The sequence below is a fragment of the Cynocephalus volans genome, chromosome 5 (genome assembly GCF_027409185.1).
Source record: "Cynocephalus volans isolate mCynVol1 chromosome 5, mCynVol1.pri, whole genome shotgun sequence".
NCBI lineage: Eukaryota > Metazoa > Chordata > Mammalia > Dermoptera > Cynocephalidae > Cynocephalus > Cynocephalus volans.
The window spans coordinates 65,040,774-65,184,952 of NC_084464.1; the positions used below are offsets into that span (position 1 = coordinate 65,040,774).

At 34.7% G+C, this 144,179-nt stretch overlaps 1 protein-coding gene across 1 annotated transcript; it reads left to right on the top strand.

The window, feature by feature from the left end:
- Positions 1-25,902: 25,902 nt before the first annotated feature.
- FAM83B (family with sequence similarity 83 member B) lies at positions 25,903-107,826 on the top strand. Its single transcript, XM_063097891.1, has 5 exons — positions 25,903-25,967; positions 44,778-45,281; positions 97,522-97,686; positions 98,400-98,524; positions 105,296-107,826. The coding sequence occupies exons 2-5, from the start codon at positions 44,826-44,828 to the stop codon at positions 107,589-107,591; spliced, it is 3,042 nt and encodes a 1,013-aa protein (XP_062953961.1). The 5' UTR covers positions 25,903-25,967; positions 44,778-44,825; the 3' UTR covers positions 107,592-107,826.
- Positions 107,827-144,179: the final 36,353 nt, after the last annotated feature.

Genomic DNA, 144,179 nt, shown 5'->3' on the forward strand with positions numbered 1-144,179 from the left:
GCAACTTGTGGAAAATGTCCTTTCTCTCTATTAACTTTACTTCATCCTCCTAAAGCTTGAGAAAAAGATCCAGGGTCTTAGATTCTACATCATGTGGTATCATACCAGCCCAAAACTAAAAACTGCAGCTTCCTACTTGACAGAATGGTTTTTAAAAGTTATTCAGACATTAAAATGATGTAACTTAATGTAAAGATAATCACAAACTATTGAGTGTTAAAATCATATTACAAAAAAAAAAAAGATTTACAGCGTGGCCTTATTTTTATAAAAACATTATCTAAAAGCACAGAAAATATTGTATTAGCTATTGACAAAATTGTCCTGCATAATAAACTGCCCCAAAACTCAGTGGCTTAAAACAATAGTGATTTATTCATAGTCATGTCGCTAGTTGGTTGTCTGGGGATTGGCTAATCTAGGCTAGTCCCTGTTAGATTTGCCTCCAACCTTTTGTGAGGATTGAGGTCTTCTTTGCAAGTTATTATCCTCTTTGGGCCAGCAGTCAAGCTTTTTTTTTTTTTTTTCCATTGCAGTGGGAGAAGTAGAAGAGGGCAGTCACATGTAAGCCACTGCTTGTGTCACATTTGCTAATATTCCACTTACCAAAGCAAGTCACATGGATCATTCCAAAATCCAGATATAGGAAATATGCACCACTTGTAGGAGGAGGAAATGTATGCCACATGACAAATGCCATAGATATATGAAAGGGATAAAATTTGGGACTAGTACTTAAATCCCCTGCAATTATAAAATTAATATCGACTGACAGGCTTATTTATATGTGATTTTATTTCCTTCTATGTGAAACTTGTGTATTTTAACTTATAAAAAATAAACAGATTTAGAATATAGAGTAAGTTTATGAAATTATAATTCAAAACATAATACCCAAGCTTTAAGTCTCATTTCAATGCCACTTTCTCTTTAAATCCTTCTTGGAGACCCTGGAAAGCACAAACAAGGGCCCCCCAAATAGAACATAGACCTGAGAAATAAGAGGCACAAGCAGAGCTGCTCAACTGAATGGGATCCTCTGGTTTTGGTAGGGAACTAGGAAAGATCCCACATTAAAAAGAGCATTGATAAGAACCAGTAGACTAGAGCCTGACAAAATACTCTGCATCCACTAGGAATTGAGGTTGCTGTGGGAACAAGGACCTTTTTTTACTGAACCAAATAAGCACAGGAGTCTACAAGACTGTTTGCACAAACTCAGGGATAAAGAAAGATCTCCCAGAAAAATGTTGGTAAAGGTAGCTCCAGTTGCACTAAATTTGACTTGTGCAATCCATAAAACATGTGACACCACTTTTTTTTTTATTTTTTATTGTGGTCAGACACTTAACCTGAAATCTACCCTCTTAACAAAATTTTAAGTTCACAATATGGTATTGTAAACTATATGCACAATGTTATAGAGCAGATCTCTAGGGCTTATGCATATTGTATCAGTAAAACATTATACATTTTGAATAGCAATACCTATTTTCCCCTCTCCCCCAACACCTGACAACCACCATTCTCTCTACTTCTATGTTGCTTGACTGTTTTAGTTACCTCATATAGGTGATATCATGCAGTATTTGCCCTTCTGTGACTGGCTTAATCTCACTTAATATAATGTCCTCCAGGTCATTTATGTTGTACCATATGGCAGGATTGCCTTCTTTTTTAAGGCCAAATAATATACCACTGTGTGTAGATAACATATTTTCTTTATCTATTCATCCATCAGTGGACATTTAGGCTGTTTCCACACCTTGGTTATTGTGAATAATGTTGCAGTGAACATGGGAGTGCAAATATCTCTTTGAGATTCTAATTTCGATTCTTTTGAATAAATAACCAGAAGTGGGATTGATATGATATTTCTATTTTTAATTTTTTGTGGAACTTTCATACTGTTTTCCATAGCAGGTAAACAATATTACATTTGCATCAATAGTATACACGGGTTCCAATTACTGCACAGCCTCAATAATTTTAATTATCTTTTCTCTCTCTTTCTCTCTCTCTCTCTCCTCTCTTTCTCTTTCTCTCTCTCTCTTTTTCTTTCTTGAAAATTGTCATCCCAAAGGTATGAAATGACATCTCATTGTGGTTAAGATTTGCATTTTCCTGATGATTAGTGATATTGAACAGCTTTTCATACACTTATTTGTCCACTTATATGATCTTTTTTGAAAAAATGTCTATTCAAGTCTTTTGCCAATTTTTTAAATCGGGTTATTTGGTGTAATTTTTTGTTTTGTTTGTTTTTGCTATCAAGTTTAACGAGCTCCTTTTATATTTTGGGTATTAACCCCTGATCAGATATATAGTTTGCAAATATTTTCTTCCATAACTTTCATTCCACAGGTTGCCTTTTCCTTCAGTTGATTGTTTCCTTCATTGTGCAGAAGCTTTTTAGTTTTATATAGTGCCACTTGTCTATTTTTGCTTTTGTTGCCTGTGGTTTTGGTGTCATATTCAAGAAACCATGTTTAAGACCAATCTTATGAAGCGTTTCCTCTATGTTATCTTCTAGGAGTTTTACAGTTTCGGATCTTACATTTAAGTCTTTAATCCATTTTTAGTTTTTTTTTTAAGATAAGGGTCCAATTTCACTCTTTTGCATGTAAATACTCTTGTCCTAACACCATTTGTTGAAGAAATTATCCTATTTCTGTTTCTATTCTTGGCACCTTTGTTGAAGATTGGTTGGCCATATATGGGTAAGTTTATTTCTGGTCTATTCTATTCAATTGGTTTATACATCTGTCTTTGTTATGGTACAATACTGTCTTAATTACTGCAGCTTAATAAAATATTTTGAAATCAGAAAGTATGATGTTTCCAATTTGTTCTTCTTTCTCAAGATTGCTCGGCTATTTGTAGTCTCTGTGGTTCAATATGAATTTTAGAATTGTTTTTCTATTTCTGTTTTTAAAAAATGCTATTGGAATTCGGATAAGAATTGCAATTGAGTCTGTAAATCATTTTAGGGAGTATGACAATTTTAATAATATTAAGTCTTCAATCCATGAATGTGGGATATCTTTCCATTTATTTGTATCTTCTTTTAAATTTTATCCATCAAATTTTAATGCAATTGTTTTCTTAATTTACTTTTTAGATAGTTTGTTGCTGGTATATAGAATTGCTACTGATTTTTTATGTTGTTTTATATCCTGCAGTTTTACTGAATTCATTTATTTGCTTTTTTTTTCATTTATTAGCTTTAACAGGTTTTTTTCCCCCTTTTGTAGAGTCTTTGGGGTTTTCTATATATAAGATTATGTAATTTTACTTCTTCCTTTCTGACTTGAATGCTTTTATTTCTTTTTCTTGACTAACTGATTTGGCAAACTAAATTCAACAGCACAGTAAAAAAAAATCATGCATCATGTCCTAATGGGATTTATTTTGGGGTGCAAGGATGGTTCAACATATATAAACCAAATAGTAAAATATTCCGCATTGACAGAATGAAAGACAAAAACACACGATCATCTCAATAGATGCAGAAAAAGCATTTGATAAAATTAAAACACCATCTTATGATTAAAAACTCTCAACAAGCTAGAAATAGAAGGCAATTACTTTAACATAATAAAGGCCCTATATGAAAAGTCCACAGCTAACATCATACTCAATGGTGAAAAACTGAAGAGATTTTTCTCTATGATCAGGAATAAGGCAAAGATGTCTACTCTTTCCACTTCTATTCAACATAGTACTGGAAGTCCTAGGCAGAGCAACCAGGCGAGGAAAAGAAATAAAATTGACACCACTTTTAGACCCTGAGAATGTTATGTTGTAGCAAATAATACCTATTACATTAAAAATGCTGCATATCAACAATAATTCAAAATATTTTCTATTTAATTCTTTTGCCCAATGATGGATGTGTTAAACTTTTATTTTAAAACATGGTTTTCAGTGAATTTGATTACAGCCATCTGCTGCATAATGATGTTTTGTTTAAGATGGATGACATGTACAATGGTGGTCACATAAGATTATATTGGCTATACCATACATCCTAGGTGTGTAGTAGGCTATAGCATTTAGGTTTGTGTAAGTACACTCTACTAAGTTTGCACAATGACAGAATCACCTAACACATTTCTCATGATGTTTCCTTGTCACTAAGCAATGCTTGACTGTTTATATAAAATAACATAATTAAATTATGGCATAGAAATTTTAGCAATTCAGTTTGACAATGAACATTATATCAATGTTTTTCTGAAATGCATGAGAATAGGATCTTTGAGATTTTTGTTTTACATGTCATAAATATATTACTCAAGGTCAGGTGCTGTAAAAAAATATTCTTTTCACAATGAACTAATTTGTAATTATCTTATATGGAAATATTTTGAAGTAATTGGCAAAAAAATGAATGCATGGATAAAAAATACATGGGCCTCACTGCAGAAATGTTTTAATTATTTTTTTCCAAGTTTTATTAGCCTGGAAAATTTTACTAGAATCTCTCACTTACTAGTCCTGATGTTGCAATATAGTTACGTTTCCCCTTTCACTCCCACTAAAGATACTGAGACAGATTCTCTTTAATTAAAAACTATATATTTTATGTATATATATGTGTATATATATATATATAAATTAAACATTAATTGCTCTTTAATGTGAAGTATTTGCAACACATGTTTACCTAAAATAAGACCCTACTGACTTAATTGTAAATTTTGTCTAGGAGCAGCTTTATGTGATAGCCAAAAGTCTCTTAAATTAATTACCAGAAGTATATAGAGGAGATTTAATTGTTGCACATAATCCATGCATTGTTTACTGTGAGAGCTTTCCACAATTTTAGCAAAGCTAATGTGACTAATGACATAAATATTAAAAGCTTTTTTCCCTTTATGATATGCTTAGGTCTGAGAGCAATAAGTCTGGAAATTCTCCAGAGATAACTAAGCTTCTCTGCATCATATGAAACACAGGTTAGGCTCTCTTGAGCATTCACCATGAGTTTTAGGGCTAGTGATATTATTGATTCTGTTGGTAATGCCTAGTGATTTAAAATAGGGAATAAAATGGTGGTAAGCAGATAGAAAAAGTATAGTAAATACCTCCCTAAGAGTCTGCAATCACCAATGGGTATTTTATGGCATTTTATAATCTAATAAATCCCTTCTGCCTTTTTTTTACCTTGTAAAATTTAGATAATCATGCTCACTAATGTTTATGGACTGTGGTTTGGGAGACACAGATGAAAGATATTATTAGATGTACAGAATATTTTACAGATGTAATCTAATTAACCAGACATAATCTGGTTTACAGACATAATCTAGTTGACTTTACTTCTTGGATTAAATGCCTCTATTTCTTTGTGAACACGGAATCTAAGAAATGATGAGGTTAAGTAATGTGCTGAAAGTATTATTGTAATTTAGGGACAGTACTAGAAATCTGTCTAACCCAATGATTATAAAACTTAGTGGTATAGCTCTGAATAGAATTAAAGAAATTCACTGAGTATTTGTGTTAGATAGAGTTTTCTAACTGGATTTGTAAGTTTTAATAAGAAAGCATCTATAATGTAATTGATACTATAAAATATTTTTCTTCTAAAGTTTTTATATTTTCAACTCACTGTCATTATAGTTGTGGCAATCTGTGAAAATCCTAGATAGCAGAAACTAGGATCTGAGAATGAAGTTAAAATAATGCTATAGGAGCTAATTTGAGCAGTGAGTGTAACATGTAACTTTAATTCCTTCGGTGAGAGATATCACAAATTTTATAAATCCTAAATTAAAATGTTTGTTCTCTATCTTTTTAATCTCCTGAACTTTCTGAGAATCCAAAACTTATCAAACTTCAATCTGTGTATGTTTTGTAATATATTTTTAGATATTAATTTTCTACTGCTGCTGTAACAAATTGCCACAAACTTAGTGGATTAAAATAACACAAATTTATTAATTTACAGTTCTGGAGCTCAGGACTCCAGTATAGGTCTCATGGGCTAAAACCAGGGTAGGGCAGGGCTGTATTCCTTCTGGATGCTCTAAGAGAGAATCTGTTTTTTTGCTTTTTCCAGCTTCTAGAGGCTGCCCACACTCCCTGGCTCACGGTTCCCTTCTGTCTTCAAATCCATCAGTGGCCAGTCTGGTCTTTCTCACATTGCCATCACTCTGGTTCTCTCTCTTTAGCCTTCCTCTTATATTTATAATAACCTTTCTGATTACATTCCCCTCCCCCAATAAGCCATCTCAAGGTCAGATGATTAGCAATCTTAATTTTATCTACTATTTTATGATGTTTTTGCCATGTAAAGTAGCATATTCCCAGGTACTGGGAATCAGAACATTGACATCTTATGATGGTCATTATTCTGCCATGTACAAAAGCCAAGAAATAAAGGCCCTCAAATGAATAGTAAGCATACTAAAACATGTTGCCATATATATCCTTGTTAATTTAAAAAAGAAACCTAATTTCCTTTAGTATGTCTAAATATAATCTTAAATTTTCTTTATGTCTTAAATTTTTTTCTTATCATTAATGAAAATGAAAATATTCTTAACTGATAATTATACGAAAACATACAGTAAATTAAATGATGTAATTATATGTAGCCAATAACAATATTATTTCATTTGCACAAATACATAGAATTTGTAAATCTGCATGGGTATAAGAATAGAACTTCAATCCAGGAGAAATTCTATTGGAAATTTTGAACAGAAAACACAGACTTATAATAATGGTGAGTAGTTCCCTTCTTAGAAACTTGTATTTGAAAGTGATCACACATAGTTTGTGCTCCTTGAGGGTTTTTTCTTTTCTTTTCTTTTCTTTCTTTTTCTTTTCTATTCTTTTTCTTTTTTAACAATAAGCCTCTGCCTTAAAGTTAGAGAGAAACTTCATTACAGGCAGAATCATTTTTAGTTATAAACATAATTTATATTATAAGATTTTCTAAAAATGTTCATTGAAATAAACACATTTTTAACAGAACTGCAAATTTTACCTTTTAAAAATAAGAATTCCTTTTTAGCATTCTCATTATTAAAAATGCCACTATTCTTCTGGTCACTCAGCATTATAATTTATGCTTTTGTTTTCGTTCAGATATCAAATTCTGTTATTTTTTTGAAATAATATTCTCCTTGTTTCCTACTATAAGCCCTAATCAATTCATGTTAGGGTTACTATAAGAACATAGTTCTAGGGTTACTCTACATTGATTTATTTATTAGAAAGTTAATGGGGGAAAAAAACAACTTGCATATATTGAACAGCTTACCATGTTCTAAGCAGTATTCCAAATACTTTAAAATTTAAAATTTGTTTAATTTTCACCTTGACGCTATGAGTTAAGTACTATTATTAACCTAGTTCCACAGAAGAGAAAACTGAAAAGGGGAGAAGTTAAGTAATTTGCCCTAGTTTGGACAAATATAACCAGTGAAGACAGGATTCAAATCCACTACAGTCTGGGCTGAGAGTTTATATCAAACTGCTCACTGTGCTGTCTGGATGCTTTTAGAAGAAGCAAATGAACTCCGTTTGTGTCTTCTGGGTTTGTGTGACCCACCATACTAATTATAATATGCTCCTACTCTAACAAATTTCATAGGAAACTGGAGGACATATTTAATAGGAAAAAGGAACCCCCAGGTGTGAGGGCCTTCACTACCAGAGGAGGAAAGGGGAGAAACTATCTGAGACTAGTAGAGTCATGTTTCCATAGTCCTGCCTTGTCATTCTTCTTTCAGTCTAGCTAGACAGAGCTGCCAGGTAATTTGTACAATAACACTTCTTACATCATGTTATTCTGCTACCCAAGAACCTAAGATGACTTTGTAATGCTTACAGGAGCAAGTCCAAACGACTCCATCTGGGACTGAAGGTTCTTTTTATTTGGCTCCACTGTATTTGTCTAATCTTCTGCTTGTTCCAAACACAAATCTATTCCAAAACTTTGGAGTCATCCTTGACTTCTCTTTTTCTTTACCATCTTATAACCAATCTATCTGCAAATCCCACTGACTCTAATTTCAAAACATATTCCCAAACCAACCACTTCTCAATACCTTCACTGCTACCACCCTAGACCAGGTAACTATTATCCCTTTTTTGGATCATTGACATAGCTGCCTAACTGGTTCAACTGCTTCCACCCTTATCTTATCCTTTTACAAAATATTACAAACACTACCGTCAAAGCACTGTCTTTATATAAATTATTCCTCTGCTAAAATCCTTCCTAACATCTCCCTATGTTATACAAGAAAAATATCCGTACCAGAACTTATGAGACATATGTGATTTGGCCCCAGTGATATCTCTGACTTCATCTTTTTCCACTTTCCCTCTTGATCACTTTGTACTAGACACATTGGTACATATTATTCTTAGTAGATGTGTATTTAAGTGTAATTGCAAAAAAATATAAACAGTTTCCATGTATTTACTCCCTGGAGCATTTAGACAGAATAAGATGAAAACACTGGGTTTTCTATAAAAATATTGGTTGAAATTTCTGGGGGTAAAATCAATGGTCATTATAGTTGAGATTGTATCTCAGGGGAAATACGGTTTTTGTACACTTCTATACTTGAAAAAAACAGGGATTAAAGTTTACCCTTAAATTCTTTTAAGGGTTTTCAAAAAATTCATTCACTCTAGATATAGCGTACCACTGATAAAGAACATAACATGAGATATTAATAAATTGACATTTTCTAAAGGGAGAGAGCTTAAGAATATAAAAATGTGACCCTCAATTATGTTTTATGAAGATTATCCAATCTGAATTTTGGTAATACCTCACAAAAGGAGAGCCTGAGAGGTAGCCCATCCCTTTCCCATCTTGAAGTAAATTCACTGTTAATACTAATAAAAATGGATTTTATTTCTGTTTAAATACACACCTCATAAAATTCTCCATAGTGAGGGTTTTTTTCTGAATATTTTACAAGGAAATTTTATTTTAATGTTAAGCAAACTAGTATAAAACTAACTGAATAAATGTCTTCATATAAACTTTTCTTATTTGAAATTGGCCTTGTTCTTGCAACTGACCAATATTAAAATTTACAAAACAAGCTATAAAAGTACTAGATAATATCATGGGACACTTTTTTTTTAATTGTGGCAAAATATATATAGAACTTACAATTTTAACCATTTTTGTGTATAATTCAGTGATATTAAATACATTCACATTGTTATGCAACCATTACCATTATCCACCTTCATTCAGAACTTTTTCACCCTCCCAAACCGAAACTTTGTACGCGCTAAACAAATGCTCCGCATTCTCCCCTCTCCCCAGCCCCTGGTACCTGCTGTTCTTTTTGTCTCTGTACTTTGGACTATTCTAGGTCCCTTCTTTAAGTGGAATCGTGTAATGTTTGTCCTTTCTTGTCTGGCTTATTTCACTTAGTATGTTTTCAAGGTTCATCCATGTTGTAACATGTATCAGAATTTCATTCCTTTTTTAATGCTGAATAGTATTCCATTGTATGCATAAACTGCATTTTGTTTATCTTTTCATCTGTTAATAGACATTTGAATTATTTCCACTTTTTGGCTATTGTAAATAATGTTGCTGTAAACATTGGTATACAAATATCTGAGTCTCTGCTTTCAATTCACCCTAGGTCCCTAACAACCCTGAAATCTCGTGGAAATTTCTATCTTCTTTATGGCAGTACTGTGTATTTTTATTAAATATAGTGGAACCTAAGCTTAATAAACATAAGAGCAAAGGTAAAAACAGGTTGTGTAGTCAGGAGGTTTCTTCAGTATTTCCAATAATAAGTGGCCAGGATTAAGAGTGAAATAATAATAAATGATGAAGTTTAGGATATATTTTAAGGACAATACAACAGGATTTGTTGGTGGACTGAATGCAGACTAATTATAAAGGTAGAAATTACACATACATCACTATTTTTAGCTGAAATAAAAAGGCAAGGAGTTACTATTTACTGAGTTGGGAAAGACTGCAGGTGGGACAGTGTCATTTTGTTTTTGAAGAGTGGGCTTTATTTTGGATATGTTAATTTTAGATGTTGTTATATTTCCAAAATGAAATATCGTGGGGGCATTTGATAAATTATTCTACAGTTTAAGGAAGAGAGCCGGGCTGGTGATATAATTTTGGACTCATCAGAGATCACCTAGGGAATAAGTATAGATACAGAAGAGGTCAAAAGACTAAGCTGAGGGGAACTCTGATGTATGCAAGTCCAGAAGATGATGAGGAATCAGCAAAGAAAACTGGGAGTCAGCAGCCAGCGAGGTGTCTTGGAGACTAAAGTGTTGGTTTCAAGAAGAATGGACTGATTCATTGTGACAAATGCTGCTGATAGATCTAGTTAACTAAAACTTAAGAAATGAGCATTGGATCTGACAACATGAATGACATGGATAGCCTTATCAAGAGTTGTTTCTGTAGAGCAGTGAGGAAAAGGCTTCTTTGAAGTAGATTCAAGAAAGAATAAGAAGGTAGGCATTAGAGCCTCCTGGTACAAACAATTCTTTTTAGAACCTTTGTTCTAAATAGAAGCAAAGAAATGAGGAGATAGTTCTTTTTTTTTTTTTAAATTTTTCTCTTAGATAGAAAATACTATAGCATGTTTATATGTTCATGGGAAAGCTTCGGTAAGTAGAGAGGATCAGTAGAAAGGATAAAAAAAGAGAAAGAAGAAGCCATGTCCTATCTTTGAGTGGGTGATGGGATGGAATCCAGTACACACATGGGGGGTGAGAAGGAGCTGACCTATGGCATGAGTAAAAATAGTTTATCTAAAGGATAGAGTTATTGTTTTTTAAAAAATTTATATTTGGTTGCTGCAATGTTGGGACATTTTCTTTTGATGTCTTCAGTTTTCCAGTAAAATAATAGACAAAGTCACCTTATGCAAAAAAAGTGGGAAGAGTGAATTGAACAAGTGTAGTAGGGGGTTGTTGTAAGGATTATGAGAAGTTAGTAATCATAAATGTAAGCTGGGACCAGTCAGCATGGTGGTGAGTGTTTCTCCAGCTATAATCTCCCCTTTGGGGTAGGTAGGTGGAGGGTTATATTTACCTAAAACTGAAAATTTGGCCAAGAGAATACAGTGGAGGAAAAGAAGGCTGAGAGAATTGTGAGTATCTATAAAGGAATGATTATAATGATGGACTGTGCAATCTAAGCCAGGTAGAAGAAAAGCAAGGAGGCCAGGAGGGGTGAAAAGATGCTAGAGTCAATGAATCAAAGGTCTGCTGGGGCTGAGGTTTTAGACAACAGAGATCCAGTGGGAACAAACTGGAAAGAATGAAAGTGGCTGTCAGAAAGTGTGATGTTTAGAATTACTATTACGGATGTGGTGTCATTCTTGGTAATGGCAAAGTCCAGGAGTTGACCATGGGAGTGGTTACCCAAAGTAGATTAGAGGCTAGGATTGTTGGAGAAAAGGTAAAAAGTCAGGTTATTGGAAAGATGATCTATGTGGATATTGCATTCACCGAGAAGTAGAGAGCAAACCAGGTGCTAGAATCTTCAAGGAATTAGAGAGAGTGATGAAGAAGTGTGTAGATGACAACAAGGAGGAATAACAGGCAGCCAGACCCCTCATGTACTCCTTAAAAGTGGACAGTTTTAGGTATGTCAATTCATTGGAACCGTGAGATGATCCTCGGTCTGATAAAATATGGATTCACTTTACCCATTTTTATCAGGCACTTATGATGTACTAGGCACCAAAGAAAGAAAGGTGAATAAGGATGGCACAGTATCTGATATTAAGAAAATCAGGCTAATAAAGGAGACAAACCTGGAAATAAATGGTAACAAAGTGAAAATGCATTTTAACAATCTTTGGAACATTACCGACAAGAAATTGTGTTAGTGATAAATGGCTGAAGTGAAAGCCTTCTGGATCATATACAAGTCATCCCTGGATGTGATTTAAAATTGGACCCACCTTACATTGATTTTCTCAAAAATATCTAGTAAGTACTACATAAATGTCTACTGAGTGCGGTGGAAGATACAGTAACATATTAGAATCTAATCTTGTCTTTATATTGAATTATATTACGGTAGGTCATGTTATATTTAATATTTCCCATGGTTAATGTTTTTTCAGACATTTTATTTAGGTAGCCACATGAATTCTTTTCAGCTAGAGATAAAGTTGTTCCTTCATATTACATCAAATTGTCTGAGTAATGTAAACATTTGTTTAACATTTAAAGTCAGAGTGTTAGCTAAGAAAAATACCAGGGGAAAACAAAACTGGATACAAAAGACAGAGTACACTAACTGTTACCTCTCTGAACATATTCACAAGATTTTCTCTGAGAACTTAAGACAGGATTGGTATCAGTGAAATATTGACTTTTTGTTTGTTTTGAAGGAATTTATTTTATCAAATAATAATATCTTTCAGAGTGCCTCATAATGCCACCTAATAGCTGATTTTTACCTCCCAATAACAATCATACTGTGCTAGAAAATAACCAATACCAAGAAGAGAACTTGCTACCTTACTGGGATTATTCCTCCCCTTTTCAGCTGGAAGTTTACCTTTAAAAAATTTAATATGTATTAATTCTTTAATTTGTTATAATAACTTGCTTTAATAATTTTTCCAGCTAAACATGTAACAATATAAGTTAGTATTTATTTTTATCATGTTTAAATGGGAAGCGCAGTAGTAACTATTCCATGAGGTTATAGTGAACATTAAAGGATTCAGGTATGGCTATGAAAAATGCTCAATATGTGTTAGCTAACATTATTATTATTATTTTCATCATAATTATTATTATAACTAAACAGCTGTTTTATTTTGAAACATCTGGTTATGAGTAAACAGAATACAACTGGTAGTAGTGCAAACACACAATGGAGCTAAATGGAATTTACGGAGGAGGGACATAGGGGCTGGAACAGCATTAGGCCTCCAAAGACAATGGGATTAGAACCAGGAAAGCCATCAAATTCTCTTTCCATCTCTCATTTATTTCTGCACACTTGCATTAGTTTTTCTGTCTGCATAATGGCATTTTTTGCCTTTCATCCCTACAGTGGAATGGTATTGTCACAGGCCCTGAATTTACATGTTGTAGTCCCAGTCACATGCCGTGACTAACCAGCTGACTTTGAATCCTGTTTCTACCTAGGAGAGAAGATGTGATCAGTCCAGCTTTGTTCAGCAATCTTCTCCTGACCTTCTTAGGACTGGAGAGGAATTGCTACAATTTTTAAATAGCAGCCATCTCATTTTCATGATGCTTGGGGCAGTTTCCAGAGGAAGCCTTGTTGTTAGTACTGTAAAAAATACCTATTACATACTACTCTTGGTTTCTCAGTATATATATGTCTTTGAATATATATATATGCATTCAAAGACATCCAATCCAAGATCCAACTATCTTATACATACAACAAACACACTCAGCTACTCTATAACTGGAGAAACCTGATCTTGTTTTGGTCATAGGGCCACCCAGAGCTAATTGTCCTACTTTAGAAAAATGGAGTTCTGTCTGTGGCTGGGTCTGTGTCATGTGTTTATCTCTGAGGCAGGGGCATATAAGTGAGGGTAAGGATGTGCTATATGATTGACAGCCCCATTGGAATCATGTGATGACCAAAGATAGAAGTGCTAAATATTTTCTAATCTATTGCTATATTCCAACACTGGCTGCCAGCATCCACATTATGAGCAATAATGAAATGTCTCCACGTATCAAGCTATAGTAATTCCAAATACCACCAAATATTCCTTTAGTTCCTCTCCAAAGGGCAATAAATCAATGTAATCTCCGGAAGACACATCTGCTGATGTGTATTCCTCTTGACCTGGTCCAGATGTAGTTCTCCATGATGTATTTGCCATCTTAACCCTTACAATCCATCATGAGGGTGGGAGGTGGGGGAGGGGAAGTGATAATTGCAATAAACCTGCTATTTGTGAAAAGGTAAAATAGGAAAAATAACAAATAGCTGTCACTGAGCCTTAGCATAAATCATATTGTTCAGGAAGAGTGATAAGGACCCCTGTCTTGGCCATGGAGTAAATTCCAGGTTACATACTGCTACCACTTGTGTTGCCTGCTGGGAGAACTGCTGCCAGGGTCCATTTTCTCCATGGCCATGTCTGAAAGGAGCACATGGTAGGATTTCCTCTGAAGAACTGTAATTGCCTAGTCCATCCATTTTCTGTGGATATAGTATAATGAACTGAATGCTGAATTAATGAATGAGCAAAAATAGATCCATGTTTTCCAGGCTTGAGGGTTCTCTGACAATTACATTTCCTAAAATACCCACTTTTTTGCTTATTAATTTATTTATGAAATTTCCATGGGATAATAATCAACATTAGAACTCTTGGATCAAGAACACTGAATCTTAACCCCACTGGTATTTCTCCCAATAATTGCTGTCATGCTGTGGGGGTCTCTTAAGGCCACTGCTTAATGGCTTCCCCTGAGCCATCAGCTGATGGTGGTAAAGGCCAGCCCATCTCTGTTCTGTCCTGCTGCATCCCAGTAGATAGTGCTTTACACTTTCTACTACCTGGAGAGAGGGAGAGTACTACCTCTGTAGTCTGGAACAAACACTAAGAGATATTTGGAAGATAAAGTCTCTGACTTAAACTATTCCTGGGTACCAATCCTATTTTCTCACCTCCCTACTTCTGCCTGCTCTGACTTTTGTTTTGGAGCCAATAATTTGTTTTGCTTCATGATTCACAATGCACTGGTTTTCTGACTTTCAGTCATCTCAGATTCCTGTCTTATGCTTTATTAAAAAAGCTACATGTTGTTTCCTTTCTGCTTACAGATAAACGGCTTGAGAATCTAAGCATGTCCCTTTCTTGCAATATCTTACTGGAGGCTGCTGAAAGTGAGCAATATTTGCCAACTTTCTCATCTACTTCTCCTAGGTCCACCAAAGTTTTTCACCTAAGGAAGACAGAGGATGAGAATTCTAGGACGTAACAAGCTCTTCCAAATTCCTACCCAAAGATATAGAGATCAATGTTCTTGCCATATCTGAACTCAGACAATTTCTCATTTCAGGCTTTTGTTACCTGCAACATTCCTTTTTAAAATACCAGTTTATATATCAAGACTCTTTGCATTACAGGAACAAAACCTAACTCATACCACAATAAAATGAAAACCGGGTTGATGGTTTTAGAGGCTGTATCTAGGGCACAATCAAATTAGCAAAATTTCTCCTCCCTTCCTTATTCTCCCCCAACCCCATTTATTTTCCTTTGTAAATTGGCTTCATTTCCTCCTCTTTTACACGTTATCCCTCCATGCTGTTAGGGAAGACGGAGGCCAACACTCCCGGCTACCCTCACCCCAGCTTAATAATCTCAGCAGATAGACAGCTCTAACTTCTTTAATTGCGGTATGATATGTTGATATAACTTTAAACTTTACAAAATAATATTATATAACATTTGGGAGTGCATCATATTAAAAAAAAAAGAAAAGAAAAAAAATATCAGGACAACATGGGAACACCAAACTGGGGAGAGTGATTACCTCTGCAGGACCACAGGAGAATGAGCTGCAATGAGGTGCACAGAAACTTTAGCTGTACCCCACCAGCTGTACCAGCAGAGCACGGAGGCAGTGGGATGAGGAAGGAGGCTTTCTCACCATGATCATGTCCTGTCCCCTCCTCCTGACACTGTAGTGATAGAATGAGTTTTGCAATGTAATGCAGAGATCGTTTTACTATTGAGAACAAATGAACAAGTTTTAAAGACATTGGGAAATGGGGGAAGCAGTATGGTCAGGGTTGATATTTTATTTCTTAAAGTAGTTGGTGTTTATATGGACCTTTGTTATATTATCCCTTATACATTTTAGAATAACCAAGGTATTTTATAAGTTTTAAAAAGAAAAAAAATTGTTATTAATTTTGGGATTTGGATTCCAAAGACAGCCTGTGATTGGCCCTATTTGGATGATTTGAGCATCCCGGCCTTCATTTTTTTCTAGTAAGAGGTGAAAGGCTAGGTTATGTGCTGATCACTGTGGTTGTGGGTAGGGTGAGGCGATATTGTGGTCCCCAGCTCCATTACATCCACTGCATCCAAAAGGAATAGGGAAAATATGGCCTTCCAAAGAAGAGGATGTTGGCCAGACAAAAACAACTGAGGGCCGTTTCAGTCTGGGTTAAATTTTTCTGAGTGAAGTTATTCCTTCTTTAGTTTCCTCTCAATCCGTCCAGGTATGGATTCTCAACACCTTGTATACTGTGCCTTAAAATGACAAATCTAACCATGGCCAGCACTCCTGATGAACAATGGTGAAGGGGGAAAAAGGATGACTTTTCTTTATGAAATAAATCTTAATCTTTTCCTTACACAGTGCTGTTCAAGGCCACCCCTGCGAGGAGCATGAAGAAGTTTCCTCTGTGACTGGGTGTGTGCCTGCACATGCACACAGGTATGCAAATACCACTTCCTTCCTAGTGGTGTTTGAAGTTGGATCTGAGGGTGATCCACATGGTTAACACTCCCCTATTTGTTATCTTGGGTCACTGTTCCTCAGAGTTTCACAGTGTCTTAAAATCTCAAGGGCTCTCTTTTAATTTTGTTCTTGGGGGACTCAGTTTCTTAAAAAATAAAAAAATTTTAAAAAAATTTCCACAGGATACTGACTTTCAGGACACTCCCTAAATCCTATTTTACTACAAAGGCCCCCTGTCTGTGATGATGAGAGGTTGCAAGTGCTCAAGCATCCCCATTCTTTTGTGCTGATTGATTTCAGCCATGGACCATGGATGGGTAGTAATGGAATGAGGAAGGAGCCTTTCATACCTTCTTTCTGACAATATAGTAATGGAATGAATTTTATGATGTAATGCAGAGATCATTACAATTAGGAACAAATGTTAGAGTACTGTTATAAAGACATTGAGGTTGGGGGGAGGATGGATGGTCAGGTTTGATTTACACACACGCAATATTAGGATTCTGTAGTTCTTAAATCATCATCATTCTTACCCATACTGCTTGTTGAATCTACTTACTGAAATTCATTTGATTTGTGATTAAATCTTTTTTGCCTGGACCTCAAGTATTTTTAAATCAGTGACCCAGCTTCTCTTTATATACTTACAATTGAGCACAGGATGGAAGCATGTCCTAGGCAAAAACTAAAAATCTCAAGGTGCAAACAACACACTCCCACACAAGCCATATGATTTCCACCAAACTTTCATCATTGTAAGCCCTCAGCCTAAGTTTCAAGAGCCAACAGATAATAGCTTAATCAAAAACTTCATTATCGTATGGTATGACTACTAATTTCTCCCTCTGGGGTGAGAAAACCCTCCCTGGACTTGAACTTTACCTGATAGCCAATTCCACGTTCTCTGAGGGTTTGTTATTCTCAGCCTTTCACCTGAGAGTAAAATAGGTTATTAGAATTATTTAGATCAGAAGGAACAGAAACCAGTCTCTGTTTACAAATGTAGGAATGGGAGATGTGTTATGAGGACGTATGCATGTCTTCTAGAGCCTAAGGACAGGAGTGCATTCAAGCCTGCAATAGAATGTAGACCTGGGAAGTGGAGAGCAATTAGGACTCAGTTTCTCCTTTTGTCTCTGCTTCACCTTGTGCCTTAGATTCCTTATCCTCTTTGCAGACCAGTTTTCTTTGCTTTTCTATCTACATGACTAAATAAAATATGGCAACTCCACAGGTTGGTTTTATAGCTTCAGATACATGAAGTTATTTCTACATTCCAAAATCTGATTTTCTTAATTTAAGAAAAATGCCTTCCCCTAGTCCATAGGTTGTCTTAGGTGAAAATTTAATTTGGGGGTTTATTTTGAAACATCAGCTGAGCTCTCTAGAACATGTTAATTCAAGGTAAATCATCAGAATGGAATTTTTGCCACTTAGAAAATAAGACTGTGTTTCTGTTCTAATTCTTCTTACAGCTTGTCTCAGCTTTGATGTCTGAAATAGGTGTGGAATGTCTGCAGTAATGATAACCATAGTAATATTGGACTTTTGTATGGTAATTGTAGGTTTTCTAAGCTATCCAACATCTCTTTGAGGTTGGTTAGCATTATTATAATTATGTCAGATTTAGGGATATGGATATGGAGACAGAAATTTACACTTCTATGCTGAGAGGTCATGACAAATCCAGAATAAAACCGGGATTTGAATTAAAATCAACTAATTCTATAACTTGGGCCCAAATTTTGTAACAGTATTGGATTTTAAGCTCTATTAAATCTGGATTTTTATTTTCTTCTCATCGTTTTTTATTCTAGATGCTCTAATGTACCAGCTACTTTTCATAATAGCTTTTTAAAATTAAAAATATTTCTCTTCTTTATACAATACAAATAGCAATGCAACGTAACTATCTACAGAGATAATATCCTACACATCTTTGTAATTTTTTTCTTTAGTTGAAAATTCTCCCTTAATTCCCTTTTTTCCAATAATAATCATAGTGATCATGGATTTTATTTTGCTTACATTTGTAAGCAAAATTGGAGCCTCAGGGGACATATATTTAAACGAAGTTTAGTGTATTTAAACAGTTTTATCTGCTTAAATGAATTTAGTGTTTTAATAGGGATTTTTGTTTAATCACAAGAGAAATATACTTTTGGTTGGAATACAGCAGGTAATGGAGGCCAAAAACAGCATGATTCAAAAGTGTCTTAAACATGAATAATTTACTCTAATGATTAAAGCAGTGATTAGGAGAATAATTTTGATATTGGAAGTTTGATACTGAGGAATATAGATAAATATTTTGAAGATCACAGTCTCTTCTATTCATCCTTTCAATTTTCAACTATGTCCACCATCAGTTCTCAGAAGAAAAAGAGGAAATGTCAGCTACAGGAGCTACTGAGGCAATAAAGACAGTATGCAAGGGCTAACTGGAAGAGTTAGAAGGAGGATGATCTCAATTAAAATACTTTATGAATGCATTCACTTCATTCTTTCTCTCGTTTATTTTAAATATTTTCTTCTTCAAATATTATTGAATCTCTGCTACTAACCTATTATGCATTAAGGGTACATGATAAGCAGAAACAAACAGATGCTTGTTCTCTGGGAACAGGAGGAATTGCCCTTTTGCACAAATAAATCTAAAATTATAATTATGATATTTTTTAGGAAGAAAAAATACATGAAAGCTTATGAACCTAGAATTGATTGGTCTGAGAAGCCAGTAGGCTTTCCTGTGAAAGGGAGAGTTGAGTTGAACTCTGAAAGAAGAGTTCATACTAGATTAATTTTTTTTCTTAAATGCACAAGAATTTTTATTGCAACATTGTGAATAGTACAAAAAAATAACCTGGATATAAAATTCTAACCAATAAGGGGGTGCCAAATATATAATATAGTATGTTCTCTCAGAGGGATATTAGAAGAATCAATTAGAGCTCTGCCTGTTGACATGGAGGGATTTCCATGAAGTAATGCTGAATGAGAAAAGAAACGTATCTTAAAAAGCACAGGGATAATTATAGACAGAGGTTTATTCAAGGGAAAGAAGGGAAGTAGGGTAAGCACAAACTTTCCAGGCAGAAGGAGCAGCATGTGCAAATGCCCCCCAGAAGAAGAGAGCCTGGTGAAACATGAGCTGAAAGGAGGTTGATGGGGCTGTAGCTCAGATTGTGAGGACAGGAGGTGCAGACAAAGGGAGGCAGGAAAGACGACCAGTGACGTAGGGAAGTAGACAGGCTACACCATAAAGAGAAGGCCACATTAAGGACTTTGCTGTTATCCTTCAGTAAATGTTTTATATCTTTGTACTCATTCTTTTTTCATTACTTAATGATTGCATGCCATCACTAGGCTAGTCCTGTGGTGTATTCAATATATATTAGAGTCTAAGACACTATACTTTGGACAAGGGGAATAATAAATCCTAGTTTTCCACTTCATTTTCTTCTCTTTTCTAGTCTTTGCCTCCATGAATGCATATAATCTGGTTGTGTACTTCTCAACTCTCATACTCAATGCTCCTCCTTGGATTTAAACAAATATTTTGTAATATTTTCTTATTATATTGAAACACAGTAAAATTTATTGATAATTTAACTTAATCTACACATATAATTTTAAAAAGTAATGTCATGCCCTAATAGTAAAATAAAAGTAATTTATAAAAAACACTATTTGTTTTAGTATATAAATATTCACATACAACTATACCAGAAGATATGAAGTTGTCAGATGCTTTACCTGTGAATGCCAGGAAACACTTGAGTTTTATTGGTAACTGTGAAGGAGTTCTGTTAGTGCTTTGATCTACAAAATGATAAACAATTTTTAACAAATGTCTATGTTAAGCAAAATATATTGTAATGAGATTGCTGGAATATAGTGTACAATAAAACTGTGCCAAAATACTTCTTGTATTTCTATAAAACACAGAGATATTCTAGACTTATGTAATTATAAATGGATTTTTTATTTTTGTTATGTCTGGCAGGACTGCTCAAATATTTATTGAGCCCCTACTATGAACCTGCTCTGCACTAAGGGTACAGTGAGTGGTAAGCAGAAACAGGCAGATGCTTATTCACTGGGATTTGCCCATGACATCAGATCATTTTTCATTGTGCAGAACACATTACAGGACATTGTCATTCCCTGCACACCAAATACCATTAGAGCTCTCAATTATTGTAATATTTTCCAAATGTCCTTTATGGGTCGGTCCACTGAGAACAACTGATCTGATTGGGAAATAAGACACTGGGAAAGTTAAATTTTACCAGAAGACTTCAAAAACAGCCCAGAAAAGTAATAAAAGGGATGTTATAAAGTAACATATCATTGGCAGAGTAGTAAAGGGATTCTGCATTTTAATGATCCCACACTAGTCAAAGCTCAAATTAGATAATGTACTAATAGAGATAGGTCTTGAGTGATGGCTACCCTGAAGAGAGGCAGAAAGGAACAAGGGAGGCATCTCAGGCTGAAGATCCGCTGAGCAGAGGTGGGCAAATGCATTACGTGCAAATAAGCACAATATGTCTGGGAGACAGTGATGCAGAATTACAGACATCCCCAAATTAGGCCTTTCAGAAAAGGCAGTTGGAGTTGGCAGTTGATTGCCGCTCTGTTTTTTATTTTTTGCATGCTCTCTCTCTCTCTCTCTCTTTCCCTCTCTGTCTCACTGTCTTAATTATAAAATTACAAGTTATGTCCCAGACCTCAGTTGACCTCTATGAAATCCAGTCTAAGGACAGCAAGAGTGATCACTAGTGATGTATTTCTACAAAATTTACACAACGTAAGGTAGCAATGGATGTCTATGATTACTTTAATAATGTTGGTAATAATGACTTTCACATATAGCTATGATAGACAAAATACCTCTGAAAATGGCTACTCATATTCATCCATAACCATGATAAATAGCTAGTGACTTTTCAAAAGTTAGATTTAATATTTTAAAAGATATTTGAAATAGGGAATTTTCACGTCTTAAATGCTGGTGATGAAAGACTAATGGTTATTTTTTAAGTCGAATAATTGAAATAATCAGTACTTTATGTCAAATATCTTTTATTAGCTCACTCCATGTCTGTCCCTCCAACTAATCACATGATTACGCATTTTGCCAGGCAATATTTTTAAAGTTATTTATATCGATTATGAAAAACTTAAGCAACCTAAGGTATTCATGTGCTTGATCTGCCCAAGAGAAAGAAAAGAGGAAATAATTCATGAGATGGTAGGATCTAATGAGTTTAGCTATTTAAAAATAAAGGACCATGATTTTCTGCTGTTTTAATTAAGTCATTTTATTTCTTTTTACCTCATTCCCTAAAATAATTTGTTACAATTACCTAACCTTTTACAGATGTTTGCAGATTAAAAGAATAATTATATAGTGCCACACCACAATTTCAAGGAATGGAGGAAGCGCAAAATATAATAATATGTTTCTCATCCTTCTAAAGTAACTTAGTGAAAAAAACAGAAAAAAAAAAATTTGTAATCTATATATCTACCTAATCCATTTAATTACATTTGTTTCCACACCTCTTTTCACAAATGCTTATACCATCTTTTTGGACTTTAGATGGTATTTAAGTTGTTCCATAGTTACACACACATGAACACACAAACATAAGTCAAGGAATCAAACACAGATTCCTAATTATGTTATCTATTAGGCTTTAGTAATTTTTCCAACCCCTGCCCCAACTAGTACCTGGCAGGGATGCCTTTCCTATAGAAAACTCTCAATAAGTGTGCTGAATTAGTGATACTTACATAGTACTTTATGTAATTTTAAATGTGGCAAATATATAAAATGATTATAATGCCATTTCAATAATTTTCATGGTAGTCTTACATGAAATGTCAAAAAATTATTAAGCTAATGTGATGATTCATCCAGTAGTAGGTTTTGTCAACACTAATAGGGTTTTGTTTTTAATTTTCCCGAAGTACTTGGGAAAATGTTTTTGATAAGCATATCTATTTTTTTAATTGTTAGATGCAACATTCTTTCTGTATTAATGGCTTTATCTGTCTATAAGCCATTGCCTTGTACTGCATTAAAATACATGTGTTCTAAAGCTCTTGAAGCAACTAGAATCTTAGTGCTCTGTTTGTGTACAAGTAATGTCTTAGACCTAGTAAACAATTAAAATAGCTACTTGTCATATTTCTAAGAATTTTTGAAGGGACATGTTTGTTAAAAACAAAATAAATAATGAAAAAAGGAAAATGTCTTGCAGAATATAATTTCCTTCTTTCTCCATAAACTTTTGTTGCTTTTTCTCTTTTATTATTCTGTTTCTTTTATTTTCATCTGTATTTTTGTGTATATGCATATTATTCCCTGGATTATTTTATTTCAGATATATTTTGTCTTCTCAATTAAATTATAAGTTCTTTGAGGGCAGGAAAAAATATCCGATTTCCACTTTTGAATCTTTTTGTGTGCTTAAACTCAATATGGGAGATAAAGACCTGTTGAACATAATTTAATATTTCTGCTAATTTGTTCTTGGACTTCAGACTAAACTTCGCAGAATGGGGTAAAGATTTAATGAAGATTGACTTGCTGTTTTATCAATAATGTCTTGAGATCCTCTTAATCATGAGTGCAGTCTTCTCACTCATCCCGTTATTTTTTAAGTATTAGTTGTAAAATTCTAGTTTTAGTTCCTGTCTTCAGTACAACCTGTTTTAAAAAAGAAATCATAGAATTAAGAATTTATTAGGCAGTTTTCATATGGAAAAACTGACGTTTTATGTCTCCCTTCCCATATCATCTGGACCTTGTTCATTACCCACTCTTTCTATCTTCTCCTATTTCCTTTCCAAAGTCTTTTCTTAGTACCTATATTTATAGAGAAGTCCCCAAACTTCTTGAAAATAACCTTTCACGTGACCCTGCTCCTGCCTCTTCCTACTTTTCACATATGTGGCCATTTTATTTCTTTCCTCCCCCAACTGATAACTTTTAACATCTTAAAAACCCAGTTATATCTTATTTCTTCCCCTTAACTTCCATATCCAATCTGACTTAAATCATGCTGTTTTTCAGTCTCCTTGGCTCTCAAATTAGTCTCCTTTTTTTCCATTTTTACTACTTCCACCCTTGCTGTACTTTTCACACAACAGCTGGGCATAACTGCTTGTCCTGACTTCCTGATAGATTAGTCATCGTATCTCCATCAACAAACACAAGTTCATATTTTTCAGCTTGTAATCACGGTTCTTCACAATCTGCCTCCCAGTGTAATAGTAGTGGCCACTCATTGGAGTATCACATACCAGGAGCTGGAATGTTTTACATATACTACTTCTAATTCACAATTCTCGCAACAATCTTAGATTGTAAATAATATTGGGCTCTTTCTGTACGTGAAAAATTGCTCCAAACTTTATTTCTAAACTTACCTTCTATCATTACCATGCCACCCCCATGGCCAAATCTGGTAATTGATTTGTATGGTCCTGGAACTTACTTTTGCTTTCTGCCTCTAGCCTTTACTTTGCTCTTTCAGCATCTAATCAGATGTCAATTTCATTCTCTTGTCACCTCTGCTTATCAGTCACAACCCAACTCAAATTCCAACAAGCCCATGGAGTTCTGTGAGCATTCCTCACTTGCCTTTTAGGCTCCTTAAAGGGTGTGGTCAATTTTATATATTTTCCCATCTTAGTAAGGATGGAAAACCCTTAGCATAGCACCTTTTTCACTTACATTTTCTTTTTATTTGCTTTTAGTTATTAACAGTTTAGTAGACATCCTCCTTTCTCTGTGATTTCACTTGACTTATGCATGAGTGCAGACATTAATAAAATTAGACTTCCCGTGGGCCCATCTTAATTTAATGTTTAGTCTAAATGTTTATTTACAAGTGCAATCTCAAAATACTCATAGATATTGCACCTTTAAGAAACATCCAGAATTATTATTTGGATTTAAATTATTATTTTCGAAGACTATAGAAACATACCAGTACATGAAGCACCACACAGAGAACATTAATTGGGGTAGTCAAAGGATTGCGACTAGAATTGCAAAAATATTAAAAGGTGAGACTTGAAAATTAGCAGGAACAGGAGGAAAAAAATATGTAAAACAAGACAATTCTCTAAATACTTTTGAAGAAAAGAAACTATCTAGCACAGATACCATGATGTGGAAGCTCACCTTTGGACTATCCTGGAACTTGCTTTTACTTTCCTGCCTTTGGCCTTTGCTCTGATATTTCAGTATTTAGACTATGTGAATTTCATTGTCTTGTCTAAATCAGCTCATTAGTCAGGGCCTAATTCAAATCCCAACAGTTTAGCATTTTCCCCAAGTGTTTTATTCAGGGAAAAATAGCTATAAAAGTAATTTTAAGGATCAATTCCATTTTATGATAACTTACATGTCATCCTAGAGGCTTAAAATATGCCTATTATTACTCTAAATTTCATTCTTCCCGTACTAGACTGCGTTAACATTAGCTGCGAATGGCTATAGCTGGAAGATTATGTGATTTTACCAGTTATTATAAACACTCGCAACAGATGTAGGCAGGAAAATTTTAAAAATGAATTTTATTAATTGCTGTATTGCTGTATATTATGTTAAAACCAAATTACAAATGTCTCTACTTCCATAACATTGTCCTACAGTATCCCACCTAGAGTGACCTGCTTTTCACGATTACATCCCTATTTTAAGCAGTGTCCTTTCAGCCCAAATCAGTAGCCAGGACAGTTGAAAGTTAGTACCAAATCTTTGATGATATTTGAAATTCTTCCTTTATATAAAAAGGTAAAATGCACAAGCACTTTTTTTCCCACTTGCTCCTCTTTCCCAAGCTTGGAAACACTCAGGCGGTTGGGCAGGGGTCTGCACTGCAGGCTGCTGATCAGAATTACCTCCGGGGGCCTGAATCCGCCCCACACCCCTGAGGGTGGTACAGCCCTCGCCCCCCCCCCCCGCCCCCAGGCCTCCCCTCCAGGATTCCTGAGCTGGGAGAGGAGGCGGATGGGACCACAGCCCCGTTGGGCTGAGGTCCACCTTCCTCCCAGGTGAGCTTCTCTGTCCTATCGGAGCTCTGTTCGTCCCAGCCCAGGTGTCGGGACTTGTAATTGTCCCACAGCCCCAAGGGCGGGCCGGAAAGAAAGGCTTTTCTATACTTCGCTGGTAGAAGGTTGGGTTTGGAGTTCAGACAGGTTCCGAGGCGCTTTCTGGCTGCCCGGGGTTTTGCGTGTGACACGACTTCGGACTTGTTGCAACTCGTCCCCACACCCGCCCTCTCTCAGCCTTGTACCCAGTCGCGGGAAGGCGCGGTCCCAGCCGGAATAAGCTTCCCTCCGCCGACCTGACGCTCGGCAGGTAACTCCCCCTGCCGTCCCTGGCCTCGCCGCTTCCTGGGAGGCAAACCTTCGCGGCGGGCGCGGTGCGGCGGGCGCGGCTGCGCGCGGCTCGGGCCGTCCTGCTGGTGAGTTGGGCTCGGCTCCCCTCCCGGGCGGGCCTCGGCGGGCGCGGGGCGCGGGGTGCTACGGGGTCGGGCAGGGGAGAGGGGCGGGAAAGGGGCCTCCCCCGGTGGGCGCGCGCGGGACCGGACATTCACCAGGGTGCAGAGTTCGGTTTTCTCTGTCTTTTCCACTTTTCCTTCATCATCGCGTAGGTGCGAGTGAGTGAGCTGGTAAGTTTGAGAAATCTAGGGCGGCGTGGGTTTGGGTTGCCCGAGGACAGGCGCCGCCCACCGTGGTCGTTGGATCTGTTTCCTCTTTCCTCCGGGGGTCCCCTGGAAAGAGCCTTGTGGGAGGAGGTAGAGGGAGGGGCCCCAGGAAAAGATGGGGAACCTGGGCTGCAAAGGGGCTTGGGTGCTATTTAGATCTTGAGTGCGAAGCAGAACTTGGAAAGGAAGACAAAGCTTTTTGACACAAATCTCTTATTTGTATGGGACCCCTATTCTGTCTGCAGACTGGTAGAGACCCATGTTTTTCAAACTCGGGTGGGCTGCGGCTGGGTTTATGAACTGAGTTAGTTCTCTAGGTGATTCTGGTGAATACCCAAATTTGAGAACCACTCATGTAGGTTGTGGTGACCTGAAGAGGAGAGTAGGACTAGAGGAAAGGTTCCTGGAGACCTTAGGCCTATTCTGTGTTATGTTGGGTGACTTATTACCTGCGTAAGGTAGGTGAGGAGGCAGGGAATGTGAGTGTGTTAGTTGCTGGAATCATGGGTATGCAAAGACAGTACAGGGAAAAGATGGAGTTTACAGGAAGGTAGGATAGCACGTTGGCTATGATTGGACCTAGAAGTGGAGGCGAGAACTAAGGTGGCTAGAAAACTAAGAAAAAGGCATGCCGGTGCAAACAGGCAAGGTTAGATTATAATGCCCAACAGCTCACTTCCAAATTCTCCCTTGCTAACCATCTTGCCAGCTTACTGGCAGGCACCTCCCCTCTTTCCCTTTCTCATCCCAACAAGTGCCAGAGCCCGAAGGCTTTCATGACTGAGGCTGAATCAGTGCTGAGGAGCAATGGGAAAGGGGACAGTGATGAAAGAGACTTAGAAGAGAAAGCTGTTTTTTTTTTTTCTTTTTCAAAATAACTAAAGAATGAGAATGATGTAAAGCAGGATGAGACCAAGGGTGGAGGTGGAGGTCTTTGTTTTGTTTGTTTCTCCTGTCTTCCCACAGTTCCCAGAATGGTAGAAGTCCCCACAACTTCCAGTTGCAAATTCCACGCCCTTGCCCTTGCTTGGAGCTAGAGCACACGTGGTGTACACGCCTTTTAAGGCTGCTGGTTGCACCTTGCAGAGCCTGCCTGAGGGGCTGGGTGGATCCTGCCTTTAAAGCTGGCAGGCTCTAGACCGCAGATGCTCAGAATTTATTGTGGGAAGCACCACCAATTGAATAGTTGCTGAAAGGGATCTCATAGATGGAGACAAACCACGCCTCTGGTGCTGACTGAGTGATGTCTTTTGAGATTATGCTATTGAGTTTATGACTTTAACTATAACTGGCTAAACTCTTTTGGGATAGATTAATTAATTTTATTATTCTTTCTATTATATCTCCTCCTGCTACCACATCCCCTTACAGTTTACAGTGGAGGTTCATTCGTTGAGTGTTTTCTTGACCATGACTTACCCAGGAGTAACTCACCTGTTTCCCAATTATGTTATACAATACAGAGTTTCCAAGATGTAACAATGTTGTACTTTTAAGTCTATTGAATATTGTGGTAAGAATGTGATCCTAGTAAAGCAGGCCTCTTCTAAAACATAAATTTGGTTGGAGGAGACATTTTGAAAAGGTCTCAGCTTAATTTAACTAATTATTTGTGAAATTACAAGTTGTCCTTGTTTAGCTAGTTAGGTAAGTTGCATGTCTGTCCTTTTGTAACTTGTAAAATGTGAGTGTCCCAGGGATGTTTCACAATTCAGAAAGTCTGTTAAACACAAAGTCATTGTAAATTTTGAAATGTACCTTTGTTTATTTGATAATCTGGAAGTGGGATGTATTTTAGAACTTTGTTGGTAAATTTATCATTTGGAAATCAGAGTACACCCCCTATCCCCTGCCCTGGCAAAAGAGTTCTAAAAGATGGTTATTCACATCCCAGCTTTAAGGATACCATGGATAAAATTTTGTACAGAGAGCACTTAAGCTCCATCAAGAATCAAAGCCACCAACATTTCTCCGAGAAAATGTGTTAGATCCTTCAGGAGAAGGTTCCGTCTTACTGAAGTGGACCGGTGGGTGTGGGTACTGTCTTGAAATATCCCAGCCTACAAGAATTGGCAGGGTTCCCAGGGAGATGGGCACTGCCAGTTGTCGGTAGGCTGAGTGCTGTGGGCTACAGAGACAGGAGTGGGGGATGGCGGGGAGGAAGGGTGGGCCCCAGCGGAAAGGATATGTGTGGAGGTAGAGTGGGAGCAAGTTGGTTCCAGATTGAGGAGGAGGGCGTATGAAGGAGTCAGGGGGCTAACATAAACAGAAGGTGGGGGTGGGGGAGGCAAAGGATGTTTTCAGTGACTGTGATACTGTAAAGAAGATGAGCCTGGGTAGAGAGATGAACCAAATATAAGAGATATTCAGTGGTCAGGTCTGTGTTGGGAGGTGCTTGAATCACGTGATCATGAATGATAGAAGGAAACTTTTCCTCTGGGGACACCTAATTACTACCCAGTTTGTATTTTGTTTTATTTTTGTACTGTCCTTAGAAGTGGGGCCAGGTGTCCCCTAAAGGCACATAACATTTATCTTTTGAGATGTGTGTCAAGTAATTTGTAGACTATCCATCCCTGGGGAAGGTAAAGTAGTAATGTTTAGCTTGTCTTGAATATTGACATAGGATCAGGTGTAATCTCCTTGTTACTGGCAGGGGCTTATTTTTAAAAGTTTATACAAAAGTTATGCAGTCATAATGACATCTAATGACTATAACTTTGTGCTCTTTTACATTATCCATTCATTAAATACATATTTATTGACCATTATGTGCCAAGCATTGTTTTCCTCTTTGAGTGTAGGAAAGTCATAAGTGCCTGGATTTCAGGAAGCTCACAGTTTAGGAGCCTAATAATAATTATAAAATACACACAGAAATGAATGGGTCAAGCCCATTGATTTAGTATTTCCTTCATATTCTCTGAAGGTTCCAGCAGATATTACATTCATTGATCATTTCCGTTAGTCCTGCTTTTGGATAAAGTACTTAATTTTTATCAGCCTCTCAGGTTTTTCACTAGCATTGTCAAAGCTTTGGACTGTGTGATCACTCCTGTATCCCACCCTGCTCTGAAATTCTGTGATCATTTCTTATTGAGAGTATCATAGAATAATGTTAACTATGGTCTCCCCAGAGAATCACTGGAAAGTTCATTATTTCTACTCCCATTGTCAAATTTTCATTTCGAAGGATTTTAATTCTCTATTTAAAACAGAGGTTTCTTCTCTGGTTGTATAAACATTACACCCTTGGGGAAGAAAAGGCAATTTTCAAAGCAGTAAAGAGTGGCATCTTCCACCTCAGTGTCTGTAATAGAATCATTCAACAGGGGATATTTGTCTGGGCTGTCATTTATATACATGCATAAGCAATGATGGCTTTAATTCTTAACAGCATGATACTTCAGATACTGACTCATTCAGCAGCTGTTTCCTGATTTTTTAAAAGAATTTCATTTTCTTCAAATATAACTTCTGAATTATTTGTTAGAGAAAGGTACAGTATAGCTAAGTTGTTTTGGGAGTAACTTTTGATGGTGTTCCCCCATGATTCTTTTCTCAGTCTCAACCCTCCCTTTCCTTTTTCATCCTTATTGTCCCTTTCATTTTTCTTGTTCTATCTTATCCTTTTTAGCCCCCTTTTCACCATTTTTGTTCTTCTCTTCCCTCTTTTCCTTTTTCATGTCTTCTCCTTTTCTTTTTCTACCCTATCTCTCATCTTCCTTTTTCCTTCTTTCCCATTCCCCACTTCTATTTGTCTGTTTCTCCATCTGTTCACCTATCTATTTATTTATAGTTCTTTATTTCTAACTGTCATCTCTCTCAGCACACTTCTCTACTTTGGTACATTATATGTTTCTAAAAATTTATAAAAGTCAAATTATATGAAAGTCAAATAATAAACATATATTACAAGGGGAATTTTATTCCCTAATAGCTAAAACATATTATAAATAAAATTGACAATTACACTTTGAATGTTAAATACAATATCAACAATACGTTTGTAGCAGTTTGTACATTAAAAATGGTTCTGTTTCTTCACAATGGAACATGTATACAGTGATCATCTGATTAAAACTAAAGACTTGCTCCATTTGACATGTCCAATGATTTTCATCTTTGCTTCAATTATATTCAGTGGATGAGATCAATATCTTATCACTAACATCAGGACTTTCGTTTGTCCATTTTTTCAAAAATGTTTTAAGTCGCAATAAAATATTCAAATAAATGTGCAAATACGATAGTGAAGAATAATGCTGTTATTGAAACTACATATTGACATGCTGACATCCCTACTACACAGAAAGTTGAAATATTTGGTAATTGAACAAAGACCAGAATTCTCAAAGGAAGTGTATTTTGAGTGTCCATGTCTAAAAAGTTCAGGCTATACAAAGTTAAAAGAAGGAGACCATTTGTATCTATAATTGAACTTTTCTGTTTAAAAAAAAAAAAACGCAGGAAAATAATACTGAAGAAAATTAAAATTATAGCATATTTCTATAATTTCTATATCTGTTAATGTCAGGCAAAAAAATAGTACATATACCTTGAAAGTAATATATGGAAATTGCTTTATTGCAACAGCCCTTGTTTGTGTGGTATTAGGTCAATTCATGTACACTAATATTTAAATTCTCTAAGAAATCAGTCACATTTCATTCATACTTAAAATCATGACTCAGAGCCCTGTTATTAACATAGGCTTTTCAAACGATTTGAAATTCCATATTTTGTTTATATAGTAGATTTACTCCTATTAAGCATGTTAAATCTTGTAGGTAGAAGAGTTAGAATAAGACATTTCAAAGGAAAAGAGAGTTAAAATCTTCCCAAGTCATTGGATCCAAATTGTAATTTTCCAGAAAGTTGGGGCAGGCCCAAAATAGGATTCCCCAGAAAGTTAGAGCAGAGTCCTTGAGCATCCTAAGTAGATGTGTGGATGTATTAAACATAGAAAAAATGACTTGGTAAAATCATTAATTATTTGTGTTATAGAAATTAATCATTATCTTTGATTTTAATATAACCACCTAGCAAAGCCATTCTCCCCCAGATAATTCAGTTTGTTTTGCATACATTTTTATGAATAATTTTCTTGATTTGTGTAAAGGATAGTTAAAACTGAAGCAGAGAGAAGATTGATTTAGATAGCATTAGCAATGGTGACACCATGGAAAGAGTGCAAAGGTCTTTTCACTGAAGAATGCATAATGTTGTAGGAATTGCTAAATGCTAGGCACATCTCTTTTGGGAAAGCTCAATTGAGAGACTAAGGGAGAAGTCTTGCCTTTGAAATCAGTTAGAACTTTGAGCTTCAAAGGAATGGAAAAAGCAAGATTTACACACCTGCACACACATACACACACTTAGGTGAATTGTGCAGAGCAGAAAGTAACCAGTGATAGTCACAGTAGCACTATGTGTGGCTATGCTGTCCCCTTCTCCCTCACATTTGTCCTTCAGGACAAATGAAAGTGAAACAAAGGAGCTGCCAGGTGTATTTTCTGTTTCAAGTGTGGTTTAAGCAACTGTGACTGGAGTTCCATAAACATCAGCCTTGTTTTAGCTCTGCAGTTTCCCAGGTTAACCAATCAGAGGAATTGAGCACAATTGTAAAGAGAGAGAGCAGGGAACCCATGTTACTAGTCATATATAATCCTCAGGCCTAGAAATCTACGTATATAAATCCATCAGTACTTTACACATTTAAAAGATGTGTTTCTTTCTTTATCCTTATTTATTACCTTCCGTGTTTGCAAGTGTTCTATAAACAAATGAGAGGAGCCGATGAAGAAAGCTATTTTAAAAAGAACCGAAAGATTTGAACTAGAATGGGCTAGTTTTCCAATCAGATTTTGTTGGGAGTTATAGGTGAAAATAAAAAGAAAAGCACTTTATTTCATTTGTGATATAGCTATCTAGGCAGGTTAGATTAGCAGATAATACTAAGGGAAATGACTAATAAAGAATTGGTAGACATTGGGATTATTTTAGATACTTTGATTATTTATATGGCTCTCTACCCAAGTTAAAACTAAAATCTTTTCAGGCTAGATAAATTATTAACATTTAATAATTTTTGGTATTCTAACTAAATAAATTTGTGTCCACTTACACAATTTCCATAAAATTATTCATTTTTAATCCTCTACTTTTTAACAGTCTGAATTGCTTTTCAGCTACTAAATACAAGGGTATTTCAAAAAGTTTATGGAAAGATTAGTATTAGCTTTTGCTTCTATTTTTCTATGAACGTTTTGAAGTACCCTCACATGTATAACACTTTAACTTTTGATAGCTGTTGCCCACACAGCCAAACAAAATACATTTTCTTAAGACATTTTATTTGCGTATCTTCACTTTTTCGTAGATGAGGCTCAATACTCTTGTGAAATGTATGTGGGAAGTCATTTTTAAGAGTTCATATTAGAGCAATATTTATTATATTTTCCTACAGCATTTCCTCTGAAATTGACAATGTGTACGAAGAGTGACTTTTTATTGTCTTAAATAGACTCAAAATGTGGGACAAGAGTGCACATGACCCATATTTAACATTTCACTCCATGGGATTCTTGTTACCTGCAGTGTTTTGTGTAAATACATCTTTGTCACAAATTATGCTAAGGTTCTGAAACTGAGGTTGAAAGATCCTGGACCATGCATCCTGTGGTCTTCAGGGAATTGTGGATTAGTGTTATGAAGTGGGGAGGAAGGGCCAGGCAAACAAGTAGGTAGATAGATCCCTAGTTATTTCTCCTTTATAATTACACAGTGAGGGCAGAGCTGAATTCATTTGTAATGTAAGAGAATAGGCCTTATCCAAGGCAGCGGTGATACTCAAAATCTGGAATAACCAATTAGACAGGGCACTGATAAATTCGAATACACCAACTCGGTGACCTTTAAGGAGCTTTCATTCTAGTGAAGGGGATACAGGCAATAGCAAATAAACAAATAAGTGCCTTAATTAGTTCACATAATAAGTGCTATAAATTAAAATGAGTTGATTGGATTAAGCAAGGCAGGGAGGGTTTGTTCTCTTTATAATAGGTCGTCTGGAAGAGCCCTCTAAGGAGGTGACATATGGGTAAGATAGGAATGAAAAAAAAGCATTTCAGGCAGATGGAACAACTAGTGCAAAGATCCTAATGTGGGAATTAACTTGGGAGTTTAAATGTAAAGAAAAAAATCTGTTAAATATCCAGGGAAAGTGTCTACAAACCAAATGGATGTGTGCTTGGGGAAGCAGTCATGTCTGGATATTTGTGAGTCCTCTGTGGATCTGAGATTGGAGGAGATTATCCTGGGGACAGTCATGAGACAGAATACTGAAGAGAGAGAGATAGGTAGGGCTTCCAAGTCCAACCCCTGACAACTGGAAAGTAAACAGCTTTGATGATATTTGCAGCATTCAGGATATCTGAACAATGATTTTCAGATACCATTGGCACTAACAATAGTTGCTATTAAAAATATATATATTTCCCCCATCTATCTAGCATTTTGAAGAAAAAGAAGTCATCATCCTGTTACAAGTTTTGCCTTCCTTTAGAGTAGAGAGATATACATTCTCCTTGAAACCTGAGTATGGGTGCCTATCTGGAGAATTTACTGGATAAACTTAAGCCTTACACTACATTTTATCAAGTTGTAAAATGTAGACTTTTCAACTTCCCAAAGCCTGATCTGGAATATGTAGTTTACTCCAATTTCACCTTAATGCTATACAAACATCCATAATAATAATTAATTTAAACACCCAATTAATTCTTTCTTCCTGTTGAAATAAGATTATATAATAATGAAACATAACAGAAACACAGGAAAAATATCATGCTTTAGAGCTAATTTGTATCACTATTTGTGCTGAAAAACACAAAACTTAGAACTTTACTTCATTAACTTCATTTTGATTAATTTAAATGCACGGAAACTGTTCGTGGAATGACTTTAACATAATTAAACAACGAAAAATACAAACTTGTCCAAAAGACACTTGATATCATCTCTAGTCTTCTGACAAAGTTCTCATTTGAAATTAATATTTGTTTTTGATATAGATCTATCCATTTACCTAATTACTTTTACAGTACTCAGTGCATTTCTAATTATTCTTTTAGGAGCCCTTTACAAATGGGCAATATGTATTTTATATAACAAAAAAAACTAACCTCCATTTAACATAAACAAGTATGCACTAAAATCTTTAAGAAGTTCTGCATGCGTATTATAATTTTTAAAAATTTGTTTCATCATTTTCTGGCCTATCATACTTTCATCAACTCTCATTCTGTTACCTTGAGTTATTAAGGTAGTATATTATTAGCTTATTATTTAACAATTCTATACCAAGATTAAGAATTGTGATAAACAGACACAATTAACACCTCCCAGAGTTAGAAATGATACTGTGTGTCACTGAGCCACTTACAAAGTTCTAATTAAGCACATCTAGTTATTTTAATTATTTTCCTTTTTGGTCCTGTATCCATATAGCTTTAGTTTCTGGATATTCTGTGCTTGTTCATGTGTTGCTCTGTAAGAATTATTAAACTACTTTATATGCAGGATTTCGAATCACCAATTGTAATCAACTTAGAGCATGAATAAGAAAAGAGGTGGCTAAAGTCAAAGATAATCATTGAGATACTTCTGCTTTAAAATTACTTAATTGTAAAATAATACATTTTCATTGATAAACATTTGTTAAATACAGAAAAGTAAAAAGAGGCTTCAAAAAAAATTGCCCACAGAACCACTATGCAAGGAAAACCACCATCATTGTGTGTGTGTGTGTGTTCTTTTGGTTTTGGGTGAATTTTCTACAATTGTAATTTTATTCTTATATAGTTTTGTAGCCTGCTTCTTATCCACATAGCATCATAACAAGCATTTCTGCATGCTATTAAAACCACTAGAGACAGCATTTGACATTTTCGTTTTGTTTTACATTTGAACATGGTCTGTATAAAACTGTTCAGTTAACTTAAAAAGAGATGGAGCTGGAGCTTTCGTGTTGGTGAATACATTGACCTGTTGGGAGGGCGATATGCACAGAGAGGGCATAGAAGCTCCTCATTCCTCCTGCCCTTCCATATCTGGCCCTATGCATCTCTTTCATTTGGCTGTTCCTTTCTAACAAACCAGTAAACAAATCATCAAGCTGATTCTAAAATCTATTTGGAAATGAAAAGGGCATAGAATATCCCAAGAAATCTTGAAAGAGAAGAACAAAGTGGTGATCTCACACTATGTGACTTCAAGACTAATTGTTAAGCTACATTTATCAAGATTGTGTGGTACTAGCATATAGATCAACAAAGAGATGTATGGAACAGGAGAAAGAACCCAGAAATAGACCCTCAATTGTATAGTCATGTAGTTTTCAGCAAAGACATGAAAGCAATGTAATGGGTAATAGAATGTCTTTTCAATAAAGAGTCCTGAAACAACTGGAAATGTATATGGAAAAAAACAAACTCAACTCCTGACTCACACCATGTAGAAAAATTATTTTGAGATGAATCATAAACCTAAAGTGTAAATGCTTTAACTATAAGGCTGTGTACAGAAAATATTCCATCAAAATGTAAAATTCTTTTCTGCACATGTTCACTGCATGTTCTGTACATGTTCACTGCATGAACTCCCTGAGCATTGACCCATTGTTTCTCTTGTCCTTGACATTCTCTAGGAGTTTAGGAGGGTATCCTGGTGGTTGTGCCATTGGGAAAATTTTTCTTAAGATAAGAGTTTAATATTTCTTTCTTAAAACTGCATCAAAATCACCTACTGCAGAAGAAGTCTTGTCAAAATATCCATTACTCAGAAAATGAGGTCCACGGTGATCTCTTGGGTTCTTTCTGGCTTTAAATGTTCTGTGAGTTTATAAATAAAATGATGGAAGTGACAAATTCCAGGTAAAATGTTTAAGGTCCAGAAGCAACTCACCCCAAATTTAGTCTGAGGCTGTAGGAGAGGCTATAGGTCTATTCTGATTATATATGAGAAGGGTAAAAAAGGGAGAAGGTGTAGCCCAGTGTCTGAACAGCATCAGAATTTAGTTGGGATGGTCCAGTGCACTCTCTGCAAACAGTGAGGGAACTAGCCCTGCCAAGGAAGCTGGGATTGTCAGGAGAACACTAAGTGGCAGTTAACCAAAGTGAGTTCTTATCCAAGATGTGTCACTGTGTGACTTTGAGTCTGTGACTCGTGCTGGGCATCAGCTTCCTCCTCTGTAAAACTAGGGCCTTAGATTGATTAGTAAGTGTTTTTTCTTCATTTTTATTTGTTAATGCAAAAAAAAAAAAAAAAAAGGAGAATTTTGAAGGCTGACTCAGGAGGAAATGGTAAGAGATAAGGGGGCAGTTTGTTGTTACACTAGTGTAGACCACCTCCTCATATGCAAGCAACTTTGTGAACATCACAGATCTTTCTTGCAGGCAAAACAAATATCATAGAATTGTGAAGCAGAGTGCCCCAGGAACCCACCTGGTAATCTTATAGGATGCTGTACAAAAATATGTCCTCTTGATTACTTAGGAAAAGAAGGTGCTTGGTAAGAGAAAAATAGAGGGTACCCATTCTGTTTTTACACAGCTTTATTATTAAATAGTACTCCATCCTAGATTACTACCTAACAAGTTATGCTAGCACTTTTTAGGGCAGATATAGAGTTGAGGGCTTTCATTTCATTTAGTTCCTGTAGAAATCCGTGAGGTCAGTATGACTATTTTACCCATTTTTTTCAGGTGAAAAACATGAGGCTTTGAGCCCTTGAATAATGTGACTGAGGTCTTACAACTAGTAAGTGGCAGAGCAGAAATCAAAACCTGGACCATCTTACCCACTATGTCACTGAGCCAACCTGTGATCTGTCATTTGGTCCTTAAAATAATTCTTCCCCACTTTATATAATTAAAGACTACTCTGACTTGTCTCTTTTAGTATTCCCTTTGGACTAAACATTCTGATTTTTCAACTATTCTTCATGACATAACAGGCTCCAAACCCTGTCTAATCTTGTACTTGTGTAGTTAATTTTTGATGTAAATCCAAACCTCTAAATTTATTGATTTGAGTTTAATATGCATGTTGAATTATTATTTCACTGCTTTCACATCATTTCTTTTTTTTTATTAGTTATGAATATTTATGAGATACAAAGCTGATTGTCACCCCTTGTGCCAAGATGTGAAGGCTAGATCCATATTGGTAACATGCCCATTACCACAAATTGCAATTGTGCCTTGTGTCCCCCACCCAATTAACTACAACCTCCCTCCCTCTCCCCGTTCCCTCCCACTCCACTTTGTATCACAAGGAATGTTCTCTCCCTCTGCAAGTCCAACGCACCACTGTGGTCTTTCTTTCCTTCCTTCTTTCTCTTTTAGCTCCCACTTATGAGTGAGTATATGTGGTATTTATCCCTTTGTGCTTTGCACTCAACATAAGTTTCTCGAAGCTCATCTATGTTGTTGCAAGTGGGCAAAGGAGCTGAGTAGACATTTTTCAAAGGAAGACATACAAATGGCCCACAGGTACATGAAAAAATGCTCAACATCACTAGTCATTAGGGAAATGCAAATTTCACATCATTTTGAATGTTTTTTAGACATCTACCATATAAGCCCTTGTTCAATTCTGCAGATTATGTCAATGTGTTTCAGTTTATTCATCCAAATGATTGTCACTTTGGCAAAGCACAAGCTATGACTGCATCAGGATGGCCTTGTCCCATTCATTGGAGCTTCTGGAATGCTAATATCATGATAGAAAGCAATTCAGGAGTAGTTTAGGTGCTGGTAAAAGAGTAATTTAAAATTTCACTTTTAAACCATGCTTAGAGTAATACTCTAGAATTTAGTCATTTGGTATAAATTCTCTCAGTAAACTTTATTGTTTTTTTCATGAACTTCTCTATAATAATTATTAAATGCTTCCAAATCGCAGTGAATGATTATGTCTTAATGTTATTAACGTATATTGGGAGCCTTTTCCCCCGATATCTGAAATTCCTATAGTTTAGATTGGAGATGGCAAATATATTGAATAACAGCCAATACAAGCAAGCCTGGGATTACATTGGTGTGAAAATGCTATTGCTACCCCCACCCTCCAATTAAAAGAATTTGAGGAAATTAAGAAATGATTAGGTATTGAGCAAATAGGATTTCCATTTGGGATTCATAAAATGAATTAGAGGTATTTAGGTTTGTCCTTTCCATGAGTTTGATAATATGGATGATTTTACTGGTGATCTACATTGGGAGATGTCTGCACCCAGAACCCTGTGACTGACTGTGCTCTGTGTGCATGGATTCCTTGCCTACTGTGGATGAATATAATCTGTGCTATTGGGCCATATGCCATGTAAGTATTATTATGAAGTCATCTTAGAATCTTTTAATGAGTTTCTATGCCAAAATTTGATGTTGCAATTGACAGCTTGAGTATTATAGTGAATTTTTAATTTAATAGTAGCTTTTTTAGTGTAATTGTCATCTTCAATTTCTGTTAGTCAAATTTGAAGACAAACATAATCTTGGCAGCTAAAATTTTGAAGAGATACGTATGACTTTTAACTGTTGTGGGCCACAGATTATGATTTTATAAGACAGAGATGTTCTGAAACAATTCTGTAAAAAACATTTTCTCAATTTCTACAGGTAAACATTTTGACTTACCACATAGAGCCAATTACCCCCCCCCCCGAAAAAAAAAAAAGACCGATTCAAGGATTTTCTCAATATTTGGAAAATTGCAAAATGTTTCTTAATGAAATTTTCTTAACATTGAAGTTCTTTTAGAGAACATTAATCATAATATCATATAAACTTGAAAAAAAACACTTGAAATAATTTCTAAATGGTAATTTTGAATTTTTTTTCTTTATTTTATATTTTGTAAGGTTTAAAAATAAGGACAATTTTTATATGCATTTGTATTAGCATCCTAGTGCTGCTGTAACAAAGTACAACAAAATTTGGCTTTAAACAACAAAATTTGTCTTCTCAAAGTTCTGGAAGCTAGGTGTCTGAAATCAAGGTGTCAGCAGGGCCCTGCTCTCTTTGAAGTGCTCTAGGAGAGAATCTGTTCCATGCCTTTCTGTCATCTCAGGTATTGCTGGAATCCTTGGCATTCTATTCTCTTTGTCTGTAGTTACTTGGAGTTCTCCCTGTGTGTCTGTCTCCGTGTCTTCTCTCCTTAGACAGACACTAGTTTCTATATGACCTTATCTTAGCTTGGTTACATCTGCAAAGACCCTATTTCCAAATAAGGTGACATTCACTGGTACTGAAGGTTAGGACTTCAACATATCTTGTTGAGGGATACAATTCAACCCATAACAGCATTCAGCAATTGAAAGAAACAGCCTAAGTCAGAGGTTGGAAAAGAGACTGCCAGTGATATTAGCACCTGTGATCCTCTTTTATGTTTTATTCCCAAAGGCCTGACTTTGGGTCAACTGCATGCACACTAAGTAATTACAGCCTCAGACTATCTGTAATTTTAAAAAAATTGTAATTTCTCTTTGGAGCATTTTTCCACTAACCTATTATTTCAGAAGTCTTTTCAATGAATCTTCTCAGATTAGAAACAGTAAAGAAACTAAGTCTAGGTTTCGTTGGATTTTTTTTATACTGCAGGTGATGAAATAGTTTCAAATTGCATGGCATTGCTAATGGCATGACAGAAAACATTACATATTTTTAATCTCAAAAACTCTTTGTGATTAAGCTTATTTGTATCTTTATAGTAATGGTACTGTAACAGATTGTGAAAATGTAAGAGTCTTATCATCATCATCATCATCATCATCATCATCATCATCATCATCATAAATGTTAAAAGCTAATTATTTGAGGTGTATTACCTTTTATTCCTTAGAATGACCCAATGAGGTAGTTCTTTCCACATATCCTTATTTATGTGCCTAAACTGTGGCTTGAAGACATAGGTAACTTTTCCAAGAGCTTTGTGATAATTGGAAAAGCAGGGTTTGAACCTGGCAGTTTGACCTACAAATGAGTTCTCATCCTCTGTGCTATATATTGTTTTTGCTTTTTTCTATCCAGGGCTCATGAAATTGCTCATCAGTATGATTTTTTATTAAAATTTTTATTTCGAGGTAATGTAGATTCACATACAGTTGAGAAATAATATGGAAAGATTCCTTGTAGCCTTTACCTAGTTTCACCAAGTGGTATCATCTTATAAAACTGTAATACTGTATACAACCAGTCTATTGACATTGATACTGTCAAGATACAGAATATTTCCATTACCACAAAAATCCCTCTCACCCTTTTATAGCCTCATCTCCCCCCACCCCACAATTGTATTCCTTTCTTTTCCCCTGACAACCACTAATCTGATCTCCATTTCTATAATTTTGTCATTTCAAGAATGGCTCATCAAATCACGTGGAATCATGTAGCACATAGCCTTTGGAGACTGGCATTTTTTCATTCATCATAATTCTCTGGATATTCATCTAGGTTGCTGCATGTATTAATAGTTCATTCATTTTATTGCTGAGTAGTATTCCATAGTATGGGTGTACTATAGTTTAATATTCACCTATTGAAGGATGTTTGGGTTGTTTCCATTTGGGGGCTCTTACAAATAAAGCTGCTGTGAACATTCATATACAAATTTTTGTATAAAGATATGTTTCCATTTTTCTTGGACCAATCCAAGGGAGCAATTGCTGTATCATGTTAGTTGTGTGTTTAGTTTTTTAAATGAAACTGCCAAACTGTTTTCCAGAGCAGTCCATGAATTGAAATCCATTTTTTAATGCCTTATTTTATATCTGTTGTATTTACAGAATTTCCATTTGGAATTTCCATTTACCACAGATGACCTTAAAGATTCAATGTTAGGTTCAATTAGTAATGTTTTTGAGGAATGGATTTGTAAGGCTATTTTTTTTTTCTGCCATGAGTCACTTAGCTAGTAAATAAGCTTAGTGATCTGCTCAGCTTTTACATCATAGTGAGATTTTATTTTTCTCTACTTATTAACTCTACTGTGTATGTTAAAAGAATATATTTCCTAGGAGTTTTTAATAGTTATTAATAAAATAATGCCTATTTTTATATGTTATAATGCACACCAAATTAATTTTGTTCTCAAAACCTTCCAAATGTTCAATGATTAAAACTCTTGAGAGTGCTATATTGTTTGTAACTAACAAGGAGTCTTTAAAAAGTTCATGGAAAGTTTCGTATTACCATTTAATTCAATTTTTCCACAAACTTTTAATAGTATCCTTGTATGGGTGCTATTTTATTGCAATACCCATTTATACAAGTGCCATTACTTTGTTGCTCTCTGTTAAAATTTGTAGATGTCTTATACATAACTTCATTCCTCCTGGCTGTTGTATTTTTCCTGTAATATGTTTTTCAGCATGGTATCTGGCATTGCCATTTGATTAGTCCTATAGTGTTTCACGTTTTTCTCATTTCCAATTGTTTTCTTTTCTTCATAATTAACTTTTCATCTATGTCTTCATGGTTTTATTTTTGATCTCTATGATTTCTCAGTTTGCTCATAGTTCAAGAATGATTTTTTTTTACACTTGCAAAATATTTATTTGACTAGATAAAGCTCAGAAATGAATAATGTTTTTAAAGCGCTTTCTATGCATTTCACCTTCCAAATAGGTAATAGGTGTTGAACATCACATGTTATCAGCATTCAAAAGTTAAACTTTAAAAAGTACGTAAAAAAATAAATAAATAAATAAGTGCTCGGAAAACTTGGATTTTTTTTTTTTTTTTTTTTTTTTTTTTTTTGGTGAACAACCGGTAGTTACTTACTGCTTTTAATAATTATAAATAATAGATGTGATTGTTCATGTAATCACTATATGTTTTTCCCTTCATGGGCTGTAATTATCATTGAAAACCACACCTCACTAAACCTTAGGAAACTATACTTTAAGCATATGGATTGATTCTGTCAAGTGAATATAGATCTTTTTCTTTCTTAAAAATGAGCATGTGTGAAAGAGAACTTTAACGAACAGTGAAAAGGTTATTCATTAGTAGTGTGTTATCAAGCATATGAAATGAGCAATTTGATGAAGATTTCTCAATCTTGGTACTATTGACATTTTGGGCCAGATAATTCCTTATTGTGGGTGGCTGTTCTGTGCACTGTAAGATATTTTGCAGCATGTCTGGTCTCTCTACAACCACCCTCCCACCCTCACCCCCCAGCTACACACACACACACAGGTGGTTACATTTAAAAAAATGTCTCCAGATAGTCTCCACTGGGGGACAAATCTCAACTGTTGAGAACTACTGAACTTGAATAAAATATGATTGGGAAAAAGATGGCACCTTCTACAATGATTGAGAAATGTATGAAAGTTTCAGCATGTATCCTTGGTACACATCAATAGATTAGGTTAATTTTATTTAGATAATACAAGAAACAAATTTTATTCCTTTACACCATAGCTTTCACACTAGCAGACAAGCTAGGTGTTCCTTTTTGCCTTGGAGGAGAGCATATTTCTTCAAAGCTTCACTGTAATATCACTTAGAGCAGGAATCTGTCTTCCCTAGAACTCAAATGCTGTATCACCAAGCCTAGGATCTAGTGACCATTCTAGGTGTCTCGGCTTGGATCAAGTTATAACTCAAGCTAAGGTCTCTCTAGGAAACAGAAAGAACATGTTCTGTTTTTATTCTTAAATCAGATTTAATCTTTCAGGTTTCCAAACTGTTAGACTTTCTCTAAAAATTCTGAGCCCACGGATGGGCTCCATTAAAATGATAAAGTGAGGCATTCTTTGTCTTGTCTGGTCCTCACTTCTGTCTCAGCACATGTTGGGTCTTTTTTGATCCTTGCTCCCCAGCAAAACTTATGGCTCTATTGTCTCTTCTTTAATGACTTCTCTGTATGATTAGCTATTGACTCTTGTTACATATTTTGAGCTAAGCAGTTAGTTAATACTTGGTAATAACTTCCTGGGTTCCCCTTCCAAATCGAACTTGAATTTTGGTAGGCTTGAGACTGAAAAGTCTGAGTTAAGTGGAAAATTTAAAATTAGGGCAGGGACACTGACAAAGATGTTATTGGTCAAATCAGCTTTTTAAGTGCTTGCAGTACACCATAGAGTTGTACTTTGAATCCACACTATGGAGATTATGACTTCAAAAGGCTGGAAGGTCCCTCATCTGATTAAGTCCAGTGTAGAGTCTCACAGAAGGAAGGATTGAGTAAATGATTGAATGAATTCTATTTTGTGGGCATTATGAAGGATGGAGCATAAGCTTGGTTGGGCAGATTTTAATTCCTAAGAGAAATTCCTGTATTATCTTTGATGTCTTAAATTTCTCCATTGCCTATATGCTGTCAAGTCACCAAATCTCAGGGGTTCTTTCTTTGAGCTTTCTCTTGGATATTCTTGTCACTTCCTTATTAAGTGTTTGCGTGCTGAAGACTTTCCTAGCTCCTGTCTGTCCTTCATTTCCCTGCTACTGCAAGACTAATTGTTTTAAACACAAGTTTTTCTGAATCACAGAAATCTCCTGTGTCCTTCCATACCTGGCTTCATCTTGTCTATTCAACTTTATATCCTACTCCTCGTAAAAGGAACCTGTTTTCCAGCATACCAAGTTTATTTTTTGTTTGTTTTTGATTCCGGAATGAATGTACCAAGCTCATTCTTGTTCTGTGCTTTTGCTTATGTTTTTAATTCTCATGTGGGATGAAAATATTTTTTCTTACCACCTGATCAGAATCTTACAGCCCCAGGTTCAGCTGACGCCCACCTCCTGTACAGGATTATTCATAACTGATTTACTCCACACTGATCTTTACTTGCTTTTGTTCTTAAAGCACTGAATACAGGCATTACTTATTTTTGACCTTAGCCATATGTGGCTTTGTTCAAAGTGATAAATGTTTTGTGTGTACATTTTGCCTCTTCAATATTTAATAAATTCCTGGAAGACACGTGTTTTGTGCTTTTTATATTCATCTAGCATATGACAAATACTCAGTAGAGGCTTGTATTAATGAATGGCCAGGCATCAATTGTATTGTAATTTTAAAACCAAAACCAAGGGGCTGGCCGGTTAGCTCAGGCGGTTAGAGCACAGCCTTATAACCCCAAGGTCACAGGTTCATGTCCCTATACTGGCCAGCCACCTAAATAAATAAAAAAATAAAAACTAAACCCCAAAAGGCTTATAAAAACTGATGCCACCATGTATAGTTCAAGATTAAGAAAGACTTTCTGTATGTCAGAGAAGGAAGGTGTATTGTGTCAGCCGAGAAACAAAGAGTAGAGATAACTTTGGAAAAGGAAAATCAAACAGCAGTCCGTTAAGGAAATCTGTTTAGCTTATTTGTGATAGTTATGTGAATTATGGGGCTATTAATGTCATTTTGGCTATGCAATATATGTCATTTTGAGCTGAGAATGGAAATGAGTAAATGTAAAAATAATAGTTGACATATATCGTAAAACATTTGATTAAAGAATTTTAACTGATTTTGATTTCCTTCTTTTCAAACACCCAGATACCTCTTGCCACTGAATGAATGGACGTTTGAAAGTGCCCCTGTCAAATGCTTGCAAGCATGGAGACCTCATCAATGCTTTCCTCATTGAATGATGAGTGTAAATCTGACAACTACATTGAGCCTCATTACAAGGAATGGTATCGACTAGCCATTGATACTCTGATTGAACAGGGGTTGGAAGCATACCACGAATTTCTTGCCAAGGAACGAGTTTCAGACTTTCTAGCTGAGGAAGAAATTAATTATATTTTGAAAAATGTCCAGGAAATTGCACAAAGTACAGCATATGGTACTGATAATTCTTGCGATGATACATCATCTTCAGGGACTTACTGGCCCATTGAGTCTGATGTGGAAGCTCCAAATCTTGACTTAGGCTGGCCATATGTGATGCCCGGACTCTTAGGCGGTACCCACGTAGACCTCCTCTTTCATCCACCAAGAGCGCACCTACTTACAATAAAGGAAACTATTCGGAAGATGATAAAAGAAGCAAGAAAGGTAAATGACGTTTCTATTTTGAAATGAAAAACATTCGAAACATATAAAAAAGATACAGCAAGTAGTATAACATATATGAATGTTAATAAAAGAATCTCTATATGTAAGAACCATCCCTATTATTTTCAGGAGATATACCCATAGATACATAGGAAGGTTGTATTTTCCATATCTTGCACATATCTGAAGAAAGTGGCATTAGATCCCTGCTAAAGGTAGATATTTTATTTCCTTCTTCCCCTGAAGGCTAAAGTACATGAACTGAGAAAAAGATGATTTGACACTTCCATAAATTTAAAGCACCTAAATTTTTCTTAATCCCTGAAAAGATATATATTGGTGGATCTGGTGAAGTTTTCCTTGTTCTTAACCAGACTGAGTACTAATTCTTTCTCTGGATATGGTTTATGCTATGAAAAAACCTTAGGTTTTCTTATCTATTTCCTGAGTTGTGTGTCAACAGTATAAAATCAACATGATAATGTAAAATTCTAAAGTAAGGTCCGGAAGTACTTAGCATTTTAGGGCCTTGGTGCTCTTTATCACATATTTATATCGACTTATAAATCTCACAAATCTTATTTTAGAGCTCAAATAAAACTGTAGAAATTTTCTTTTAATCAATAGGTGGAAGTTATTGAGAGTTTTTATGTACTCAGTACCATGGTAGGTATTTTGTAGAATACAACAAAATTCCCCAAGCTCAACCTAGAGTTTTAATACGTATGGACAAAAAGTCATGATTTTTAACTATAAAGTATCTATTTCCCAGTTACAGGGATAAAAATTTAAACCTGAAAGGGACCTTAGGATGAAAACATACATGGCATTGCTTTGTTCCATGTCAACTAGACACAGAACTGCTTGAAAAAGTACGCTTTTATGAGGTACAGAAATATAAGACCCTTGAAATCTGCATATGGTGACATGGTAGTTTGCAAGACAGGCCACTAAAAGCCTAGCAATCACATTAGGGAGACACAATGTTCTGAGGCTAATGTCAAATGTAGGCTTTGCAAAAGTAAGGTGACTTTTTTAACCCAAACCTTTTGAACTCAAATAACCTGACTTTTTAGCTGTGTTAAAAAATACTTTAACAGTATTATATTAAAGAAAGTACTAATCTATTGCAATTGTTAAAAATTAGCTATAGAATCAGGCTCATAGCAGATGACTAAACTTTTATTGAATGAATTGAAATTTCAATTAAGTTTTCTGAATTGAATCCTGAGTATTTTTAAAACTGTACTGTCCCATGCTCTGTACATAAATTATACAATTGTATTTCATAAAACAACAGAACAAAATTCAAGATAGAAATAAGTCCTTGTAAAGGCAAGATAAAAAATATTGAGTGCTAACATTTATGAATTTCTGTTAGGGAACACAATATGCTTTTGAACCACAATGTTAATGGAAAATTGGAAAAACGCATCAGTGAAGTTTAAGATTATTATTTTGGTAACTTGGTAATCATATATTCATCAGTCTACACTAGTTTCCTTTGTGACATTGCATTTCTATGATGCAAAATGTAATTCAGGAGATATAAGTTTTGGGGCCAGCACCCATTGGAAATGAACATTAGTCATGACCTTCTGATGTATTTTTCTTTCTAATGTGGCAGCTATGTATTTAATGAGCCTCTAAAAATAATATCCTTTACCTGGTCCTGTCTGCTGGGAATTCCCGCTTGAATTAGCAAGCTGAGGAAATTGAAGTCCATACTATAAAAAAATAATGTAGTGTTCTTCTTTTCTTCCATAAAATCAAAAGGGCGTAAAAAAGGAAAGAGAATTTTACTTTTATTTGATTTGTATATGCATATTAGGCTGAATTCAAGGAAAAATAATTATTTGATGTTGTAAATTGAGTATATTGGAGTTGAATATAAATCATAACAGGTAACAGTTGTGTGTGTTTAAGATATTGAGGAGTGTGCCATTTTTTACCCAGATGTAATAAATATTAACATCAAATTGGCTATATATTCATATGATATATGATTCTTAAGTATTTTAGAGGTTTCCTTATATGTTATTACGTCTATTTGAACATTTTTGAAGGATCAATTACTCCAGAGAAAGAAAGTTATTTGACCACTTTTTAAAAAAATTTAGATTATTTGGCTCATACTGGGCAAGGTCCTGTGAAAATTGTTAAAATTAAAAGAGCAAATATTGTTATGAAATAAAAGCTTGTCAGGACACATTGCTTTTCAATGGTTGTGTGGTTTTCATGACTATTACTTATTCAACAGATAAGTCATGTTCTTATCCTTCAGAATCAATGGATGTCTATTAGTCATCAGGATAAACTTTGTTTTTGAACCTTTTTTAGAGATAAATTCTCTTTATTGGGAATCCAGTGAATTGTCATGGCATTATAGAAGGATGCTCTTTTCTCATAAAGTGTTTGAATAAGGCATATTTTATGGATAGAATGAAGTTTCTTGCCTCCTGATTTCTCAGGATGATTCTTTTGCTAATCAACATTGTAAAATCTATGGAGATATGAGGTTAAATGAGTAGGACAAGGAATCAGTGAAGCAGAACCCAGGAAGTGCTCTCAGAGAGGAATTTAAATCCATTTTCACTGTTCTGTATGCAGTTGAGATAAAGTACTTATGAAAATAAATGCCACATTATGGAAGAATCTTAAATTAATGAAAAGAATCTAAAAGCAATCTGCTTAGAGGTCCAAATATTTGGAGTCTGATCATAAGTATGGAGTCAACCTTCCAGACCCTTGAGGAAGGAATTAAAAATAATTCTACCTCTTATCTGTCTTTACTGGAAATATTATTTGAAATATTTTATTTTTGAATTTCACTAATATTTATGCTTTTGTTTCTAGCTTAAGTTATACAGTCTCTGAATCATTTTGCTTTTATAAGCAGAATGTGATCTTTACACATTTAGTATTTCAAAAATCTATAGATTTTTTTTATTTATTCATTTTATTTTTGCCAATTGTCACTTAAAAATTATTTAGAGGATGTATTTTCCTTTTGCATGTTTGCTTATGTTATTTATTTGAAAATATTTCTTTGGGAAAATCCAATTATAGGTAATATCTTATGCTATAAAGGGACATATTTTAATTTGCTGGCTCTTTTTTTAACGCCATTCTATTTTTCAACATGTGGTTGACATAATTACATTTGGGTCAACTTTATAAAGTCTGATAAAGTCCCTATAAAGTCTGATAGTGTCTAGCAAGACTTTTCCCAGGTAATTATTTGTCTCTCAAGAAATGCTCCCAACATGATATATGCATACATTCCTAATTACTGTGAACTCCTCTTATGAAAACATCCCTTCTAATTACTTAAAAAAGTAATCTTTCATTAAAGTAATTTTTTTCTGGTCACTCAGTAGAACGTATTCATGAAGTTATAACTTCTGATAGTCTTGAATGTGTTAATGTTTAACCAGAATGTTATTTGAATCTCTGTTTCCTAATTCTAGGCTAGCTTCTTTTGTAAGATGTAAATTTTATTCTTGTGAAATATGCAATCAAGAAGACACATAAGCAAAAGTCTAGTGAGAATTAGGGCAAAGTAACATCGCCCAAGTTCAGATCTTGGTTCCTCCCTGAGTCACTATTCCTGGGTGTGTCTGTTATGGCCTTGGGAGTTATTAGTACTACAGACAAATATTAACTACCAGTAGGCCCCACAGATGCAAAGGGGAAGGTGGGCAGATGATGGAGGTTCTTCCTGGGAGTCAGCTAGTATTATAAAAGTAGTACTAGACTAGAGACTTGGTCACTAGGACTCTAGGCTAGCTAGTTGTGGCATTAGTAATTTCACATCCCCAGGTGTATATTCATTTAGTGAAAGATATGAACAAAGGCCTTTTAGTATTTTTTAAATCTAGCATCTCTATCCAAGTCTCTAAAAGTGCTTACCAACTCAAGATATTTTAATATGCTATACTCCTTGTTGAATTAATTAGTCCATAATATAAATGATTTTTATTGTGTCATGGTGTGACACTTCCATCTACATCACTTTGCAACTATGTCCTGCTCAACTAAATGGCATTTGTGTATTTATCAGTGCTTTCATTAGACTAGGTGCTATCTCTCTCCTGATGTTCCCAATTTTATCTCTATTCCAACCCTCATTGTGAATCTTTTCATTCTTCAAATTTGAGCAAAAGTTAGTTCCTTCCAGGAAATATATTTTGCCTAGTCATATTTAATGACATTACTATCCTGTGACATTAAGTTGAACATCTTTTCTCTGAATAAAATGCATTATGTGTTAATATGTATTTGTCTCTGTGTGTGTGTGTATGAGAGAGAGAGAGAGAGAGAGAGAGAGAGAGAGAGAGAGAGAGAGAGAGAGAGAGAATCAGAGAGATCTTGATAAAATTGCACTGACTTCATGCCCTCTATTGCTGTGTCTGTCTGCATGGGAATACTTTTTCTATGCCAGACTCCTTGTGCTATACAGAGACGTAACATGTTCCACATTCTTCTCAGTTCATTCACCCACTTGTTTCCTCTATTACTACTAAGAACCCTGATGATACTAAGTATGTTATTTTTAACACAGTTACTTAAGAGAGTGGAGAGAGGAAAGAAAGTATCAAATAGGAACTTTTTAACCTTACTGCAAAATGGTTTTGTTCTTTCTTAGTTGGTTTTGTTTTTTTTCTTTTTGGGTTGGGGGGAGATAGGGAGGAGCTGGCCTGACTTTGGCATTACAAGGCTGTGCTCTAAGCAACTGAGCTAACCAGCCAGCCCTAGTTTTGTGCTTTCTTGATTGACTTGATAACTTTTATGGACAGAAAGCTTTGGCCTCTTTTTTTTTTTTTTTTTTAATTGCCCAAGTTCAAATAATACTCTTTTTTAAAGAGGTGTCATGGAATGGTATGAAGGCTCTGGCTCTGAATCTTGAAGTCAGGGCTGGATTGAATCCCAGCTCAGTCAGCTCTGTATTACAAATATAGCCTCTCTGAGCTTTATTTTTCCCATCTGGGAAATGGGGAGGCTAATATTGCACAGGATTTTGTGAGAATTGAATGAAATACCTGGCATATCTAACAGGACACCTGCCACATATTTAGCACCCTATGGGTGGTGCTGAAACCCCTCCTTCCTCCTTCTCCTACTTCTACTACATTATTCCAAAACTTAATTTTTTCAAAAAATTCATCAGCCTGCATTTTTACATCACTGTGATTTGGCATTTGTTCTTTTATAGTGAGAGCAACCTCTGACCAAATTCAGTATCTAGTGAGATAGTATCTTACTAAAAATACCAGCTTTGATTATTAGCTGTTTGTGACATGACTATTCCTGAAATCTGAAAAGATATAGAGCTCTGAAAAGCTGAAGGAGAGAGGCATGTTCTATAGAGCAGGAGAAAAAAAAAAAGATTGCTTTCACCTAGATTTTAAAACATGGTATTTTTATTCGATTTTAAAATAAAGACGTTATACAAAGCTTTCATATTTATGAAAAGGAACAACACCATTTTGTAAATTCTAGTAGTTTGTATTCATTATAGACTTGCCATCTTTTTTTTTTTTTTGGTGGCTGGCCGGTTCCAGAATCTGAACCTGTGAACTTGGGGTTATAACTGGCCATCCTAGACTTGTCATCTTGATGTTAAAAGTTGGTTTAAGTAACTCTTAGTTAATAAAGTATCATTTCTTACTGAATATTTCTGATACAATTCAAAAGATAGTAAGGAACATTATTTAAGGCCTGCTCTAGTCTTCTTAGCTTAAAAACTCTGCATTAGTAATAGTGGTGCTATTTTTTTTTTTTCTGAAGCAAAAAATCTGAAAAGTACAAAAAAAAAAAAATTAAATTGTCATACAAGACCTCCAACTTGGTTGCACACCAAAATCATCAGTAACTTAATGAGTTTCAATTATTTTACCAGCCAGTACATTATGAGGTAAAATCTAAAGATCTTCTTTTATTTTTAAAGCTTTTCATTTAAAAATTGGCAATTTAGAAAAGAGTTTAGCTTTAAAATGAAAAAATATAGTTCCTTATAGATGACAGCACATTTATCAGAGACTTTGCCCTGCTAATATTAACCATACATCTATTAATAGTTGGAAAGTAATAATTTATTTAAAATTTGAATTATTTGGGAGTGCATATGATTTATCTGATTAAATGATATGTTTTTCAGACCATTTTCTATACCAATTTATTCTTAAATTTTCTTTTTTCAAAATAAGCTATGAGAAACAATTCCTGTAGTGAATGCATATGGTGTGTACAATTTTTCTATTGAATTTTGAGGGACTATTATTAACTATGTACAAGATTTAGTTCTGTATATTCTGGGATCTCTGAAGTAGATGCTTATTTTTTATGGTTATTTATGTTTACTCATTTTTTTTCTTGTCATAGGTTTAAAATAAAAACCAAACAGTTACTTATTGAAATGTGTGATATTATTCTCATGACATACTTTCAGTAGTTTGTTGGAATGGCAAAGCCAGTTGTCATCATAAAACATTATCAGGAAATACTGAGCTTTCCAGAAATGCCTAAATCATCCTATATTCCGTAGGGATAGAATTTAGTAGTTTTACAAACTCCCATGCTTTCGGAGTAAGCCAGAAAAATAATTCTGCAAAGAGAAGGGGGAACATCATATTCCAGTAGGGACTGAAAGGAACATGGGTGAAGTAGAGATAACTTGACTTGACTGCAGGCATTCTTGTTTAAAATATTATAAAGATGATAAGCTTAGGAACTTAGGTACACATTGAAGAATCTTATCAAAAGTTAATTTTCATGAGAATAAGGAGATACTGCTTTCCCTTACTTGTCTGTCCTTTTAATGAGATGTAAAAAGTAATGGAGGTTTGCTGTGGGAGCCTTTTTGAGATGATGTGGGCTGTAACACCTGATTGGTATCTTGTATTTAAGGGATTTAGGCTGCTCTTCTCTGGTTGCTACAGAGTCATCATGGGGTATATACTTTTATATCAATTTTCAGTGTCTTTTAACTAATTACTCTTCAAATTATCTTGAAAAAGTTGGTTGACTTTTATTATCAAGACTGGAACTGGCATCTGATTTTGAGTAATAGGCTTACATTATGTAATCTGGTAACAGTAGCAGGTACTATTTATTGAGAGCTTACTCAAGGCACTTGATTCAGGCACTGTGTCAGGCACTGTGCTAAGCACTTTATATGCATTACTTTAAATTGAACTTCACAACAACCCTGTGAAATATGCACTTTATCATCCACATTTTGTTGATGAATAATCTGCTTTCTTATGATAGGTATATGCCTCTAGACAGTGGTAATGGAACAGAGTGAAACCAAAGTGATCATAACCAGAAAGTAGTAATGACCACACTTTGCTAAATGGAGGTATTGGAAGACCTGGTTGAGAGGGTCTAGGATGAGACCAGTTGGTGGAGATGTGGAATCATTGGTTTCTAAATGGGTCAGATGAGGGACATCATGGGATTGTCATTAGAAGTCTGAATGAACTCACCTGGAACTGACAAGCTATGGTAAGTAGATGAGGTGTAGCACCTAGAATGCAGACCAGGTCAGAAGGCAACTGAAAGGTTCTCTGAATTCAAATATAGGAAAAATTTGAAGAGAGAAGAAAAGAGCAGCCAGACAATAAAGTTGTCTTTTGGCCTCTGCAGGTTTCTACTATGAGGGAGATCAGTCAGTTCTTTGACCAACCTTACAAGTTAAAACTATGGCAGGCCACTCATTCATCCAGCAAATATTTACTGTCTAGCGTATATCAGGTACTGTTCTAAGTTCTGGGAATGCATAAGAGAATACATAAGAGTACTAAAGAAACCCTGTCTGCTTTTGAATGAAGCATACATACAAATGGGGAGAGATAGATAATAAGCATAAAAATGAGGAGTCCTAGGGAGACAAAACAAAACACAGATATAGTTGGAGTGGTGGGGGGGTGTAGTTTGCACTTTTAAGTAGGGCACTCACAGTCGGCCTTAAGAAAGTCATATTTGAGCAAAGATTTGAGGAAAGAGGGAATGAATGATCCTTTCCTGTATTTGTGGGCAGAACACACTAGACGTAGGAAGCTTTAGGCCATGAACAGGGCTTCCTGTTTGTGAGAGTAACAGCAAAGAGGCCAGCTACTGGACCCAAGAGAGCAAAGGGGATACAAGTAGAAGATGAGATCAGAGAGGTTATGTGGAGCCAGACCTTAGAGTTCCTCATGGGCCATTATAAGGAACTCAGCTTATGCTTTGTGTAAATTGAGGATCCAATGGAAAATTTTGGGCAAAAGAGAGGTGTGATCAATTTCAAACATGCTGTATTTTGAAAAGGATAGCTTTGGCTTCAGGATTGAAAAATGACTGTAGGGGCATAAGAATGAACATATCAGAGGCTATTAAAATAATTCAAGTGTGGGATGATGGTATCTTAGATGGTCAAGATGGTGGCAGTAATGGCTAGATTTTGGCTATATCTTACGGGTATTAAAATGTGGAATGTGAAATAAGTTGAAGAATACAAGTTGACTCTAAAATTTTTGGCCTGAACAATTGGAATGATGGCATTTTCATTTGAAGTTGGCAGTCAGAGACATCAGAGTTGAGATCAGGAACCAGGCAGAGTCACAGGGGCCTTTCATTATCACTTTCACCACAGCCTTGAGATGATTAACCTATAACCCCAGCCACTGAGACACAGGCTACAGACGTGTCTAAGTATAGAGATTAAGGTTCACAGTAGAACTCAAACACAGTGACTGGATTTATTCAGATGCAAAGAGTGCGTAAATAGAGTGTGAGATAAAAACAAGACTGACTAGATGCTGACCCAGGACCTCATAAAACAGAAGTTCATATATCCTTCCAACACTTAGTCTTTTCAAACAAACTTTACAAACAAGCTTTACAGGCAATTACTAAGCAATTCCTGTATGTTGGGTCAGGTGACTGAAAGACAAAGAATAAGAAACTGGGAAGGTATCACATAAGAAAGTCACTCTTTTAACAAGCCATTTTGAGCAAATACATTTTAAGAAGTACCTGTATGGTGAAGAGCTTGACATTTTCAAACAGCAGGGAATGTGAGAGAAGAAAAGTAGTGTGGGAAAAAAAGGAAGGTGGGGTTGTTGTGAGGGAGGTAGATTGAGGCCAAATTGTGGAGGTCCTTCAATCCACTTTTGTGGAAGTAGATAGTGGGAAGTCACGAAATGTTTTTTGAGTAAAACAGTGATGTCATCAAAACTTTTCTTGGACATGTTAATATTTTGTTTTGGTTAGCTAAAATGTAGAGAAAATATAATACAGGTTGTAACAGGTATTGTGATAATGATCAACAACAAGCTAACTATTGGCTGGAGCTAACTAAAGTTCAGTAGAAAACAAAACATGATCTTGAAGTGAGAATATAACTTCAATTTCCTCCTAGAATAGAAAAAAATTGAATTACTGAATCTGCTGTCTTCAGGAAGGTACATTTTTTGGTCTTAAAGTGATTTCTAAGATGTCATTTATCTGAGATTGATAAAATTTATTTCCTTAAAAAAAGGTTCAACTATATGCACATAGATTTATTCTCTATATGCTTATTGAATCCCCGCTATGTGCAGGACACTTCATTAAGTCGTACAAATGGAAAAAAAACAAACAAACAAAGAAAACACTTCCAAGTGTTTTGGAATCTAATATTTGAGAGATGCAGTAAGATTCATGGGAAATATATTGGTAAAGTGCTGAAAGTTTATGGATATTTTCCGAACGATCTATGTATTATAAATGGTCTGGATTTTTTCCCCCACCTTTTTACTCTTTAGGTATCAGAGGATTATAGAGACACTTCCTGAAATTTTAGAGTAACAAAATTACGATACAGAAAAAATACCTCCAAAATTTTTATTGGCATACATATCATACTAGTCCAACAAATGTATATATTAAAGGTTTATTTTTTCTTATTATCACAGTACATGTTTTTTTCATAGAAAATATGAAAAAATCAGAAAAGGGTAAAGAAAATAAAATTCAAGCATCATCTCCATGTAGAGATAATCATTGCTGCTTATGTTATATATTTTTCCCTATTAGATAAATAGTTGTATAGAGAAGTGTGTGTACACACAAGCGTGTGTGTATGTATTTTAATCCCACAGATCTCTGAAATAGAACATTTGTATGTAATATACTTGAGACAATATTATGTATGAGTGCGATATATAAAAAATGCCTTTTTTTCTTTCAGGATTTTTCCACAATAAAATAATTGATTTCGTGTACTGATACACGATGGTGTAACAAAGCAGGGGTCAGTGGGAGCTGGTAATAAGCAGGTTCCTTGTCTGTAGGGAATTTTAAAACAATACGAGGATTGAATAGAAGGCAGTCTGCTTTTTATTGCAGCATGTGCTGGCAATTGTAAATAATATTGGTGGTAATATAATCCTGCTCATTACTGCTACCTCCACCCAACTCTTATTCATCACCTTAACCCTTGGTATACTAGAGTTGATATGATGAGGGTGTCATGGTAATATTCCTTTACACATGAATGAAACCTCATGACTGTTTTTGCATAATCATCAATAAGAAAAATCAGTAAGTGCACATTTCCTTTAACAAACCAAACTTTCCTTTGGGCTATATTAATTTCTTATTAATAATCACATTTTGATTTTTTCCTCCATGAATTCAAATACAGGAAATATATTAAACATGTAAATAAATAGGAAAGGCAAAAAACATTGCCATTTGGTTAACTAACAATCTAATATGTGCTATTGAAAAATCCACGATAATGAAAAATAAATCAGAATCTAAATCATAGTTGTCATGTTTAAGTCTCCTGAAATTCTGGAACAATTATTTTAAAAAACCCTTAAAAATTAATTTAAAAAAATAAACAAAGAATCTTGAGGTTTGCTGACCATGTAGTCTTTTTTACAAGTAGGCAGAGAGAAATTGAGGAAGTCCAAAAACCCAAAGTCACCCAACTGATTAGTAACCTTAAGGACTGGTAGTATTCAGGCATTTCAACTTCTAATCCATGAATCTTATGTTATGTTGCTTCTCTAGTGGGAAGGAGAAATAAATTTCTTGATGACATTAATAATATCTAGCATTTAGTGAGTGCTATGTTCTATGTTCAAGCAGCATTCTAAGCACTTAGTATCTACTAATACATTTATCTTCACAGCAGTTCTCTAAGATAGGTACCTCTATTGCTCCCTTTCAGAAGTGAAGAACAAAGAGGTTAAATAATTTATTCTAGGCTTTAGAAGGATGAAATGGCAGATCTGGTATTTGAGTCCAGATAGTGGGCTCAGACAGAGCCTGGGCTTTTAAATCTTATGGTGTATTACCTCTCATTACCTCCAGGCTGGCACTATGCAAACCAACTGAGTAATCACATAACCTTTTTGCTTAGGCACTATTAGAGTAGATTCATTGTTATCTACCAGATAGAATCCAAATCCTAAGTGTGGTATATAAAAGACTATTTACGCTGAGATTCCTTACCTTTGTGCTTTATCTCCTCCTTTACTCACTATCACTACAGTGCTGCTGAATTGCTGTGCTCTGGGTCTTCCATGGTAGAAAGTATTCCTTTCTTCTTTTGTGCTTGATTATTCCTCTACTTGGGGCATCCCATCTTTTTGCCTCCCATTCATGTTCTAAATCCATATTAAATTTTATTTGATTGGAAAAGCTTTGATCAATTCCCTTGACACATTTTGATAAGTCATCCTCTATATCGTTGTCACTTTTATACTTGTCTTTCAGTTTTAGATGAGATATATTCTCCATTGTCATAAGACCCATGATTCTTTTTTTTTTTTTGACTACACCAGTCTTTTATATTGATTTGCAAGAATTTTTTTTATTTTTTATTTTCAGGCGTGTTGCAAACACATATCTTCTTTGGTTTCCTTTTTCAGTCTGACAATGGCATTTTTGATGAACAGATATTCTGAATTTTAATGTAGCCCAATTTTTTTGTCTTTTAAGTTTAGCTGTTTTTGAGTTTTATTGAAAAAAATATTTGTCTACCCAAAGATCAAGAAGTTGTTCTCCTTTACTAGCTTCTAGAAATTTTACTTTGTCTCTCATATGCAAGATTTATAAACTTGCATATGCAAGTTAAGAAATCTTGCATAAATCCTTATTTTATTGATTTAGGTATATGATAGGAAGTCAGGGGCCATTTCAATTTTCATGTGAATATACAGTTGACCCTGAGTCATTCGTTTAAAAGATTATGCATGCTGTACTGCAGTGTTACTGTTGTCATAACTCAAGTGACCACTCATGTGTGGGTATTATTTCTGGACTCTATTCTGTTCCACTGATTTATTTGTCTATCCTTTTCCAAGACCACAGTATCTTAGTTATTATAGCTTTATAGTTAGCCTCTCTATTTGGCAGAGTAAGCCCTCCTGCTTTGTTCTTCTTCCATGTTGCCTTGGCTTTCTAAATCCTTTGTGTATCTGTAGGGATTTTAGAATCATCTTGTCAATTTCCACCCCAAAAATAATGTTGGGATTTCAATTGGGATTGCATTGCATTACAGTTTCATCAGATACGAGGTTTACAATATTAAGTCTTCCAAGCAATAATCAAGGTATATCCCTCTATTTATTTAGTGAAATTTAACTTCTTTCTATAAGATTTTGTTGTTTTCTGCATATAGGTCTTACATATAATTCATTTTATTTATTCCTAATTATTTATTTTTGATCCTATTGTAAATGGTATTTTCAAAATTTTTCGTCCTGTTTTTTTCTTCTTTGATAATACAGTATATAGAAATCCTTTTTTTGCATATTGACCTTGGGTCCAATGACTTGATAAATTCGTTTATTAATTCCATTAATTTATATATAAATTATTTTGGATCTTCTAGATCATATCATCCGCTAGTAATGGTAGTTTTATCCTCACTTTCCAACCCATATTACTTTTAAATCTTTTGATTGCCTTAGTACACTGGCTAGGTGCTCTATTACCATATTGAATATAATATTAAATGGGAATGATACTTGCTATAGGATTTTAAAAATTATTTCATAATTTTTTTCAAAGAAACTGTCATATAAAGTAAGTTCTATTCCTGTTTTAAGAGTTTTTATTATGAGTGGTTTTTGCTCATATGATTTTTTATTCTGGTTATTTGATAAGCTACATTAATCAATTCTCTACAAATTTATCACCAGTGAAATCCTGGAATTACTTTGACTTGGCTGTGATATGTTATTTTACTTATATAGAGCTTGGTTGTTTTTTTATTTATTCTCTGGAAGAGTTTGCATAAGTTTGGTGTTATTTCTACCTTGAGTATTTGGAAAAATTGGCCAATAAAGCCATTTGGGCTTCAAGTTTATTTATGAGTAGATTTTTTATCTCAGGTTTAATTTCCTCAGTAAACCTAAGACCATTCAGATTTTGTATTTTTTCTTGTATTTGTTTTGATAAATTATGTTTTCATAGGACTTTTTCCAGTTCATCTACGTTTTTCATATGTATTAATTGTTTATAAAATTATCTCGTTATTGTGTTAATGATTCGGATTTGTAGTGATATTCTCCTTTCATCCTTTATATTGGAGATTTGTTCTTTTTCTTGATTAGTCTCTTGAGTTTTTTTTTTTTAATTTAAATATGTTAATTTTTTATATTATTGAATGCTGATCTTATCTTTATTATTCACTTCCTCTTTTTTTTTCTATGGTTTAGTTTAAATTGCCTTTTTCTCAGGATTCTTGAAATGAATATTTGAACTATTGATTTTCAACATTTTCTTTTCTAATATATAAATTGAATAATACTTTTTTCCTTAAATATAGTTTTAGCTCATCATTAGAACTTAAATATTTATATTCTTATTTTAATTTACTTAAAATACTTTCTAACTTCAATTTTTTTTTTTTTCTTTTTTTTTTTTTTTTTTTTTTGTCGTTTTTTCATGACCGGCACTCAGCCAGTGAGTGCACCGGTCAGTCCTATATAGGATCCGAACCCGCGGCGGGAGCGTCGCCGCGCTCCCAGCGCAGCACTCTACCAAGTGCACCACGGGCTCGGCCCTCTAACTTCAATTTTGATTTATCCTTTGATCCATGGATTACTCAGAAGTAATAGTTCTGACTTTTTACCTTTTTTTGTTATTGAATTCTATTTGAATTATACTGTGATTAGAGAATTTAGTCTGTATGATTTGTATACTTTGAAAATATTTAAGATATGTTTTATGGATCAGCCTGTGTTTCATTTTGGTAAATGTTTTATGAGCATATGAAAAGTATATGTATTTTATAGCTGTTAGGACAAGTCCTCTGTTTCACTTAGGTCAAGATTTTATTTTTACATAGTGTTCCTTATTTTTTTGTCTTTTTATTTTTTTCTGCTTGTTCTATCAATGATTATAAATTTTCTTATTTCTACTTGAAACTATTTTATTTTTAAAAGGAATAGTTTGAGATTATTAGGTGCATGGAAATTTACAGTTTTTATATCTTCCTGTTAAATTGACTTTTCTTTTGTTTTGAAAATGCTCTTATCTCCTATTAAACTTCTTTAAAATTTACTGAATTTGAAATTATTTAGTGCTGATCAGTTAGCTCAGTTGATTAGAGTGTGGTGTCCATAACACCAATGTCAAGGGTTTGGATCTCCCTACAGACCAGCTCCCAAAAAGAAAAAAACAAGTTATCCATTTTTATTATATATATACATACACATACACACCATACAATATATATATATATATATATATATATATATATATATATATATATACGCGCGCGCACACACACACACACACACACTTCTTCCTTTGTATGATATGTAAGTCCACCCTTGTATATTCAACTTCTCTCTGTATAATTGTGGTACGTTTTTGGTAACATCACATCGTTGGATTTAAAAATTAAATCTAACCATTCTTTGTCAGCTAATTGCTGTAATTAGTAAATAACATTGACCATAATCACTAATTACTTCTATTTACCCCATCTGTTTTCTTTTTTTCTCTTTACTTCTTGTATCACTCAAGTAGTTTTTATTATTCAATTTCCTCATTTATGAGCTTATTTTTTATGTTTTATTTAGGTAATTATAAATTAGCATTTTTGATATCTTAGACTGTATTATAATTTAGTATTCTTAGTCCAACCTAGAAAGTACGAAGACCTTTAGACACGTTAATACTTTAATTCCACTAATACTTCTCTTGCATTTTGGGCGTTATTGTCATGAATTTGAATTTGATGTATGTTTTTATTTCCAAGATATCTTTATTATTGTTTTAAGCATTACTATGCATTTAGTTATGTGTACATAATTACCTGTTGATTTTCATTTCTTTATTTGTTAATATTATTCCACCTGTGATAATTTTTCTTCTTCCTGGAGAATTCCCTTTCTTTTTTTGGGTGGGGGGTACCAGTATGTTGGCACTAAATGCCCTTAGAATTTTTAAAAAATGTCTTTATTTCCCCTTCATTTCTTAAGGTAATTTACACTGGGTATGGAATTAAAAGTTAGCAGTTATTAGTGTTGTTATCGTTATTATTTAGCACTTCAATGACTTTGCATCAGTTCTTATCTTTTGGCTTTTATAGTTTCACTTGTAAAGTCAGCTGACTTTAATGTTCCTTATTTAAAGGTAATGTATCCTTTTTTCCTCTGTCTGCTTTGAAGACTTTTTTAGTCTATTTTCAATAGCTTTAATACGGTGTAACTCAGTGACCACTTTTTTTCAATTTTTTTCTTCTTGACATAGTAGAGCTTCTTCAGTCGTTGCCTTAAAGTCTGTTGTTTTGGAAATATCTCAGCTACTATCTCTTCATATATTGCTTCTTCCTTATTCTATTTTTCTTCTTCTCTTAGTAATTTTAATTACATGTCTGACAGACATTTTTTTTTTTTAGATTTACCTATGTCCCATATATCTCTCATTCATTTTTGTATTTTCTATAATAGTCTCTCTCTATTCTGGATATTTTCTACATAGCTATCTTTAAGTCACTAATCCTCTCTTCAGTTGATTCTAATTTACTATTAACCCATCTATTGAGTTCTTAATTGTGGTCTTGATATTTTTCAGTTCTATAATTCCCATTAGTCTATATATCCAATTATCTGGTGAAATTTTCCTTCTTGGCATCTGTTTTAGTCCATTTTGTGTTGCTATAACAGAATTACCTTAGACTGGGTAATTTATAAAGAAAAGAGGTTTATTTGGCTTATGATTCTGGGACAGCTGCATCTGGCACGGGCCTCAGTCTGCTTCTACTCATGGAGGAAAGTGCAGGCAGCTGTTGGGTACAAGCAGATCACATGGCGAGAGGAAGCAAGAGACAGGGAGAGAGAGAGAAGGTGCCAGAGTCCTTTAAACAATCAGCTCTCCCGGGAACTAATAGAGCGAGAACTCACTCATTAATCCCCCCTCCCTGAGGGAGAGCATTAATCCATTCATAAGGGATCTGTCCCCATCACTCAATCAGTTTCCAACACTGCCACATTGGAGATCAAATTTCCACATGAGTTTTGGAGGGACAACACATCCAAATTCCATCAGCATCTGTTTTTTTTTTTTTTTTTGAATGCCTTAATAACAATTATTTCAGAGTCTGTGTCTGATATTACAAATATCTGGACCACCTATAAGCCTGTTTCTACTGTCTTTTTTTTTTCCCCCTTTGCTTTTTGGTCATTTGGTTTTGTTCTCTCATATGCTTAGAGATTTTCCATTGATTGCTGGATGTTTGGTATAAAAAGTTGCAGAAGTAATCTCCTTTAGGGAGGATTTAGTTTTCTTTGAGTTGGCAGATAAATTAAGGGTAGATTACCTTATTTTCAGACAGGGATTGAAATTTTATGGTGCTGACACTTAGTCTTTCAGAATAATGGTCTATATCCAGTTTTCACGTACTCTTAGAGTAACCCTTCTGGGGTCTCATTTAAAAACCTGAGGTGTTTATTGGGACTCCTCTTTATTGGAAGAATCTGAACTCCAGTTTTTATCTTCCCAATGTGATTGGCATTAGCTTTCTTAAATTTTTTATCCCCTTAGCAATTTTCCTCTGTTTGGTTTCTCATCCTTTTGCTCATTGAGCAATTTAGGATTTGTCAAATGCGTCTAGGGCAACAACTGCATAGAGTCTTGGGTTCACTTTATTGTGATTTCCTTTTCTTTTCAATTAGGGGTCTTCAAGCCTTTTTTGCCTTGGTATTACTGGACTCCAGTTTTTGTTTCCTTTATCCTTCTGACGCTGATAGAAGATTTTGACCACAGCTTACTGTTAGGCCTCAGTGTCTTGCTTTGTGAATTAGAAAATGTGAAAGTATGTGAAGTAAAAAAGTGGCAGAAAGAATCTGGCTTACCTCAGTGTTTCTCCTTATCTGTGATCCTGGCCCCACAGGCCCTAACTGCCTTTATTTTATTTATTTTTCAAATTGTTTTTCAGCCTTACCATTGTTCTCAGTAGGAGAGGTGGTCTAATATAAGCTACAAAGTCTAAAGCAAGAGTTCCTTTCATTTTATTTTGATAGAATTTGTATGATAACATATTACAAAATCTGCATAAATTTAAGAAAAAATTACACACATCTTAAGTATGTATTAAAGGAACTTAAAATTCAAAGAAATGATAAGCGATCATTAGTTTGAAGTTTAGAAAAAATTGCTTAAAATTTATTTAGTTCTAAAATATGAACATTGCTCATTCAGTGAATCAGTTCAGGGCTATTTTTATTTTGCTCTTATTTTGAGCATTTCCAACATATTTATGGATGGAAACCATTCTTTATTTTATTTTTACTTCCCATGTCTTACTTTTCCAACATTTGTCTCTGCAGTGCATATCATGAAACATTATTTAAACCACTGTCCCATTGAAGTTTTGTCTATGTAAGCTGCATATGATAAATTCCTGTGTTTAAAATAATTCTTTTTTAAAGAGTATACATGTGAAAATATGTGTATGTATAGATAGCCTATGCATGTAAGATAGATGTACATGTATACATATGAGGATGAACATACATATTTTTCATTTCCTCACTTTTAAAATCTTAGAGAAAGAACTTCATGTGCTTGATATGTACCTACAAATGTTTAACTTTATGGGAAACTTAATAAGGTTGAAGCCCTCCTGGTTTTAAAACCATAGAAAATTAATTCTGTGTGCGTATTTTTAAATGACAATATCAATATCACACAGCCATATATTTTAGTGGTAAAGTTTTTTGATATATATAATGTTTAAGTTTAAAATATTTATGTTAAACTTAATCATTTAAGCAAAAGTATATAATGCCATAATCTATTCAAGACATGAAGGTAAAAATGAACAGCCATAAATGAAACCAAATATAAGAGTTTTATAGCATCATATTTTTTTACAGTTATTCCAGAAAATAATAGTATTCTAGAAAACATAGGTTTGGGAAAGGGCAATGTTAGCAGATTTAGTCATTAGAGACCTAATTCCTATAGACATTAACCTTTTGAACATTTGTAAGCCAAAGGAAAAGGATAGTTATTTTGTACCAATGTACTTTACAATTTATCTATGAAACATTAGCCAAAGACCTTGAAAACTAAATTATCTTCTTCCGTTTTTCATATGTGAATACAGTTCAAGAAAATTGGTGTTCTCTTTCTCTTTTCAAGCTCTAAGAAATCATGCAAGCATAGTCATTCTGGCATCAACATGGTCTGGAGTATGTTGTGGACAACAGAATATCATTTTCCGTTCAAGCACTGTAAGGCACTAATGCAGAAGTGGCAATCACAGAATGGAGGGCTAGGTTGGGTTCTTCTGACATAAGGAAGTCCCTTGTGTGCCACTTTATGGTTCACAGTGTTGGGCCTAGTGACTGAGAGCAAAACTGCTGTAGATAGAGAATGCCCTTTTGCATCTGTGACCGTCCTGTCTCATCTAGGAGGAGCACTGGCGGGTGCTGAAGGGAAAGTCACCATCAACTCAACTTACTATAAAAATGCCATTAGGAGAGTACCTAAAATGGAGAGAAGAATGAACTGAACATGAAAGACTGTTTTTGTTCTGGGTATCCACATGCTATAGATTTTTAAACCATGTCAGTTTTTTAAACTTTACGTTTCTAACTTTCAGTTAAATCTTTACCTACCACATAATAATTGGTGTTTTCTTTGATAGACCTGTTATCATGCATGGGTCAGTTCCTTGTATGTTTCTCTTTTCATATTGCTGAGAACCAATCTGTTTTATTTTTTTAAATTCTGACTCATAGTAATTCTTTCCAGACTGTACCCACCTATGCCTGTAATTTGTCCTACATAAGGATAAAGTAGCTAATCCACCGGAGAGTATGAAATAAAACTATTATAAGCCATGTGTTAGTAATACTTAGTATCAGGATTTACTGAGACTCTTGATAAAGTGTACCTTTATTTGGCTAAATAAAGAGTAACTTTCTTTCTTAAAAAAAAAAAAAATTAGTATATGTTTATTTAATCTTTTTTTCCCAAAATCATTTGCCACATTGAAACAATAAATGTATTCATTGAGCTAAGTACACCAACCTTTTACTCTGTTACATTTTCAAAAACTTTATTTCAGTTGTTAACAGCCTGATTTGAAAAACCATGCAGCTCATTCCCCCCCAATAGCCTGCCTTGTCAGCTGCCTTTTTATATTTTTGTCAAAGTAAACCAGTTCTGATTCAATCAACAGGGTTTTCAGGATTTATTTACATAGTTTCACAGTAGCAAAATCCCTGGAGCTCAAAGTCACAGATTTCCCAGTTAAGCTTCATGTCAATGAATATGTCTGTACTGTTTGATTTTTAAGGGTGAAATCAAAGAGATTGGGAGCCCACACAATTATTTTAAAATAACACTGTAAGAAATGTGACTCGAAGAATGCACTCATCAGTTGCACATGTGAAAATTCTCCCCTCGATTCCAGAAGTAGAAGAAAGTCCAATTTTTTTTTTCTCGTTACTACTGAAGAAACTGCTACAGATTGCTGTAGCCTGTATATCAGTACATTCAGTTTATGTAACCAATGATAAGAAACAGTGATAAGGTCAGTTTAAAAAATTATATGCATTTGTCATGTGACTTAACATTTAAACTGGACTGAACCTCTGTATTCTCCTTCCCCTGATGCCTCCTTCCTGATTGGGGACATTCAGGTTGAATTATTTTAAACTTTTTGCCTTTCCAACCTCATCAGTCTAATTTCAGGTACCTTCTATTCTGTTTTCGTCAGACAAAAAAAAAAAAAAAAAAAAAATCTGTGATCTTGAGCAATTCTATTGCTTTAATTTTTATACATTTAATTTGTATTTTCCTCTACTTCCCAACACAGCACTCTGGAATGAGTTGCTTACCTCTATCCTGCTGTCATCTCAAGGTACTATTCTATATTTCTTACTTTTTAACCATTGTTCATCTTTAAGAAGAAGTTTCTGTCAAGTGTCTGGACCTGTCTTTCTTCCAAACCCTGCAGTCTGAATTTCCCTTTAGTTCCTAGCATAGCCTGTCATCTGATAGGCCATGGTTGTCCACATGGTCAGGACATCCCAGCACCTGTTAATATCCCTCAGTCTCTTCCAGATCTCTATAAGTCATGCCCACCTTTCATCCTCTTACCATAGATTTCTGTGGTATTTCTTTCTCTGTTCTTTTCCTGTCTCTCCAACCGTTGTTTCTCAGTCTTCTTTGCTAACTCTTCCCATCTCTGAAAATGAATGTTTCAAAGATTTTTAGCCTTGGGTCTCTTCTCTCTCTACATTTTACTTGTTAATGCTGCTTCCCACTTCCACACTTACAGCTACTACTGCTGTTCACAACTCTGGTGTGTCAGCCTATAATTCCAGCTGATAGTCCCACATGTTTACCTGTATGGCCTCTCAAATACAACATGTCCAAAATAGTAGCTAGAAGTTTAGGAAGCTCACTAAAGTTTTTCTCCCATCTTTTATCTCTGTTAAACATGTCTTCATATTTTTAGACACCAAGGTCACAATACCCTGCAATTACATATGATTCATCCCTCTCTCATACTCCTAGTTTTATCATCACTGGGGGTATGAGTTTAAGACACTAGGTTTTGGACTTTTGCCATTTCTACCTCCTCCTAATTCTCTCCATATTCTGCCCTGTACTTTTCATGATTAATTGCAATAGTACCCTTAACTCATCTTACTACATAACAACTCTGCTTTCTCCTTTATTCCTACAGTCACTTGCCTGAATGATCACTGACCTTGTCATCCCGTTCTGATTAGAAACCTCTGTATCTTTGCATTCTGCAAGTGCCGCAGCAGCACTGGCCTCATCCAACATCTTTCTTAGATCCACCATGCTACTTTTTTCTGCCTTTCTAGATTTGATATGCTACTTTTTCGTGCCTTTGCTCTTTCCTCTTCCAGAAATACTCTTCTCCATCTCCACTTATTACTATTGTATTTATTTTTGAACACCAAATTTAAATGTTACATGTGATAATTTTAAAATATGTCCAAAGTCTTTAACAGCCCTCCCTCCAAAAGACGGAGTGAATTCCCTTCTACTTGAGTGTGGACTGGGCTTAGTGACTCCTCTCTAATGAATAGAACATGGTGGTGGAAGTGATGGCATGACTAGGTTATAAAAAGCATCATGTTTTCCCCTTGCTCTCTTTTGGATTACCCTCTCTGAACGAAGCCAGCTGCTGTGTCATGACATCACTCAGATGTCATGTTATGTAGAGACCCTCGGGCCAAGGAGCTGAGGCCTGCAACAAACAACCCTGTGAATGAGCTCCCTTGCAGACATATTTCTTCCTAGCCAGCTTCAGATGACTGCATCCTCGATTCATAAGAGACTCCGAGTCAGCACCACCTAGCTAAACTCCTCTCAAATTCTTTATAAACTATGAGATAATTAATGTCCATTGTTTAAAAGCACTAAATTTGAGGAGGGGGCAATTTGCTATGCAGCAAAAGATAACTAATACAGTATATTTTCTAGGAGATCTGATCTCTACTAATAAAATAACGTTACTCCTGAAAATTGTCGATTTATACCACCAACATGTTCCTTGTCATAGTCTGTATTGTGATTATTTGTTAATGCATTTTATAATTTGGTGTATTAGGGTGGATTTTTACAAGTCTGAACTGTTTAATAAACCATGTAAATACATAAAATGTTAAAATATGAGCCAAATTTCTGAATCAGTTCAGTATTTTAATCTTTTATATTTTGGGAGATTTCTAGAAGTGTTTACCATCACCTTGTGGTTCTTAAAAGACATTACCAGCAACTTACGTTTCACATTTCTGATTATGACATATATCCAACATACACGAACCAATTAAAGCATCATGATTCTACTAAATCAAGTTACATACCAAGCCAGTTTCTAAATTAAATCTAAGGTCAAATACATGATCAAAGTGATATAGAGGGAAAGTAATTCTTCTTTACGAGAAAATTCTAAAGTTTAGAACCAAGAAGTCTCCTTTGATGATCTTTATAAAAGAAGCTTCCAAAGAGTGCTTTATAGCATTCATGTATATGTGTATGAGGCCTCGGTGTTTTATTACTATAGCCACCGTACTTCTCTCCATTTTGGAAGTGATTTGACCTTGTAATCACTTTAAGTGTTATAAATGTTAAAAAATCATTGGTTCATTCTCAATTTATTTTAACCTGAATCAGTATGCTTTATGATGGTCAAAGAACAGTGCTTTTTAATTATTCCATGAAGTAAACTATTCTTTTCCATTTGGTCTTTTCTATTTGCCTGAAGAGGTTAATTTAAGGGTGAGGGAGAGAAGTTCTTTCAGAGCTTACGTTTAATAGTGTGTCTTTTCTGCTTCAATCACATAAATGCTGTATATATGTAGCCAGTTTCCTTCAGTGGCTGTAGTGTCCATTGATTTAAGTGGCTGTCTCAAGTGTCCCATATCTGAATTCAGGAAGCAATGGATCTGCCAAAAATTTGCAAACTTAAGTCCTAGAAACCTTATTTTTTTCCTGATAGAATACAGTCAGATGGTTCATGTGGTCTGTTTGGATTCTGATGAATCTCTTGATTTTTGTTCAGTATGACACTCTCAAAGGTAAATTGGCAAAATAGGATCTACTTTTTATAATTTAACATATGTGTATGGGGTCTGCCAAGAAAATGCATGCACATGCCATACAAAATGTACAAATACTATCTACTTTATGCAGGTGTCCCATATTTGAGAGAGCATACTTGAAGAGATTTTAATTAAAAATATGTGTCATCTTAGGGAACCTAAGAAACAGAACTCGTCAGGGGTTTGTCCTCAACCAGCTGGTATTAAATGAACATTTTTCTCTTTTAATAAAATGGAATACAAAGCCTGCTCCTTAAGTTTTTTGTTTAGTAGATGACATATTGGAACGGGTAACGGGCCTTTGGAATTTTGGATTCAAATACAGAATGGCTTTGTTTGGTCAGAAAAAAATATTAGAAATGAGCAGGGACCAATCTGATATTGTGCCTTTTGGAAAGAATTTCAGAATGCACAAATGTGTGAGGCAGGTGAGGGCAACAGTTGTGATCTGGACTCTGGATCTGCACAGTGCTATATGCTTAAAAGGGTATTTCATTTGATCCTTAAAAACATTGTGGGGTATATATTATTTTCCCCCTTTTCTGATAAATAAACTGGGATTTCAAGCGGTTATGTAATTTGACCAATGTCAGCAGCTGATACGGTGAATTCGAGATTAAGTCTCTGTCTCCAAACCTAGGTCAATTCATTTGTTACCACGGTCTTTAAAAATCCTTTATTGTGCAGACTCTGTAACTCAGAAGGGACATAGCGAAACAACAATAATGACATCCAAATCCTGGGAAATTGAGAAGGAGCATTACAAAGAGGTATCGAAGAAATTATTGCTGTTTAGCCTGGAGAGAACAAGTTTAGGTTAGCTGAAACAGTGACGTTCTTGCAGCAGTGAAGGGATAGATTCAGTACCATCTCAAGGTCCCTTCGGTCTTTATCACTTTAGCCTTGTTTAAAACTCTGTTATACTTCTTTGTACTTTTTTGAGACTTGTACGTTTCTTTTCATAGTATATGTGTCTTTTCTATATCCTCAGGTAGATGTGCCAATTTGTGATTGTGATTCTGGCTTTTACTACTTTCTTTTTTTTTTTTTTACATTTACAAGCAGTGTGTATTCAAATACAGTTGTTGCACCAGAGATTTGTAACACACACTCACATATCAAGGCATACATTCTAAAAATAACCGTGAAGTTCATGTTCGTAGTTTTTACTTTGTATGTAGTGTATGTGTTGAGTATGATTGTTTCTGTTGAGAGGGGCTTCAAGTGAATTAGGGAAAATGGGTTATGAAATCAATATCTGATAACATGGCATAGATTTTTTTAAAAAAAGAAAGAAACAACTGTATTAGTTGTTTACACCAAAAATATAATCCCAACATGCTACCTTTCCAGATTTGGCTGCCTGGTTATGGCATCCACCTAGAATGATGCATACAACCAGGAAATTAACCAGTCAGTCCTCGAGCAGCCAAAACAGATAAGATAAAAAAACAAAAGCTTATTGGTGGAGCAGGCCTTTTAGTCCTGAGCCCATTTACCTTCTTTTTTGCACACAATTCAAATAAGCTATCTTTTTCCAAATCCAGATCAGACTACGAGTATTAAATTAAAACCCAAGAAGCCACACTGACAGGGGACGGAAGTGTTAGCTTGACATCCAAGAGGAAAAACAAGCAAGAGAAAAACTGTAAGAAGCATACAAAAGAATATCATAAGCATAGTAGCAGAAAGCCATAGAATATAGAGATTGCCAGTGCCGGCAAACTTTAAAATTGTCATTGTCTTAGATACATTTAAGTAACATAAATTTAAATTATGTTCTGCATACTATTTTTGAGAAGTCAAGAAAGAGTATCCTATGTTTAAGAATGCTTACATTTAAAATTGGCAGAACGAAAATGACAAAAATATTTTACAACAGTCAGAAAAACTCATCTGGTTTGAGCTTATATGTGTTAGTTAAAATCCTTGAAAGGAATTTTTTAAAATAAAAATCAATTATATTTGTTGAAAATTAAATATAATTGAATATTGTAGTCAAGTCTAGATTCTTGGAGGTCATACCAAAACAGTAGGAATGAAAAAGAGTAGGAAAATACATCTGACACTATCCTGTTAATATTTAGCTACAAGTTGTATTTCCTTCACTGGAGTCTCCTTTTTATCACTGCTGCTGCTTTTATTATCACTGCTTCATTCCTTCCCATGTCTTCTCTCTGAGGACCTTTAGGCTACTCACTCCTTTCCAACAGACCTGGGGATGGCTTTACCAGCTAATATTACTGCTACACTGGTATGGAGATAACTCACGATGTGACCTAATAGAAAAAAAAAAAAAATATATATATATATATATATATATATATATATATATATATATATATATATATATATATATATGAATAGTGGGGAAACCACAGATGGGAACAATAATCGGTACCATGATTAATCTAAAATATATTTATAATCTCCTTGCTGATAATGAAAGTCTTGATTACCTCATTATGTATTCTGAGTAGTTTAAATGTTACATATGGGAAAGCCCTTAAATGATGTTAAAATTTCTGACATTTACTTATATATTATTTTTTTCTTTATATATAGGCTATAGGGATAGAAAATATTCTTTGAACTTTTCACAAAAATCCTAATAACAATTTCCATCTGAAAAATTCTGCAGTTGTCTGGAAAAAGACAAAACAACACAAAAACCTGATGTTAAGTTAGCTGTCAAAGTCAGGTCAAAATGTTTAATCTTTTATTTGATAGATTTATATTTTTGAATTTCTTAGTCACTCTCTTTTTGCCTGGATTAGCAGGGTAATGAGACAGTAAAAAAGAAATATAAGCAAAACTAAGATATCTAGCCTCAGAAGAATAACCCAGGTCAGAGGGCTCTTTACAGCCAGAAATGCTTTGGGCCAGCAGGTAGGGATTAGATAAGTATACAATGGAAATAGCATCTGAACTATTTTCTAATCAGCATTCTTAAAATTTAAGGAATTTTGGTGTTATAATTACAGCATAATGAAGAAAATCATCAGTTATCTGGGCCAAAAAGAAGGCCTGAATGGATAAGGATAATATCTGAATTATTATACATTTTTAACTATCATTATCAGATGGAGATGGGTGGTCTTTGTAGGTCCTTCATTGCTTTTTGAGAATTAGGACAAAACCCAGAAAAATTGAAGTGCTGTCCATCATTGCCAGTTCATGACCACTGTCTTCTGGACATCTCCACCTGTGTGTCCTATAGACCCCAAACTTAGTACTTCCTCAACTGAATGCTTTATCTCCACTCCACTTCCAAACTAGATATTGCCTTTATATTTTCTGACTAGGATAATGGTATTGCCATCTAATCATTTATTCAAAATAGTAACCTTGAAGTCACTTTTTTTTTTTAACTCCTTCCTCCCTGCCATACATTCCCCTAAATCCACCCAAATTTTTGTTGACACTTGTTGATTCTATCACCAACATATGTCAAATTGGTTCTATCTCTGCTATCCTCAGTGCCACTTGCTCTATACTTCAGGCTTACACTGTCTCTTGCCTGGGCTGTTTCAGGAACCTTTTTAACTTATCCACCTATTCTCTTGCAGTGTTTCTTTTAAATTCTTCTTCAAGTTTTAGTTAAAATGCCTCTTCCGTTAAGCATTCCCCAAACTTCCCAAGTTAGTTCAGTATTACCTTCCATGCTCCCATGCACATTTTCTGTAGCACTCAATCATGCAGTGATTCAAATCTTTGTTTATGCTTCTGTTTCTTCAACTAGACTGTGAAGTCCTTGAGAGAGAAACTTTATCTTATACATTTAAAAATTCCTAACACATAGTAAATGCCTAGCATATTTCTTAAATAAAAATGAGAAATAGAAAAAGGGGGTTCTGATTTGTTGTGAAATCCAAAATTAATGGAGTAAATTGATAAAATAGAAATTGGGAAGGCTTTATTATTATTTTTTTTAAGGTCATTACATATAACACTTCTGTAAACAGAAGAGGTTCAAGGTTTTTCCAAATGTTTCTCTTTTAAGTATTTCAAAAATCATAAGCAAGGGTAATTTTGCTCTGAGATTTTAGGACTTTTTAAGTTGTAATAAATGCAGTATTTCTATGCCTGATTCAAAATACACACATAATTTCATTGTTCTCTTCAACTTGGTTCTATGTATTAGTCTCTTTAGGGCTGCTAAATACCACAACAAAATACCGTAACCTGGGTAGCTTATCAACAATAGAAATTTATTTCTTAGAGTTCTGGATGCTGAGAAGTCCAGGATCAAGGTGCTGTCAGATTTGGTGTCTGGTGAGGATTCACTTCCTAGTTCATAGAGAGCCATCTTCTTGCTGTGTCCCCAGATGGTGGAAGGTGAATGAGGTCTCTGGGGCTGTTTTCTATAAGGGCATGATCCCACTAATGAGGGCTCTGTCTTCATGATATAATCACCTCCTTAAGGCCCCTCATCCTAATACCATCACCTTGGGAGTTAGGATTTCAACATATGAATCTGTGGGGGACACAAACATGAATGTGATCATAGCAGTCAGTGTTTTGTCAGTAGCAAGCAGAAATGGTAAAACTAAACGTTCATTCTCAGATTTTGGTGACTGAAGGTAAGTTGAGCTCTAGGAGTCAAATAACCCAGAGCATACATTATAATCACAGTGAAATGAAATGATTCATGATAAAACAGACAAAATGAAACCTGATATATGAAACAAATTAAAATAATGTATCCTATGATATGTAGTTTGTAGATGATTACAAAACACAATATCTCATTTTAAAACTATGTTTTTGTGAAAATTCACATTTTATAAATGAAAAATATAATTATGTACATGAAGTTATTATTGTGATCATTATTATAGCACACTTCCACATAATGGTAGAGCTTTCCAGTTTTTACTATCTTTATAGAAATACAAAGCACAACCTGAAAGCAAGAACAAAGAATCAATCTATTTTTAGATCATTGCCTTTCACTGGGATGCAATGATGAGAAATGAGCAAGGCACTTCCAGCCTCAGTCTGTGCCATGTAAGCGTATCAGACTCTCTGCGGGGCCTGTTCAAACTGCTCATTCTCCTTGGTCTCAGTAGGAAGCACCAGGTGTAATAAGAGTTTTTACTAGTTGGGAGTGTGTTATTTCTAAGGAGTATTGAGGCAGAAAAATGAGAGTACTGTTGAAGAAAGAAGTTCATCTTATTTCTGTTTCATAGTTCAAAGTATCAGAAATACAATGACTTTTCTATTTTTAAATACTCAAAATGAAGCATCTATTAAAAAATTATTTTCCTGTCACAGTTTCTGTCTTTGCTGTTAATTAAGTGTGATGACTGAGGGGTTAAAAAAGGGAAACCAGATGCAGATGTAGATAAGGATGTGTCAGTGACAACATATACATATGTGGAACAAATATACACAGGAAATAGTGCTTGGCTTAGGAAGGCTGAACTGACTCCACGTCTTACAGCTAAATGGTGGCACGCCTCAAATAATTCCCTTTATTAAGAAAGTGAGAGATGCTAAAACTAATGAGTATGATAGACTACTCCATCCTGTTTAGTAAGAAGGGCTAGCAAATGTGGGTACAGAACCACAAGCACTATATCCACATGTGTAACCAACAAGTAACAGCTGGCATTAGTATGCTCAACATTCGAAGCAACTCTCATTATGTATTCGGACATTAAAGAGTGACCCTATGTCAAAATTTAAATTTTTCCAATAGATCATGACTGTTCTTTGACACTGGAAAACTTTGCTGAGTGGCTGACAACAGAAGCTATTGTTGACACGTGTAGAAGGATCTGGGAATTTGTCTATTTATCTAGCCAAACCAGGATTCTTGAGTAGTCTAAAAACAAAAAGCCTGAAGGTTAAAGATGACAAATGTCTCAGAATGCAATATGTATTGATCTTACTTTTCAGGCTATTATCTTTGATTACTGTTGCCTGTAAACACCAGTAGGACAGGGGAATTGGTTGAGCAACTAACTCAATATAGGATATCAGTAAGTAAAATTGTACCAGGTTTATAGTATTTCTCACAATTACAAATTATAAAAAATTGTATAGTGTTATCCTCTTGAACAAATGTAGTACAAGCCTGTTTCAATAAGGCAAATAGAGGTGATAGTTTTATCACCCAAAACCATTATGTTAAAGAATTTCCTGCCTTATGAATGTATATATAATACGTCATGTATTTACCGAAAGAAGCTTTTAAAAACGTTGTGGTGACACAGCATTGCTATAATATAAAAAGGTAATAAAAATAAGTTATGTAGTTTGTTATTAAAAATAGCATTGCTTCCTTTATTTATTATTTAATATTGAAACATAAAGAAAAGAAACAGCAGTTGCTGGTTGAAGTTCTTCTTTGGGATGACCTTGAAGAGAATTCAGTATTTTATATTCCAATCAGTTTTATTAACCAGATTGTAGAAAAGTAATTTAAGGTAATTAAGCACTTTTATTCTGACAGGTTCATTATTTAGTGACAGGTGTGTCATTTGTATGACAAACAGCTAATTTGAAGACTATATTTCCTTTCTCTAGACCCTCCCTTACCTCCTTTTCAAGCCTTTAGAAGTCAGCTGTCTTCCTATTCCTGGGTCTTTCTTCTTTAGGGATAATGCTAACTTTATTTTCCCTTATGATATGTGAACGTGCCACCATTTGCCTGAATCACTTTTAGTACAGGTATTTATCTTATCTAACTCATAATAAAGAGATTAACTTATTGGGTCAAACATTATTTCCTGTATCTGAGTGTTTTGTTTCTGACATTGACATCAGCTGAATGTTTTGAGATAGCAGAGTGCATTCCATGATGTAGACCCTGAAAAGTAAGACTGTGTCCCCAGATGCCTCCACGTTCCATTTTAGTGGCATTTGGGAATCTATAAATCGTGAATTTATTTCTAGTAATTCTGGATTATATTTCCATTGTTTTGACTCTACCAACTCCCAGAGGTAAAGATTCTGTAGGTCCAGTAACTACTATATAGAATTTCTTCTTATCCAGGGACACATTAGATATTTTCCAAGTCTCATGATTTCAATCTTCTACTCTACTGTGATCATAGTTTCTAAGAGTTCTAATCAGTTTGTCCTGTTTTGGGGAGAGACTACACATGTACTTCTTGATCATTTTAGTTATCTTGTTTTTGACATTTTCCCATATTTTTGTGTTTGTCCTAACATAAAAGGACTTGTTTGGGATTTATTTAGTAATAAAACAAAATGATTTGTTCAGAATGTCTTAACCTCCAGTGTGTGAGATGAGATTTATGGTTTATTTTTACAAATATTTCAAACAAATACATTTTGATAATCTGAAAAAATAGAACTAGTCATGATTCTAATGATATTTATGTATCACAAGAAGTTATGAAGAAGATAAATTGTCTTAATTTATACTACCACTGAGATTTCATGTGAATGCTTATTTCTCTCACCACCTGCTAACGCTGAATGTTGCCAATGACTTGGCTTTTTTGAAAAGACGATAGGTAAAACATTATAGTTTAATTTGCAAGCCTCTGTCTGTTATTCAGGCATACATGTCTTGTATGCTTACATGTTTATTGGCCACATGTATTGGTTTTCATCATTTTTCTACCACAGTATTAGTCTTTATTTTTTTATTTCCTAACTCAATTAATGTAATACTTTATTCTTTCTTAAGTGCTCTAAAATCTTTATCAAAAAGTAGCTTGAATATGTCCTTTACTCATTTTTCTTTATTTTTTCTACATTCTTTTCTACTGCTCTATTTTTTATATGCCAGCCACATACTATTTTTTTCTAGCATGATATTGTGCTTTTCAATTATTCTTTTCCCTAAACTTTCTACATATTGACATATATTATTTTCCATGCAAATATTAGAATCATTACTCTATATGCTTTTTTTCTCTGTATACACTTACACACTGCACATATACATAGTACGTTCTAATATCACTTCCACGTTCCTCCTTACTAAGGAATTAGTGTCAACCCTTATCCAGTGTGACTAGGGGAAGAGTCTTTTGTTAAGCTGAAAGCTGTCCTACATATCTTAGATTGTTTTTGTCCCACCCCATTTGGCCAAGATAATTTGCTGCTTATTTTAACACATCTCTGACTAATCATAAATAATTTAAAGTCTTTGTTTAGAAATTGTTTAATGTTAAATTAAGTAATGTCAATGTTTTTCAAAAATTACAAATGAAAGACTATTTCACTCTCTTATGATCAGTGCATATGCTAATTATCAACAAGTCCACCAGAGGAAACAAAATTTGTTCAAAAGTAGTGAGCAGCATTATCTTCCTATGTCTTAATGTATCCTGTTGAGTGTATCTACAGGTACCACTATTTTACTTAAGAGGTACTATTGTCCAAAAATTGTCATTCTAATCTAGCTCTTTGCCTCCACCCCACTCCTTTCTAAAATAATTTAAGATAAACATTCCTCCCCATACTTTGCCCCACTCCATCCCTGGTTTAATACCTCTCACAGTGCCTGGCACAGAATCAGTACGTATTGTTTGAATAAAACATAAACAGATGGATATGGCCCCACCTGTGCTCACCTGGTCCAAACTGTTCCAGGGTGGGCCAAAGAGATTCGACTGTTAAGACATTAGACTAAGAGATTCAGAGACTGAGGTCAGTAGATGGCATTAGCACTAGAACTATGAAGCCAGAAAATAGCAAGAACCAGAGTCTGGCTATGGCTATATGAACCTCATGCAAGCCAACGTCGGCAGGGTAGGAGTGAGTGGCAAATGCTCACAACGTTGTGGGTAAGCCAAACAGCAAAGAGAAGCAAAGAAAAAGTATGTCTAGAAGAACATTGAAAGAGGAAAAAAGAGACGCCAAGAGAGAAAATGAAAGAAAAGGAAGAGAAAGGAGGGAAAGGAAGGAAGAGGAGGGAAGATCTCCAAGTACAAGGAAAGACACTCTGGCAAGGCCTGGGAATCATTCCCAGAGGCAGTAGCAATGGTGCTTAAAGCAGGAATGGAGTAGGCAGATATGAGTAGCTGCTGGGCACCTGATAATGTCATGCTACTTCCTCAGAGTAGTCTTCTCTGCTTCCGCTCACATAAGAGGGAGAGGTAGAGAAAAGAATCTAGAGTAAGCAAGCAAATATTTTGTTGCAGAGAAAATGTAAGATTGTGGAGCAGTTTGGAACCATCGTTGGCCCTCGCCGTGCCTCTCATAGCTGCTTGCACACTGACCAGCTGCCAGGAATCCTCACTTCTGAAAGCCGGTTCCCTCCCTAATATGAAGCTTCCAGCGTGTGTATGATCGTGCTGAGAGGACTAAATTAAGAACCTGAAACTTTTTTAAATTGCCAAATAATAATTGTATATATTTTGGGGGTACAATATGATATTTTATGAATACATGAATACATTATGCAATGATTAAATCAATCTAATTAATATGTTCATCAGCTCACATTCTTATCATTTTTTATGGTGAGAACTTTTAAAATTTACTCTGTCAGCAATTTTGAAATACAATACATTATTATTAACTGTAGTTATCACCATGCTGTGCAGTAGATCTCAAAAAATGTATTCTTCCTGTCCAACCAATTGAAACTTTTTTTGTGATATAGTATTTATTATTTTCTTAATTACACAGTTGAGAAAATTAGAAGTTTAGTAAGGTTATGTAATTTGCTAAAAGACAAAACTTATATGATAAGAAGATACATGGTAGAGATGGACTGAAGAAAATTGAATAAAACCAAGACAAAAATCAAGATTCGGGCATAGCATCATGGTCTTTCATCACAAATTATTCCTTTTATATTTTGAATTTTCCTCTTCTGTTTTTCCCCCTTTTCCCCTTATAAACATTTTTTTCTCTCCTCTATTGGAAGACTCAAATCTAACTATTTACCCTGCTTTCATTAGGTACCATCCTTCCTCTTTTTCTTTTCATGGTTGAGATTCTGTAAGGAGTAGCTTATATGTATCCTCCCTGCCTCTCTCCTTTTGTATTCATCCCACTGCACTTACTATTCTAAAAAAAATAAAATAAAAATCCTTGTTAAAATCAACAGTGACATTTTAAATGATGAAGACTCTGTTTCAATCGATCAGCCTGTTCTACCTCTCTGGAGAATCTAAATTCTATTTAAGTGGAATTTTTAAAGGACCACATTTTAAAGAATGTCCATTTCAACTTAGAAATAAACTAGGTCATTTATACTATTAAGAACAGATAAAATTACCAGAACCTGTGACAATGACCCCATATAGGTAACATACACAGGCTGAATTGTGTTTGTGTTTTGGTATCTATTTTATCTATTTTCTAAATTTAAAATAAGAATTCATTTTTTTTTCTAGAATTAAACTTAATCTGATATAGTATAGAATATAATTAAAGCAAGACAAGTTATTGGCTATTCCCTTAATTAATAGATGATTTTTAAAATACAAAATGTGGTACATCTACACAATGGAATACTACTCAGCTATAAAAACAAATGAAATACTGCCATTTGCAACAACATGGATGGACCTTGAGAGAATTATATTAAGTGAAACAAGTCAGGCACAGAAAGAGAAATACCACATGTTCTCACTTATTGGTGGGAGCTAAAAATTAATATATAAATTCACACACACACACACACACACACACACACACACACACACACACACACACACAAAAAAAAAAAAAAACGGGGGGGGGAAGAAGATATAACAACCACAATTACTTGAAGTGGATATGACAAGCAAACAGAAAGGACATTGTTGGGGGGGAGGGAGGAGAGGGAGGAGGGAGGGAGGTTTTGGTGATGGGGAGCAATAATCAGCCACAATGTATATCGACAAAATAAAATTAAAAAAAAATAAATAAAATATGGTGATTTGATAGATAGAGCATGTTGCTAAGAATTATATTTAAGTCCTGGTAATATATTATGACTTATTGTATTACTGAAATATACATTCACAGGTACAGAAGGTATTATACAGTCCCTTTCATTCAATATATATTTGTGAACCTTTTTGGTTAGACATTCTTTTCTGATTATATTAAAATTTATTCTGTTTTATGAAATGCCTGTTTCCATTTTGTTCTATTATTGTAATGTGTTTAGGGTGAACAGTAGCATCAGATTTAAACCTCATTATAGTTATATGGAGAAAGCTGACTTTTTAACATGTACTGTACATCCATTTCAGCCTGTGCCTTTTCTTGAATGCAAATTAACTGTAAAACAAACAAAAAACAAATGCTAGAATCATATTCCAGGCTTTTTTGTTGTTTCTTTAGTGTAGAAAAGCCATTGTCTATATTAGTCTTATTATATTTTTAATTAAACTACAGATTATTTCTATTATTGTTTTATTCAGTCACGTTGTATTTAGAATGTATTATTTTACTTAGATAATTTTATTTATAGATCTTAGTGCTTTGGAAATGTTACCATGGAAAATAACCAAAACAACCACAAAACATTATTAAATTTGCTAAAGTACGAGTAAATAAAATTTCAATATGCCTAATTTTTGAGTAAAGATTGTAGCCATTCTCACAAGGCTGTTAGTGCATCTTTTCAGTTCTTTACTCTCTTTGGTCTATACTTTCAGCTTCTATACATAACATCTCATTAGCATTCAGTATAAGGAGCTTTTTGTTGATGTGAGACCAAGAAAGTAGAAGACAGGTATGGATAACATTTTCATAGGGAATTTTTAATGAAAAATTTTTTTTTAAAAATCCTAGAATCTCTGAGTTTAAAGGCACCTCAGAGGTCAGAGTTGATCTAATTTAAGTTTTTGCTCAATGTATGAATTTCTTCTATTCCATGCAGGGCTCCAGATAAACACTATAGTGTTGACCAAGTTTCAGAGAATGTATTAAGATTTGAAAGATTCTGTTTCTTTTGTTTAATTTAATTTTCTTTTATCAATATACAATGTAGTTGATTTTTGTGTCCCTTTACTGAATCCTTCCCCCTCCTTCTCCCCCCACATCAACATCATATCTGTTTGCTTGTCTTAACAAGTTCAAGGAATTGTGATTGTTGTGTCTTCTTCCCCGCCCTCCCCATTCGTTTGTGTATTTATTTATTTTTAGCTCCCACAAATAAGTGAGAACATGTGGTATTTCTCTTTCTGTGCCTGACTTATTTCACTTAATATAATTTTTTCTACGTCCATCCATGTTGCTGTGAATGGTAGAATCTCATCCTTTTTTATAGCAGAGTAGTATTCCATTGTGTAGATGTACCACAGTTTCCTTATCCACTCATCTGATGATGAACATTTCGGCTGGTTTCAACTCTTGGCTATTGTAAATAGTGCTACAATAGACATTGGAGTACAAGTATGCCTTCGAATTGAAGATTTCCATTTCTTTGGGTATATTCCCAGTAGCGGGACAGCTGGGTCATAGGGTAGATCTATCTGTAATTGTTTAAAGAACCTCCATACCATTTTCATAAAGGCTGCACCATTTTGCAGTTGCACCAACAATGTATGAGAGTTCCTTTTTCTCCACAACCTCGCCAGCATTTATCATTCACAGTCTTGGATATTAGCCATCCTAACTGGAGTGAGATGGTATCTCAGTGTGCTTTTGATTTGCATTTCCTGAATGCTGAGTGATGCTGAGCATTTTTTCATATGTCTGTTGGCCATTCATATATCTTCCTTTGAGAAATTCCTGTTCAGCTCCTTTGCCCATTTTTTAATTGGGTTACTTGTTTTTTGCTGTAAAGTTGTTTGAGTTCCTTGTATATTTTGGGTATTAATCCTTTGTCAGATGTATATTTTGCAAATATTTTCCCCCACTCTGTTGGTTGTCCTTTAACTCTGTTAATTGTTTCTTTTGCTGTGCAGAAGCTTTGTAGTTTCATGTAATCGCATTTGTTTATTTTTCCTTTAGTTTCCCATGCTTTGGGGGTCGTATTTATGAAGTCTGTGCCCAATCCTACTTCCCAGAGTGTTTCCCCTATGTTTTCTTTAAGGAGTTTTATTGTTTCAGGGTGTATATTTAATTCTTTAATCTATTTTGAGTTGATTTTGGAATATGGTGATAGGTATGAGTCTAGTGTCATTCTCCTGCATATGGATATCCAGTTTTCCCAGCACTGTTTGCTGAAGAAGCAGTCTCTTCCACAAGGTGTAGGACTTCATGCCTTTGTCAAAGATCAGATGGCTGTAGGTGTATGGGTTGATTTCTGGATTCTCTATTCTATTCTATTGATCCATGTGTTTGTTTTTATGCCAGTACCATGCTGTTTTGTTATTATAGCTTTGTAATATAGTTTAAAGTCAGGTAGTGTTATGCCGCCAGCTTTATTTTTATAGCTCAGAATTGCTTTAGCTATTCATGGTCTTTTGTTATTCCATATACGTGTTAGGATATTTTTTTCCAATTCAGAGAAAAATGTCATTGGAATTTTGATGGGGATTGCATTGAATTTGTAGATCACTTTGGGTAGTACAGACATTTTTGCAATGTTAATTCTTCCAAACCAAGAGCATGGGATATCTTTCCATCTTCTTGTGTCCTCTTTAATTTCTCTCGATAGTAGTTTGTAGTTCTCTTCATAGAGATTTTTCACATCCTTGGTTAACTTTATTCCTAAGTATTTTTTTTTTTTCCATTGCTATTGAAAATGGGCTAGCTTTCTTGATTTCTTTTTCTGCATGTTGACTGTTGGAGTATAGAAATGCTGCTGATTTTTGCATGTTGATTTTGTATCCTGCAACTTTGCTGAAATCATTTATCAACTCTGTTTTCTTGTAGAGGCTTTAGGCTGTTCAATATATAGGATCATGTCATCTGTTAACAGGGACAGTTTGACTTCATCTTTTCCAATCTGCATGCCCTTTATTTCCTTCTCTTTTCTGATTGCTCTGGCTAGTACTTCCAACACTATGTTCAGTAGGAGTGGTGAGAGTGGGCATCCTTGTCTAGTTCCTGTTCTTAATGAACTAGACAGGATGATATTGGCAGTGGGTTTATCATGTATGGATTTAATTATGTTGAGATGCTTTCTGTCTATATACCTAATTTGTAGAGAGTCTTTATCATGAACGAATGTTGAATTTTGTCAAATGCTTTTTCAGTGTCTATAGAGGTGATCATATGGTCTTTGTCTTTGATTTTATCGATGGTGTATCACATTTATTTATTTGTGTCCCTCATACACAAGGAATCTGTTTCTAGTGCTAATGCTTTTTTTTTTTTTTTTTGTATTGGCTTGATAGGAGATCTAATGCTGTAAATGTTGTGGTAACTCATCTAGGTTGAGTAAGTTGCCATAGATTTTTATCAAAGGAATGGCACAAAACAGATATGGTCTAGAACCCTGTTATGAAACAAAATTACCTGAGGGGTAAAAAATTACCATTACTTATTTAAGTCTCTCCTTGGCAAAAATTTAGAGGAAGAAGAAAAAATTGTCTTGATACTTGCAAAATACAATGCAGCTGTTGCTACTTCATTTGTTGACCAAATAGAGATCTCTGCCCTTCTAGGATTTTATGGGGGGAGTGGGGAGAGGATATCCAGCAAATGCTGATAAAGGTACTGTGTAAAGAATATTCATGTACCCCACCGTCCCATTAACTGTCAGGTTTTATCTTTGCAACCTATTTCCTAAAAATCTGCCCTTGGTTCTACATCCAAGAGCACATTATTCTCTGGCCCCACCTTTACCAGGTTTATTTTCCACCCTTCTCTGCCCTTCTTTGGTTTTCTGAGGCTGATACCATAGACGGCTTCACCTGGGGTTCTTGCTGTCCACTTTCTGATGGGAGGAGGTTCCCCAGGGGGAGGCAGCAGCAGGAAAGTGGAATGCTGGAGGGAAGGACATTCATCTTCTGCTTGCTTGTTTGTTTCTTCCTTTGCTTCCTCCCTGCTCAAGTGCCAGAGTCTGTCTCCCTTGCTGATTTCCTTAGCCATGCATATACCTCTGTAAATAGTCTCTCCATAAATGTCTCAACAGTGAAAACTCAGGGAAATTTGGATTCCTTTAGAGCCCCTCAGTGGCATAATCTCCTTTGCCATAATCCCCCTTGCCAGTTAGGTTAGATGCTTGTTTCTGGACTTTCATAGCAAATTTCTGACTGGTCTTTTAGAGTGCAGACTACATTCTTCACACTTCTCTGGAGAACTGTCTTTTCTAAATATGATGTTACAACAGTTTGTAATAATAGGAAATTATTTCTTCTATAATGAAAATATACAGCATAAAACATTATATAAATAAGATGATCTCAGCTTTGTTAAAAATATGCATATACCAAGATGAAAGGAAAAGAATCATTGTCCCTGACTATAAAATTTTTGCAATTTTTCTTAGTCTTTTTTTCTGTTAATTTTCCTCTCAAGGTAGAAAGAATGAGAGCAAGAGAGAGAGAGAGAGAGGTGAGATAGACTGGAAGTCTAAGACTGTGTGTGTAATAGAAAAATATAAATATGTTCATGTCACATGAATGTTACTAACCACTTGTTTGTTTTTTAATCCAAATGCTAAAACTGAAATAAATGCCCCTAAATTTTGCTTAGGAAGTTTGAGCATTTTGGGGGGTGGGGGGAGGGGGTTCAATGTGATGTATGTTGATCAAATCAAAATTATTAGCATGTATATTATTACAAATCATACTTGTTCTTTATGCCCCTTATCCAGTCTCTCCCCTCTCACCCCTCTCCCCGCTCCCACCTCTAATAACCGTAGATTTCTTCTCTTCTTCTGAAAGAGTAATGGTTACTCTTTTGATTTGTTGCCTAGATAATCTGTCCAGTGCTGAGAGAGGTGTGTTCAGGTCCTCCACTGTTATCGTAGAGTAGATGCTGCTTCTATCACTCTGGAATGGGCTTTGTGGAGAGACATCCTCTTTTTTTCTTTGGTTTCCACTGGTGACTCTCCTTGTCTCAATGCACTTGAGTGGCTGGCAGGCCTTCTGTATGGTGGTTGTGGCATCTAGGTGCTTTTGCAGCAGCTGTGGCTATTGTGGTGGCTGTGGTGGGCCATCCATATGGAAGTGGTATTTTTGGAGTGCTCTTTGCCTGGTTGTGAGAGGAGGGGTTGGTCCCTGTCTCCATTTGTTTTTACATTCTAAGATGTTTCGCAGAGCAGTTGGGTGGGAGGGGGAGAAGGGAAGGAGGAAGGGGAAGGAAATAGGATGGGAGAAGGAGGGGGGGTGCATGGTTGAGGCCTGTTGCACTCCCCTCATTCTTGCAGGGAAGAGAAGGGGGCTTCCAGCAGTGGCTTAGTTGTTGCTGGGCTGAATGCAGATATCAGGGGAATGTGACTGAAGCACTCAACCCCCCACTGCCCTGAATCAGTAGACCAGGGGGCTTCCAGCAGTGGTTCAGTGGTCTCACTAGGCTGGTTGCAGATGTTGGGTGGGTGTGACCAAAGTCCTTGGTCCCCCACTGCCCTGGCTAGGGAGCCCGGGGTGTTTCCTGCAGTGGCTTGGTGATTGTCACTGGGCTGGTTGTGGATGTCAAGAGGCATGGCTGCAGCCCCTGGTACTCCCCCGTCCCTGGCTTCAGGGCTTCCAGTCCTTCTAGATTTTATAGGTGTTCTTTGGTAAAGTGAGATCTTTACTAGTTAATATCAAACTTTGTCTCTGGTCTGTGGGTATTTTGTTTTTTTCTTTGTTTTTTCTTTCAGTTCTGTGTTTGAGCTGTTTCCATTGCTCAAACTCTCCACTGGAACTAATTTGTTGTCCTTTGCTTACTTCTAAAATGGGGCACCAGCACTTGAGCCCTGTAGTTGAGCTGAATTGCTGCTTTGCTGCTGAGTCCCTGGGAAGGGCTTTTTGTCCAGCTCAGGTTTTAATGATTGACTTTGTAGGTACTTCCAGGTCTGGTGAGATCTGGTACACCTGGGTTGTGTGGAAACTCTGGTTTGTACCTGAGTCTTTTCAGCAAACTGCACTCCCTGCAGTTCTGTATTCCTGACTAGTCTCTACAGAATGGGTCTATGCTGACTGGGGGGCAGTTCAGCTGTCCTTGCTGTGCCCAAGAGTTCCCCCAGTGGGCCTATCTCCCCCACCCCCACACTCCAAACACTTCCCATGGGACAGGCCATGTGCTAGTTCCTTATGATGACTTACTGGCCTCTGAGTGGCTCATTTTTTCAGTTTTTGTGGCTCCTTGCTCCTATGTGGGTCTTTGGGAACTCTCTTAGTGGTCTTGCTGGCCTGAGGGTCACCAAGGCTCTTTTCTCCCCTGCTGCCTCCAAGCAACCTCATAGGAAGGTGGCTTTTGCCACCTCTTGCTCTGTGCACTCACCGGGGCCAGACTTGAAGTGGCTGGGATTTGAAATGATAGGAGTGGTCTTTTCTTTTCTTTCTTTCTTTTATTTTGGGGGGGTCTTTTTCATGGCCAGCACTCAGCCAGTGAGTGCACCGGCCATTCCTATATAGGATCCAAACCCGTGGCGGGAGCGTCACCACGCTCCCAGTGCTGCACTCTCCCGAGTGTGCCACAGGCTCGGCCCAGGAGTGGTCTTTTCTTTCTCTGATCGCGGCTTCTCCTTCCTCCATGAACTCTGTAGGACTCTCCTCCTCTTCCCCTGAGCTCTAGCAGTCCCAGGTTGACTGTTGTTACTTTTTAACAGTTGTAAATTGGTTGATTGGTGGGAGAGAGTGACGCTGGGGACCATCTATTCCACCATCTTGACCAGAAGCCGGGGAAGTTTGAGTTTAAAAAATTTTGCTTAAGAAGTTTAAGTTTGAGTATGAAAAAATAACAAATATCAGATTTTAAGTCTAAAAGAAAAGTGGTATGATCTTTTAACTGGATAATTAGTGATAAGGCTATCTTAAGAAGTAGGATTGAGTATCTCTTTTAGATGTTCACAATTAGTAATTTAAAACTAAATATGTTATTGAAAATGTTATATCCTCTCAGCCATTTAAATTCACAAGAGTATTCAGGACAGATCACCTTGGGCCCCTTGTCAATTCCCAGGAATTCTCCTGCATTTGGTCAGCTCAATAAGAAAAGCTTAAGGTTAGATTTCTTTTTGAACTGCTTCACATTTTAATAATTTGTATGATTTTTTTTCTCTCATGTAACTATCTGAATGTTTTAATGCCCATCTGATATCATTTTCTTTTGCCATTTGACCTGTTTCCAAAAATGAAGTCACAAGAAACCTAAATTACAGGCCTATTTAAATTGTCTCAAAAATATTTCACTTGCCCAAATTGAAATTCTAACTCAAATTTTGCTTGTCAGAATGGATGCACCTTCTTAATATTATCTGTGTTCTTATGCATGAAAAAATAAAATTATTCAGCCTTTAGAAATGCTTGGAGTTTAAATAAATTTTAAAATTCCATTTTATATTTTTGGTGCTACTACCAAATTTAATTTATTGCTCCAAGAGAATTTTCATATATTATATAAATGGTTATTATAGTTTTGTAAGATAGTTTATAGTCAGGTAGTGTTATGCCACCAGCTTTATTTTTTTTTTTGCTCAGAATTGCTTTGGCTATGTATGGTCTTTTGTTATTCCATATAAATGTTAGGATAATTTTTTCCCATTTCTGAGAAAAATGTCATTGGAATTTTGGTGGGGATTGCATTGAATTTGTATATCACTTTGTGTCGTATGGACATTTTCACAATGCTGATTCTTCCAATCCAAGAACATGGGATATCTTTCCATCTTCTTGTGTCATCTTTAATTTCTCTCAACAGTGGTTTGTAGATCTCATTATAGAGATATTTTCCCCCTGTTTTTTCCTCCTCATTTTGTTCTCATTCTCCTCTTTAATCATTGACTTTCATTTCTTCTATATTTATAGCTTACCTGTCTGCTTGAGGATATATTTTAAAAAAACATTTTATTTTCAAATAACATATTTATTTAGAATATCAATTAAGGGTAATACATAAGGACATGGAACTTCCTTAATTTTGTAGATAAAACAATTTGGTTTAATTTAATGAAAATGGTTGGAATAAATATGTTTATTTCAGCTCTTCATATAGGCAATCTCAGCTTCAATAAAATGACCATTTTTAGATATAAAATATGTAATAAACAGAAACAGCCTTTCAACCCAGAACACTGGCAATTTCCTTTTTATGAACCTGCTTTAAGAAAGTAAATAAATTATATTTTATAATTTCCCCAGCAGTAAAAATGAAAATTTTGACAATGAAGTTGACATATTCTTGAAGACTTGAACATCTTAAATACTTAATGAAGTAAAATCTTCATCTTACAGCACACTGAAAAACATTTGCTATGTTTTGTTTCTATATGTTGTTTTTGTGTATAGAATGCCTATCACTAAGTGTTTAAAATACTTAAGAAATCCGAAGTGTGTGTGCCCGTGGTTTATTTATTCATTTAATATTCTAAGTAACACGGCTAAGGTTGTTCAATTTAGCTTGATGAAATTTATTTCCCATACTTTTTAGCTTTTAGAACAACTGCTTCCTACCTCCAAAGGTATGCTGTCTTTCAAGTTTCAGGATTGAACTTAATATACAAGGGGTCCATAAAAAGTTCATGGAAAGATTCATATTATCTTTTAATTCTATTTAACCATGAACTTTTTGAAGTACTCTCATATAATCATTGTGGTCATTTCAGGCTTCAAAGTGAAAAATAATACACAATTTACAGAGGCTAATGGTGTGAAAATAATCCAAGAGAAGAAAAAGGAGTAGTAGAGTGAAACAAACAGGAGGTTAAGTATATACAAATAAACTGACTTTGCTGTAGCATAAATAGGACTCATATTTTTGGCATGCACTATGTTTGATTTTTTTTTTATGCCAGTTTAATTAATTGCTTATAGTTGACATCAAAGTGAAGCAATTGTAGCAGTTCTTAAAGAATGCAGCCTCTAAGAGCAGGAATACAAAGTTTTGTTTTGTTGTATTTGTTGTTTTAATTATTAGAAGAATATTTGGTTAAGGTCAACATAAATTTAAAAACAACAGTGGCTTGAGAAATGTGAAACAATTCACTTATCTTCTCTTTACATTTGAGACTATAACATTCTGTTCAACTGTAACAAAAAGTCTATTTTTCAAGCTATGTTTTCACCAACATTTTTATTAATAGTAGCAACTATTTAATGCTCCTTTCCATGTGTCACTGCTATAACAACTTGATATTCATCATCTCAATTTTCCCAATAATCCCATGGGATAGGAGTTATTTATCTGGTTTTATAGGTGAGGAAATTGAGGCTCAAAGATAATATTTTTTTCTTCAGTTCACCCAGCTAAAAAATGGTAGATTTCAGATTCAAATAGATACAGACACTTGTGAAAGACAAAGAAACACTGAAAAGTGACTTAGGGAGAATTAGGACAAAAATAAAGAGGGAAAATTTAGCAAGGATGATATTTGGGTTAAAAAGAGATAAAAATAGAAAAAAAATGAGAAGGAATCAGATGGATGGAATAAAAGTTTAGATCTTTGAATACTTATCATCTTGTTATGGAAGTTTTCAAGCATATGTAAAAGAAGAGATAATAATATAATTAACTCTAATGTACCCATCAACCATTTTCAATAATTATCAACTTGTGATCAATTTTCCTCCATAACCACCACCCTTGCTGAATTATGTTAAAGCAAATCTCATGCATCAGATCATTTTTTATCTGAACTATTTCAATACGATTGTCTTAAAAGAATAGGGCTTTTTAAAAAACATAGCCCACATATAATTATCAAACCTATATAACAAAAAAAATTATTATTATTAGCAAATATCTACTCAGTGTTGAAATTTTCCTGATTATTACATAAATATCTTTCTGTAATTGTTTTGCTGAAATCCAAACAAGTTCTAGTCCACACATTGCATTTGATAGATATGTCCCTTAGTCATCTTTTAACCTACATTTCCTTTATTTATTTATTTATTTATTTAAGTAGTGATGGGGTATTTATTTATTGAACTTTTTCTAAGTGTCTTTTAAATAGAAGATTGTAACTAGTGTGTTCCTGTTAGCATTAACCAACTACAGTGAAAAACTAGAATTTATTCATAAGTTATGTGTCATATAGCATTGCCACTGGAAAGTATAAAACCTTAAGTTTATTTTACATATTAGAAATTTCCATAGCATAGTAAAAAATAAATCTTGAGCTCAGCACTTACCTCTGTCTCACCCCCAAAGTTCACTTTTTATCAAACCCACTGGACTTGACTTTTGCCCTCATGCTGATTTCTGGTGTCTCTGTGTTCTAATTCATCAGTCTCTTTGGATGTTGCTTGGCCATTTATGTCAGAACCCACCTATCTGTCACCCTGAAGAACCCCTAATTCTGATTCAGCCCCACTGCCTCCTCCCTTTGCTTATTGAGCATTGCTGGAAAAACTAGTTAAAATGTCAACTTCAAGTTCACTTTTTTTTTTTCCACGTTCACATTTTTTAACCTAAATTGGGATGTCACTGCTAACTGTGCCAAACTCCTTTAATTTCTCATTAACTTCTTACCGTATTCCTCAGAGGAGCTATTTTGAATCTTTTTCATTCTCATTCAAGCCCACAGTCTGAGCCCTCATTGGCTATATACCCAGAGGGAAACTTTACCTCCAACCATGAAGTGTATGTTAAGGGCATCAGTGACGGTCCCCTAATTTGTTTCCTTTTCCTCCCTCTCAATATGTCCTACACACCACCAAAATATTTATTTTTCCATTGTCAGCCATTTTCTTTTTCCCTATAGTCTTAGCATATCTGTATGACCTAATTCTAAGGCAAACTTTTCCTCTTGCACTCATCCTATCCCATTCTGATACCACTGAGATCTTACACCATCAACCAAATTACCTCTTTCCCATTTCATTCTTTTGCTGTCCACCCTTATTCTATATACCTAAAACTCCTTAAGTTTTAATAGTTAAAATAAAAGAAGCATAGATAGATGGGTGGATGGACAGATGGATGGACAAATTGATAGATGGGATGATAGACGGGTAGACAAATAGAAAAAGAAAACAACTTTTTATTACGTTGTTTTGACCTAGTCAGATGGCTTTCCTTATACACAAAAACGAAATGCTACATTTTAATTTTAAGTTTTGTTGTAATACTACAATAATTGTTCATATAATTTAGGAGTCTAAATCCTGGAAATCCCCATCTCTCCTTCCTTTGTTGTCTTTCACAAGCAATTAGCCAATGAGTGTTGTCAAACGATTCTTTACAACTTTACCTCCATCCCATTTATTCATGCCTGCTATGTGTAGTGTCCTTTTTATTATGCTAGATTAGGATTGAAAACCCCTAACTTCTCCCTGCTGGTGGATATTCCCATTTCTAACTCATTCCATATATACTAACATATTAATCTTATTAAGTATTGTTTTAATCACAGAATTCTTTGGCTATAAATCTGCAGATGGTTCCCCATTGTACCTTATGGAATCTGTAGTTAGCCTGGCATTCAAAGACTTCCCTCTGCAATTTGGGCCAAATTTACCATTCTAATCTTTCTAGCCTTACTGTTAATACCTCCTTAAGAGAATTCCATTTCCCAGCAAAATCAGACCACTAGCTATTCCTGCTGTTGTGCTGCTTTTCCTCTGAGCCTTTCTCAAGCTTCAACTCATTCTGCAATTATCCTCACACACCTGTGTTCATACTCCTTTCCTCCCTTTCTCTTTCTGCCTGCAGTGCCTTTCGCTCCTTTCTTCATGGCAGACATCCCTTTATATCACTAAAGTTCAAATAAGGCTGTTTCCCAAGAGGTCTTGGGGGAAAAAAAAAATTACTTCAGTCAATTTTTCAAGATCTAGGTTCCAGACTTTAGACTTAAGAATTAAAAGCCTGATCCATAAATTCATATTGAATAAGCTTGGAACACTGATGTCTGACAAGAGAATTCTGTTTTACAGTGCCAGTTGTAAGAGCTCGATGTCCTAACAGATTTGAATTACCCAGCTGGCTCCTTCCTTTTGTAGCAATCTACACAGTAAGCATCAATATACTTGAAAGGCATAAAATCAGAAGAAGAGGAACTCATAGAATGTTTAAAATACATCTGGCTCAGATGCTAGTCCTAAACTGAGTATGCCTGGCCAATATTACAGAAAGCATACCTACGCTCCCTTCTGGATAGTGCCCTTATGGGCAGTGTTTGCGAGTCTGCTGTATTTCCCTGGTTTACCAACCAACTGACATACTCTCCTACTGAAATATTATCGTAACATCTTGCAAACCTCACTCTCTGCTAAGGGACTTTGTATGCCAGTCCTTTGATTCACTTCCATTTAATTCTTAGGAGGCAGTCTCATTTCCCTTATTAAAAAGATCTAAGAGGATGCCTCATTCACTGTAGCCTCCAGGTACTGATAACACATAATTTTTACAAGCAATTGTTCATTTACAATAATTTGAACATCATTTTATTACAAGCGTCACATTGATTTATAGTTCTATGAATGAATCTCTCACAAAACTATGTTCTCCTTGAGAATATGCACCATGTGGATGCTGCATCCCAACAAACATTTTTTGAATGCCTGATATATGTCAGTTGTACCTACTTCAGGAGCTAGGTATAATAGTAGATACACTCGAGTTGTATGGAGTTAATTATGGAAAGATCTAACTAACTCAATAATTATAAAACATTCAGAAAGATCAAATATGTTTTAGTCTAACAGATTTTACTTAGAACAAAAGTTTTCACTTAACTCTAAAATAATTTTTTAAAAGTTTTAACTTCTAAATATTCCCTTTTCAATTGTTCTTTCCGTATTTAAATTAATTCTTTATAATGATTTCTCATTTTAATGCCAGCCTATATTCGTGATTAGTGAAAAATTTTTTTAAAAAGACTAAAAAAGAAAATAAAAAATATAACAATGATCTACCCTTTGCTGCATTTTTACCTGCTCGGTCAGAATTTTGAGTAGTTTTGCTTGGTTCAAATTAATGATTTAAAGCAATGGTTATTATAATACACTCATTTTCTCCATGCTAAGTTTTCTTTTAAATAGCAACAGTGAAAATAACCAATTGTACATGGAATTATAGTGCAAAATTGAAAAGCTAATAGCAAGACATTAAGAAATTAAGAAGAAAAATGTTTCTCTTAAATGGTTAAAGCTAAAAATTCTTCTGTTTTAGCAAATTGCCTTATATACCTACCCCAAGCCCTCTCTCTATCGCTGGTTGAAAAATATAGCCATAATCAAATTTATCTCAGTTTTTCCTCTGAATTTTAATCTCAAATCACTTAATAAATATCTGTAAAATTAAATAAAATGTGACAAAATTTTAACATTTTTAAAATAGCGGTGATGGGTTAAAGATACTCATTGTATTATTCTTTAGACTTTTCTGTAGGCTTGACAATTTTAATAATAAAATTGAGAATGAAATTTTTAAAAAATCATATATAAATTTTACATTTGATACTTAAACTTATTACCACTAGGTAATGCTACTATATGCTTATCTATTCTATACCTATATACCTTGAAGTATTAGAGTACTGGAAGGTGTACTTTGTTTTGAAAAAGTTAGCTGTTTCATAGTTTCTTATTACTACTTTTGAATGAATATATAAACACAGCTTTCTCCTATTTTTACAAATGTTTCCAGAATTTGACTGAAACATGGCCCTGACTCTTCAGTAGCGTCATTTCAGAAAATACCAGCATTTCTACTTCTGTAATGACACAGCAGTAATCTTTATTTTGAAGAGCATCCCAATGACACACGTAAAGTTGGGTTGTGTGCACACTTCGGGGCATTTTAACTGTTTGCTGGCTGAACAGAATCTGCTTTGATGCTCCCTCCTCTGTTTCCCGACCCCTCACACGGTGTAACTCTCCACAGAGCCGCCTCTTAGTCTCTGTAAGGTGGGCTGTTAGGGAGATCACAGATCGGGATTATCCTGGGGTAAGAGAGGTTAGGGAGTCTTGAGCTCATTTTTTTCTGTCACTAACTACTCTGTCTAGATCCTCTGACATCTTGGTTTTGGGGACTTATGGTCGAGACACTTTTCAAACCAAGAGTCACTGGGGGAAGTGCTGGGGAAATGAGAATATGCAGATGATGAAATTGTTGAACTCAGTAAGATGAATATGACTCTTCTTTGCAGTTTCTTTTAGTCCTGCTCTTCATTCTGCCTTTCCTCCTAATGTCTTTTAGAGTTCCTTATTAGAGTAAAAGTTATTTTAAGAAGCAAAAATGCCGACATGCACAGAGCTGATTTAAACATTTATTTAAATAGGACAAAGGTAAAAACGTAATTTATTTTTGTGGTGCTTAAGTAGTTTTAGTCATATAGTATCATACAAAGAATGTGGGAAATTATTTATGCAATTTCTCTTCTGAGTTGCCATACATATGTATTAGTTTGATAAATTAATGCTGTTGCCATAACAGCCCCCAATTCCCCTGTACATCTTCTATTGACTTTTATTACAACTCTCTAGGTTTTTTCTTTACTTTCACCAAGTTGTGGTCAGTGAGATTTTTGCAAACTAAATACAATCTACCTTTTAATCCAACTGTTGAAGAATAATGAAATCTAGTTATTTACATATCCTAGATAATTAATATTATAGATAACAAGTCTTCGTTGTATCCCTCTAGTAATATATAAATCAACTTTGAATAATAAACTCCCAAGATATCTAGGGTGACTCTGTTCTCATGATTTAATAAATATAAATGAAATTCTCTAATATTCTTTTGTGATAAAGCTGGAAATCTATGTTTATTCATTTTATTTTAGCCATCATAATCAGGAGTGAATGAATAGTTATTGCAACACAGAATTTTAGAACCTGGTACATGCAAATTCTTCTCTCGTTTATTAATTATTATATACAGATGTCAGTGAGACTCAGAGTCATTTCAGTGACTTCCCCAGGCTCACTTAATTTGTGGCAAACCAAACCAGCTGATATGTAGACATACCTATTAATATAGATACTTATTTATCTGAAGAAATTATTCATGCATGATAATATAAAGTTGTAACTCCCTATACAATACTATAGCACATACAATGTAACATAATTAAAATAATACGAAATTACATATAAAATTTCATGCAAAATGGGCACTGTTACTTAGGCTGCAGAAGGATTTGGGCCAAAGGCACCTCTTCATGTCAGCCTCTCTCTACCCTCCTCCTCCACCACCGAAATCCATTTAGCACATTGCTTTTAACAAGTTTGATAGACTTAGAAATATATATCCCTTAAGTAATCATTTCCCTTTACTTCTGTTACTCAATTCTGAAAAGTTTTTCATTTGTGCTGAATTTTTATTATACATGCAGTTATTATAGAGCTCCATTACTCTTTTATTTATTTATTTTTTAAACTTGAACTCCCTATTAGTTTTTCTTCTGTTGGAAAAAAATAAATAAATCCTCCTGTCTCTATTCAGGCAATTATCAAGGAAGTCTGAATCCCTTCATATGAAGCCTAAAAGGTATAATATTCAGGTTTGAGGGTGATAATGGCAGTTGTTTGACTACAGAACATTAACCCAAGGTATGACTACATTTTATTAAGTATCTAGGTCATTCAGAAGCATGTTGCTAATAGCTTTGTATCTTAATAGATTACAATGGGAAAAACAATGGAGGGTTCAAAACTAATATACTTAAGATAGTGAAGCATATTTCTAAGGAAATGCAAGTATTTAATGTCAATGGTGTGATGAACATTTTCTATAAAATCTATCATTGATTTTCAGTTCTTTATTTTTCATTTTTCTTATCACTGGTTTCTATCATGCTTTTTTTTTGTATTTCAGTGCATTTATAACGTTACAATAAAAATAAAGAAGGCTTCATAATCTTAAGTCATATGACTCAGTCATACTTAGATATTTTCAGTGTCCTTTTCAGACACATTTTCCTAAGACACTATTTTGACCAGATATCCTCTTTTTAAGAATTTATATTGCTCTCCAGATCAAATCTAAGCATGTGTAAGATTTTTAAGATCCTTCATAATCTGTATAAATCCCCTTTTACTAAATTTATTCCATTCTTGTAAACATAATAATTTTTGTATTTAACTTTGGTTTCATTTAAAACATTTGTTAAAATATTACAGTCACCTTTGTTCAATCTTTGCCTCTGTGTCTTTGCAAAGATAGTTTTCCAGCTTGGATGGCTAAAAATAACCTTTATTTATTATTTAAGGCTTATCCATGAAGCCCTGTTATCTGTTTCATTCTACTGTGTATCCACCCCTACAAACGTACATATAGAGCAATGTTTTTCCCTTCTCTGAATTACTGTTACAGCGTATTACTTAACACCTGATTATGTACTGTCCTGAATGGCCTTAAATTGTGTCACGGACAAGAACTTATGAGAATTCATTAACAGTATTTATATTATTTTACTTCAGAATGACCTCCAATGTCTGGGTCACTTCAGGAGAATTTAGTACTGCAACAAAGATAAGCAAAAATCAATGTCCTTGAGTCAGGTACTCAGAAACTACGAAAAGATGTGACGTTTCATTCAAATCTTAAAAATGACCTAGGATATCTTTCTAAAAATTTTCTAAGTCTCATGACTCTGATGAATGCATTTATTTACTTTTTTAATTATAATGCAAAAATTGTGAATTTATAATAAGAATCAGTGAAGAAGTAAGAGAATTTAGGTAATATATAATGTCATGGTGGTTTAATTAATACCACTTAATATAATTGGTTTCTGTGTTAACTGATATAATCGATTGATGGACCTTTTGAAAAGCCTTATACTAATCAGGTATATAATTTTTGTTTGATTATAAACTTGTACAGTCATTGTGATCACTTTTACAGCACTGGGTGATTTAGATAATTAATCACATGCGTGATAATTTCAGATGAGATTTGGCATACCTCATTTCTAATTATTACTACTTTCTAAGAATGTTACCCACCATAAAAAAACAAGCTACATTTTATTTTGCTTTTTGTGGTATAGCTGAAATTTTCTGTAGATTCTCTGTAAATTTTCAATGCATTGAGTGAGGGTGCGAGAAAACAGAAGCCCTGAGAAGAACCCGACTTGGTTGAAATCAGATAAGCTTGTCTCTGTCTTTGCTTAAAGGATACTGTCTCAAAGAGACCTGCCCTGAAACTCCCAAACTTCTTCTCAATCTCCAGGAACCCGTGATCCCCCTTATCTTGCTCTGTTATTTCCCCCCAAAATTATCATCTTATAACTTAATACATAATTTACTTATTTATTATGTATGTATTTATTATGTATATTCTTACAGTGTCTTCCTCTATTCGAATGTAAGCGTCACTCTGCTGAGATTTTTGTCCTTCTTGTCTAGCACAAAGTAGGAAGTCAATAAATTAAATGATTTTGTACTCTTCCAGAATTATTTCATTCTCGTTACTTCTCATAGTCAATAATGACCTGTTTCCAACAATCAACATGGACTCTTTCCATTTTAACTGTCTGTTCTTTAGGGTATTTCCTTTTGCATTTACTTTCTCAATTGTATCACGATTTTAGCCATTTTTTTCTTTTGTTTGTTATGTTTGCCGAGCTAATTTTAAGCACATATATTTAATTTTATCATCTTCTAGTCCTTTAATATCCTTTCTCCATCTTTCATCCTTTCCTAGATATATTTCAATTTCTACAAGATTTTTTTTTCCTCTGTTCCAGTTCCCCAAGATCTTTTTTCTTAACAACTAGCTCCAGAAATCTTGCTTTTCCCTGTAAATATTTAACAAGAAAAATTATAAGACTGGTCTCCACTCTGTCTCCTCTGTCTGCCCAGCAGCCAACCTTGCAGTGCATGATTTGGAGTCATCTTTCACCCAAAATCCTACTAAAATGCAGATCCCCTTTTACTTGAAGCTAATACAAAAATTACTTAGTGTTACAAATCTGCTTATAACGATTTGCTTATTTTTTAATATATTTTTATCTTCTGTTTTAGGAAACTGCACAATACTTGTCTATAGATTTACATGTATTTATTTTCTTTTATCCAATTTTTATTGAAAGTAAGCAATTTTCTAATCTTTTTTTATTAATAATGTAAAATTTTAGGAAACTGCACAATACTTGTCTATACATTTACATGTATTTATGTATTTAATTATTTTCTTTTATCCAATTTTTATTGAAAGTAAACAATTTTCCAATCTTTTTTCATTCATTATGTAAAATTGTTTCATATTCTTATTTTCAACAGGTCATTGCTTTAGTCATGGATATATTTACAGATGTGGACATTTTCAAAGAAATAGTCGAGGCATCAACTCGAGGGGTATCTGTATACATTCTACTTGATGAGTCCAATTTTAATCATTTTCTAAATATGACTGAGAAGCAGGGTTGTCAAGTTCAACGTCTCAGGGTAAGAATTCTATTGTTTTCCTCACGAATTTTGTGTACCATTTTTATCTTAGTCAAATTTAAGGTATGTTAAGGTAGATTCCTCCAAAAGTAAAAAGAAAAAAATGTGTATATATTTGATCACAGAAGGGTCCCCTTATACTTTTTAGAATGTGACTGAAAACACATGTCTTTGGAAGGGTTTTATATTATGCTTTTCTTGATGGTGGAACACTTAAATTTCCGGGTTAACTTTGCTGCGAGTCATATTTAATGATTCAGTTTTGCACACACAACGTTGAAACCACAGACTCAACTGAGTCTATGATTCAGCAGGTGTTGTTCACCAAAATTGTTTGACACAGTGTTTTTAGTTACGTTTGACTTTTTTAAAGGAAGGTAGATTTTAATTTTAGTTATTTTAAAACCATGGTACTAAAACCCAAAATAATTTATGAAAAAGATCCTAAATAATTTATGAAACCATTCTGTGTAAATGTATTGTCTTCTATTGAAACTATGTTAAATATTTATTTTAAGTGACTATTTTCCTTAACTAATTTTTGAGAGATTTTTTGAAATTTTCTTTTCACTAATTTTTTTATGTTATAAAATTTACTTTAAGGAAATTTCCTTTTTTTTGATATTTAAGGTTTTATATTGATATATTTTTTACTTTTTAATATATCCCCTTTCTAGCCATAATTTTTACTTTATATTTACATATAATTCTAGAATATTCGAGTACGGACAGTGAAAGGCCAAGAATATCTTTCAAAAACAGGAGCAAAATTCCATGGAAAAATGGAACAGAAATTTTTGTTAGTTGACTGCCAGAGAGTGATGTATGGTTCATACAGGTAAGATTATTGTGCTTACCTTCAGCATTATCTATCATTTAAATAACTTACTAGTTTTAAATTTTAATGTAATCAGTTTAGCTCTTTCTTAAAAATACAAAAAAACGAACATTTGCATGGAAGTTTGGAGACCTGGGTTTTAGTTATGGCTCTGCCTTTAAAGAACACTAAGACCTTAGGCAAATCACATAACTTCCTTGAGCTGTAGTTTCTTCATCTGGAAAATGAGTGAGAAGGTTGACTAATATATAAGGTTCTCTATAACTCTACAGTGTTAAAAGTGATTTTGTTCCTTATGAAAATACTACGTAGTATGGATTTAATAACAATTGTTCATAAAAATAGAAGCTGTTTTACCACTTGAAGAACCTGCTGAATGAATTTTTCTTAATTTAGTATTATTAAGAATCTGATCAAACCAGAACTGGCAGCCCAGTCCAGTTCAGACAGGCTCCAGCATGTAAGCACTGACCTAATACTCACTTATAAGTCCCCAGCATCGGTCCTGAGATAATAGTGAGGCTGTATAAAGAGGCAGATAAAAATACCAGCAAACAAGTGTGAACTGCTAGGTCATCGAGGCAGGGTAGATTTATTATTAAAGACTGAATAAAGAATCCAGGGAAGGTGTGGTTATAAACAGGACAGTGGGAATGGAAACCTTTATATCTTCTCTTAATAACTTAAGAAGTCTGTGAGAAGGAGGTAACCCATGAAAGTGGATGGCCATTTACTTAATTTTATTGCACTTTAGTTTGTTCAGTTGTAAGATGAGGATAATCAGAAACTACCTCATGTAATTGTTGTGAGGATTAAATGAGTTAATGTATTCCCTAATGTGAGCTATTATTTTACGACTTGTTTTAACTGTTATTTTCTGCTAACTTTCCCTTTACAGGGAACTTTTTTTAAAAAAAAGTGCTGTTTGGAGTTCTAAATGAAAACTTGTTAAGAGCAGAAATTACAACTAGTGCTTAAAATTGAGTCTTTTTAAAGATTCATTACGTATACATATATTTGTTTATTCCGACATGGGTTTAGAGGATTTTTAATTGGAATTTTAATTAAGGTTGAGAATTACTTGACTTATAGAATGGTGTTTATTATTTAAGCTCATCATAATTAATATTTTCTATTTTTATTATTTAACTTGACTTTATGATTATCTTCAACAATAAATTCACCTCAACTTTGTTTTATACCACTAGACATTAATAGGTGCTATATGTTGAAATGACTGTAGCTGAGCTACTTTAGATTCATGGGGGTTAAAACAAAAAACAACAGAAACAACACCACCAACAAAATCTGTATCTTTATATCAGAAGCCAGAGGCAGACTTTAAGTTACTATTTATGGACGTTAATATGGAATTCCTAGGACCATGGATTATAAAAATTCATCAAAACTGTTATCTAGCAACTCTACTGTCTTTGTCATTTCAAGTTCATTTTAAATACACTTCTTCAAAAATTGATTGTCAACCATTGTCATTGTTTGTTTTTCCTGACTAATTAGTGTGTACCTTTCTTATTGCTAAAAATATTCTAACAGGATCTGGTGGAATAATTATGAACCAGTTTGGTTAAAAATGTATTTCCTTTTGGTTAAAAACAGCCTTAGTTGCTCATATTCTAGTATTGCCATTGTTTTTTTCATAAGTAAACTGAAAATGCCTTCTTTAATTCAAAATTCTTTGCTATGAGATGTCATTGGGTTTAAAACTACCAGCATTTCTGAAGAGGCCTAGAATCTATATTTACCAGTCACACATTATATGACAGCTCACTCATCATGATGACGTTTTTATCAGGAAAACACCATAGGAGTTTTGCCATAGCATAATACTAACATTGATGAGATAAAATACTTACATACTTTTTAATCAATATGTGTAAACAATGTTTTCAGTTTGACAACCCCATTTAAAAGTGTCATATGAAAATCTGGAAGATATTTAATAAAGTATTGTTCACAAATAGGACTGACGGAGAAATTTATAAGCTTCTATTTTTCAAATCTAACAATCTCTATAAAAGCTACTTTCAAAACACAAGTTTCACTAAAGTTGGTGTATCTCAGATGCCATTAATTAGACATGAAGATTGTCATATTTGACATCCATGTTATATCCGATATTATACTGTCACTACTTACACTCCATGGACTTTACTTTTTAATTACCAGCCAAGAACTCAAGAGTTTTTAAGCCACTTTTGTGTATGTGAATTCATAACCACACTTCCAGCTTAGTGACTAATATGTGATGGTGTGTGTTTAGAGGGGATAGGAATAGTTAGTCAAATTTTTATCAATGTAAATATCTGCACATATTTTAAAAAATAAAATATAACTAAAAGATGAGCAATACAAAACAGTCGTTCTTGTTCTCCATCTCTAGCTACCCCTGGTTCTGACCTCCAGATGCAGTTATTCAATCCTTTCAGCTAGTTCTTCTGGCACTCACTCCATTTTCTTAAATAATGTGATTAGGCTGCTCTTTCTTGATTTAGCAATTTCAGATACCTTTTGGCTTTTATTATGGTAACTGAGGAATGATCTGCCTACATCTACTTTCCTGTGTTGTTCTTTCTCTCAATATAATTTTATCATGATATTTTGGTTAAATGAGAAGTACAGGTGTACATTATTAAAACTGCATCAAAATTAATCATTGATGATCCATGTAGTGATTTATGATATGTTTCCTTTTTCAAAATAAATTTAATAATGGACATTTTTTAAAATTTTTATTGTCTTTGTTTTCCATTTATCTATTCCTATGTTTTTTCCAGTTGACCACACAGATTTTGCACCACATGCATGACTTTTACAAATACTCAGTTACTACCAATAGTCTGTGATGTCCAATCTGGACTAGCAGGTCGTTAAACCAGGATTACAGCTGTGGTCCTGGTATTTCCCATACCTCTGCGTGGTCTGATCCATAATTTCTTAAACTAAACTTTTCCTCATTTTTGTTTCCAAGTTTCAATTTTTCCTCCAAGTTTGCTAAGTACATTTTAAGTTCAAAAATTTATAATTCTAGGTGATTTATGGCTTAACTTGGGATGGAACTCTAAGCTGAATCATTTTTCCTCCAAATTTGGAAGGGTTGCCCTGTAATCAAAGTTGCTATTGAGAAGTCTCAACAATTATAATTCCCATTTTTTTCATATAACTATTTTATTTTTTTCTTGAAGCTTCTAGGATTTCTCTTCTTTTCCCTGTTAGCTTGTTCTTCTTATTCTAGTTGCTTGAGATATAAAGTTGTGTTGTTGATTTGAGATCTTTCTGGGTTTTTTAATGTATGCATTTACAAATGTAAACTTTCCTCTTAGCAGTGCTTTCAATGCAACACCAAAATTTTGGTATATTGTATTTCATTTTAATTTGTGTCAAGGTGTTTTCTAATTCCCCTTGTAACTTCTTCATTGTCACTATACCATATAGGGGAAAGAGTACAAGTGGGCATACCGAACACCACAAGTTTTCTTATCCTTTTTGCTGGAATCTCATCTTGGTTTTATAATGGCCTGGGTGCTGTAGCTTCTCATCTGGTCTCTAGAGTTTTCATACAGTCCATGTATGGTTGTTAACTTAGTGTCTCTTTGGGAGAAATAGGGCCTGGTGCTTCTTTGTCTGCCATCTTACTGGCATTGTGCCTTGTTGTTGTTTTTTTAAGTATTCTTATTTATGCATTTTCTCTGTTTCTTCCAGGTGCTTTTTGCAGTTTGTTTTGGCCTTTGTTTTTTCACCGGAGCTTTTAAGTTTTATAAGATGTCTTTTAAACTTATATCTGTTGATCCTTTGCTACTTGTCAATATTTAAGAATGAGGGACTGTAAAGCTGCTTAGAGACTGGGTGGGAAATGCATATCAATAGTTAAGCTTAAAGCAGAGTGATCAGTTGGGGTCCTGGTAATTTTACAGGAGGATCCCCAAATGTCAGTTTAAATAGCTCTTTTATCTGGAAATGTTCAGTGTTTCAAGAGAGTAATCTCGTCCCCTGACAGACTGGTAGTTGGGGACAGAATTTGGAGGTAATATGATCCTGACTACAGACAAGTATTCTAGAAGCAGAATTGAGAAGGGGTCTGATAATTCTCATTTTCAGCTTCAGCTTCGTCCCAGCCTTGTACTGTTGAAAGTTCCTGAGTTCAGAACTTCTCTGGATAGAGTTCTGCTGAAATAAACTTTAGATTTCCTGAAAGGGACAGGAAGGAATGCCGCATAGAAAAGGCAAGGAAAGGGAACCTACAGGCCCAACCACTCTACATAAGGATTTTCAGTCAATCTCCCTGTTTCTCTTTTCATGGCCTTAGTAAACCACCATCCACAATATCTTTTGCTTCCAATGTTGAATCCATAAAGATTCTGCTGGGCCCAAGTGACTTATTCTCATGGATACTTAACTCATACAAATTTGCTCTGAGTCTACCACCATTTTCTACCAGATTTCTCTCTTCTAAAAATGTGTTCAATTCTTTCACCTGCTAGTTTTGTTTTTCCTTTGCTGTCTTTTAAGAAGTGTATAGGGAAGAAAAATAAACATGCACAATAATCCAGATTTCATTTAAACCTTTGAAAGTTCCCACCGACATAAACATCTCTACCTTTTTTTCTTCTTTGACTTTGAAAATAATTATTTATTTATATTGTCATTTGCTTATTCACAACAAATATTTTTAATGGTCTACAATTTGCCAAGCATACAAATAGCCCCTGGGAAGATAATCCTAAACAAGGTTTACAAGGTCCCTTCGCTGAGAGAATTTTTATATTAATGAACAGGGGAGACAGATGATTAATGAAGGGAAGACAAACTAGAAAATATCAGATAGTAGTAAGGGGTATTAAAGGAATTAGACCTGGGAAATATGATAAAGCATGATCAGGTCACTCTGAGTGAGTGTTCACAGTGTCCTCTACGAGGAGGTCATCCAGGGTTGGCCAGAGGGAATGAAAGTATTGCAGAGGGAACAGTAAGTGCAAAAATCCTGGGGCACCTATCTGGGGGACAGAAAGAAGGTCAATGTGGTAGGAGCATATTAGGCAAGGGGAGAGCTATCTATAGTAGAACTGGAGAGCAGGTAGAGAAAGAATTCTCTTAGGAGTTTGAATTTTATTTTAATGGAAAATTCTGTATAGGAGTGTGAGCTGACCCAGTTTATATTTTGAAAAGATCACTCCTGGTGTGTTGTTTGAAAAGTAAGCAAATGAGGAGGCTAAGAGTCAAATTAGCTAATGATGCCTCAGACTAGAGGGATAGCAAGATAGGAGAGATTCGTGAGAGGTTTTGGAATCACAGCAGGATTTGTTGATTACTGTTGGTTCTAGGAAAAAGCCTTCAGAGATAACTCCTTGTTTTCCATCTTCATCAACTGAGAAGATGGTTGAGCTACTGATTTAAGTAAGTAGGACAAGGGAAGAAACAGGTTGTGGAAAGGGGAATTGGGAAAGTGTTGGATGAAGACTTATTAATTGGACATATTAGGTTTGTGAGGCTCATTAAAATTGCAGGAAGAGATTAACATTTCTTTTCAGTCAGCCTGGTGACCCACATGTGTTCACATAAACAGCACCTAGTAAATATTCTTCTCATATCATGTATTCAGTAGGCATACTAAGTAAAACTAAAAATGTGAGAATAATAAGATTATTAAACTGCATGCTGCTGTTTGTGATACTTTATGTATTTTAAATTGTCACTCTGCACATCTTTTTAATCTTTTTATCTGCATTTGGTATTGTCTCCCCTTTATGAAGAATGAGATCCTTCAATGTGAAGAGTGTCTGTTTCCTTTTTCTCTTGTATTCACTTCCATTTTGTCATAAACATTATGTGTAGCATATTAGCAATTCATTCCTTTTTCAGCTCAGTGACTTGGTGTGTTACGTCATCAAGGTTTTGAAATCAGATTTAAAGTTTGATATGAAATTTTAAGAGAACTGTTGCTTCTAAACTCTAGGAAAGGAATTGGAAGTTCCATAAAATGTCAAAGTCATTACAAACTTTAATTTCTTAGAAATTGTGTTCTATATTAAAAGATCCTGATTGACATTTTGACTGGCATGGTTTATGAGGACTGCATTTACCAATCCTGTGCACACTGAGTAATAGTGAATATACCCTTTAGTGATTGAGGCTGCTGCCCACAATCCTCTGTTTAAAGCTCTAGGCATCCTAAATTACACTTACTGACTGAGCCATGGACAACAGTCTGAAGGCATCGAGACTCTTAAAATACATGGATTAGTACAGACCTGTCTTGCACTATAACATGGTAGAACTGTAAGGGATTGTAGCTATTACACTCTCCATATTCCCACTTTAGACACAAGGAAAGTGAGACCCAAGCTTATGGGGCTACAGCTCAGCAGAAGCCAGGCCTCTCAACTTATCCTCCAATACTGGCTTTCCTATACCCTGCCAAAATGGTATACATGAAATATAACATCATTTTTTACTTCACAAAATCTTAGTAGGCACAGATACAAAATTCACCACAAGCTTTTCTTTGGACCTCTGGAAAGTAGAATAAGAAATTGTGGGTTGATTCGAAACTAGAACTTGAGATGCTTTTTTATTTAAAATATCAATATGAGAATGGGAAGACATGCATTGCAAGCATGCAGTGATTGAAAATAAATTGTGGTAAGCAAAACAAACTGAAACACCCTTTGTCAGCATTAAATGACCTGTTTTTGGTAGAACTGTATATTATCAGTCTTTTAGCAAAATTTAAATTTTTCATTTTTCTTTTTCCAGCTACATGTGGTCATTTGAAAAAGCTCACCTCAGCATGGTTCAGGTAATCACAGGACAGCTTGTTGAATCATTTGATGAAGAGTTTAGAACTCTCTATGCCAGATCCTGTGTCCCCAGTTCATTTGCTCAGGAAGGACCAGCAAGGGTGAAGAATGGCAAAGCATTCTGGGAGAATGGCACTTACCAGCATTCAGTTTCTTCATTGGCTTCCGTTTCCAGCCAAAGAAACCTTTTTGGTAAACAAGACAAAATTCATAAACTAGATTCTAGTTACTTCAAAAACAGAGGGATGTATACTCTCAATGAACATGATAAGTACAGCATAAGAAATCATGGATACAAACCTCACTTTGTCCCAAACTTTAATGGTCCAAATACAATCCGTCAGTTTCAACCCAGTCAGATAAATGAAAATTGGAAAAGGCATAGTTATGCGGGGGAACAGCCGGAAACAACACCATACCTACTCCTTAACAGGGCTCTGAATCGAACCAGTAATACACCTGGTAATTGGAAGAGGCCTTCAGATAGTCTCAGTGTGGCGTCCTCATCACGGGTAGGCTATGCAAGCCACCATAACACACCTGCCCAGAGTTTTGCCGATCGGCTTGCCCAGAGAAAAACAACAAATCTTGCAGACAGGAATTCAAATGTGCGGAGGTCTTTTAATGGGACAGATAATCATATTCGCTTCTTGCAACAACGAATGCCAACCCTTGAGCATACCACAAAGTCATTCCTACGTAACTGGAGAATTGAATCCTACTTAAATGATCATTCAGAAGCTACACCTGATTCAAACGGATCCGCTTTAGGTGACCGATTTGAGGGCTATGATACTGAGAATTTGAAAGCCAGTGCCCTTTATACTCATTCTAGGCTTCGTTCCTCTTTTGTATTTAAACCAACTTTACCTGAGCAGCAGGAAGTTAACAGCTGTACGACTGGTTCCTCAAATTCAACTATTATTGATTCCCAGGGAAGTGACACACCTAAAGAGGTCCCAGACACCCCTACAAGTATACAGCATTTGACAGACAAACCATTGCCAGAATCAATCCCTGAGTTCCCATCACAGTCAGAGGCACCAAAAAAGCACAACTTGCAGTTTCCCAAAAACCACTCAACAGTCTTAAACCAAACTACAAATGGTCATACAGAATCAAACAACTATATATACACAACCTTGTGTGTAAATAAGCAGACAGAAAATCTGAAGAATCAACAAAATGAGAATCTGCTTAAAAGGCGAAGTTTCCCATTCTTTGACCACACAAAAGCCCATTTAGATCATGGAAATAGTAAGCATTATGTATATAGTACACTTACCAGGAATCGAGTTAGACAACCAGAAAAACCCAAAGAGGATTTGCTAAAAAGTTCTAAAAGCATGCACAATGTGACTCATCACTTGGAGGAGGGGGAGGCTATCAAGAGAGACCCTCCAAGTGGCACTACTACCAAATCAATTTCTATTGCTGCTTTACTTGATGTGAATAAAGAGGAACCCAACAAAGAACATAGCCCAAAGAAGGAAGTTAAGGTGTCCCCAAGTTTTTTGAAAAAAGGATCTCAGAAATTAAGGTCATTACTTAGCCTTACTCCAGAAAAGAAAGAGAATCTATCCAAAAATAAAGCACCCGCCTTTTATAGAATGTGTAGTAGCTCTGACACTTTAGTTTCTGAGGATGAAGAGAATCAAAAGCCAAAGAAATCAGAAACAAAAGTTGATTCATCTCCTAGAAGAAAACGTTCTTCCTCATCAAACTCTCAAGGGAGCCTCCACAAGAGTAAGGAAGATGTAACAGTTAGCTCATCTCAGGGGATAAGTGCTCCAACAGATGGAATTAATAAAATAATACCTTCTCCTGGTCCAGTTGAAGGCAAATTCTTGGAAAGGTCAGGGGATGCCTCTGCCCCAAGGTTTAATACAGAACAAATTCAATACCGAGATTCCAAGGAGATTAATGCAGTTGTTACTCCTGAAAGAAGACCAACTTCTCCTCCAAGGCCAAAGCCTAGCGAGCTTCTAAGATCTCATTCAACCGACCGGCGTGTTTACAGTCGTTTTGAGCCATTTTGTAAGATCGAGAGCTCTGTTCAGCCAACAAGCAACATGCCAAATACCAGCATAAACCGTCCAGAAATGAAATCCACAACTATGGGCAACACTTATGGAAGATCCAGCCCAATGCTCAATTACAACACTGGTGTTTATCACTCATACCAACCAAATGAAAACAAGTTTCGAGGATTCATGCAAAAGTTTGGAAACTTCATACACAAAAATAAGTGAAATATCATTTCAAACAGCTATTAAGTTGCAAGATGAATGTAGCTATAAATATTTGTCCAAAGAACATTATGGACAGTTTTTATAGATAGAAATCGATAGATTTCTGCAGAGGTAGAATTATGGATATGATGTATATGTTCACCAGAGTGTTAATGTACAGTAAAGTTATTCTATGGGATAGTTGTGCTTAATTACACTATAGATTGTCTTTCTCTGTAAACATCTGATTTTTAAATGGTAATGGTAAAAAAAAACAGATATATTGTTTACTTCAGATTGAAGATCTTCTTAAGTCTTAATTAGAAACTGTAGTGTAGAGATGATATATGGATTTTAACCATTCATTTTTACGTCATTCAATTTTAAATAATTCACAAAAGAAAGTTTTAAAGCTCCCATTATAACAAAGGAAATTCTCATGTACTGCAACATGGGACTTTATTGTTTTGGGAAGCTGAGTATAATTAATTGGAAATTGTGTACACTTCCTAATAAATTAACAGCATAAAAATAAAGCTTAGAACAGTCATTTATTACAAGAAAGGTAGCCAATTATATTCACTGATATTTGATTTTTTTAAAAAAACTTTAGAATATGTATTTTCTTATAGTCAGTTAAAGAATTCAGTTGCAATAAGAGAAATGTTCATTGTTAGTGGGTTAATTTTTAGAGTTATCTAGAAATCGTGTGATCTCTATAGGTTACTGTCTGATCACTAAAAAGCATTAGAATTGGGGCTCAGTGGGTAGAAGAGATTATTCATTTTGCTCTTAGCAAAATTCACTTCTGTAGTTCTGGACCATAGTTCTTTACCCACATTCCAAAATCGAGAACCCACAGTTAAACAAACTAGATTGACTTTATTATCACCCATTCTTTGTTAGTATTAGATGGGGAGTCTTTCAGAACTAAGAGGGTAATTAGCTAATTGTCATTAGGCAGCTCTGAAATGAAAAACCCTGAAATATAGTGCAATGTAACTTTACAGTTGAAATTATATAGAGACTAGAAGTTTAATCATGTTTAATTACAAACAAAAGCCTGTTGCCTTTTTGTACAACTTCTGTAGTTTCTGAAAATATACATAGCTTATAGAAACAACCTTTTACATAGTTTCTGACCTCTTCCTCCTAAGTGGAATTGGGGAGCACAGGATGTTTTATTTCATCCCCACCTGACAGGTAATTTAGGCTTTTGCACAGCAGATTTATTGTCTTTTGCCTTTTTTCTTTGATTGTTCTTCTGTTTGTTTGTTTGTTTGTTTTTTCCCCTCCAGGAATACCTGTATGTCTTAATCTGTACATAGTAACTTTCCTAAATTTCTGTGTCTGAGAAATTCCCCAGGGTTAAGACTGAGCAAGCACATAATCTTAGAGTACTTCAAAAAGTTTGTGGAAAGATTCATGTTCTCTGTCAATTCTATTTTTCCACAAACTTTTTGAAGTACCCTTGTACTTCAAAAAATTAACTAAGTGTTTAATTTTTAAACAGACCGTAGCAAAGTTTGTGGATGTAATAGTTTCAAGCAATATACTTTCTCTCTTTTTCTCCCCACATTCATATTGGTGGAAAGATGTTACTTAGGTATACTTTGATATTAAAATTTGCTAACACAATTTTCACTCTCTATGTAGTGCATTAGTTTGTTAACAGAAACTCAATCACCCTGTTTCCTGACACACTGATATCCCTCTCTTTCAATGATTGGGATTAGCTGCAGGTCTAACATGGTGCATTGAGAATTGGGTATATGTTGTCAGTCTACACTTGTGGAAGCAAGTATCATGTTTAATCAAGATGATGTCTAGTTTAATCTAGATAAAAATGAAAAAGGTTGAATTCTGGCTGCAACTTAAACTTTAAGATCTGTCCAGTTAGTCAATTATTATTCTACAGATATTTGTGTTCTGTGAATATCTGTTCATTGTTAATGTGCCTGTGGCTAAGGGCTACAAAGTAGAATCATTGTCTCACATTAACTAGGTGGGTGACTTACATGAGATGCTGTTTAAAAAACTTTATCATAGTATTCAGTTTGGTTTTGGAATATTTAAAACAAAAGGATGAAATGATAAACCAAAGAGTCAGCTTGTCAACTTTTTTTATATGCATATGATGTTACAAAGAAATATTCTTCCAAATTAACTTCTGTTTTTAGATCAATAAATGAATATTAAATAATTTTGTACAAAAATATATTGTAAGTTGTGTTTTTTAAAAATTTTTGTGCCCTAGTTTTGTCCATTCAAATTCACTCTTTCACTTAGTTATTATAATCTGAAATTTAGATTTTTTTACACATCTTTAAGTATTTCTTCATGAACTTTGAAAATACAACGGCAGAATGTCTCCTGTAAAATCTCCATGGCGCACAGAGACAGTCAGGTGTCAGGAGTGACAACAGGGAGCTCCTTCACTGAGAAACTCAGGACGCTCAACCTCCTGCTTTCAGTAGCATCCCCTCTACTAACGTTGGAAGATTATAGGAACAACAGCAGACTCTGTTTTTAACTTAGGTAAAGGTTTTAAATTCTTACCACTTCTCTCCAGTGAAATCAAAGCTTGACAAAGAGATTAATATCCAGATGCTGGGAATTAAAGTTTAAGTATTTGAGAGTAAAGTATATTTTACAATGTCATCTAGCTTAAAATATTTTTGTATGAACTAAGAGACATATAAACTAGGCGTCAGAGACTGGCGGGAGTAGAGCAACCTAGAGGTAGAGCGTGCAGCAGCGGGGGCTGCTCTCAGCCCCACCTCGACTGCACGTGTCCTGTTACAGCTGCTCTGTGACATGCATGGAGTAAACACTACTCTGTCAATCAAAATGACAGAACTCATTTCTTCTTATTGGAATTCTAAGCACAGTAGTTGAAGAGATTGTAAGATTTCTTAGTGCTTAATGACCCTAGAAAGTTATTTTAAAATGATCCTTATATCAAGGAATCATAAGAATGTTTGGGATTCTGACAGACCGTCTACCACGATAACACACCTCAGTTTGGTTAATGGAAAAATATATGTTTAAAGTGTGGCAATCAGGCTTGATTATTACCCATACTACATTATAGATTTTAGATGACTTACAAACTTTTCCATATTAGGCTTCATATTGACTCATCCGAATTCATGCAAGATTGTTTTTTTTTCCCCCCATAGTATTACTCTATATATAATCATCAAAAACTGTTTATAGGTCAAATTTGGAGTGCTTACCCAATTCTTTTTCTTTTCTACACTTGAAAATTACCTCGTCCAGTATCTCCCAGTGCCAGAGTAATAAATTGAAAAACTAAGATGAGTTGGGATTAAAATTCAACATATATAATGTTAAATTACTCACATATATCAAGCACTGTCTTCAACATTATGTGGCATGGGCCTTACGGACCTTAAAATATATCTGTGGAAATGATGTAAACATGTGCAAACAATTAAAGAAGGTTAGAGACTGTAACAATGTATAAATTTATATATTCATTTTTTATCAAGACTTTTGAGTCTTAAATGTAGTAGTGTGGGTGAAACTCATTAAAAATCAAAAAACTTCTATTTTCCACTATTTAGATGTCTATATGGCTTGTTGATATCAAGAATTTAGCAGTACTCAGTTTATCATTATTCAATATATTTATTTGATTGGGTGAAAAAGGTTTGAGGCTCTAAGTAAGTCAGAGGTGACGATAAAAACAGGCAGTTTAGTGGGACTGCTTGGTATTCAAATTTATCATTAAGCTGAATGCTGCGATATAAAAAGTGTTTATTATTTGTAGATGGCACCATCTCAGGAGACCTAGCTTGTGCCATAGAAGATAAAATGACCTTCATAAGTGGAGGTGTATTTCAAAGTGCAGAATCACATTCAGTTTTTAAAAATCAGAAAAAGTCTATACAAATAAAAGCTAAAGAGTGACATGGGATCCCTGGAGAATCTATAAATTTAGAAGTTTCTCTGTAGTTGCAAAGCTAAAGAATAATCATAATATAATACTAGAAAGAATAATCATAATATAATACTAGAAAGCTGCAGATGATTATATATGGAGCAAAGCATAGGAAAGAATAAGAGTGTACATTCAGGAAGGTTCTCTGTTTATACTAGGGCCAATTTTAAACAATGGATACAACTTAATCACCTGGGACATTGTTTTATTCAAGTAATGTTCCATTCAAATACAGAGTTGGGAAAATAATTTCATGATGTCATATAGTGTCTTTCCTAGCTTTATTCATCCATTTAGCCCAATCCCAGGAGACTTCTACAGCAGACTTTATGACAAGGGCCATGTGGCAAAATTAGAGCAACATCAAGGAGGTGTTTAAAAGTCTGGGAGCCTTATGAGGAGGTTAGTATTTGATACAGATTACAGAAAGTTCTTAGAATGGCCTTTGGACAGGAGGGAGACTAATACATAAGAATTATTCTATTGTATAGAACAGTGTTTGCCATTACTTTTTAGCAAAGACTGGAATAAAGTGGTTCATTACTAGCGGTTTTTCTTTTTTTAAAAACATAAAACAATACAAGAGAATAGAATAGAAAATATCAAAGTGTATCACAAATAGCAAGAACAAGTATTTGATGTCACTTCAATCATTCATATTTATGTAGACACTGATCATGATAGAAAATGTATTTCTTTATTGTAGATAATTTCAAACATAAAATTGGACAGATATTTTAATGAGTGTCCATTATTCATCACCTGTACTAAACACCTGTGAATAAACCTGCCATGTCCACAATCTTAACTACTCCACCGTTTCATATTTTATAGCAAATCTCAGAGGTCACATCTGTGTTTTCATTAATGTTTTCTAAAATAACTACAATACCATTCAATTATTTCTTAGTATCATCACAGATCCCAAAATGGGTTTCTTTGTTTGGTTCATGGTCATCATCTACATTTCGTTCAGAAGGGGTGTCCCTCATATTATACATGAGGGATTGACTTGATAGTAGATGTAAAATGGGACAGAGATTTTATCTGCACTAGTTTGTCTTATTAGGACAAGTATTATTTGCCTCAGTGCCAATGTATATTATTTTTAATGATATTTGAAATTAGATTAAAAAATGTATACCTTATATCATTGTAGATCACTAAAGTAAAATTTAATTTGCCATATGAGAATGAATTCCCTCTTTTTCCCTGTAAGTTTTACTATATTCAGTGACAAGAGAGCTCATTTGCTGTTGCTCCGGAGCTCTGTGTTTAAAAACATTTTGATTTGGCTACCTTACAGAAAGAAAGACATCATCAAATACCCTGGACTTCAGATGTGAATTCTGAAATTCAAAGATAATTTTAATAAGTTTGGATAGAAGACAGGTAGGTGCTCCTCACAAGAACCTCATGATCATAAATAACATCTTAACTCTTTTTAGCCTATGAAACTAGCCCGCTCCTCACTTCTTACATTAATGTCACATAATCACAGTAAAGCGATATTGGGTAATTGTGTTGACACCATTCTAGGACATCACTTTAGAAATGTATTTTTAAAACATTCTATTCATTTATATATTCTCTTTGGATTAAATTTAATAAGTAATGAATTATGAGATATAGTTGAATACATCAACTATTTAGAGTCAGGTCAAAAATTCAAATAAAAATTGAAAGGTAATCAGGATTGGTAATACTGTGCTTTTTTAAGTACAGAGAGAGAATACCAGGGACTTGTGGAGTGTGAGGTTTCTTTTTTCATAAAGCATCCTGAGTGAACAAGTACTAGCTTATTGAGACCAATTAATAAATTCAGATTTTACCAGTATTAATTATTCATTCAAAAATGTCTGCCCCACAAGATAGGAGATCCATAATAAGGGTAGTTGCATAATAGATCAAGACTAAGTATAATAGTGTCAGTAAGTCGTGTTTACTTAGTGCTTATAAAGTGCTAGGAATTTTAAATGCACTGTCCCAATTAACCCGCATAGAAAGTTTATTGGCTCAGTCTTACTAACATCTCCGTTCACCCACTGAGGAAACTGAAGCTTATAGAACTTCCTTAATGATATCACAGGACAACGAGGTAGTAAATGGTAGAATCAAAATGCGAACTGAGACAATCAGCTTTTAAAGCCCATACAAGAAAAACTGACTCATCTTTCATTGGATTAATTGACTGTGGTTCAAAACACATTACACGCATTAGTGTCTTAACCACAAAGTCTGTTCAGACCAGATTTATTATCATAAATTAGAATAGCAAATAATATTTACCTGTCTATCTCACCAAAATTAATTTAAGGCACTTAGAATATAAATTATAGATATCGTTCCTAGCACAATGTTCTGCATACACTAAATGTTTAATAAGTATGAGAGACAGAGCTTGGATGCTGAGATTGTATCTGGAAAGAAGGTAATGATAAAAACTGTGTTCAGACTCTTTCTAATGTTCCCAATATTATATCTTATCCTTTCTTTTTCTTGGAAATTGCAAGTGCTTTCCGTATCTAGTCCTCTTACTATCTACTTTTTCCTCAAAAAAAAAAAAAAAACTTTTTCCACTACACAATGGTCTTCTCTTTGTCTTTGCTAAAATCAATGCAAATCAAACATTGTAAGTGAACAGGTTTGCTCTAGTTTAACATAAGAAACAATGTGACACAAATTTAATTCCCCTGTGTCTGTCAAACAAAATCGAACTTCTTTCCTTATACATTTCCACAGTTAAATGTTTTATTCAAGATAATGCTTTCTCATTTATTACCTATAGCCAGAAACAAAAATACCCTTTTAGGATTCAGTACCTATCTTCAAAGAGTTTACATTATATTGGGCCACACAGAATGATTGATGTAAATAAATAGCTACTGTAAAAGACCAGAAGTATAAGAGGCACGCACACATGATACTAAGAAGACTCAGGAAGGAAAAATCATAACCATATGAAAATTCATATGCTTTATTTCCTATTTTAGAAAAGGGGCTTATTTTGAAAGCAAGCATGGTCCAGAAAATGCTTCAAAGACACCCAAAAGTAAAAAAGATGGTTTAGGAATATCTGATTTACTTTCATTTTTAAGCAAGAAATTTACCCTGTAAAATTTTCTAATGTCTCCCCTATTGCTACCTAAAGCTAAAAAACAAAAAGCCTTACTACCTTTTCCTTCTTCACTTAAGGTAAATACTAGTCTTTAAAGAAAGCAGTGCTCTTCCAAGCTATGTCATTTACCTTTACTGCCAAATCACAAAAATGGACATACTGTGATCCAACACTGCAATAACTGGACAATAAAGCCTTGCAGAATGGGAAGCCATGACACAAATGCAGATCAAGCAAAGATCCTAATTCCACTGACAATGTGAACTGCATGCATACTAAATTATGAGTTTGCTAGTTCCTGTCAAGTATAATCATAATACTAGTTATTAATTGGCCAATGTGGCCCAGTCTATGCATCTCTGCAAAGATTTAAAAACACATGTCACTTCATCCTTTATATCCCTGGTTATGTGCCCCAACATCCTGCAAAATAGCATCCATAAATATTAGCACTATGCCACTATAGCACAAAAAGAACAAAAAAAAGTGTATACAATTGTTTTATACCAATATATCTAAAATTTAAAAATTGTCAAGGAGCAAGTTAAAATAACATTATAAATGCATTTCAATGTGGATCTTAAATATTACTTATTAATATGTTGCTCTGAGAGAATGATTCTGACAATGCATTTATTTTTTTCATTCATTTAATGAATCTTGTTGCCACTATTTCTGGCTTCTGCAACTAGGAAGGGATTTTCTTTTTCTCTTTACTTGCAATTAACTGATGTATAATTGTGAATAATCATTTGTAATTACTTCTTGGGCATGGTTCCATACCTTTCATCTAATTCCAAATGCCTAGCATATGTGCTGTGCTTCTGAAGTTAGGTTAGAAGTGGAAGTGTTTATAACATGGGGGTTGGCAACCATTCTACTTGCAATAGGACCAGAACTTCACTGTGCCATGCAGATGTCAGCAAAACAAAATGCTCTCCTTTTAAATTCAGCAGCACATTATTTTACAGAAGTGGTAGCAATCACCTTCTGCCAAACTTTTCTGCAATGGTCAAGATAGAAGATATGACTAAAGAGTCACTAAAATGTGTTTTATTTTCCATGTGTGAGATTCACTGATTTCACAGCAACCAGCACTATAGCAACAGTGTATAGCTCTTAATGCTATCTTGGATCAATCAGACCTGGATTTTATCTGTTTCACCACTTATTTTTAGGATAAACTTGGATAAGGTACAGAATGCTCTGAGCTTTAGCTTCATCATCTGTAAATGGAGTTAGTGGAGTTTTCTATAAAGGGTCAAATAGTAAATATTTTAGGCTTTGAAAGCCATAGGATCTTTGTTGCAGGTCAGCTCTGTCTTTTAATGCAAAATCAGTCATAGATAATATGGAAACAAGTAGATGTGGCTATGTTCTAATAAAACTTTATTCATGGATGCTGAAATTCAAATTTCATATAATTTCGCATATCACAAAATATTGTGGTTTTTTGATTTTGTTTCAACCACTTTAAAATCTGAAAACTATTCCCAGTTCATGGACCATACAAAAACAGGTGGCAGGCCAGACCAATGAGCCATAACTTACCAAATGCTGATCTATAATATGGTCATAATAATATAGCTCCCTTATGGAGTTCTGACAAAGAATGAGAGAAGTAGTGCAGGTAAAGTTCTTAGCATTTTTTTGGGGGGGGGGCCTCTACAATTTAGGTAAATGTAGTTTTTACAGTCTAGTCATCCTAAAAGTCAATATATATTTTTTCATTTTAAATTTATTTACTTATTTGTTTGTTTGTTTGTTCGATGGCTAGTCAGTAAGGAGATCTGAGTCCTTGACCTAGATGTTATCAGCATCATGATCTAACAAAGTGAGCTAACCACCCAGCACTAATATACATTTTTCAATCATGTTGTTATTCGGAACATTTTTGCGTACCTTTTTGGGAAGTGTTTTAAGAGACTGCATTTGACTCTCCTTCTCACTGAGAACTTGTCAGAATGAGCCAGTAGCAAAGAGAAGCTTGAATGCAACAGGTGAAATCAAATGATTTAGCTTTGTAGTAAGGCCGTCGGTGCCACAGGACTTGGGTAATTCAAAGTTTCAGACTGGCCAGCAACAATGCCAAAAGCAGTCTAATTTAGTGGGTTGAACAAGGCAGCAGAAGTCACTCACATCAAGACACGTTTAAGTCATTAAGTCATCAATACAAAATATCTTCGGGATGAATATGTTCAGAATTAGTCAGTGAACAATTTCTACTCCATTGCTTCCTTCCGCTAGGTTGCTCTGACCAGGGTTCATAGCTACCTCATGGTCGGCACACAGATGGTGTGATGAGGGCTGGCATGGTCCAAGGAAGACATGGTCAAGCTGGACTAGTGGATGTCATTGCAGTTCTCTGATTACTTGTCCCCTGGCAAGAAGAACTGCCTGAGCAGATGTGCCATTATTAGTAAAGCAATACTAATTTCAAAAGAAAGACATTTTTAATAAATAATTTTTAAAAGCACACTCAACTTTCCACTAAGCATGATAGAAGAGAGATTGAATATTACCTTTCTATTCTCTTTTTCTGAAATTAAATTATGAAACTGCTGTCATAGGAAGAAGAGGCAGTCAAAGAGTATGCATCAAAACTTGTAGAAAATAAAGTATTAGACAGGTATATCAGCTCGCTAATTAATAGAGCTTTGTTATTTTTCTGCATTTGTGATACTTGTGGTACTTGTTGATTTTTTTTAATTTGCTGAGTTTTTTTTTCTAATTCCTAATAAATATGCACTTTCATCCCTTATTTTTATTCATACTTTTATAATCTTTCCCTTTAAGGACAATTCCCCAAACTGAACATGTTTTAGGTACTACAACCTGTGGATCAGCCTGAGTCCAAGGTTTGGGGTCTCTTTTTTGACATGCAGTTCTTCCCAGTTCTATCCTGCTTCTCTGATAAATAGAGAACTTGGGGGATCAAGTCACTCTATTGCAAAGTCTTTGCATGTTATTTTTTCTACAATAAAAGTTTTTCTCATTCTGTGTGTTGTTAGTGGTATGTATGTCTGTGTCACCAGTTCATGTGTTCTTTGGCTTAGTCAGAAATGATATGGAAATGGGCAATTTCAAGACTGTATATGGATAATATTTTGCTAGCTATGGCCATAGGCACGAGATCTCTCAATATACCACTAAAAAATTATTATATGAGAATAATAACAGTTCCCATTCCACAGAGTTGTGTTGAGCATTAATTGAAGTTATAAAAATAAAAGACTTCAAACAGTTTCTGGGTTATGTGAAATTTTGAGCAAAATGTTAAGCAATATGTTTATGAACATCACATTTATTGAACAGATTTATGAAAGGCAGGAATTGATTTCTCATTGTTTAAGTATTTATAGTACTGAAAAATCTTCATCATAGAGATCATTTTATAGAAGAGAAAAACAAAAGAAAGAATAAAATAAGTTGGAGCTCTGTTTGATGAAAGAGGAATATGCTCAAAAAGTGATGTGTGACACTAAAGTAGTCTATCACCTGGTTCTGAAGGCAATGCCACCCTTTATCAAGTGGGCACTAAATACATTTGATACAGTAATGCCTTCTGGTGTGAAACACACTTCACCAATTAAGACATGCATAGATTAATAGTGAAGGGATGGAAAAAGACATGCAAATGGAAACCAAAAACAAGCAGGAGTTGTCATACTTGGGTAAAACAGACTTCAAACCAAGAACAACAAAAAGAGCCAAAGAAGAACACTATGTAATCATAAAAGGATCAATGAAGCAGGAAGATATAACAAAAATACATATACACCCCAAATTGGAGCACCCAGATGTATAAAGCAACTGTTACTGGATCTAAGAGAAGAAATAGACCCCAACACAATAATAGTTGCAGACTTTAACATGCCACTCTCAGCACAGGACAGATCATATAGACAAAGAATTACCAGGGAAATATTTGATTTAAACAGCACTTTAGACCAAATGGACTTAGACATATACAAAACATTTAATCCAACAACTGCAGAATATACATTCTTCTCATCAGCACATGAATCATTTGCAAGATAGACCACATGTTAAGCCACATTTAAGTCTCAACCAATTTAAAAAGAATGAAATCACATCAAGTATATTTTCATACCAAAATGAAATATAATTAGAAATTAACAACAAATAAAACTTTGGATGTATACAAATTAATGGAAATTAAACAATATGCTCTTGAACAACCAATGGGTCAAAGAAGAAATAAAGCAAGAAAAAATGCTCAACGTCATTTAAAATCAGGAAAATGCAAATCAAAGCCACAGAGATATCATCTCACCCCAGTTAGACTGGGTATTATCAAAAAGACAGAGAATGAATAACAAATGCTGGTGAGGATGCAGCAAAAGGGAAACCCTCCTACACTGTTGGTAGGACTATAAACTGGTGCAGCCATTATGGAAAATGGTATGGAGCTTCCTCAAACAACTACAGACAGAACTGCCATATGATTCAGCAACTCCAATGCTGAGTATATACTCAAAGGAATAGAAGTGATCATGTCGAAGTGATATCTGTACTCCTATGTTTATTGCAATCTATTTACAATAGCCAAGAGTTAGAGCCAACCTAAATGTTCACCGTCGGATGCCTGGATAAAAAAAAAAAAGTGGTATATTTACACAATGGAATACCACTGTGCCATAAAAAAAAAATGAAATACTGCCATTCACAGCAACAGAGATGAATTTAGAGAAAAATTATGTACAGTGAAATAAGCCAAGCACAGAAAGTGAAATATTGCATGTCCTCACTCATAAGTGGGAGCTAAAAAATAAACAAATAAATAAATAAAAGAAAGATACAACAATCACAATAATACATTGAACTTCCAAAAGAAGAGGACAGAACTGAGGTTACCAGAGTGAGGAAAGGGGGGAGGGGACAGGTGTAAGGGAGGAATTGGTAACAGGCCACAAGAATCAGTTACATTGTATAATGTTGAATATAATAATTATCTTGATTTGAGCATCACATATTGCACATGGGTACTCATATTTAATGCTATACTCCAGAGATATGTACAATCAACTATGCTTCATTAAAAAAATAAAACAATAAATTTAAAAAAATTTATTATGAAAATTTTCAGTCATCCATAAAAATTGAAGAAAGGCAGAATGAATACCCACAGTTTATCGGTTGTTAACATCTTATATATTTGCTTTATTTGCATATGAATGTATGCATATTCTTTTAGATCATTTGAAAGTAAGTTGCCAAATCCAAGACAGTAGAAACCAAATACTTCAGGAGGCTTCTCTTAAGAATAAGACATTCTTTAATCAGACTCCAATGATGTCACTGCACTAAAGAAAATTAACAATATTCCATAATACCTTTCAATGTATACTCCACATTTGTGTTTCTCCAATTGTTCAAGAAAGTTGCTAAGAGATATTTTTTGAAGTAGAATCCAACCAAAGTGTATGCTTTTCTTTGGATGTTATATAAATTTATTCTCTTTAAATGTAGAACAGTCTCCCAAATTTTCCTTCCCAACCCTTCATTTATGACATTAACTGTTTGAGAGTCTAGACCAGACTCTCAAACTTATATGAATACTCACTTGCTAGAAAAAAATTCCTTGAAACAAATGAAAATACAAGCACAACTTACCAAAACTTATGGGGTGCTGCAAAAGCAGTACTAAGAGGAAAGTTTATTTCAATAAGTTCTTACAACAAAAGAATAGAAAGACTCCAAATAAACAACCTAATGTTACATCTCAAAGAACTAGAAAAACAAGAACAATCTAATCCCAAACCTAGTAGATGGAAAGAAATAATTAACATTAGAGTAGAACTAAATAAAATAGAGACCAAAAGAAAGATACAAAATATCAACAAAACATAAAGCTGTCTTTTTGAGAAGATAAATGAAATAGACCAGCTATTTGCCAGACTAACTATAAAAAAAAGAGAGAAGACCCAAATAAAAATCAGAAATGGGAAAGGAGACACTACAACTGATACCATAGAAATACAAAGAATCATTAGAGACTATTATGAACAACTCTATGCCAACATATTTGAAAACCTGAAGGAAATGGAGAAATTTCTGGACACATACAAACTGCTAAGACTGAACCAAAAAGAAAAAGAAAACCTAAACAGACCAATAATAAGCAATCATACTGAAACAGAATCAGAAGTCTCCTAACAAAGAGAAGCCCAAATTAGATGGCTGAATTTTACCAAACTTTCAAAGAATTAATGCCAATCTTTTTCAAACAATTCCAAAAAATTTAAACAGAGGCCATTCTCCCAAGCTGATTCTATGGAGCCAGCATCATCCTGATCCTAAATCAGACAAAAATACAACAAAAAAAGAAAGCTACAGGCCAATATCCTTGAACATAAATGCAAAAATTCTCAGCAAAATATTAGAAAACAGAATAAAACACCATATCAAAAAAATTATATGTCATGATCAAGTGGGATTAATCCCACTGATGCAAGGATGGCTGAACATACACAAATCAATAAATGCAAACCACCACATCAACAAAATCAAGGGCAAAAAGCACATGATTATCTCAGTAGACACAGGAAAAGCATTTGAAAAAATTCAATATCTCTTCATGATAAAGACTCTGAACAAATTAGGTATAGAAGGAAAGTATCTCAACACAATAAAAGCTATATGTGATAAACCCATAGCCAACATCATCCTGAATGGTGAAAAGCTACACGATTTTCCTTTAAGAACAGGAATAAGACAAGGATGCCCACTCTCATCACTCCTACTTACCATAATATGGAAGTAGTAGCCAGAGCAATCAGCCAAGAGAAAGCAATAAAGAGCATCCAAATTTTCCCTGTTTGCAGATGACATGATCCTATATATAGAAAACCTATAAACTCTACCAAAAAACTAGTAGAGCTGATAAATTCAGTAAAGTTGCAGGATACAAAATCAATACTCAAAAATCAGTAGTGTTCTTACACACCAACAATGAACAGAAAAGGAAATCAAGAAAGCAAGCCCATTTACAACAGCTACCAAAAGAATAACATTCCTAGGAATAAATTTAAACAAGGAGGTGAAAGATCTCTACAATGAGAACTATAAAACACTGTTGAAAGAAATTAAAGAGGAGACAAAAGGATGGAAAAACATTGTATCTTCATGGATTGGAAGAATGAACATTGTGAAAATGTCCATATTACCCAAAGCAATCTACAGATTCAATGTAATCCCCATCAAAATACCAATGAAATTCTTTACAGAAATAGAAAAAACAATCCTAAAATTCATATGGAACAACAAAAGACACTGAACAGCCAAAGTAATCCTGAGCAAAAATAACAATAGTAATAATAAAGCTGGAAACATTAAACTCCCTGACTTCAAATGTACTACAAAGCTATATTAACCAAAACAGCATTGTACCAGCATAAGAACATGGTACTGGCATAAGAACACACACATAGACCAATGGAACTGAATAGAGAACCCAGAAATCAATCCACATACTTACTGATCATTGACAAAGTCACCAAGAATGCACACTGGGGAAAGGGCAGCCTCTTTAGCAAATGGTGCTGGGAAAGCTGGATATCTATGTGTACAACGATAAAATTAGACCCATACATCTTACTGTATACCAAAATCAAGTCAAAATGGATTAAAGACTTAAATGTAAGACTCAAAACAATACAACTCCTAGAAGAAAACACAGAGGAAACACTTCAGGATGTTGGACTGGGCAAAGTCTTTAAGCATAAAACCTCAAAAGCACAGGCAACAAAAAGAAAAATAAACAAATGTGATTTTATCAAACTAAAGAACTTCTGCACAGAAAAGGAAACAACCAACAGAGTGAAAAGACAACCTACAGAATAGGAGAAAATATTTGCAAACTATACATCCTATAAGGAATTAATATCTCAATATACAAGGAACTCAAACAACAGTAAAAAAACAAATAATGAAAAAATGGGCAAAGGAGCTGAACAAACATTTCTCAAAAGAAGACATACAAATGGCCAACAGGTACATGAAAAAATGCTCAACATCACTAATCATCAGGGAAATACAAATCAAAATTACATTGAAATATCCTTTCACCCAGTTAGATTGGCTGTTATCAAAAAACAGAGAATAATATTCTTTCTGTAAAGAACATGGAGAAAGGAGAACCCTTATACACCATTGGTGGGACTGTAAATTAGCACAGCCATTATGGAAAACTGTATGGAGGTTCTTCAAAAAACTACAGATAGATGATCTGCCATACAATCCAGCAATCCTACTGCTGAGTATATACTCAAAGGAATGGAAATCATCACATTGAAGGGTTACCTGCATGCCCATGTTTATCAAAGCTCTAGTTACAATAGTCAAGATATAGAACCAACCTAAATGTCCATCGACAAACAACTGGATAACAATTATGTGGTATATATACACAATGGAATAATAATCAGCCATAAATAAAATAAAATAAAATAAAATTCTGCCATTCATAGCTACAAGGATGAGGTTGGAGAAAATTACGTTAAGTCAAAAAAGCCAGGCACAGAAAGAGATGTCCTCACTCATAAATGGGAGCAAAAGGAAGGAAGGAAGGAAGGAAGGAAGGAAGGAAGGAAGGAAGGAAGGAAGGAAGGAAGGAGGGAGGGAGGGAGGGAGGGAGGGAGGGAGGGAGGGAAGGAAGGAAGGAAGGAAGGAAGGAAGGAAGGAAGGAAGGAAGGAAGGAAGGAAGGAAGGAAGGAAGGAAGGAAGGAAGGAAGGAAGGAAGGAAGAAGGAAGGAGAAAGAATGAACAATCACAATAATGCATTGAACTTACAAAAGGAGAGAACAGAACTGTGGTTACTGCAGGGGGGAAGGGGAAGGGAAGGTGTACTAGCAAGAAACTGGTTAATAAACTCAAGGAACAATTGTGTTTTGTAATGATGAACATGGTAATTATCCTGATTTGATCATCACACATCGTACACAGGTATTGATATTCAACTCTGTATCCCATAAATATGTTTAATTAATTATTTTTCAACCAAAAATAAAAATAAACTTTAAAATGAAAAAAGAATACACGGACCATATTGATCATGTAAAGATTATCAGAGTGATTATGGCAAATAACTGGCCTTTGCATCTTCATTCTTCCTCTGAATCCTGTGAAAAAGACCACAAACTGATCTCACAACTCTTTCTGCATCTGACGTAGCCTTATAGCTCTTCTTTACTAACTGCTACAGCAAACCCCTACCAATAGAGCAACAGAAGAAAAAATTCTCAAATCTTAAAAACCTATTTTTCACCTGAAGAAACTTTCATCCAAAGGTCTTTTTACCTACCCAGTCTTAAAAAAAAAAAAAATGCTGTAGGAATTAAAGATGAAACAGGACAGAGTAACAGATTTTTAATAAAAGCGATACAGTTTAAGGCATTCCAGTGATAAAAGGTCCTAAGTATGAATCAGGACATCAGTTCTCTTTTAATAAATTTAAGAGTGATCCCCTTCTCTGAGCTGAGCTTCATTTGATTTCTTTAAGTGCATAGAGGGAGGAAATGCCAGGAAAATTAGAGCTATAGACTGTCCAAAATTGGTATCTTGTCCTTTAATTCCTCATTAAATATGATGCTAAGCAATATGAATCTCTCACTAGCAGTGCCTCCAGTTTCAGCCTGATTTGGGATTTGATGCTTGTCATGTCGATTTGGAGCCCCCAGCTCTCAGTGCTTTCACAGTGACTGGGCATACAACACAGAGAAGTGCTTGGACTTTGCAGCTGTTTGATTGCAAAGTGTGACCTGTGAGGCCAGTGGAATGTCCTTCTAAAGCATGACTGCATCTTGACTTTTTCCGTTATCTTTGTTTGGCAGATTTTGTGGATTTTTGGTGATTTTCAATCATAGCTCCCTTAATTTATATTACTGAGGATCAAGTTACTTTCTAATACTAATAAAAAATAGAATAAGCCAAGCAAACATAAACTGTCTTTAAAAAGAGAGAAAGATTATAAGAATGGAACTGTAGACTTCCATAATACCATCCCTTGTTTTATGCATATTCTATCCCTTGCTCCCTGTATCTTGAAATGGGTACTAAGAGACTTCTTATTTGTTTAAAACCAGAACTTCGTTTGTAGTTCCTTTGCATTCTATAATAAGGGAAGATCATTACATAACAGACATCTCAGGACCCATTGAGATTTTTTTGAGTATTTCCCATAACAAATGTCTTTTCTCATAGCATTTTATCCTTTCAAGTCTCTTCTCTGCTTACTTTGCTTCCATTTCACTCTTGAAAACTTCTGTTTTGAGCTACATCCCTAAGTTGGTACAGAAGCTCCCCATGTTGCATTGACTTGTGGTGAAGTTTAGGACATCAGGTCTTCAGGGCCAGGCAGGTAACCTGAGTCATTGAAGGGGGTGCCAATTGAGAGGTAAGCAATGTGGTCAACTGGAAAGAGAGCGTCTCATAAAGTGGTGAGTCAAAAAAGAAAAATCTGTGGCTGAAATTTAGCTTGAGGGCCACCATATTGCCACCTCTGGTAGTAGTTGAAATAGTAATATATTCAAAGTCTGTAAGCCTGAATTTGAGTTTTGGTTCTTCCAGTAATTAGCTATGTCACTAACTATGAACAAATCCCATATTTGCCTGAGTTCAGGGGAACAGTTTTATTTGACACAGCTGCCTCTCCATTTGTTTGTAAGGTAAGTGTTGTGTAGGTGAAAGCACATCATAAACCATAAAGCCATATAAAGGTAAAATATTGTTTTGTCAACAACCCTATATCAAGTGTTTACTAATACACACATTACTACAATTAATGATGCTATTATATACACACAAAAATGTAGAAGATATGGTTCTTGTTCTTAGGGAGATAATAAACTGCTTGAAGAAATAAAACAACTCTACAGAAACTATCTACAACAATGCAAGAAAATATCATTCTTATATATATAACTGGTATGCCGCATTTATCTACTGGCTTAGAAAACAACTTATATTTATTTTCATAGGTTTATTTTTAGATGAAAAGAGCTTCAAGAGGAAATAATTCTTGCTCCAGGGTTAGGCTTAGTTTTTATGGAGCAGCTCTTTTATTCATACCTACAGCTTCTCATCCTAAGGCACACCCACCTATGCTGTGTGAAATGGTTGAGCAAGAGTGTTTCCATCATCTGTCACACAGTGAACAGATCTAGGCTTTCTCAATGGTGATACTGGGTGATGGGCCAGATATCCCTCTCAAAGAAAGATTCTCCCTTTACCCCTTGGGAAATCCTGGTCTCATTTCACGGGGGCAACCTCCAGTCTATCCAAGGCGTTCTAAAGATTCCAACTTCAAAAAGAAGGAGCGTACATTCCTCTCCTAATCCTTCCTATTTTCTTCTTCATCTGTAAGAAAATTCCTGGATGCAAAGATATACAGCAGGTGAGGAACTGCATTAATAATACATCATCACCAACACCAGCACCTAAGACAAAGGTCTTTCTCAGGACCAAATATACCATCATCTTGGTGATATGCTTGCTTTATTTTTGGTGTTAAAAACTGGGGATGGCATTTGGTGAAAGTTCCAAAACTCAGGACTTGATATCACTACCACAAGAAAGAAAAACTACCAGGAATATTTAAAGAATATTTCTCTTGGATAAAAATAAATAAAATACTACATTCATATTTCCCCCAATAATGATCAAATGCTGAGAAATTCAAGAAAGGGTAGTGGTTAATGCAGGACAAAGATAACCAGAAAAATAATCTTAGAGGAAATTGGACCTGGAGACCAGCAGATTTCAAACTGGTTTGCTAAGAAACAATTTAGCTATTACAACAAACCCATGCTTTTGTTTGGAATTTTGCAGCATTTCTCCAAATTCAGTATCATACAGACTAAGGCATATACAGAGTAGGGAAGAAAAACAAAGACAAAACAATGTTTTGGGAGAGAAATGCAACATTAATGATTATCTTACGGCTTTAATGATTGCCTGCATATGAATTTTAGAGACCAATTCTTTGGGATGCCAGTTTTGCTTGAATTGAGCTTAGAACTAAGATTTTTTGATATTAAATCTTTATTTCACTCAGAATAACAACAAAAATGAAACACTAATACAATATGGACTTGAATATGATACTAGTACTTAGATTTGTTTATAGGAAATTTCAGACATAAATCCTCCTTTGGAAGAGCAGCAGTGTTTACACGGGTAGGACACAGTCTGTTATTTGGGATTGACTGAATAATCTTCACTATGTCAAAGGCACTCATTCTGTAGCAAGCCTGAATTGGCAGGGCCAAAAAAATTACTATCTCCAGAAGAAATGGTATTTTCTCCCAGTATGGTGCCATAAATCATGCTGAGGTAATGGTCGAGGGCTGATTCTGCAAGAGGGCTGCCTCTGGAATTAGTTGCTGCAAGTCTACCTATAGATGCAATACCATGCACCACATATATTTTAAATGTGGGAATAAACTAGAATAAGTTGCCATCTGATTTTATATATATATATATATATATATATATATGTAATACATGCTGACATTGGATTCAAAGTAGCTTTAAAATCAAAAGCCTCCCTAAATAGAATTTGTAATGCATATCAGAACTCTGCTTTTTATATGGGCCTCCAAAGGAATAAGGATTTGGGGGACCAGAAAATATTAATAGTTCATTGCTCCGAGATTTCCTACTTACTGTCTTCAAAATTATATAATGAAGATTTAGTTTGAAGATTAAATTTGCAACTCATTCAGTGAATAAGTAATGCTTAGTACCTCTTGAGTCCTTAATTGATATTTTATTCGATGCATCTTACCGAGAATTGTCAAGGCCAACTAAATTACCATATTTACTATTTATTTTTTCTTCTTTTATTTTGAATGCGGACTTTGAAAAGAAAGCAAGGAAACTGGCTCTTTACCTTTGCGCTATTATTTTCTGCTTTGAAGTTGTGACTATTGCTTCCAAGAGAACTTTCTCTAAGCAAAACACCACAATATCAAATTAAGGAGACAATTTAAAGGGTCACTAGGCATCTTATTCAATATGACATTTTTGCCATTTCTCAATTATCCTGTATCCTCTCTTCCTCCGTTGCCTCCAGTGAGCCAGGTTAGTGACAATTGCTTGGTTCTGCTTCCTCTGCATTAGGTAAAGCAGTTTCACTTCTCTCATGTGATATGATTAGAGGTGCTGAAATATTCTCTAGTATGTCACTACTGTCTGACCCCATAAGCCATTACTGTGCATTAACTATAAAGCCCTTTCCTACAAGAAAATTCCAAGCAATGCCATACTAATCCAGTACATTTTGGTCATTCAGAGAGTTAACGAAGATGTTCATAGTCAAGATACAGTCTCTTTGAAGACAGAAATAGGTATGGTGTTATAACTTGGCAGGCAGGAATACTTTGGGTTGAATTGTGTCCCCTCAAAAAAATATGTTGAAGTTCTAACTCCTAGTTTCTAAGACCTTATTTAGAAATGAGGTCTTTACACAGATAACAAATTAAAATGAAATAATTAGGGTGGGCCCTAATCCAATAGGACCAGTGTGCTCCTATAAAGGAGAAATTTGGATCTAGAGGCAGACATGTACAGAAGGAAGGGGATGTGCAGACACAGGGAGAACATCGTGTGAGAATGGAGGCAGAGGCTGAAGTTGTGCTGGCACAAGCCCATGAACACCAAGGATTCACAGCTACCACCAGAAAGTAGGAACAAGCAAGGAAGGATTCTTCCCTACAGGCTTCAGAAGGAGCATAAACTAGCCAAGGCCTTGATTTTGAACTTGTAGTCTCCAGGGCTGTCATACAATAAATTTATTTTATTTTAAGCCATGCAGTTATTGTTATTTTGTTACAGAATCCCTAGGAAAGTAACACTAAGGGACAAAATTACCAGATATAAAATAAAAGGAAAGAATGCTGAAAAATAAGCTAAAATATATTTCAGGTGATTAATTTTTAAAAGACTATTTACTATTCATCAGGATATTATGTCTTCACTGCAGATGCTTTAGAAAATACATAAAAAATATTTTTAAATTTAAAATAAATTTATCAGCTAAAGAAAACCTTCCTTGATATTTTAAAAATATCCTTTTAGTTTTTGGTTTATTCATATGTACATTTTTTAAACTTAAAAGCAAACTATATACATAATTATACTTTATTTTTAAAACTTAACTTATTAGAAGAATTATAAGTCTTTGTAAACATCAATTTTAATGCCTACATGACAGTCTATTATGTGCTTAAACTATAATGCATTTAACTGTTCACATTTTGTTTTTTCTTCCATTATAAATTATGTATAAAACAACATTCTCATGAAAACATATTTTAAACATCTGATCACATTTAAATTAAATGGATAAAAATTTTAGGGTACTTGAAATGCGTTGGCAAAGTTCAATTTTAATATGCACTAGCAGTATATAATAATGTTTATTTTGAAGCACATTTGCTAGCATTAAATATTCTCATTATCATTCATTTTTGTGTGTGAATTTGGCAAATGTAAAACAGTCTCAGTTTTAAAATTTATGTATTATTTACTATTAAGGTTGCATTTTTATGTTTATTCATGTTTATTTTTGTCATTTAAATTTTGTTAATTCTTTTCTATTTCATTCCTGGGATGTTAGCATTTTTCTTACAAATTTGTATAAACGCTTTTTCCAAATTATTAATAAATGTTTATTCCAAATGTCTCTTTTTGTATTAATTCTTTTAATTCTATTCAATTAATTATTTTTTTATAGAGCAGCTTTATATTTAAAAGAAAAGGTCAAATCTAAAGCTGATCTTATTTGTAATTTCTTCAGGTGGTTTTATTATATTTTATTTTATTTTTTTGTAGCTGGCTGGTATGGAGATCTGAATCCTTAACCCTGGAGTCGTAAGGCTGTGCTCGATCCAACTGAACTAAACAGCTAGCACTTCTTCAGGTGGTTTTAAACCTAGTTGTTTCAGGATTACCTTATGATGGCTGACTGAGAACACACTCTAGAAAACCCTTCCTTAACAAATGCTCAACAGTATATTTTTAGAAATCTACAGCAGAACTAGAAATAGAAAAGCCATCCCCTCAGTGGACCAGAAATAAGTCACTGGAAGGTGGCAGACAATGGAATCAGACTAGAGGAGGTAGTCACAGCTCAAAAGCTATATACAGAAACACTGCTGATGAAAAAATAAGATAGTGCAGGAGTGGAAAAGGTGGTAGGAAATGTTCCAAGCTTGGATTTGATGCATGTGTTTAAGAAGAGACTGTGAGTTAACTGACAGAGTCTGATAGATGGCTCTGCCACAGAAGACATGCAAGCCTTCACCCTCTTTCCTTGTTTTAGGTCAAGTGGAGGTTTTTATGGAAAGGTAAGGACAGTAAGATTGGTCTTGTGGGCCAGAGAGACACGACAATGTACTGGGGAGCTAGAGATACCCAGAGAGAAATGGAAAATTCTGTGACCAGAAAATTAGCTCCTGATAAAGTCCTTCCTATAGTATCATGCCCCTCACCAATATACCCAGTAAAATTAATACATAAGGACAAATCTCTAGGCATGTAAAAAAACAACCACATGAAAAAGAAGCATGAATGTCAAGGAATAAAACTAGCATCTAATGCAACCGTAATCGACTGAGAGCAAAGAGCATGACTTTATTTATTTATTTATTTTAACTAATCTCATCACTGTTAATCTTTTTTTAAATTTATCAACATACAACGTAGTTGATTTTCATGTTCCTTTACCAGTTCTTTCTTCCCTCCCTGCCCCCATCTCCCCACCTCCATCAACATCATATCTGTTCACTTGTCTTAACAAGTTCAAGGAATTGTTGTGATTGTTTTTTTCTTCTTCCCCCCACCCCACTTATTTATTTGTATATTTATTTATTTATTTTTATTAGCTCCCACAAATAACTAAGAACATGCAGTATTTCTCTTTCTGAGCCTGGCTTGTTTCACTTCATATAATTTTCTCTAAGTCCATCCACTTTGCTGCAAATGGTAGTATTTCATTTTTTTTTTTTAATAGCAGAGTAGTATTCTATCGTGTAGATATACCACATTTTCCTTATCCACTCATCCAATGATAGGCATTTAGACTGGTTCCAATTCTTGGCTATTGTAAATAGCACTGAAATAAACATGGGAGTACAGTTATCCCTTTGACATGATGGTTTCCATTCCTCTGGGTATATACCCAGCAGTGGAATAGCTGGGTCATATGGTAGATTAATCTGTAATTGTCCGAGGAAACTCCATACCATTTTTCATAAAGGCTGCACCACTTTGCAGTCCCACCAACAGTGTATGAGGGTTCCTTTTTTTCTGCATCCTCATCAGCATTTATCATTCTTGTCTTTTGGATATTTGAGTTTAGAACAAATAAAATTATTATTCTGTAAGTAATGACAAGGAAATTCATACTCCCTCCCACACAAAACTAACAAACTTTGGAGGTATTAAGATTTGTTAAATAAAATTCGACAGACAGAATGTATAATCTGAATGGACTCAGATGGTGAGTGAATTAGTGAAGTACAAAATCAAATAAAAACACTTTCCAAATTCCGCCGTAAAGGGAAGAGAAGTGAACTGTATGAAATACAAGTTAGGAAACAAGGTGAATAGATCTAGAAGTTCCAACATCTGTCTAAAGTAATTTCATAATAAATAGAATATTCAAAATGGAAAGGAGGAAATAATAACAGAATTGACGAAACATATGCATTTATTTTGTTAACTAGGTGCTTGACAAGTTGAAAAAAAATGAAACATAGCAAAACTTTATACTTAGACATTACGTGCTAACATTTTAGAAGACCTGGGGTAAAGGTAAAAGTACTATGAACCTCAAGATGAAAAAAGATAGAGACACTAAGGGACAAAGAATCACATTGACATCAGAATTCTAATTGGCAACTGTGAATGCAGTGGATCAGCACCTTTATGTTCTGATCAAAAATGATTCTAGTTTGGAATTTTTTAACCCAGACTACTTATACATTGCAAGGACAGCATAAAATATTTTCAGTAATCTAATATTCAAAAAGCTTACCGCCCCAAATCTTAGCTAAAGAAATACTATAGGAAAGATTTTATCATCACAAAATAAATCCAAAAGGAAGATATGGAAAACTAGAAGAGTAAATGAATGAAGAAACTATAGAAATTATTCAATGAGACTAGAAAATTGAGATTAGTTTAGTTTGAAGATTGTGAAAAATAATTTTGTGAGAAAATATAGGAAGCATTAGAAATTTTTATAGCAGCTTTATTTGTGATTGCCAAAACTTGAAAGCAACCAAGATTTTTTCAATAGGTTGATGGATAATCAGTCTGTAGTACATCTATATAATGGAAATTATTCAGAGATAAGAAAGAAATAAGCTATGAAGCCACAAAAGGACATGGAGGTGACTTAAATGCACAATGCTAAGTAAGAGAAGCCAATCTGAAAAGGCTACATGCTATGTGATTCCATCTACATAATATTCTGAAAAATGCAAAACTATGCACAAAATAAAAAGATCTGTGCTTGCTTCAGGCTTGTTGGGGATGAAATAAGAATGAACAGATGAAACACAGGAGATATTTTTAGGGCAGCAAAACTACTGTGTATGATATTGTTATGGTGGATATTTGTCATTAGACACTTGTCAAAAATCATAGAATCTACATCAGAAAGTGTGCCCTAATGTAAAACATAGACTTTAGTGAATAACAATTTATCAACATTGGCCCATCAATTGCAACAAATATACAACACTAATGTAAGATGTTAATAATGGGGAAATGTCAGGGAGAGAGATTGAGGGGGTGTACGGAAACTCTTCAAACGTTCTGCTCAATTTTTCTGCAAACCTAAAACTGCTCAAAAATTAAGTTCTATCAATTTTTTTAAAAAATATATTAGAAGATGATTTATGACATTACCAATCCTAATTTTTCTTTTAAATTATCAAATAATATTTCAATTATGCTCACTACTATCTAAATATTAAACAATTTCATTATGTTTATATTTTTAAAAATTGTTTTCTTCATGATATCAAAGACTCCTATCATGTTTTAAAACATTCAATTAAATAGATAATCTCTTTTCTAAATAATCTGGATAAATGGCTCACATTTGACATCTTTCTTTCCTTAAAATTAAAGGTTCTCAAAAAACTTCTCTTTTTTTAAATACTATTTAAGTTCTAAAATCATTTTACAAATGATAAAATTAATCTGTAAGCAAAGGTATTTAAGTTGTAGTGAAATGATAAAGCTAGAAAGAGAACCAATTTCCTCATTTAGTCACTGGCATGTTCTGTTCCTTTGTGTAGAAGCAAACCATTAAAATTAGAGAGTTATAATTAGGCAGAACACCACAGTAAAAGAACACATCTATTCTGCCAAGAATAATGATTCTGTCTTTGAGTCTCAGTGAATGAGGTAGGTTTTCTTCTTTCACAACTTACCATGCAAATTATTCCTTCTTCATTCAAACAATTTCAAATAGAAGTGATTTACCTCTTCATTAATTTCTTTCCTACCACAAATATGTTTACCATAACCAGAAGCTCATGTGGGAGTAGGGGAGTGTGGAGATCTGAGGCTGTGTCTACCTGGTATGGGGCATATCAGACAGTAGTTACAGGCAAAGTATCTGGAAACATCCATTGAAGCCTGAAATTGCTTTGCCTCTCACTGGCTGTGTGTGTAGAGTATGGCATTCATTTTGTGCCTGGTGTCTAGCAGAAGCTAAAGAAATGTTTTTTGTACATATAGCATGATAGTTAATAGCCAGTGTTTTTAGAGCTAGACTGATCCGTGTATATTTGGCTCTGCTAATCATTGTTTACTTGATTAGTTACTTGGACAAATCACATCATAGCTCTAAATTCAGTTTCTTCATCTGTAAAATAAAGATAATGAGACCTACTCTTGGAATTAAAATGAGATGGTATTAAAATGCAATTTCCACAAAGGCAGGGTTTTTTTTGTTTTTTTTTTTCTATTTGGTTAACTGCTGTAACCCTACTGCCTAAAATGTGCTCATGCATATTTGGTATTCATTCTACATATTAGTTTAATGAATTAAATTTGTTAATACTTACTGAATCATTACAAGACTGTTCAAATAGTTTTATTTTTAGAACAATCTCATAAGGTAGATGTTATTATTACCTTTCTGTGTGATGTAGAAGGGATGCAAAGATAAGTTAAATAACTTGCTAGAATGTGGCATATAGAGAATTCAAACCCAACCAGCCAGGTTTGTAGGTCCATGCTCTAAATATCTCAACTATTCTACATCAGTAAAGCATCTGAAGCACCTGAAACATAGCAGGTCGTAATATTATATGAGTAATCGAAACTGGAATTTCTTTTTTTGTTGTTGTTGTCTTTTTTGTGACCCGCCGCACCGCGCTCAGCCAGTGAGCGCACCGGCCATCCCTATATAGGATCCAAACCCGCGGCGGGAGCACTGCTGCACTCCCAGCGCCGCACTCTCCCAAGTGAGCCATGGGGTCGGCCCTGGAATTTCTGATTCAATGATGCTATCATGTGAATTTAACAAGGGGCCAGTAACACAAAACTTAAAACTTCCCAGTATTCAGTTTTGCCTTAAACTATGTGTTTCTTCTGCTTTGTATATTTGTTTATGTTTTGTAAGGAAGAACTAAGGAAAGTTCTGACCCATATAGAGACACTTTTTACACTTAGGGAAACATAACCAATTCCAAAGCATTTAATACACCTGTATGAACTAAGTCAATATTTTCTAATTATGGGTCATAAAGTTAAACGCTTTGTCTGTTATTTTTTAAATGGAAAAACAAATTTTTCTTTGCATGCAATATAAATATAAATATGCATTGGGTCATACTGTAAGTATTTTTCTTACTGTGGACATAGTCACCAAAGGTTTCATTGCCTGAGAGGCTAAACTTATCTCAGTTTTTATTGTTGAGTTTACAATCACTCTCATCCCCACCTGCCACCAAGGGCTTTGAAAATTTATGAGCTAAAGTTTATGTGCTGTCCTTGGAGAAAAAAAGTAAGAGAAAAATGAATATAAAATTATTTCTTAATGTAAATAAATTTTAAAATCAAAAACAATCTAATGGTTGCTTTCAGAAGAAGCACCATCATATGCAGCCTCATTTTCTAGTGGGAGACTGAGGACCCTAATCTGTGCAAAACATCAAACAATAAAAAGAACTGTTTGCAGTTTATACTCAAGGTTCACTTCTATGATCTCCGAGTTTCCTTTCCCTTCTTACTCCAACCCCTGGTCTGGGTACATTGTAGCTCAACTATAGATTACAGTTTCCAGCATTCCTTGCAGCTAAGTGTGGCCATATGACTAGGTGATTAGGCAATGGGATACTACTAGAAGTAATATTTGCAACTTCTGCTTTAAATGACTTAAAAAGGCAGGTATCTGCTTTATTTCTCATAGGCTGGGATATAGATGTGAAGCTGAGGCAGATTTGACTATGAAGAAAAATTTCAACAGTCTTGGGGGTGACAGAGTAGCAGTTTGGAATGTACCTGGGTCCCTGAATGACCTCATGGAATAGAGTTGCTTACCCTCTTTGACTGCTTACCTGCTTCTGAACCTGCACATTTGAGGAAGTAAAAGTAAATTCTACATTGTTTGAATCATAAAATGTCGAGGTCTGTTTGTCCCAGCAGCATAGCTTATTCCCCAAATAATATATTCCCTGAACTAAAGTATAGATAACAACATCAGAACTATAACCAACCATGAGAATAACAACCATTTATTGAGCAAGTCTTTTGTGCTTGGCATTGTGCTGTATGTTTTGAATGCATGATTTCATTTATATATCAAAACAACCCAGCAATGTATATACTCGTATATTATTCTGAGACTTTGGTGAAACTTTTCTTAAGCAATTTGTTCTCAATCATGTCAGAAAGTGAGAAAGCTAGTATTAAAACTCAGGTTGGTATGACTCCAAACCTTGTGAATTTTAATACAAATCAATTCTACTTTCAGCATTTCCAACCATTCTTTCAGTGCCTCATAAAATGAAGTCATCTATACCAACTCCCATTACATCATTATTAATTTCAACTGAAAACAAAATGTTGCATTTTCATGACATTAAATTAATTTGTGCTAATTTTATGATTTTCTATTCTGTTTCATTTATTCACAAAGTATCTATTACTTACTTTGTGAAGGCTGTTGCTATAGTTAAAAAAACAAACAAACTAGCACAGTACCAGTCCTGTCAGGTTGGAAGTGAGGAGAGAACAAGTGAATCATTACACAACACGACTCAATAACATACAATAAAACAATTACAGGGTGGAGAACATTGAGATGGTCTAGGGTAGCTGAAAAAACCTTTGTGGATTATGTAAAATTTAACTGACCGTAAAGAAAAGTAAGATTTGTTAAGATGAGAGAGGGACGGCATTTCAAATGCGAGGTAAAATAGTATAAGCAAAAATTTGGAGACAGAACTGAGTCTGATATTATAGACATTCTGAGAAATTGACTCAGTGGAACTGAAGACTGTCACCAAGAGCAGCATGATAGAGGTGATGAATACAGGTTGAGGCTAGAAGGTGGAGAAACTGATATATCAATAAAGATAAAGCACTTGATTTTTAAAATATCTCAGGTAAAAATGTCATCAGAATCACAAGATTAAGTTGGTAATTTATGAAGATTAATTGATATGATTTATGGATTACAGTCAATGAAAGAAGAATTGAAAAGAGGAAAATTAGTTAAGTTGTTTTAGTAAACCAGGATTAAGATTGTTATACAAGTACTGATTTGCAGGTGAGGTAGAAATGGAAATTTTTAAAAATGTCAACAATACTATAAGAGAAGAGTACGAAGAGGTGAAGACTGCTTAACAAAAGGGATATTGCAAATGTTATCTCTAGATCAATATTTACTACTTCTGTTTCAAAAATCACAAAGCTGTGGGAAGCTATTGTTGTGAACCATCAATTGCTAAGTGTTTTCGTCCTCTTTGACTAATTATTGAAAGTATATGAGGGTTAAAAGCAGAAGAAGTCTATTATGGTATGGAATAGTGAAGAATACCACAGAATAGCATTGACAGGAGACGCTAGGTAAAGTGGACTTTTTTATTTTTTACTCTCCTTGATTCGTTTGTTTTGCTTGCTTTCATAATTTCAGAAGCAAATACCAAGCTAAAAAAAAAAAAATTAAAACAGTTGAGAAATGGTCCTTGACTAGACATGTAAATTGTCTCAAAATTCTTAATAACAGTTCTCTTAGCAACTGAGTAACTGAGAATTACTACCTTCACTGCTTAAATGTCAGTTTTAAACATGAGAATCCTAGATGATTTTTGCTCACCCTACAGTCTTCTCTTTCCTTATGCCAAGAAAACTCCTTGGCATATAGAAAAATGTTCAGCTTGAAGTTAATGTATAGTCAGATTGCATAATCATCTATATTTTATTCTTTTCCAAAAAGGAATCATGTATATGCCACTGTATATATTTTTTAGCCTCAGGTAAAGGAAATAAAAACTTTCCTTCTCAATTAAGTTTAAGTTTTCTATGTAAATTGTGTTTATGACTGCAGATGTACTCGTGTATTTTTCGATACCATTTACCAGTTGGCCGCATTACAACTCTCAACCTCCATTATTTCCACAACGTATTAGGGTAACTCAAAAAGTTCATGGAAATTTTTGTATTATCTTTCTTTCTTTTTTCTTTTTTTTTTTTTTGTCTTTTTTCATGACCGGTAAGGGGATCGCCACCCTTGGCTTGATGTCGCCTGCACCGCGCTCAGCCAGTGAGCGCACCGGCCATCCCTATATAGGATCTGAACCCGCAGCGGGAGCGCCCCTGTGCTCCCAAGCGCCACACTCTCCCGAGTGCACCACGGGGCCGGCCCTGTATTATCTTTCAATTCTATTTTCCCAAATTCTTTGAAGTACCTTTATAAACCAAGAGATTTGATTTATGTATTAATCTTTTTTTCTTAAAGGCTTTCTTTCCACTGAGAAAATGTAATGAAAAGTTTAAAGAAATCCCCTCAAACAGAGCACCATACAGGCAATATTTAAGTCAAATCTCCAATTATGATGGTTACATGGTGCAATAAAATTTCAGGCTGCTCACGTGTAAAAATAAAATACATAATCTGGTACACTATATAATCTGCTGTTCTTGATTATAAATTTAACATCCTCAATCATGAGCAGAGCAGAAAAGAATTCGTGTTTATTACTGAAATGTAGTTAGTGGCTTTATGATGATAATTGTATTAATTAAAATCTCAGAATTAGTTAGAACAGAAAGAATAAAGTTAGTGCCAAGTATGAGATTTCAGCATTTGATGTGTGGCATTGACTATCGTCACCATAGTAGCTGAATTGGACAACATGGCAAAAAATGAATAAAAGATGTGCGATAAAGATATACGTGAAGGTTGACATCATTGGACCAGACATCCAGGTGCAAAAGGTAAACAAATGACATTTAAAAAATTGAGGTTGACGTAGGATAATGCAACCCAAAAATATTCACCGATAATATGCAGTGAAGGCTATGTGTTGTCTGCAAAAACCATTGTGTGGTGAAAGCAAATCTGAGACTGGGAACAATACACAGGAAATCTGCCCAAGACAGAAGGTGGACGATAATCTGTAAGAAACACAAGAAAGTAAAACCATAAGACACAGAAAATAATAAGGCAGCACTAAGGCCGAGATTTTCTCTAGACACCTGTGAAGAATTTGCCAGCCATTTCCTGTGGAAGAATTAGTGATTTATCAAGACTTCACCTGTGATCCACTTATGATAATCAGTGTACATATGCATTTAAGTAATTTTTATGCAAAAATACTGTTAACTATCATACAGAGTGTTTTCTTTCTGCATAATTCTTACTTGTTTCTAATGTTCATGGTTAAAAAAATCATCATTATAAAGGAGATATATCTAAAATAAAGGTGGCAGCTGGCCATGTGATCAGTATCTTGTGGTCTAGGCAGGGACTACTTTGTATAGATCTTCTCAGCTGCCTTATAGGAAGAACAATATTTCACCAAGGGTGCCTGGTGACTAGCTATGTTTGGTTATCATGAAGTAACTGCCTCCTACATGTGACTCTGAAAAAGAAAAAGAAAGGATTATTTGCTAATTTGATGAGCACATTCTAGCACTTAATATAAACTTTCTGTCTAAGTTATTTCATTAATTTTATGATTCAGTCTCAAGAAAACAAAAATTATCCTAGGCATACTTTACAATAGATGTCAAAGACAGAAGGAAAGGCCATGGTAAGTGGAAAAGAATAAAGAGGAAGAGTTATTTATTTACTTTTCACTTATTATTTGGAGCCTGACTTTTCCCTCCTACTGTCTTAGTCTACTCAAACTGCTATAACAAATACCACAGACTGTGGCTGAAAAGCAGACATTTATTTCTCACAGTTCTGGAGGCTGGAAATTCTAGGATCAAGGTGGTGGCAGATTTGGTTCTTGGCGAGGCCTCTTCCTGGCTTGCAGATGGCTACCTTCTCACAGTGTCTTTCATGACCTTTCTCTGATACATTCTTGTGGAGAAAGACAGATTTCTCTATCTTCCTTTTTTTATAAGGACAGAAATCTCATCATGAGGGTGGGACTCTCATTAATCTAAATTAATTACTTCCCAAAGGCCCACCTTCAACTACCATCACATTAGGGGTTAGGGCTTCAACATATGAATTTGAGGGGAGCACTGATCCTCCCCGACTTTTTCCTCTTCTAATATTTTATTTCTCCAATTTATTTCTTTTTTCTTATTTACTTAATTTTTTCTTATTCATTTTTTTCCCCTAAATCTTGAAATGAAGAAATGGTCAGATAAATGCTTTGCCTTCCTCTTTATTTTAAATTCAATCAAGTTATAATTTTATAACTATAATATTCTTTCTCTCTCAATCCTTCTCCTCCACCCCCATACCCTATATTTCCTATCGTTATTTGTTTAAAGAGGGTTAAAAAATGACATACATGACTCATTGTTATTTATTTTTAAAGGGCAACTCTCTCAGACTGAAGACAGAGTAAAGCTCTTTGCAAGCAAAATTCTATAGGGAACTTTTAATATGCTGCTTTAATAAACTGCTTCCACTCAAATCTTAGCTCGGGTTCTGGGGGAATTCTAATTAAAAGACAGCTCATTCTACCTTATACTAAGTATTTATGGAAACAGTGAAATAATTCTTTTGTGAGTAAAAACACAGTTAGGAAAAGATTTCATCCTTTCTGAAAATGAACTTTTTATGTAGATTTGCAAAAATTAAATAGAATTTTTTATGTACATGTACTTGCATGACACTGAGAAGAGTAATTCAAAACAAGGAATATGTTTTCTGTTAAACTGAGTAGAAGAAGTGACTTACTAGTTATCTAAATCCTATTATTTTCAATTAGGTTTAAGAACAAATGTGAAAAATGCTCGCATTAAATGATTCACAAAAATTCTCTGGTTCTATTGACTCCTTTCTTTAATTCACTGATTTTATTTAAGATGTTCATTAAACCCAGGCAGAGTAGATCTATCTGCAATTGTTTGAGGAGCCTCCATACCATTTTCCATAGAGGTTGCACCAATTTGCAGTCCCACCAACAATGTATGAGAGTTCCTTTTTCTCTGCAACCTGGCCAGCATTTATCATTCACAGTCTTTTGGATATTAGCCATCCTAACTGGGGTGAGATGGTATCTCAGTGTGGTTTTGATTTGTATTTCCTGAATGCTGAGTGGTGTTGAGCATTTTTTCATATGTCTGTTAGCCATTCTTATATCTTCCTTTGAGAAATGCCTATTTAGCTCTTTTGCCTATTTTTTAATTGAGTTACTTGTTTTTTTGTTATAAAGTTGTTTCAGTTCCTTGTATATTCTGGATATTCCTTTGTCACATGTATATTTTGCAGCCTCTATGGAAAACGGTATGGAGGCTCCTCAAACAATTGCAGATAGACCTACCATATGACCCAGCTATCCCACTGCTGGGAATATACCCAGAGGAATGGAAATCATTAAGTTGAAGGTATACCTGTTCTCCAGTGTTCATTGCAGCATTCTTTACAATAGCTAAGAGTTGGAACCAGCCCAAATGTCCATTATCTGATGAGTGGATATGGAAACTGTGGTATATCTACACAATGGAATACTACTCTGCTATAAAAAAGAATGAAATACTGCCATTTGCAATGACATGGATGGACCTAGAGAGAATTATGTTAAGTGAAACAAGTCAGGCATAGAAAGAGAAATATCACATGTTCTCAGTTATTTGTGGGAGCTAAAAATAAATAAATAAATATACAAACAACCTGGGGATGGGGAGGGAAGAAGACACAACAATTACAATTCCTTGAAGTTGATACGACAAGCGAACAGAAAGGACATTGTTGGGAGGGAGTGGGGAGGAGAGAGGGAGGTTTCGGTAATGGGCCACAATAAGCTACCACATTGTATATTGACAAAATAAAAAAAAATTAAGAAAAAAACAGGCAGAGTAAACAATACCAAAATAAATAAGTGAATACAAGTCACTTCCCTAAAAGAGCTTATAGAGTAGTTGTAGAGTAGATATCCATAAGAAACAAAACTAGCCATCACTGCATATCATAACTGGGTGTTTGAAATAATTGGAATTAGATGAAAATATAAATTTTAAAACTGGAAAAAAAATTCTATTTTATAGTCCCTCTACTGGGATCACTATATTCACTCCAAATATCAGGTCTTGTGACTTCAATTGCAAGCCATTTGCTGATGTCTCCTAAATTTATTTTACTAGCCCTGACTACTCTTCTGAATTCTAAAGTTGTATATCCTACTTTCTACTTTCTGTCTTTATTTTGGTGTCTAACAAAGATATCAAATCTATTATGATTAATTTGGAACTCTTGTTTTTGGCTCTCCAAACTGTTTATCCCCCAGTCTTTTCTGCAAATCTGTAAATAGCCCATTTACCCAATCAGTTGTTCAAGAACCTAAGTCTTGTTAAAATCAGCAGCCAGTCATGATGCCTGTACCTCCAACCTACATTACCAAGGGTCTACTCTTTCCATCTTCATTGTTCCCTGACCATCTAAGCCTGTATCACTTCTCTTTTGGGGTCATTCTTCTTCCATCTTTGCTTTAATACAAGACATTCTCTACTCAGCAGCCAGAATGATCTTTCTAAAAGAGAATTTAGATTATGCTTCTTCCTTTTTACAATCCTCCAGTGACCTCAATTGCAATTCACATCAAAACTCTTTCCCATTACTTCTATCTCCCATCTTATCTTCTACTACTGTTTTTCCACTCATAAGTTCCTCTTGATGTATCTCAGACATCAAGTTCTTCTTTTATAATCCACATCTGAAGTACTTTGTTTCCATATCTGCACAGGTTGGCTTCTTCTTGTTATTCATGTACAGTTCAAACATTCCTTCCTTTCTGAGGCTTTCTCAGCACTCACTTAATGTATCCGTCTGGGTACTTTTCATAGCACTAGGTGAAGACTCATCTAGTGTACTAGATATCAGATCACTGTAAATTTTACAAATAAAGGTACCTCACTGTGTTGCTTACCACTGTGTTTTCTAGCACCTACATCACTACCAGGTTCCAAGTAGGTGCTCAATAACTATATAGAGAATGAATGAAAGAATGAATAAAAAGAAATGAATTGCCTGGCAGTGAAGTACATATTATTTTCAGAAATGCTGAGAAAAATAAATAAAAGGGAAAGGGAAGATGATCATGGTGCAATATTAGTAAGGTAGGGCTTCTTGAGTGAAGCGAGTCACATTTGACCTTGAAGATGCATGGGCTTTGTCCTTGGAAAGGAAGAGCAATTTATGCAACAGACCCATATTTCAAACACATATTTGGAAATGAGCACAGATGTTCCATGAATGACAAAAGAGGAACATTACTGGAGAAGGGAGGGAGTGTTGTTGAGCAGGAGTGTAAGGGTAGGCCTTTATTTATAAGCCAAGTTCAGGTTTGACCTGGGGAATAAGAAGAAACCATTGTCTGTATTGGTGAATGAATGGCATAAAAATCTGAAAAATTTAGCACCTTGATTCAGAATAAAAGCCTGATAGTGTCTGATTTCCCATGTGTTTTTTCAAATTAGTGCCTAAAATAAGATATCAAAAGCAAGAGCTTTCAAGTCAAACAGATGTGAGAGTGTAGAACAGCAGCAATTTGCTAGCTGTCTGACCTTGAACAGTTATTTAATCTCTCCTCCTCAACTCCAAATTACAGTGCTTTCTGTAGGATTAAGTTTAAGAATATACATAAATCACTCAATGTCATGCCTGACACTGGAAGGATTAATAAATGTGTGATCGTTATCATTATTAATATGTTAAATTATAGCATCTCATGTGGTTTCCAACCTTGATACTTAGACTGTTCATTTCACGTCAGTGATACCAGCCAGATCTTTACCTTGTTTCTTCACCCACTACCTAGGTTCTCACAAATAGCAGTATTAATGATAAAAATGGCAGAGTGTTAAGTTTAGCTTTAGAAATGCTTGGTGATGGAGAAAAATAAACAGAATTATCTGGTAGGGAACAGAATCATAAATTGGAAAGTGGCTAAATCCTAAATAAAGTAAAATTTTAAAAACTGAACTATCATGTATCTTTCTTAAGCAGATCTTTGTACTCAAAATGAAATTAATGCATTCTTGAAAAGTTCACTTATTCACTCACATACACTCACTGAGTCTATGTGTTGGAGAAAATGGTGCATAAAAGCAGACATGGTCATTGTTCTATTGGTTTATTGGAAGAGACAAACATTAATATATAATTCAAAAAATTAAAATTACACACTGGTAAGTGCTATGAAAGAAAGTTAAGGTATTCTATGGCATTCCACAATAAAGAAAGCTTACTGGAAAGCAAATTTCTATAAAAAATATTTACTGGTGTCATTAACTTGCATTGTGCTTTTAGAACCTAGTGTCTCCATGGCAAAGTGAGAAAAGGTATTTATTATAGGCCAAGTTGAATATTTTTAATGAGAACTTACCAAGACTATATTCATTTGTTTTCCATGTTGAACATAGTACAATAAATTAAATATAGTCATTTGGTCTTCATTTATCATTCACATATATATATGCACATATGTATACATGTATGTGTTCGTATGAATGTATGTTTATGAGTAAATGTATTAGTCATGCTTTATTCACTCCATACTTTTTCCAATCCAATCTTTACTTCAGTAGGAAAGAATCTTCTGAAATTCCTAGTGTGTGTGAAACATGTCTTCTCCCTTCTGTTTGACTGACCCTTTTGAGAAATTTCTTATGAAGTGGGGCTTCATCATCAAATGTCATCAGACTCCACTCTTATTGCTAAGCTAATGATTTGTAATGAATTTCTAAAGTTTAATAGTTTTTCTTCTGAGTTCTAGCCCTATATATGCAAATTTCTACTAGATATTGACACCTAAATGTCACCCTTTAGAAACCTTGACTCAAAATA

Excerpts from the sequence above, each read along its gene's own strand:
- FAM83B (XM_063097891.1), top strand. The coding sequence starts at position 44,826 with ATGCTTGCAAGCATGGAGACCTCATCAATGCTTTCCTCATTGAATGAT. Across the intron at positions 45,282-97,521 it reads TGATAAAAGAAGCAAGAAAG|GTCATTGCTTTAGTCATGGA; the intron begins GTAAATGACGTT and ends TATTTTCAACAG. Across the intron at positions 98,525-105,295 it reads GTGATGTATGGTTCATACAG|CTACATGTGGTCATTTGAAA; the intron begins GTAAGATTATTG and ends TTCTTTTTCCAG.